This window comes from Sphaerodactylus townsendi, linkage group LG03 (genome assembly GCF_021028975.2).
Source record: "Sphaerodactylus townsendi isolate TG3544 linkage group LG03, MPM_Stown_v2.3, whole genome shotgun sequence".
In the NCBI taxonomy this organism is placed as follows: domain Eukaryota; kingdom Metazoa; phylum Chordata; class Lepidosauria; order Squamata; family Sphaerodactylidae; genus Sphaerodactylus; species Sphaerodactylus townsendi.
Window position 1 is genome coordinate 109,823,021 of NC_059427.1, and position 110,726 is coordinate 109,933,746.

At 47.2% G+C, this 110,726-nt stretch overlaps 2 protein-coding genes and 1 pseudogene across 2 annotated transcripts; 1 reads left to right on the forward strand and 2 right to left on the reverse strand.

Annotated features, from left to right (window-relative positions):
• Window positions 1-20,500: 20,500 nt before the first annotated feature.
• On the forward strand, window positions 20,501-82,554 carry LOC125427835 (very-long-chain enoyl-CoA reductase-like). Its single transcript, XM_048487390.1, has 11 exons — window positions 20,501-20,632; window positions 48,143-48,193; window positions 57,961-58,012; window positions 61,077-61,121; window positions 64,621-64,724; window positions 64,814-64,929; window positions 65,535-65,640; window positions 65,860-65,932; window positions 67,077-67,120; window positions 68,459-68,520; window positions 82,491-82,554. The coding sequence occupies exons 1-11, from the start codon at window positions 20,618-20,620 to the stop codon at window positions 82,552-82,554; spliced, it is 732 nt and encodes a 243-aa protein (XP_048343347.1). The 5' UTR covers window positions 20,501-20,617.
• Window positions 82,555-83,289: 735 nt separating this feature from the next.
• On the reverse strand, window positions 83,290-97,814 carry LOC125427836 (C-type lectin domain family 17, member A-like). Its single transcript, XM_048487391.1, has 4 exons — window positions 97,595-97,814; window positions 89,541-89,686; window positions 89,105-89,208; window positions 83,290-83,449 (listed from the first exon to the last, which is right to left on the reverse strand). Exons 1-4 carry the CDS (start codon window positions 97,812-97,814, stop codon window positions 83,290-83,292), a joined length of 630 nt encoding a protein of 209 aa, XP_048343348.1.
• Window positions 97,815-98,931: 1,117 nt separating this feature from the next.
• On the reverse strand, window positions 98,932-103,553 carry LOC125427837 (annotated as a pseudogene).
• Between the last annotated feature and the right edge of the window lie 7,173 nt (window positions 103,554-110,726).

Consider the following 110,726-nt stretch of genomic DNA (forward strand, 5'->3'; position numbering starts at 1 on the left):
AACCCAAAAAATTCTAGGAGAAAAATTTGAGATGTACCCAGAAAACTATCTACTTGGAATCTTTCAAGATAACCTAGCAGTGAATAACATGAATCTATTTCTATACCTTTCAACAGCAGCTAGATTGCAAATTGCAAAAAAGTGGAAAAATAAAAAAACCCAAACTGTAACAGCTGGATAGAGACATTAGTAGAATACAAAGACATAGATCAGGGGTAGGGAACCTGCGGCTCTCCAGATGTTCAGGAACTACAATTCCCATCAGCCTCTGTCAGCATGGCCAATTGGCCATGCTGGTAGGGGCTGATGGGAATTGTAGTTCCTGAACATCTGGAGAGCCGCAGGTTCCCTACCCCTGACATAGATAGATTATCTACTTACCTGAAGGACCTGCCAACATCAAGGTATGAAAAAACATGGACGACCTTCAACCAGTACCTAGAAAGAAGATGGAAATGAAATGAAATAAATTTAAGAAACAACAAATGAAAGCAATAAGATCGAATATGTAAAATGTCGAAAGTAAACTTGATAAAACTATCAAATCTCTTACTTTTTTCTCCTTTGTAATTAAACTAGATAACCAATAAGTGTGCTGTAAAATGAAACACGATAAGCATAGCGATTATGATTTTTGTTTGTTTGTATGCTTGATCTTGTCATCTGTTTTTTGATTTGATTTTAATTAATGTTATAACTGCATAGGATGGACTTGTATTAATTATCTTGAAATGTCAAGTATTTGGATATATGATGATTATCAAGATAAAATTTAAGTCTGAAAAATGTAAGCAAAACTCTTAGGAAGAAACCTAGAGATTAAAATGAGATATAGATTACTGAATGAAATAGTATGCATGTTCCAAAGGCAAATTAACTCCTGAACTACAAGTAGGTCTACTTAGCTTTTATATATATATTTTTATATTTTTAAAGATTGTATATATGTGATGGTGTAAAATTATAATGACGATTGATGTCAGAGATTGACTCGATCCATATGTTTGTTTTTTGTATATACAAATAATTTTTTTTAAAAAAATGGTATTACATCAGTAGGAAACAATGCAGCAATATGTCGGTATTTAAAGTATCTCATGGTCATAAAGTCAATAAAGAGTAAATTTTGAAATATTTGTTAATTTTTCTTTCTGCTAAGTGTACCTAGTTGATGTTGCCATTTTCAAAAAGTCTTACGTTGACTTTGTTGAGTCAGATTTTTTGCTGATCAATTCATGATGCCCATTCCATCAAAACATTCAAGTCAATGGATAGTAAATTCAGCCATATATGTAGGACAACAGCTTTGGACTGGAAACATCTCCAACATGTATGTCTCCTTCCTTATGAGGAGAGGCTGCAGCGTTTGGGACTCTTTAGTTTGGAGAGGAGACGTCTGAGGGGGAATATGATTGAAGTCTATAAAATTATGCATGGGGTAGAGAATGTTGACAGAGAGAAATTTTTCTCTCTTTCTCACAATACTAGAACCAGGGGGCATTCATTGAAAATGCTGGGGGGAAGAATTAGGACTAATAAAAGGAAACACTTCTTCACGCAACGTGTGATTGGTGTTTGGAATATGCTGCCACAGAAGGTGGTGATGGCCACTAACCTGGATAGCTTTAAAAGGGGCTTGGACAGATTTATGGAGGAGAAGTCAATCTATGGCTACCAATCTTGATCCTCCTTGATCTCAGATTGCAAATGCCTTAGCAGACCAGGTGCTCAGGAGCAGCAGCAGCAGCAGCAGGCCATTGCTTTCACCTCCTGCATGTGAGCTCCTAAAGGCACCTGGTGGGCCACTGCGAGTAGCAGAATGCTGGACTAGATGGACTCTGGTCTGATCCAGCAGGCTAGTTCTTATGTTCTTATGTTCTTATGTTCTTTTATGATATTTTCAGATGAGAAATTCTTTTCTGTATCATTCCATTTCTGACAATATTGCTCTTTTTACCACAGTAGTAGTTTGCATTATATAGCTCACAATTCAAAACTGCTAATAATAACAATGTGCTCACCATCTTAATTACCACTGTTATTACCATTTAGAAAACTGAAGTGCAGATTTATTCTCTGTGTGATTTGTTTTGCTTTCTTTATGCAACAGCAGGCTAAAAACAGGCTCAAACCGCAGGCAAAGAATGCTATTTCAGTAATTAAGCCTGAATCCAGGCTTTTGCCTTCATAATCCCACGCTGCATCCCGAGAGGGATTTCTGCCCCTTCTGGATTGGGCTGTAAATTGGGCAAATTTGTCATTGTTAACATAGATTACAAAGTGAATCACACAATTACTATTATGGTACTACCTTGAAAAAACGCTCTCAAATTTTTTGCTATCTATGGTATTTGTATATCATTGATTACTGCCACTCAGTTCATCCTACATTATTATGGAACTGACAGCTCAGGCAGCCTATCAGGGCTCAGAGGGAAGGTCTGGACAGATGTGTGTCTATATGAAAAGCAAAAGTGGTTAAGATGCAAGAGGGAAGAACAAGTGGGGGGGATATAGGGTCTCTCTTAATTTGATGTGGGGTGGTGGATCTATTGCCCTGTGGGAATGCTTGTATGCCTTCACCTATGCTATACCTGCATATCTGTAAGTCAAACAAAGGCTAAAACAATGCCGCAAGTTTCTAATGTGCTGCCCTCCCAAGAGAACAAACCTAGGTGAGCATTAGCTTCTGAAACTTCTCAGTGCTCACACTTACCACTGGGATCAGTGTGGGACTGTGTTTCTTTGGACAGACACTGCACCAAAACAGTGTGTTAGCAGCACCAGCTCAACTAGAAGTGGGGTTCCAACAGCAACAAAGCCAGCAGTTAGCCAAAATACAGATTACACAATGTGTCGGGACATACGTGCCCAATTTCATGTCAAATCTTAGAATGGGGACTTAAAAATGTGCTCATTGCCCTACATCTCCAAAAGCTGTGAGGGGAAGGAGGAGCTTCATGCTTCCCTTCCATGCTGGGGGGAAGAGGCTGTTTGCCCCTTACTCTGACTGACTCCATATGTCCTGTGCAGCACACCAGCACGCTCAATAGCAAAGGAGGGTTCTAAAACAGCATGGAGAGATGACAGTGATGCATCTTGACTCAGTATAGGGTGTCAACTGGTCAAGGCTGATTCAGAAGTCAACTTCAGAGTACCCTGTTGGGGCAGCTTGGACCACAAGATGCTGAATGAGCAGCTGACGCACTTGGATTATGCACTAGCTGAAGAACAAGGATGTAGAGAGGAATGGACAAAGATAGAGAAAGCACCACAGATAGAAAAAATGGGTACCTTAGAGGAAGATGAGTGGCAGCCTGCAGCTATGGGAGAAAAGTTTCTTATCCACTTCTTATCGCTGAGCCAGTCAACCCTGCACTGAACTCCATGTGGCTTTGAGCCTACAGTTTGAAGCTGGACCCGGGCAAGCTGAGCCCAGCATCTAACAGGCTCACCCTGATCAGAACTCCACAAGGAATTTGGGGCAGGGTGAGCCATGCTGGCCAGCTCAGCACTCATGTCTGCTTCCAAACTCCATATGGAATTTGGGCGTGGCACTGGGGGGGGCATGGTGGCTTACCAATGTGCCCTCCACATGACCTGGCCAAGTGGTGCCAAGGGCTCCACCCCTCCACCCAGGGTTTTGCCTCTGGTACTAAGCTCAGGAACTTTACTTAAGGGAAGCGAGGCATGCTTAACTATTCACTTCTGGTGTTTCTGAATGGACAGAAATCTTGTTTTAGAATCAGCCCATTCAATCTGGGTTTTCTTTTCAGAGTTTGTGAGATTGGATTTTGAGGGTCTGATTGCAAATAATGTTGTGCCTGGGCTGGATTCTAAATTCTAATTCAGAGGTAGGAATCTTTTTGGCTAAAGTACAGGAAAAATACAACTGGGCAGATGCTGATGTACCAGTAAATAAGACAGGGAGGGGAAGAAAAGGTTGTTCTTGGATAAACAATCTGGAAGTAGCAAGCCCCAATGGCACTCCCAGTATCTTGGGCGTGTTCCTCAGTTTTCTGGAAGAACAACTCTTCATGCCCGGCACAGTTGTCTGGCATACCGCTGTTCCGCATGAACAATGAGGGACTCCCTATTCCTGTTTTACAAGTTGTACTGCTAGGTTTTGATAAGGCCAGTATATGGACCTAAACTGCTTGACCTTGGATGAGTCCCTGTGCCTTTTTGTGCATCAACATAATTCAGGTTCAGATATTCATTAATGACTGTTAGATACTTCGGAAGGATTATTTCAAGTGGAACATTTTAAAGCTGGAAACCAATTAGCTCCATTGAGTCAGCTGGGTGCGGTGCTGGGAATGATACAGGGAAAACATAAGCATTTTCTATCTCACTAGGTTAGTAGATTAATTTAAATGGTAGATTACAAAAAAAATGGGAGCATGTTTAACTTGAAATGTCGCACACTCTTTTAATGGACACTAATCTACACCACAAATAATATACAGATCCATTTATATGGTAGATCCGTCTAATCTGTTTTCCTTAACTACACACAAAATTAGACTGTCTGTAACCCTGGACAGGACTGCTGGTGAACTGCAGATAGAGCTCTTCAGCAGTAGTTGTGATGATTGTTTAAATCTATGGCTTTTCACAACTGAGAACACCAGTGAGGGATGGGGTCTCTACAAACCCAGAACAATAAGGAAAAAGTAGTTACCATGTATTCCTCCTTAAGAGCCAGCATGGTGTAGTGGTTAAAAGCAGGTGCACTCTAATCTGGAGAACCGGGTTTGATTTCCCGCTCTGCCATGTGAGTTGTGGAGATTTATCTAGTGAACTAGATTAGCTTGTGCACTCCAACACATGCCAGCTGGGTGCCCTTGGGCTACTTACAGTTCTTTGGAGCTCTCTCAGCCCCACCTACCTCACAGGGAGTTTGTTGTGAGAGGGGAAGGGAAAGGAGTTTGTAAACCCCTTTGAGTCTCCTTACAAGAGAGAAAGGAAGGATATAGATCCAACTCTTCTTCTTCTTCTTAGGTTACATGGAGAGAGGAGCGACTAAATCTAAATATAATAATGCAAAATGGAAGAAGCTACAAGGCAGCTGGTGGTTAGAAAGAAACATGTATGACAGAGATCATTGCCTTCTCACTCTTTTACAATTATTAGCTGTTAATGTTACTGCTAAGATTAATAGATTTCTGTAATACAGAAATAATTGGATAAGTGGTGCCAGAGCAGAATGATTGCTAGTCATAGGACTCAAAAGATGCAGCTTCAGATCCCCCCAAGTCATAAAACTCACTGGCTGAGTTTTGGACCAGTCATACACTTTCTTAGCCTAACCTAACTTACTGGATTGTTGTGATAATAAAATGAAGGAAAGGACAAACTTGCATGCTGGTCTTAGCTCTCTGGAAGAATCTGGGATTTAAAAAATGCAATTGATAATATAGGTTTGATCCAGACTAACATTTCCACCCTTACTGTGTGGCTATAAATCAGCTGCAACTTGATGATACTTTACATACACAACCTTTCCACCAGAGGAAGGAACTTCCCCTCCTGCACTGATTTCCACAAAATGCTGCTCCAGGATGATAGGGGACCCTGAGGAATGACATGAGGCGCATCTGCAGCAGAAAAGGGGAATCGGTGTGAACTGCCAGTTTAGTCTGGACCCAACCCTACATAAAACCACCCCAAATTTCCCTGAATTGGGCAAACAGATTTTGATGTGGGTATGTCAAAAAGAGATTGTGGGTAATGAATCATAAATGTATCTTCATATTATGGCTATGAAAGGGTTTCAATTATTAAAAAACTACAAGCACCAGTGCAAGAACTGTAGTCATCTCATAGTTTGAATAGAATCCTAGGCTGGCAGTGGGCCTGAAGGATACACAAACTGAACACAGCCTTTTTATTATTAACTAGCGGACCTGGCCACGCGTTGCTGTGGCTTATTGTGGTGAAATGGAAAAGGAACAGTACCAGCAAATGAATTGCAGACATCACCACGACGTGGTCAGGAAAACGCACAAACATATGTGTGGGTTGGTGTAACCACTTGAATTCACCATATGATTACACCTTCAGTTGACCAGTTCCCTTCACACCTGGAATGACTATATTGGCTATAAGCAGAGGAATGAAATGTTGTATCAAGTGGCAGAGTTTCTCTTTCCTTCCTTTCCTATTTCACCAGTGTGGGCCACAGCATTGTGGATGTGAGAGTAACCTCCTTGGAAATTCCAGATGTCAGCTCCCTATTTCCCATTTGGCCCTTCCGCATATCGTCCCCCATCCCCCTTTTCCTGCACTACATCATCAGCTGAAAACTCACCAGAGGAATTGTCGTAAAGATTAGTGGTTTGTGGTCTTCTGAATTGACATTCCTCTGCTTATAGGCACTTCAGCCATTATAAGCGTGAAGGGAACTGGTGAATTGAAGGTGTAATAACATGGTGAAATTAGGTGCTTACACACATATTTTTGTGCGGTTCTCTGAGAAGGTAGTGGTGGCATGTGCAATTCATTTGCTGGTACTGTTCCTTTTCCATTTCACTACAGCAAGCCAGAGCAACACGTGGCCGGGGATCGCTAGTATATATATATATGTATAAACAACATATAATAGGCATGGGGCCGGATCTACACAGTTTCTACACTCAGTTTCTATAAACAGTTTTCACATATCTAGTAATAAATCCATGCGTAACTGTCATGTGTATGCCATGCATTCAAATAATGACAGAACTGCAAAGGTGTAAATCCACTGGTTTACTGGAGGGGGGGCGTTGATCTGTCCAGATCAGCATTTTGAATATATTAGATGTTAAGTTAGTTGTGGATCTGTCATATTTGTACATCCCTCGCAGTGGAGGATGCTGGTTTTCAGAATGGGCTCTTGGGTCTGCTTGTGCCTGCTTCAACCCCTCTGTACGGAGGGAGGAGCTCCTTCCGCCGAGGCAGCAAGGCAGAGTTGTGATTGTAAAGGGAGAGAAACTGGGGTGTGTGTGTGTAAGCATATTCAGATCAAGGCTGGGAGGAAAAGGCGAGCTGAGAGCCGCTCGGTTACTCAGTAGAGCATTGTGGCTCAGAGGATGAGGCGACGGTGGCAGCGGCTTTCCAATGGCATTTTTTCTTTTGACTTCTCCCTGCAAACACACTGGAGGCAGCTCTGTTTGCTGAGGTGGATGAAGCTGGGCAGCCCCAATTGGAGCAGCACCACATGACTGATGAGCGGGACCACACTGGTGTCTGGGAGGCTGCTGGTGTGAGGCGGGTGAGTCCGGCTGGTGGGTGGGCATATGCAGCTGGTGTTGGGGCAGGCATGGAAGCAAAGGACGGGGGGGAGCGTTGTGGGCGCTTTTCGTTTTGGGTCATGTGTACTCGGTGGCGTAACTAGGCAAACTGGAGCCCTGGGCAAAACCTGAGTTTGATACCCCAGGTGCGTGCCCAGTGCAACACGCACCCCCCGGCCCCCTTGTAGCTACGCCCAGTGGCATATCTAGGCAAACTGGAGTTTGGCGCCCTCCCCATGGGCAGCCGCCCTCCCCCACTGTGACCAAGCAATAATTTTTTACATCAGGTCATTTCAAAGTCACCATCACATTATAGAACATGCCCCAACTCACAAATCTGAACTCAGCAATAGGCCATGCCACACAGCAGAAATAATTTTTTTGAAAACATTTTCAAAATGCTTTCAAAATGTTTTATTACTGCTATGAAAACATTTTATGGTGTTGTATCCAGTCCCCCCAATTGGGGGAAACAGCATCACTTTCAATGTTTAAACTGGGGACCTCACATTCTCCCTTTAAATCCATGCCAAAGGGGGGAGGTAAAAGGAAAATCTGGGGAAATTTGGGGGGGTGCCTGCTGTCAGGGGTGCAATTGTTAAGCTAGCAGCACCAAACTTTCAAGGTATCTTTAGGAGACTCTCCTAGAATACTACCCAGGTTTGATGAAGTTTGGTTCAGGGGGTCCAAAGTTATGGACCCTCAAAGGTGTAGCCCCCATCTTCTGTTAGCTCCCATTGGAAACAATGGGTGATGGGGCACCCCCTTTGGGAGTCCTTAGCTTTGGACCCCCTGAAAATACAAAAAATCTCACAAACGAACCTGCAGTTTTTGCGCCCCCCAAAAGGGGGCGCCCTGGGCAACTGCCCACTTTGCCCAATGGGAGGAACGCCTCTGTGTGCACTGCGGGCACATTCGGCTGCTGGATGGAGCCGGCCCAGAGTATGAGGAGGGGTGGGGGGGAGGGGGAGGCTGCGAGTCCGGCTGGTGGTTGGGCATGCGCAGCTGGTGGTTTGGGGGAAAATCGTCCCTATGGGGCACAGGGACGGTCCCTGATCGGGGAAAGGAGCTGCAAACCTGGCAGGAGCCATGAGGGATGGTGTCAGGAAATTGCAGGGTGGTCGGTGGAGTAGTTTTGAAGATTATCTGTCACCCACAAACGCACGGTTAGATTTTTATATATATAGATAGATATTCCAGATGAAGGAAAGGAATATTTTAGTCACACAAAGGAAAGGCATAAATAATTCAATGGGTATAGTTTTAAAGATATGTACCTTCATTTCTCCAAAGGCAGACATTGAGCAAATGGTCTAAATTTCATGGGTTACACGCTCTGACACAGCTAACTGCTGAGCAGGCACAAAGCATTCAAAGATTAATAGAACAAAAGTTTATATAACTTCCACTGTGCCTTCCAAATCCTTGACATGTTCTGACAAAACAGGCATCATCAGAATGTTGTACATAACCAAGAGCCTTCGTCCTGGCAACAGGGAAAATTTCCTAAGGCAAAGGAAAGAATCTCAATTCTAACCAGGTTGGTGATGTTTCTACATAATCTTTGAGCACCTAAATATGAGATGGGAAGCAGAAGAGTTTTAAAAAAATCAACTGATTTACTGAGTTGCATTTTTATAGGCTGTTTGTCAACCTACGTGAAGTACATAGAAGTGTGGTGGGTACAATTGTCCCTTTCACATCGTTGGGGTTAGGAGCACAGCATCCCCCATGATCTGAAAAACTTCTTAAATTTTTTTACAAGACAGCTGCCTCCAGGTGTTGGCAAGCAGCGGGCCTGCAGATTTTTCTAGTAGCCTGTGTGTGGCAGCATCTATTTATCTCCTCTGGGTGTCCTCCGGAGGTGGCAGATAGCAGCATTGGCAGCTCCTCAATAGCAGCAGATGTGGGGGCCTTTTCATCGGTGCCCCATTATGGTACCAGGGCCTGCTTTGGGGGGTGCTCATGTTGGGGGTGGGTGGGTGTCTGGCACCGACCTGTAATAAGCCGAACCTGCGATATGGAAAGTTGCGATGTGGAAGGGACATCTGTGTATGTACATAGGGAGCCATATCAATACAACAAAGAAGGCTGTGGAACCTTTAAAGACATTAACACATCAGTGTGTTTTTTTATCACCAGCACAACATACTTGGGGGCAATCTTGCTCTTACTGAAGCCCACAGCAATATTTTGCATTGATTTTAATACAGTAAGAAAATCATAACCTTTGTCGAGTTTGTGCATTTGATGACATTCAATCTAGGGCTACTTCCACATGGGAGGATTGTGACTAAACTATAACAGATTTCTGAAGAGCATCTGCTTGACATTATCCCCAGTTATCTACTCTTAGTTTTTTCCCCCCGTTTGTTGTGATTTTTCTCAAACCTAGTTTAGTTTGATTTTTATTTTATTTATTTATGTTCTAAATCATTTATATCCCATTTTCCCTTCTGGTTCAAGGCAGCATAAAATAATAATTTAAAACATTTTCAGTGTAAACCAAATTTAAATAGCAAACCCTAAATCTCTCTCCCTCCCTCCTTAAAAAAGCCCTGCTGTTGCAGCTTCCCCCAGAGCTCTGACAAACAAGCAAGCCTTGCAGCACCTTCTGAAGATTTCCATGGAGCAGGCTCCCTTAACCTTTTCAGGGAGCCTATTGTTAGGGACAGGTCAGGGCCCTGTCCTTAGAGCAAAAGCTCTGTCCGGTTACTCACAAATAACCATCCATAAGCTTCTTCAGTGTTAAGAGTTTTATTGTTCAATTCTGCGCAGAAGAGGGAACTCTCCTCTGTCAGCAACAGGGAGGAGGTTCAAAGAGCTGCTGCCTGTGTAACATAATTTATACCTTCTTACAAACATTCCTCCTTGTCTTCTGACTATTGGTTTGAGTCAAGAAGACGTGCAGACCCGGTCATTTCATCCCACCTTTTACCACACCTTTCCATCCCATATTTGGTGCAACTTAAGTTAAAAACATCTTACGCAAAGGTTTTTATAACAACTAAGTTTCTATTTTACTGTTATCTGTATTTGTGAGCTTCTGCTAATTCCTTATCTCCTTGGTGGGGCCCTGTTCTCTTTCAACTCAAGGCCAGTGTCGGGCTGCTCTGAGTTTTGTTTTTCTCAACAAAAATAAGTTTCTGAAGTGCTTAGTGCCTAGTGAATTACACTCATATAACTTATATGATTAAATACAATGGCTTAAAACATTACAAACTATTTGTTCATATCACTATTACACAGAGCTGGTGATGCAATGGAAAAGGCCTGGGCTGTGGTTGATGTCAGACGGGCCACCCTAACCAGTCAGATAGCCAGCAGATGACTGCCTAATGACCATAGTTGTCACGCAAGGACCTATGGAAGGAGACAGTTCTTCAAATATGTTGGTCCCAGCTCATGAAGGGCTTCAAAGGTCATAGCCAGTATCTTGAATTGATCTAAGAAAAAGACTGACAGCCAATGTAGCTATTTCAACATGGGAACCATGTTCCCAGCAACTAGCACCTGAAAATAGCCAAACTGCTGCATTCTGGACTGGACCACTTGTAATTTCTGGGTTCTTTACAAGGGAAGTCCCACATAGTCAAGGGAGGCCCCACATAGAGCACATTGCAGTAATCCAACCATGAGGTTACAGAAGCATGGGTCAGCTTGGCTGAGACTAGTCCAGGGGTAGGGAACCTGCGGCTCTCCAGATGTTCAGGAACTACAATTCCCATCAGCCCCTACCAGCATGGCCAATTGGCCATGCTGACAGAGGCTGATGGGAATTGTAGTTCCTGAACATCTGGAGAGCCGCAGGTTCCCTACCCCTGGACTAGGCAATGAGAGAGTTGGCTAATTAGATACAGCTGACAGAATGTGCTCCTGGCCATCATTCCAATCTGCTTTTCAAATAGAAAGGCAGGGTCCATAAACCCCCTCAAACTCTTAAATTGCTCTGAAAAAGCCAATGTTCATCTAGGACATGAGGATCCAGTCCCTCTAGAAAACAGCCTTCCCAACCAGTATTGCCTCTGTCCTGTCTCAAGTCAGCTTCAGTTTGTTTTGCCTCAGCTATCTGACCACAGCAGCTTAGCACTGGTTCACAAACAAGACAGAAGCATCTGGAGGCTTTGATAATGAAATATGGGGTGGGGTATCATTTGCATATTGATGACACACAACTCAGAGCTCCAGACAAAGCTTCAGCATCATCATATATATTAAAGAGCATGGGTGAAAGAATAGAATGCTGTGGCACTCCTTAAGATAAATTCCACCCAGCACCCAGTTGATTTAGCATCTTCCGTAGAGACTATGTGTCCATTCAGACAGAAAAGTGTGAAGCCACTGAATTGCTATATTCTTAACACCAACTCCACATTCAAGCTGATGGATAAGAATTGAATTGCCAACTGTGTCAACAGTCACGGGGAGATTCAACAGTATCAACACAGAAGACTTTCCCCTGTCCAACTTGAAACATTAGGATTTTGCTATTTTATTTGCTATCAATTGATTGTATTTTTATATGTTATTAGGTTTTAATCATATTATTTATTGCTTGTTATTGTATTATTATATTTTAATTTTTGAAGCTACCCAGAGCCCAACCCTGCTTAGGAACAGGTGGGATATAAATTTAATTTAAAAAAAATAACAAAAATTATCCATCCATGAAACTAAAGCCATCTTGGTACCAAACCAAGACCTGAACCAGACTGAAGTACAAATATATCATCCAGGAAACTATGAAGTTGTTCTGCCACTACATACTCAATCACCTTACCTAGTGAAGGTAAACTAGAGACTGACCTATAATTGGTGGTCTCAGCCCAAGCTAATAAAGGTTTTTTGTGTAGAAATTTAGTAACTGTCTCCTTCAAAGGCGTAGGAAGAGCTTCCACAATCAAGCAATAGTTGATGATTTTAACTGACTCTAATATTTTTTCTTGGCAAGATTTTAAACGTCAGTATGGGCATGGGTCCAGAGTTCAGGTAGTGGTTCTCACACTCCCAAGAATCCTGTCATCATCCATAGGCAGGATCAATCTGAAAGTATTCATTTTAAGCAGGTGCTTCTTACACTACAGGTACCAGATCTGCCCTCAATTTGGCCTCCAAATCAGAATGGATAAGAGAGATTTTGTCAGCAAACAACCTTGCAAAAAACATCACAGCTGGGTCCCAATTTTCATCACTGGCGGATTGGATTTGGATTTGGGTGTTGTCAAGTCACAACCCACTTTAAACAAGCTGGGTGAGATGCTGATACAACAGTGGCAGAAGAGAAAGTCTTTGTTGCCACTAACACCATCATAAATGGGCTCCATGGCATGCTCTGTCTGATTCATCCCAAGTTCTCTGCCAACACTGCTCTAATAACCTTCCAGTCCATTCAATATTACCTGGCTCCCTAGTAAGCCAGGGAACTTACAGAGCATGAGAACATAAGAAAAGTCATGCCAGATCAGACCAAGGCCCATCAAGTCCACCATTTGTTCACACAGTGGAGAAATGTTTGGGGCATATACTGGGAGGAGGGATGTTAAAACCAGATTGGATCAAGGTGCAGGACATTCACAAGTAGATCAACTACAAAAAGGAAGTGAGAGCTTTCATCGGGGTGGATGGTTACTACAGAGGTTTATTCCTAAGCTTAGTACCATTAATAACACCTCTTTGTGGACTAACTAAGAAAGCCCTACAGGATAAACTGGACACCAGAGTGCCAGACTACATGTAACCAACTTAAAAAAACACAGATGCCCACAATTTCACCAGTTTTGAGGGCACCTGATTTCCAAAAGCTTCCTAGTACTCACTGATGCTTCAAAAACACCCTGTTCCTTGCAGCCATTTCTGTATCTCTACAGCTTAGAACTGGTAATTGAATTGGATATATCGTTATACCAATATGTTAATCATAAAGAAATGCTGAATCATAAATCATAAAAAATAATACTGAAAAGGTCTTTGAGTGATGGGAGAATGGCAGCCTTGGAGTAAGAGGATGGGGCCAGGAAAATGTGGAGAAAATTACCATGTGGATGCTCTGATTCCATACAAATGACTCAACATTTGCTGCAGAAAATACAAGAAAAATTCCCACTGTGTTACATTGAATGTGTTATTATTAATGCTTTTATGTCTGAAATGCTACAGACATTTGCTCTTTCTGTGACACAAATTTAGGTCACAGTCCTACTTTCATAGTTCAGGTAAGGAAGAAAAGCACACACATCCAGAAGTGCTTTTAAGTTTTTATGGCAATTAATCACTGAATGGACAAACTGCTTTTCTAGTTAAAAACAGCTTGCCTTGAGCACAGTAGACAAAAAAATAAAAATGTCTCTAGTTATATTCTAGTTGTTTGCCCCCTTCTGGTTGTTTAGATTACTACTACATTAAGTTGCTCTTCTGGAATTTTTCTTTATGGGCAAAGGAAGATTTTTGGTGCTTGGGGGAATAGAGTTTATGAGTTTTAGGGAATTGTTCCCATTTTATAGTCTTGGGGTTTTCTGGCTGATCACACCTTTCCTTTTCTTACATTGAAGCTCTAAGCATGGAATACTTGGCTTTATTTGATCCTAATAAAAAGTATTATACTGCTTTTGGTTTTGGATTTTTTCTTTGGACCAACATGGCTACCTGGAACTTCTGTTTATTATAAGATATCCAGGTTATTACGGTAATCTGAAGGTGATTTAGCCCTTTAAAGTGAAGAATATTTATGAAAGAGGAGCTGTATTGAAAACCTTTGGCATTTTAAGTTATTTCCACACATTATGCATTTACTCATATCAGTTTTCCAAAAGTTGTATTAATAGAAGCCGTGCTTGAAATAGCATTGCATTCTTCCCAGTTCATGTGAAGACCATTTGCCAGGAAAAGAGAATTAGCAAAGGAGCTATAATTAATGATAGGCTCTTCCTTCCTTCACTATGCAGGTCTATATTGCTCTATATTGTTTCCTTCCTTGGCCCACTAATTATTTTGCTTGAATTGCTACCAGAATAATATTAGGCTTTCTTCTCAATTGGCCTTTCTTGCTATTGTTTTCCATGTTAATAGGCATGCTAAGTAGAATATGCCTTTTATTCTGCAAACATCAATACGGTACTCTTCTGGTTGCTGTTGGAAACTTCTTCTCCATTCTGCGAAAGGAACTCCTATTAGAAACTACAGCTCTGGGATGAATTTCACTTGTAAATTGTTCAGATGTTTCCCTATGACTTATTATAGCGTGCACAATCTGAAGGGGGAAAGTGACAAATGGCTGCCATTTACCGCTCTGAAGATACATGCACTACTGCAGGCGCACAGCTCTGTTCCTAGAGTAGAAGAACACACTATCTTCTGTAAGGTTGTTTAAAAGGGAAATATTTTACATAAGTTAATTGAAGGAATTGATTTGAGAGCAGTTAATTTTGTGGGACGTTACTTCAGGACACATAATGAGTTGATGAAATATTTGCCACAAATAATATCTAAGAGAATATTGGATACAATCTGGACAAGATTTTTTTTTAGGGTTAAAGAAGAATTCATTTGGAGGAGGAGGAGGAGGATGGGAAATAAACACTGAGATAAATTAAGTGGAAATTTGGTTGGGGAGTATTTTGGAGCTCTGATCCCTTCTCTACCTCATACTCAGTTTGTAACCTTAATAATTTTTGTTCTGTTTTGTGAAATACTCAGCTTCTAACAATCGTCAGCCCAAAGAAAACTTGACTGCTTACAATTAAGGTTTGGCAAGAGCTTTTCCTAGTTGGATGACCCCCAGCAATGATATTCATAGGTACACAGCTTCAATATATGGAGGTAGCATTTAGTTCAATCAGTCAATCCACTTTTATTGGTATATTATACAAAGCAAGAAAAGAAAAATAAATATTCATAAAACATACTCAAGAACAGCCTATAGCCGACCCACTGTTTATACATGCATCTTGATGACATATGATAAGAATTTAGCAGTTATCTCAGATACATTACCGTTATCATTATTCAGCAAATATACAATTTTTGTTGGTCTGAATAGTCCTTTTTGCTATCTAGTATAGGAGATAATAGCTTGGTTTTAAGAATCATGTAACTGGGACAATGCAACAGGATATGGTCAAGTGACTCTACACTATTCATGCTGCATGCACAGACTCTTTCTTGAAATGGAATTTTTAGCTGTCGCCCTTGAAGAATGGCTGATGGCAGTACATTAGATCTAGTGTGGGTAATAGCCCAGTGTTGGCTGGGTTCCATTAACTGGAATAGGTACTTAGCCACACAGCCAATATTGAGGGAGATTCTGAAATACAGAGAACAGAACTTTCTGGCTTCTTCAATTTGAGTCTGATATTCTTGGTCAATTAGTCCCCTCTTCAGGATTTGCATGATTTCATTAGCCAAAGACATTGCAAGAGCTTCCTATGGTATTTGTGCTTCTATAGTTGTCATCAGTAGAACTAAAGTAGGCTAGGAAATAAAAGATTTGAGTGGATGGACGCAAGAGAAGGGAAGGTGGGAGTTTTACAACTCTTATTGTTTGGAGACACCCGTGAGGTGGCCAAATGCTGGGAGAAAGTGCCCTGTCCCCTTAATTGAGACTTAGTAGGATGTTGCCTACGAGGTGATGTGATATACCTCTATGCCAAAAGTTTCAGCTGTCTATTTCAACACATTAAAGGGGCAGGGCATTTTTTTCTCCAGTCTTGTTGGCAAAGCAAGACACCAGTCACCCCTGGAAATATACCATTTTAAGACTGTCCAATCATACTGGATTAGTCATAGACTACACTAAAGTTTTAGCTTCATTTATTTGTCTTATAGGCAGCCCTTCCCCAAATGGGCTCCAGATGGCGTGCAACATCAATTAAAATCAGTAAAATCAGTACATCCTTCAACATATCCTAGCAACATTAACTCCGCAAAGTGATTACCATTAAAATTGCACCATATCCCTTAAAACCACATTCACAACAATTGAAGGGGGGGAAAAAGGAAAGAGGAGGGGAGGGGAGGCTAGTTGGATGAGCACCATTGTTGTCCTCAATTGCAAGCTTTTATTGTTGACGTATCTTAATAATCTAATATCCCTATGAGAACCAAGTTTTATAAAAGAGAGTTCAATCTAGAAAGTTACGTTGTACCATCAAAGGTAGAAACATGAAACATGCTCCTCCTGCCCTAGAGTGTATATGGCCATTTACTCCATGTCAGGGAAGGCACCTTGTTGATTGAGGTGCATTCTTAACTCCAGGCCATGGCTATATAAAATACAGAGGGTGATTGTATCTAGGTGATTGATATGCATTCCTGTCAATGTAATTGCCTTTAGACATATGTAATCTGCCTGTTAGATGTAACCACTGTATTAATGGAACGTTCTTTCCTTGATCTTACTTTCATGGTTTCACATGCTTGGTAGATCACTAGACGTGTCCCTGACACATTCTACTCCCATGGGAAATGAGATGTTTCCATTGCTCCCGTGGGGGCAGGAGGCCAGGTGGCTTTATCTCTATTTGTTGCTGACCCTGGGGTACACTTAGGCTCCAATGTAACTCTTTCTCACATTCTTTGGGAAAATGGGAGGGGGGATTGTTTTTGGATAAAGGGGGTCACAAAAGCCAGGTCTGGCAGAACTGGCTTCTTGCAAGCTGTGTGCCTCATTGCCTTTCCAATAAATGCTATTGATCAACAATCCAGAGCCTGTTTCAAGGATCCTGGCCTGAGTCACTTGTAGTAAACCTGGAATTCGAAACCAGGATTACGAATGATTTCTCAACTACAGACACCAGTTCCCCTGCAGGAAAAAGCAGTTTTGGAAGGTGGAATCAATTTCATCATATCCCTGCTGAGCTTCTTCTCCCCCAACCCCATCGTAGCCAGGGACTGCCACGGAGTGTCCTGTAATTTCCCAAGCCTTAGTTGGCCACCCTAAGCAATATGCTCCCCTCACAATAGTGATTTTATGACTGTTGCACAAGGACGTAGGTAAGGGAGGTTCTCGGGTTCAACCCCCCATTGCATGTCCGAAGCTCCGCCTCCCGGTTTGTGGGTTTTTTGTATTTTAAAGTGTTTTTTGTTTTCGGCCTGCAGGGGGCACAGTTTTTAGGCTAGCGGCACCACAATTTCAGGCTATCATCAGGTGATACTCCTGATGATACCAGCCAGATTTGGTGAAGTTTGGTTCAGGGGGTCCAAAGTTATGGATCCCCAAAGAGAGTGCCCACATCCCCCATTGTTTCCAATGGGAGCTAATAGTAGATGGGGCTACCCTTTTCAGGGTCCATATCTTTGGACCCACTGAATCAAACTTCACTAAACCTAGGTGGTATCATCAGGATAGTCTCCTGCCGACACCACCCAGGTTTGGTGAAGGTTGGTTCAGGGGGTCCAAAGTTATGGACTCCCAAAGGGGGTGCTCCATTCCCCATTGTTTCCAATGGGAGCTAGAAGAAGATGGGAGCTACACCTTTGAAGGTCCATAACTTTGGACCCCCTGAAACAAACTTCACCAAACCTGGGTGGTATCATCAGGAGAGTCTCCTAAAGATACCCTGAAAGTTTGGTGCTGCTAGCTTAACAATTGCACCCCTGACAGCAGGCACCCTCCAAATTTCCCCAGATTCTCCTTTTAAATCCACCCCCTTCGTTATGGATTTAAAGGGAGAATCTGAGGTCCCCAGATTAAACATTGAAAGTGATTCTGTTTCAGGGTGGGGGATAATCCACCCCAAAACAGCATCACTTTCAATGTTGTTTTAACTGTGGACCCCAGATTCTCCTTTTAAGATGGATTTAAAAGGAGAATCTGGGCTCCCTAGCTGAAACACCATTGAAAGTGATGCTGTTTGGGGGTGGATTCCAGCATCACAGCAGCCGCCCGGGGAAGGGGGGCGCAAACCTCAGATTTTGCACCGGGCTCCATTTTCCCTAGCTCCCCCTCTGCCTGGAGGGGAGGGAGAAGGGACTGCTGGATACCAGCTAGAGAAGCCCAGCCGGTGGGGGGTGGGGTGAGACGGGGCGGGGCGGGCAAGGCAGGGGAGTCTGCTGTTATTAAGCTGGCCTCAGAGAGCTGCCTTTTTAAGCACTGAGGCCAGGGTGGGGCTTGGGAGGTGTGGCCATGCCCCCAAGAGTAGGTGGGGGCATGGCCCCCCCTGAATCCCCCCATTAAAAATCTATACCTACGTCACTGCTGTTGCATACAATTTGGCCAGTGGTGGGATTCAAAAATTTTAGTAACAGGTTCCGATGGGGGTGGGATTCAAACAGTAGTGTAGCGCCAATGGCGCTGGGCGGGGCACAACGGGGGCGTGGCCAGGCATTCCAGGGGCGGGGCAATCCTGGGCGGGGTTGTGGCAAAGACGCAAGGCGCACGCGCCCCAGGTGCAGTTCCCCTTTGCCCTGCCTCTAGAGTCAAATAATGACTGTTTAAAGTATTAAAAAAGCAATATACCTTATGGCAGTGTATTATTTCTTTTTTATATAATTATATTGATTTTAAATAATAACATAAGTAAAGAGAGAAACCAAAAGTTGTTTACAATTGTTAACATATTACAAACATATCTAATTGTCTATCTCTCTCAACCCCCCCAACTAAAACATCCTATATTGCCTCCCTCCTTCCCATATTTCCCTCCCTACTTTCTACCTCCCCTTCAGATTCCTATAACTCCTTTATCTATTCCACTTGAAAGAAAATAACAGAGGGAGAGATCCAAAATCCTTAACCTAAAAGAGTAGTTTAAATTCCTCTTTCCAATATAAATTTCAAGGGGAAAAAAGAAAAGAAAAAATCTTTACCTATAATACTTTCCCAACCTTTATACCAATGAACAAAAAGATAGAATTACTATACATTGTATTATTTCATACCGTTCATACACACATGGGGGGTGCCATGGGGGGCAGGGGGCCCTGGGGGGCGATTTTGCATCCCCCACTTGACGAGATTTGTTGTACCCAGGGACAGAGATGACCCCCTTGTCCCTAGTGGAATTAATCATTAATAACCGGTTCTCTGAACTGAGAAAATTTTAGTAACCGGAATAGGTGCGAGTGGGCTGCATCCCACCTCTGAATTTGGCCCATAAAGTTATGATGAGATGTATCAGAAGTCAAAATGTTCTTTTCCCTCCCTTCTTTGCCAAAGGCTAAGGCAACATGTGACCTAACTATATAGAATCATAGAGTTGGAAGAGACCACAAGGGCCCTCCACAGTAGCATGTTACACTTTTTATAAATCTATCCTGGATCCTGTTAGGAATGCTGCGGGAATTCCATGTCGAAAGCTAATTCTCAGGCAGGTGCAGGTCTGATTCAGATTGGTACTGTGATGTGCAAGTAAGTGGTTCTTATCTGAAAACCCCATGAGGTGGCATGCATCAATTGTGAACATAAAAGTTTCACTATCTGAGTGTATATGGTGGGGCCATTTGAGATCAGGGAATGACACAGTGGGAAGGTTATTCCCCTCTCCCTATACACCATGGTTCTACCATGAATGAAAATCATGATTATTTCCAGAAAACTTTGCCTCTTATCCTTTCTCTACACACTTATGCTAAGTAGTGGATGTGTGGTTTTTGGGTGCTGCCTATAGACTAAGATATGATCTATAGTGGTTTTATTTTGATCAATGTAAAAATAACAAAAATTCATTGGGATCAATGTTTTTCCGTCATTGCAGGTCCACCAAATACTGGACCGTTGTTTTGGTTTGTTCTCAATGGTTAAGTTTGTGGTCTTGGCTCTGATATGTGATTTGATAGTAGATTTGGTGGACTGAAAAAAACCCGCCTGAATTCAGGAACATGCATGTGTACCCGGTTTTTTGCTGCCTCTGCTGCATCCTGGTCGTTTCGAACTTCGAGTAACACGATTTTATGCACGTTTATTATGAAGTAAGTTCTATTAAATTCAGAAGGGCTTGTTTCCCATAGAGGACTTCGATCTCACGACTGTTTGTTCAACGCGCCGCATCACCTGCAGAAGCGTTAGAACCAACCCGGTCCGCAAAAACTGTCCTACATTTGTGTAGAGCATTGTAATTGGTCCACGCCTAACTTTTCTTAGCCTCTACGATTGTTTTGTCGGTCTGCCACTCCAGCTCACTTTGCCAGTTGATTGGACTACGCTCTGTCATGTGTTTCGGGTTTCTATAGGGACGCTTGGGGCGGGGCGGGTGTATCTTGTTCCTCTGATTGGTTGGGCTTGTGGGGCCGGATTTCTGTGATTGGCCTTTTTTTTTTGCGTGCCGCGCCCCCTCCAATGAGGTTAGGGTGTCACGTGAGGAGAAAGGGTGCCAGGTGGTAGCAACGGCGGCTGACGGGTGTGCGAAACGATGAAGTACTACGAGGTGAGCAGGGAAATGGAGGCACAGCACGGTGATTTTGGGAGAGCAGGTGTTAGTTTTTGCCCTTCCGCCACACTAGCTGCTCTCGCTCCGATCTGGCGGGAGGTGGAAGGCATTACGCACGCGTGGGATTGTGGTGTGCGTGGAACGCATGCGCGAGTGCTGGCGGGTAGAGGCGCGGGAATAAAGATGCGCGTGCACTTGTAGGGGTTGAGTGATGTATTAACATGGGTTTGTTCTTGAAAGGAAGCTTGTGTGATTTAGGGTACCTGCACCTGTTTCTGCTTTGCTTTTATGAACTTTTCACCATGTCTACTAAGGGCGGGGATACCATTTTCAGCCTCTCAGTTTGTTAATATGGTCTTTCTGGCTTTCTGCTGGCTGATAAAGTTACCTGGAAGTGATAGGTTGACCCGATAAGATGTATACTTTTTCATATCGTGATATTCTTTGTGTTGTCTTTTTCCTAGTGCTGCTGACAAACTTATTTTTTTCTGCTTTTCAAAGATAGTTATTATACTGAATAGTTAGTCAACCCTTGCGTTAATAACAAAAGTTAAACCATGGCGCTGCCCAGAAACAAGATAGGGATTTCTTTCAATGGGTTGTCCCAGGTGTGCAGGAAATTCAGCTGTGCCCCCTTCTCACAAAAAACCACAACATGCCAAAAACAGTTGGGGAGAGAGATGACTGAAAATACTTCAGAAGGGATGAGGTGTTGAGAACAGAAGAATGACAGTTAAGAGGGAAATAGGGGAAATAAATAAGTTGCTTAATCATTTTAGAGGTTCGTAGAATCTGGGTGAAAGAGATGTGTGGTGGGGGGGGGGTCCAAATTATCCTGTGTCCTTTGATTATATGGGGGATCTTGACATGTAACTCGCTATTGTGCTTTTTGAGTATTAAATGGTCAGAGGTATTCCAAGTCAATTAACTAAACCAGAGGTATTCCAAGTCAATTTACTAAATACAGTATTTTGATTTGTCTCCTCCAAAATTAGACCTTTCTGTATGTATTGTTGCGTTGTCCATAAATGTATTTTTGAAAATTGATCAAGTTGCTGAATCCTTGCTGATGAAGGCCTATGGGAGACCGTTGAAAGGATGTAAATGACAATAGCTGTAAATGTTAATTATGTAAGTAAAGCATATTTAGTGCTAATGTAGCAACTGTAAGATCTTGTATATGTTCTGTAGTGATCTTTTCAAATGCAAATTCTCCTCCTTTCGTTAGTACTGATTGATATTTCTTTTTCTTTTACATGACACACACACTCTTTTTCATTGCCCAAGAGAGTTTATTTCAGCTTGATCTGATTGGATTCTCATTGTGCAAGTCTGTCACAATATGTTAATTTCTCCCTTTCTCCATCTCAGTTAAAGTAAGAGAAAGTTTTGTGAAACTTGTTTATCTTCACATTGTCTTGTCTGAATTGGCCAGGTGCCTTGATGCAAGAAAGAGATGCAATATAGGAGCTGCATAGTGATTAGCAACTGAATATATGAAAACTCTTCAGGTGGTTGGGATTCCTGAGTTAACAGTTATGTGAACATGAGTGACTCTTGCCCATGCAATAAATAATATTAGTCAGGGCTCCAAGAGTCTGCGGTTAGGAAGAGTATAGGATTATGAATTCCCTGCACTCCTAAAGGGCTTTCAAAACGAGAATAGTTTTGATGGAACTGTCTAGAAAAATACAAACTGCTGTGTATTGTAGTTGTATGATTTGCTGAGCTATCATTATGAGAAGAATGGAGGTAGGAATATGCATAGCGACTGAAAGGTGTAAATGTTTTGTTTTGAAGATGAAAAGTTAATCCATATCCAAGGTGTTCAGAGTTAGATGTTTGAAATCTTGTAGTCAAGAGGCTGCAAGAAAAGTAGGACCCTTGGTTATTCAGAGATGTGAAAACTGGAACCAGGGATAATGACTTCATAATGGGAAGCTTAGTCTTTTATTTCTCAATGTAGGAGCTTGGTGTTTCTTTTGTAATATTGGTTGTTATCAGTTTTTGAAGACTGGCTGTTGAGCTGGCCCTGGTTTGGAAATTATTGGGCACCATAATTTAATACTTATCCATGTTTTTCAGGCACAGTATGTGGGACAGATGCATTGTGCCTGTATTGCACCTACATGATTGTGTCACTTAAGGCAGCAGAAAAACCACTATAAAAAGCAAACAATTACTTTAATGGTAAGCAGCTTTGGAGTCTCCCTTGCTGGACCATTTTACCTCTTGGACACTAATGCCCATCAGTATGGTGTGCTTTAAATTACTGAGGATTGTTTTACTATTAGGAATGTTATTTTTTGGAATTCTACTTGTTTCAGATATTATTAGCTGTCTTAGGCATAGCTTTTGAAAGGAAAAGTTTTAATACTTCAGACCACTGAGAAGTACTACTCAGGTTCCACTGAGATCCACACTTCTATACATTTGTTGCCTGAGAACAATGCAAAACACTAACTTTCCATTACTTGAGGGTATAAGGAAAATAATGCCTGTTTTCTTGTTGCTTATTTTTATTCTTGCTCAGGAAGTTTATTAAGGTTCATAGTCTACATATTTTTCAGAGTATGAAGGAATTCCAATTAGCTTCTGGAGACATATGTTTTTTAAAGCTTTGTTTGAGGGTGCCTAGGAACTTAGTTGCTTAAAGATCTTTAGGATCACGTGTTTAATTTTCCCAGAAGCGCTGCTTAGTGATTTGTGTGCTGTTTGTGAATTAGTGTTCTAGGTGGACAGGAATGTTCAAAGCCCCACTATCGCCATTCTCTAAAATGGAGATTTTCACAGTGTCCTTTGAAAACCTAGATTTCTCAGAGCATTTATTAGCTGTTTATAATGGCAGACAAGCTTTACCAAGATACAGTTTTATCAAATTTCATAGAAAGCATGTAACTGCAGGAGAACACTGAGTATGCTTTTAGACTGTACTCATGTGGAATAATGGTCATGCTTTAGGAGAGTGAATAGAGTATATGCCTAGAACATGTTGCTAAGTCCATTCTCTGTGATATGCTGTGATCCCTAAAATAGCTTAGTCAGTGTGGGAAGGGATCTCTGAAAGTAAAGTGTGGATCTGATCTTTTAAAAATGCAGCATTGAAGTAAAATGTCCATATATTCCTGTAAGTGTTAATCTTCTCTTCTGAACTCCTGTCCAGGAAACAGCTGAATTATGCCAGGTTTAGTGATTGTAAAAACTATAAAGCATTAGGTAATGTGGAGAATGATGAACTTTAGCTTTTTCTTGAGCTGTTTGAAAGTACCAAGATCTTGTAATTTTGAAATGGAGATTGGGGCAGCCATGCAAATGCCCTACAACAGCCTGGAGAACGACCTGAGCAGCTAAGTCTGTCTCTTCAGCTGAGGTCAGAGCAGCTTTTGCACCTGTCCTGTAAATGGATATATGCCTAACAGTGTAACACTGCTAAGATTGGTTATATGCAGTGCCTGCTTGGCCCGCTCAGCAGTTTCTGAAGTACTCTGTGTAGCAGACCCTCCCATTTGAATTTTAAGCAGGATATTATGTCTCTCTGAAATTTTTGTCTGGAATAAATGTCTTGAATAAAGCAAGCATCTCCAGAGTTAATTCTTGGTTGCTTTCCCCCAATCCAACAGATAAAATGTCTCAGCCCTACTGTCCCTGGTTAGCAGCAACAGCAGATAGAGTTACAGCACAGATCACTTTGACACTTGCCTCATTATCTCTTAATTCTTGTTCAAAAGTTAAACCTTTTCTGATTTCAACCTGCTTTACCAGTATGAAAGATTGGCCCATTGTATTCTAGTCAACATGCATGGTGTTTGTACTTTCACAACAGCCATTGCTGCAATCTGCTGACATGTAGGATAAGTGAGGAACAAAGGTTGCTTCAGGCTGATATAGATGTAGAAATTTTCTAGAATTCTTGTCTATCCTGATGTGCTTGCTTGTGCCTGTTACTGAAGACCCTATTCATTTAATAGCTTCTTGCACTCCTCCCAAGGCCATTTTAACTACCATTGTTCAGCATTCAGTTTCTACTGTTTGATGTTTATATAGTACATCTTTTAAGTTGGAAGTCTAGATAACTGAGAAAGTCATACATGCAAGTTAGTTTCCAAGATGTCACCGCATGTTACTGTGCCCATACAATAGAAGCTGGGATAGGAATATGCATAAAGTAGCAGACTTGATTCTCAAGGACCAGAATCAGCAAGGAACACATTTATTACACATTCCTTAGAGTTCCTGTGTGCTTATCTCTGGACCTTGAGACAGGTTTATATGGTCCTGTTTTGCTTTATCATCATAACAATTCTGTGAGGTAGGTGAGATTGAGAGAGACTGTCTAACTCAAAGTGGAAGGTTTTAAATGAATGCTTCAGGCTTCAGTTCATGGAATATGTTCTGTAGCTTTAGTTAGTCTGACTAGTTTGCAGTCTTTGAATGTGTGTTTCTGTTCTATTTCATTGTTTTTTTCCATTGAAGGTTCACTTTCTAGAATATGAGGAACAGATACATACAAACTATGTTCTCCATGTGCCTGGACCCCACTTGGGATTAAGTGTTGAACATAAAATCCTGGGAACTTTGCGAAGGTTAGAAAGTTGTTAAAAACTCAGTAGGATTTTGTTTCTGCTGGTGGAGTCCACTATAAAGGCACCATTCCATCCTCTTTAATATTCCCAAAACCATACAGATGCCTGTTCCTGTTCCTTAGTTTTCAGGAGCTGTCCATTGGAATTTGGGATGATGAGAGATAATAGTAGTCAAAGGCTCCTTACTGTAGGGTATGATCAGAATAATCACATTCACTGTAGATCACTGTGTGGCCCCTTATTCTGATGCCAATTTGCAAAAGGTTCCTTTTGTTGTTTTGGTCAGGTGAGTGGTTTGTATAGTGAAATGAAGTGGCTACTATTATGTTGCATTTGGCGTCCTTATCAGTCCTGCCTCAGTTGCTTCACCAGACACTTCACTGGCCAAAATAGAGGTGCATGCCAAGAGAAGGCAGCCCAAAAATCTGTGACAAGCACCAGAAAACCCCATGAGACTCTCACCATTGCTGCCTCAAATAGTGAGACAAAGAAAAAAGGGAATTTTTGTCTGATGAGTAGGATATGGAACCTTCCTGAACCAGCAACCAAGTTTTTTAATTCAAAAGATTATTTCTGTTTGCTATCAACGATGTTGGCAGCCTCGGAACTGCAGGAAAACAATAAAAGAAGGGGACAGGGAGAAAAACCCTCTACCTGTTTGGGAAAAAAGCACCGCCCCAAAGGAAACAATCCCCCCCACCCCCACCCCCCTGCCGAACAGCTAATATGGAAAAAGTGATTCCTATGCCAGTATATTTAGAAACTCACCTTAAGGCTGAATGGACCAAACCAATGGCTAACAAATAATGTCCAGCATTTGTTAACAAAACTGAATGCATTGCCGTACTGTTCAAATGAATTCTTGCAGGTCCCTCTAATCGATGCTCCAGTAGCAGCACTCCAATCTTCGGATCTGCATTCAGAAGATAGGTATGGCAACAGCCGATTTTGCTCTGCGCAAGGTGCATAGAGCATCAGTTATGGCTGTTAAGGCAACCAACACTGCTTCTTTAGGTTTATGCACAGCTATCATATGGGCCAGGAAGTTGCTTCAGTTTCTTCCTCCAGACAACAAATGTCTGCTACAGGGTGCCAACAGGTTGTTAAAAAACATGGAATTCACTGAAGATTCCACTCTTGACTCCATTATTTTCATCTCCAGGAGTCTGGCCTCTGCTGCTACAGGTAGACATACAATGTGGTTACAAGCATAGCCAGCTGATTACCACTTAAAGGCCATCAAAGCAGCATACAGTGGAACCTCGATTTTCATTGCCTTTGGTTTTCATCGATTTTGGTGTTCATCGATTTTTTCAGTGAAAAATATGTCTCGGTTTTCATCGATTTGCCTTGGTTTTCATCGATTTGCAGTAGGTGCAGGGGTTTGTGGAGAAAAATCCCCCGTACAAAGCTGTTGCAGGCCGTGTCTGCAACTTGTTTAATGACAATGTCTTGCCCCATTTCAGACAGATCTTAAAGAGGTGTCAGAAACAGACCTCTTTGGACAGCATTCTGGTGCGACATTGGTCCACTGACTCTGAAGCTGGTCCTAGTGTTATTGTTTGTTACTGTTTTCAGCATTAAACACTATGTTTATTCACCAAAAATGTGTGTTTGGTATGTTTTTTGCAGTGCCTAGAACGGATTAATTGGATTTACATTGATTCCTATGGAAAAGTTTGCCTCGATTTTCATCGGTTTCGGTTTTCATTGATTCTTTTCGGACAGATTACCAACGAAAACTGAGGTTCCACTGTATCTCTTCCAGGGGGATAAGGTCCTGGTAGAAACCATGGACAAAAAGAAGGCCCTACCCTGAACCCTCAGATGGTGAGATTGGAGGAACCCAGGGACTTACTCCTTTTACTCCCACCATACTCTACCTAAGTTTAGACAGGACTCCAGAAGCAATTGGAGTTCCAGTCCACCGCAAAGGAGAGGAGGTTTCAACTATAAATTCTCAGAATCTTCCTTCAATAGGACAGACAAACAAGATAGACAGATGGGATCTCAGTGCCGGGGTGGTGGGGTGGTCAACTTGCGCTATTCCAGGATATTCGGATTCAATCTCAATCCAATAAGCGGATGTTCAAAATAGTTTCCTAGGACAATGTGATAGTTTGCACAAACTCCACCAGATTCCTTTATAGGTTGCCTGATGCCCAAGAGCCACAATAAATGTCTCAGAAATGAGCAAGCCACGCAACATCTCCAAATAAGAGCCATAGAACTGGTGCCACCTTTGCAGAAGGGATCAGGAGTGTGTTTGTTTGTTTGTTTGTTTGTTTTGCCATGCTGAATTGGAATGGCAATGGTGTGCCATCCTAGACTTGAAGTTTGTCAACAGGTTTATATGGCCAAAACATTTTTGAATGGCAACTCTTTACTCAATTGCAGAGTGACTTCAACTGTAAGAATTCCAGACACTCATATACCCAGCAAAGACTGTACTATCTGAGACTTTTAAGGAAACAACAACTGAATGGAAAACTTCTGGTGTCCTTTTACCGCTGTGCTATAGAGAGTGTCTTAACCTACTGCATCTGTGTATGGTTCTCCAGTTGCACAGTGGCAGATAGGAAGGCGCTCCAAAGGGTGATCACTACTGCACAGAGGATTATCGGCTGCCCTCTCCTCTCCTTGGAAGAACTCTATAATTCCCGAAGCCTAAAGAAAGCCCAAAATATTCTGAGAGACCCATCTCATCCAGCACACTCTCTTTTTGAACTGTTACCATCTGGCAGACGATACAGGCCTATCAAAACTAGGACAAAGAGACAGCTTCTACTCTAGAGCTGTGGCTATGCTGAACTCTGGGGCTTCGTGTTGATGTGTTTGGGGCTGTGTAGGGATGGGTAGAGGAAGGGGAAAGTGAGGATAGGGTATGAGTCTGAAATTGTGTTCATCGAGGAATGCTGCTGTAAATTTCGTTGTGCGTGCACAATGACAATAAAATGCTTATGCTTACCTGACAAAGGTGTACTTCACATTCTGATATAGGCAAGCCATCACACATTCCTGTGTTTCTGCATAGGTGATTGACACTCTCAATTCAGGATTCTTTTGTTTGGACTGTTCATGGCACTCAGGGTGTTCTCCAGGTTCTTTATAGCAACCAATTGTTGAGCTGAGGGAGCAGGGAATAAAAATACACACCTGCTACATGATATTCTCCTGGATGGTGTAGGCCATCTGTTTGGGTTATTCTCCACCATCAATCAAGGAGGCAGGAAATATATTTTGGTCACTTTCTGTAGGCTGGTCATAGCCATCTTGCCCCAGTATCTTTCCTGCTTCATCAGGGAGTGCAGCAAATTCAATAGGCTCTTTGCTTATTGATAGGCTTTGTGTCCTTTGGACCCCAAAAACGCCTTTCTTTGTCTGTGAGAGTTTGTAGTCTTTTTTCCTTGTAATTCTGTGTCTGTGGTCCCTGCCCTCCTTGTGTTTCCCTTTTCCCGCCAAAAAAGCCTCCCCTTCAGCCGTTATGGTGTCGGCGCCATTTTCTCCTCACAAGGAGGGATTCTGCCACTCGGCAGCGGAAAACACGGAGGGCAGTGACCAGGTCTGCCAGTCAAGCCTCCCACTCTCCCCCGCGCAGCCTTGTGGCTGAGAGGGAAGTGAGCACAGGCCGGTCCCAGGGCAGCTGTGGGGCTAGCCAGCGGGCCTCTTCACCATCACCCTCTCGGCACGCAGGTCGGTGCGCACGCTCGACCAGCCCCTGTACAGGGTGCCAGGGAGCATCTGGGCGTGAGAGCCGCGGTCCAAGAGCAACCGTGGGGCTAGTCAGCGGGCCTTTTCGCTATCGCCCTCTCGGCGCACAGGTTGGCGCGCACGCTCGACCAGCCCCTGTACAGGGTGCCAGGGAGCATCTGGGTGTGAGAGCTGTGGCTGCAGCCGCGAAGAGGGGAGGCACCGAGAGGATGGTGGGTCATCTTCCCCCCTTGATCCCGTTTCCACTGCCGGTGTTCCAACTCTGCAGCCAATGGACTCCTCTGCGGCAGAGGCCTCCGATTTAGCTGGATTCTCCAGGCAAGAGGGAGAGAGGAGGGGGAGGGAAGGCAACATGGCAGATGCCATTCCCTTGGAGTGGAGCGTCTTCTCCCATCACCGGCTGGTAGCCTTAATGCGTTCCTCCATCAGGGAGGAGGTCTCTAGGTAGCTGCAGCCATCCCCTGCCCTCCCTCCTTACAGGCAAAGGCCTCGCTCTAGATCCAGATCCCCCATTCCCTGTAGGAGGGATAGGAACTGGCTGGCGCCCGTGTATAACTCAGAGGGCAGTAACATACCCCCTCACAACACAAGAAGGGATTGGTAATCTGTTTCTCCTGTTCAGGAAGGACATTTCAGATATCAGTGTTGCAGTTTCAGAAACCTCACGCTCAGTCCCCAACCAAAAAGGTCCAAACTGTCAAATGGGCTGATTCTGACCCAAAGCCAAGTTGCTAAAACGCAGGAGGCCCAACCTGTCGGTGCAGCTAACGTATTACAGGTCTCGACGGCTCAGGAAGGAATCAGTAAGATTTATGGAGCCTATTACAGTGAAGGACAGTGAATTAAGGAGCCTCAGCGATACAGGGGCTGAGGTGACTCTGATAAACCCCCAGTTTGTACAGAAGATCAGAGAGTACTAGGCCTAACAATTAAGGTCAGAGAGATCAGTAGCCCATCCTTGAGGCGAAATTGGCTGAAGCCCCAATAACATACAAGGACTTCCATGGAAATTGGACGAGGGAGTCTATGGAAGTATTTAGATCCCAATTCTGTTGGGAATGATATAGCTTCACAAGCTAAATCTATGAATGAAATCTCTGGAAATTAGGAAGGCTTCAGTTAACACTAGGCCCAAATCTCCGGCAGTGCAGTGGAGACTGAACAGGGACACCCAGAGGAGAATGCAGAAGTGAACTGAGTATCATTCTGCCAGTCTGTAATGCTGAAGGCAGCCGTAGCTTCCCGAGAAGTGATACAGAGTGTCTATGAGGAGAAGGTGCGCTGCTGTTTGGGAAGCTAGAAACCAGCTAGTCGTCCCCAGAAAGTATTGAAATGCAACTGCCAGAGTTAACGCACAAAACCACAGTGTCAGCCCACTTAGGCATTATCAAAATCTGAGTGAGGCAGCAAGCTATAATTTATTGGCCTAACAATGGGGAAGGACATCTGTGAATTCTGCAATCCTGTCCTACGTGACATCTGCTGGGCAAACCAAAATATAAAGGCAGAACTCCTTTGCATTCTGTGGGTGGAGGCATTTCCAGGACCCTACAGATCCAACCTGTAACTGCCCTGGCTACTGAGTAGGATGGGACAAGAGCTCTCATAGCTGAGGCCAGCCATTCTTCTGAGGGACACCTTCGAACGCTTATCCGAGGGGTCCTTAATGTTCCCCTCACTGTCCCTTGAGACCGGTCCCCCCGGTTGGAGGACTTCCACGGGTCATCTACTAGGAGCATTTGTAACATCCTATGGGGTTCCATTTGAAGCACCTCAGTGAGGGGGAGATTGATCTGGCCTCCGATAACTTTTCAGAGCTGGAAGACCAGGATTCTGAGGTGGCTGAGGACCCAAATTCCTCCGGTGCAGCGAAAGCCATTAAGGGTTGCCCTAGGGACCTTTTTACTCCGGTTTCTCCCAGTGGAGGGAGGAGAAGTCTCCTGTTTTTCCCTTTGCCTGAGAGCAAGTTCAACCCAGGACAATGGGATGGGAACTGCGGCGAAACGTAAAAGGATTTCCCCAGTTTTTTTAGAAGCTGTACCTGGCTCCCAACCACCTTAACAGTCTTATCAAGACCCACTGGTCGAAGGGCCAGTGGCTGCGTTTCACTCGGATGGTCTGGTCTGGAGGGACAGAGGGGGAAAACTAAGGGATTCCCTGGATAAAAAGGCAGACTACAGCCTTAGCAGGGTCCATGAGGGCACCTCTATGGCTCCCAGGATCCTCGCCCCCTCTGCAACGGCAGCTAGAGCTACTATCATCTGGCAAAAGCGCCTTCTAGCAATCATTCCTCCTGAGGACCAGGGCCTCATGGTTGTCGCCTTCTTAGTGGATGCCACCCTAGATGCTTTTTTGACCACTTCATGTATAATAGCAGCGTCCTTGATGGCACGCCGCCTACTTGGTTTAAGCCATGGCAGGTGGAACCAATTCTAAGACAGTGGTTCCAGTTTTGATTTTCAGGGGGGTACCCTCTTTGGTTCGGAGTTTGATAGGATCCTGGTTGAAAACAAAGATCACAAGAGAGCCATGCCCAGATCTGTCAGGTCAGACAAGCCCAGGTTTACACTTTAGGGCCTCTCGCTCATCCTTTCCCCCATACCAGGAGGGAAGGACGGTGGGCTGGCAGACGCAATCCTTTTCTTGGACTAGAGCTTCTGTGGCTTAGTTGGATAATGCAGCCTTTGTGTTGCAATCTAAAAGCTTGCCGGTTCTAGTCCTGCCAGGGATGAGTAATTTGGCAGGATTTTCGCGGCCAGCACAAGTCCAATAAGTCCTTTCAGCCTGACTCTGGTGCCAGCAACAAGGCGTGGCTATGTGGGCATTCCAATAGTCAGGCATCTCCTGTTTTTTTGTCATCAGTGGACGGAAACCCAGTAGGTCCGGAACATAGTTTCTTCCGGTTACTCCTTAGAGTTCCGTTTGTTGCCACAAGACAGGTTCCTCCCTTCACCGAGCAGCTTCACTCTGGAAAAATGGGACAGGCTGAAGTGGGCAATCTCTCTTCTTACCTTAATCAGGGCCATAGAGTCTGTGCTGTTGGACCAAGTGGGAAAGGAGGTATACTTCTTCACAGCCCCCCCCAAAAACGGGGATGTCCCCAGTGAAATCACCATTCAGGTGCACTAAGCATTTTAACCGGAGTTTGACAAGTTATTTATTTCAAATATTTATATGCCACATTCTTAAAAATACATTCAGACTTTGCCTGGAATCTTTCACAAAGGGGGGAAAGAGAGAATGGGTTACCTTTGACAGCCATTCATTTATAGAATAAAGAACTGATTTTAGAAGTAATAATCATTACTTCTCAATTCTAAAAGGAATTTCAGTTCTCCTTGAGTCTGTTAGTTAACTAACAAGCATTACAGCATGAGGCAAGTTTCAGTCTAACTCCACCTGGCGTTGTAGGGTGGCTCTATAAAGGTTGGGCTTGAGACCAACTTGTGAGTAATCTAGGATGACATCTAGTGACAGAGTCTCTGGTGTGATTAGCTTCCCTGGTGTGATTAGGAGCAGCAGTGGCGTAGGAGGTTAAGAGCTCGTGTATCTAATCTGGAGGAACCGGGTTTGATTCCCAGCTCTGCCGCCTAAGCTGTGGAGGCTTATCTGGGGAATTCAGATTAGCCTGTACACTCCCACACACGCCAGCTGGGTGACCTTGGGCTAGTCACAGCTTCTCAGAGCTCTCTCAGCCCCACCCACCTCACAGGGTGTTTGTTGTGAGGGGGGAAGGGCAAGGAGATTGTAAGCCCCTTTGAGTCTCCTGCAGGAGAGAAAGGGGGGATATAAATCCAAGCTCTTCTTCTTCTTCTTCCCCCTGCACTAGCGAACAAACGCTTTCCAGGAAGATCTGTGAATCCTGGTGATGGACGGACAACATGAGGCTAGCAACGTCTCAGTCATGTGGTTTGAATAGCTCTTCTTTCTCCTACTGTTCTGTTCAAGAACCATGCGGTCTAACTGAACCAGATGCCACAGATGTCACAGGTGACCCTGGGATAACCAATCTGGAACCGTCAAAAGGATTAAGAGCGGTGTCTCTGATAATCCTTGAATCACTAAAACCATGGGGAAGGCCAGTAGCGTGCCATCAAGATGACCCTCGTTCTCTGTCGTCATCGTATCCCAGTGGTGACAAGTCGTCAACGTATCCCAGTGGTGACATCGTATCCCATCGTATCCCAGTGGAATACGAACAACAAGCCTAAATCCACTATCCTTATTAACAAAAATAAATATTTTTAAGTTTGAACCACCCAACAACAAGGAGGTGCTTCTGCCTAACTTTTGCTCCAACCCTACCCATCCCAGGGAATATTTATGGCACCACCTGGATGTGTGTTGGTCCCTGAGGGCTTTTCTCATACACACAGAAAATATCAGAGAATGTGAGTCCCTGTTTATTAACATTGTTCCCCCTAGGATAGGTGAGGCCATGTCTTCTGCGGCCGTTAGTTCCAGCATTAGGGCATGCATCATTGAGGCGCACAAGGCCAGCCGTCTACCGGTTCCCAGTGGAATCACAGCCCATTCTACCTGTAGTGCGGCCACTAATGCAGCCTTTGTCAAGCACATGTCCCTAGAACAGATATGTAGGGCGGCCACTGGGGCCTCCCCCTCTTCTTTTGTGAGGCACTATAGGTTGACCTCTCTGGATGCTGTTCAGGCCTCCTTTGGAAGGAGAATCCTGGAGCACATTATCGGAGATTAACAGAACTCATCCTACAGGTCGCTGCTTGGGGGGTACACCATCCAGGAGAACGACTCATTGGATACTCACTGTGAAGGGGTCTTCTCCTGGGTGGTTGTAGACCATCTTGGCCCTCCCTGTTCTCGTTCTTCTCTGGTAATGTGTTTCATATATAAAATTTCAATGTTAACATTCCAAGCGAGAGTTTCAGAGCCTGTGAAGATTCCTTTGAGCTTTGGTCCCTTCCAGAGTTGTTAGGTTAGGTTCATTTTTTCAGCATGTTATTGCGTGTGTTGTTGTGGTTCCATGTTCTTGTCTCATTGTGGTGAGTCCAATCCTCGGCTAGTCAGATACTGGGGCAAGATGGCTATGACCAGCCTACAGGAAGTGACCAAAGTATATTTCCTGCCTCCTTGATTGATGGTGGAGAATAACCCAAACAAGATGGCCTACAACCACCCAGGAGAAGACCCCTTCACAATGAGTATCCAACGGGTCATTCTAATCACATCTTTCTCAGTGGGTCAGCTGAAGGAAGACACCCAAACCACCATTCAATTGCTATGAAGTTTTGGCTTTATAGTCAATCTCTTAAAGAGCAATCTATCCCTTCCCAGAGTTCGTAACAACTGGGGTTGATGATCAGTACAAAAACCAACCTATTAATCCTTCCAGAAAAGAAAATTCAAAAGACCAAAGACCTAGCTTCAGTGATTGCCAAGAACAAATGCACCCCTCTCATGACACCTTTTGCTCTCATGAGTCTGCTGACATAGTGAATGCACACCAGGATCCTTTAACAACTTCTGAGAATTCCTTCAGACTCAGATCATGCGAAAGATGGACGTGAATGTCACTGTTTCCCTCAGAGTCAACCGCAGCCTTCAGTGGTGGATAAGACCTTCCAACTCCAGACAGGAAAGAACATATTTAATTCATCAGTCCCAGGAAATATTTACCAACGCCAGCCTCTCTGGCTGGGGAGCTATCCTTAGAGGGAAAACCAGTACAAGGGCAGTGGGGAAAGGAAAAATCCAAATTACTGATAAATGTGTTGGAGCTAAGGGCAATTTGTCTAGCCCTGATACACTTCCTAAATGCAAATCAGCAAATCCCACACAATCGTTAAGGACTGAAAACACAGTGGCCAGGGCCACCTAAACAACTATGGTGGGTTGAGGTTGGCAGTGCTTCACAGGGAGGCTTACCAGATAGTAGTGGCGGCAAAGCAGCATCAAGGCAGAACACATTTGTGGAAAAACCAACATATAGGCAGACTGGCTCATCCAGTCGATTCTCTAAGAAGGGGAATGATCCTTCAATAGGAATTTGTTCCATCTGATCAGCAGTTGATTCAGAACTCCAGTGCTGGACCTCTTCATCTCTGTGGAAAACTATCAGACGAAGTGCATCCAAGGTTCTATTCATATCAATCTCACCTCAAGCTCAGCCATTAGCAAATATGTTAGGGAATGCACCTCTGAAGCATATAGGTGCATGGGGAAGGAACCTGGGAATCAGTGCACAGTCACTGCAAAGCGCTGCAATAAATGAAGCATTCAAGAAGCAGGCTTCAGTAGAAGAGGTGTGCAAGGTGGCCACCTGGACCTCTCACTCAACCTTTATAAGATACTATAAAATCAATAAGTATCAATCAGCAGATGCCGCCTTCGACAGAGTTTTATAGGCAGTATATCTCATTCTCCTGGTTCTAGAGTTAACGTTTTCTATTGTCATCTGACACATCTGCATCTCATAATGTTCTGCCCTTTTAAGGGCTACCAAGGCAGCTTACAATTTAAAACTTATACAATAAAACCACATTTAAAAACTATTTAAAAGTGTGCCCCCCCCAAATGACACAACACTAAAACAATTAAAAATAGACTGTAAAAATGATCAAATTTTTAAAAAGCTATAAAACTGTTGGTTAGAAATAAGGGATTGCCAAATGAAACAAACAAAAAATCTCTTTGCCTGCTGGCGAATGATGGCAACAGAAGAGGACTCCCTGAGAGAGTTACGAAGCTTTAGTTCCATGATTGACAAGGCTGTTTCCCACTTGCCTAATCTCAGAACTCAGGGGCACCTTAAGTATGAAGCTGGCGGTTTATTGTTGGTCAAGTTCATAACAGTCCTTCAGATATGGTGTTTGCAGGCCGTACAGAATTTTGAAGGTCAACACCATCAGTTGTGTCCAGGAACAAATTCAGAGCCAGTGTACCAACTGTCTCAAGGGCAGCCATTCTGAGAGTGTTTTGCAGTAATCTAATGTAACTGGGGCATACACCACAGTGGGCAGATCTTTTCTGCCTAAGAAAGGCTGCAACTGGCCAGTGAAAGCTGGCCACAATGTCCACTGGTATGTCCAGCAGTAGACCTTGTCTCAAGGAGTGCTCCCAAGTTTCTGAATGACCTCACCCAGTGGTGTTAAAGAGCATAGGGGACAAGTTGGAACCATAGGCCACAGGGCTGAGCAGCAGTATGTACCCAAGCACCACCTTATGAAACTTATCCTCCAGGAAGGACGAGAATCACTGTAGAATGGTGCTTAACAATCCCAGGCCAGATAGGTAGTCCAGAAGGATACCATCATCAATCATATTGAAAGCTGCTGAGAGGTCTAGAAAGATCAGTCAAGGTCCCTTTGTTCCTCTCCCAGCTCAAGTCATCCACCAGGGTAACCAAAGCTGTTTCTGTCCCAGAACCAGGACTAAACTTATTGTAAGGGACCAACCTAAACAATTTGACTTATCAGGAAAGCTAGGAGTTGTCCAGCCACATCCATTCAACCACCTTGCTCAACAATTGAACATTTGAGACAGGTTGATAATTATTGAGATCCTCTGGGTCCTATCACTCCTAATATAGAGTCCAAGTTAAAAGTCTCTAGGTGCATTGCTGGACTTCTGTGATATACCCTTTGAGGAAGAGAGAATGACACAGTCCAGTCCATAGTGTACCATGTTACAGTCTGCTGCCTTTTCTTGCTGCCCATTCCCTTCTTCCAACTGCTGCTCCAGAACTATGCTTATATATTCAAGTGGGCTTTGTCCAGTGCTATTGGGGTTTATTTGTGCCTGTCTGTCAGTCTGCTTTTCAAGGGTGATTGCCAGTGTTGCCCAGGGTATTTGCCCTCTCCTTAGCACCAGCGATCTTAGCACCTTAGCACCAGGGTATTTGCCCTCTCCTTAGCACCAGTGTCATACCCACTGTCCCAATTGCATTTGCACTGTTCATATTTCATGCCCTGACTGCTGCCATTTCCTAATGCCTGGTTCTGCTGCTTGACATAGCATCTGTTGCTGTGTGTACTTGCAACATCTTGAACTTGAAGTTGGCATAGGCACTGGGAATGGCTCAGAGTGCTGTGGGAAACTTTTATAAAGTGGTTTGCCTTTTTGTACTAGATATTTGGAAATTCCCAAGTTTCTACATCCTGAATCTGAATTGTCAATCTGGATTTTGGTTCATATTCTTAATAGAATTGTCTTCATTTAATAATTTCTTTCCCCAGCACTTCTTTTGCAGAATTAGACAATGGCTCCTCAAATTTAACTTTAAAAATTCATCCCCTCTTTTCTTGACATATTTTACATATGTTTCTTCCTTTATCTCCCACCCGCTATTACTGGTACATTTCACAAGTGACAGTGCCGAGTTCTTGGCATGTCTAGGTAACTGCTGCTGCAGACAAGGATCTGTGGGCATTAATTGAACTCTGGCATTATAAGCAGAACAGAACAGGACTTCATTCATTCACTTTGACACAAAATGAAGCAGTAGTTCTTTTTCGGTCAGGTTGGGAAGAGGAGGTAGCATTTACCCTATTCAAACCCAATAGTGAATTATTATTTTGTATAATTTTATTGAATACAGCAGCTGCTTAAACCAAAATATTATTGTTAAAATGAGCTAACTTTTTAGCACATGTATGTATTTTTGCATATTATCAGTTCTGCCACTGATTTTTGTTAGGAACAGTTAATGCATTAACATGCACTGGTGCCAATCTTGTGTTCGTTGCTGTACAATTAATAGCAAAGCCAGCACTGGAAAACACATGCTTCATTGGGACAGGTGATCTTGGAACACACAGGTAATCCTCTACAAGTTTTCTGAGCTTAAAAACTTTTCAGAAAAATATAAATGATAAATTACTCCTTATAATTTAACCTTCAATGTTTTGCACCCCTGTCGTATGACTTGGTTGACCATCCTAGGAAAAAGCTCCTAGGATTCTGTAACTCCCTGGCATTTGTGCTTCTCTTCTAGGAGTTCTGCCTGCTCACAATGAGTGTAGGCATTTAGGCATATGGGGCTAAATCTGCTGAATTAAAAGGGCCCTGCCGGAATGTTAAGCCCCAGATTGAAACTTCAGATAATCGGGTTGTAACTACCATCTTCTCTTTGATGAAACACATTATGAAATAAGTAGAATGAAATGTCATTCTACAGTTTGTTGAGCCATATGTAGCTGCTGCAGCTCCACAAAATTCAACTTCATGTGTTCCATTTTTTGTTGTAGCTGTTGCTAGAGTCAGAACTATTTTGTTGAAGATGAATGTTGCCTGAAGGAGCTGAGGTTTTCTGCTGCTGTACAGCATACCACAAAATGTGCATCAAGTTGGAGGGACTTGGTATGGTGGTAGAATGCATTCAGGGGATGCCAAAAATCTTGTGAGGGTGAGGTATTCTAATCTGTTTGGGGAAAAATTGGGACTGTTGTCAATGGCTACTGTGTTTTTTTCAGAAGACTACTTTGCAAGCAGATTGGGACAGAAGTAGAAAGCCAGTGTGGTCTAGCAGTTAGAGTGTTGGACTAGCATCTGGGAAACATGGAAGCTCACTGAGTGGCCTTGGACCAGTCACATGTTCAGCCTAATCTACCTCACAGGGCTGTTGTGAGGAAAATGGAGGGGAGCAGAATGTTGGAGGGTGCTTTGGAGCCCCATTGTGAAGGAAGGCAGGGTATACATTAAATGAACCAAGACAAATGTTTCGGATGCTTTAGGTTTCCTGCCATGATGACAGCCAGGAGGGTGGAAGTGATTAGAATGTTTGACTGGAATCTGAGAACTCCAGGTTCAAACCCCCACTCTGCTAAGAAGCTTGCTGGGTGTCCTTGGGCAACCCACTTTCTCAGACTAAGCTACTCACCTGATTGTTGTGAGGATCAAATGGAGGAAGAAAGACTGAGGTACACTGCCCAAAATATTTTGAAGGAATGGTGGGATAACATTGCTCGCTGAGTCACTTTTATCTCTGTGGTTTTCTGAAGTATACAATTCTGTTTCTGAAACCGAAAATTTTCTTCATTTTTATTTACTTTATTTCTAACATGCCTTTCTTGCTGAGACTCAAGATGGATTACAGTTTTTTTAAAATACAATAATTAGTGTAATGTATATAGTTGGATGTAATAACGGCCTGAAATGTCTAGACCAGGGGTGTCCAACTCTGGCAGCCCAGATGTTCATGGACTACAATTCCCATCAGCCCCTGCCAGTGTGGCCAAGCCATGCTGGCAATGATTGATGGGAATTGTAGTCCATGAACATTTGAGCACCAGAGTTGGACACCCCTGGTCTAGACATTAAAACTGCAGTCTTCTTCCCTTTATAAACCACCCCTACTGAACCATTCTATTCTACACATTCTGTTGAACGATAAAAGTGCAAGAGCACTTCTTGACCTTGCTGGGCAGGGTGATTATGACTCAGAAGGCTGTTATCGTATCTCTGCATCTTGCAATACTCTTGTACTGATATTTAGAATTGCAGTAATGCATGTGAGGGTTTCTTCATTCTTCAATCTGGGATTTCATTTCCCAAACTTCTGAGAGTTGGGACACATTGTTTCTCCGATTTGAACTTTCATCATTCTTGCATCTGAAAACATTAGATGGGCAAGCCTAAAGCAGTGACTCCTGAAGTGAGGCAATGGATGATCTGGTAATTCTGGCTGTTAATTCCAGTTTTGGATACCATTGTGTAATTTAGCTGCTCTCAGGGCCAAGACACACCAGAAGTACCTTCTCAGAGACTGATTGGCAAGAGGTGTGTCAGTATCTCGGTTTTAATAATTCATGTATTTCAACTCTGTGTCTGATTTTGGAATGACTGGTCAGTGACTGAAGCTCTAGTCTAGCATACTAGGGTGGAATTTTTCTTGAGCCTGCATAGATCAGAACAAATCTGTTGCACTTTCTCATGGTTTATCACTGTATAGATTGTTGGAAGGAGTTGCATACTCTTTTTTCTTAGGTGCCTGAGGATTCACTGAGTTCAGTCCACTTAATATAGTTCTACTGCAGTAGTTCTTGTGCTACAAGTGATAACCTATGGTCCTAGCATCTCACTTTGCAATGAAATCCCCATCTTATATGTCTAGGCAAGAAGCTGTAAATTCCCTGTGAGACTGGACTTGTTGAAGGACTTATTGTAATTTGGGAATATGAAAGTATTGGGTTGAGTCCATACATTTAGCTTTAAGTGTGAGGCATTTTGAAGAATCAGAGCAAAATTTGATATGTTGCGTCTCATGTGCGTTGGATGAATGTAAAACTTAGGGAACACTAGATATTACCCTAGCTGCGTAGGATCTGATCTTCCATGAACTGTTCCTTCATATTTGGGACAGTGGTGTACATGATCCAACCCCATAGTCCGAGACTTATTGTGCCAGCCCCAGCCATAAAATAAACATCCTTCTGGAAAGAGAGCATATTGATTCTGTGAGAGAGATTGGTGAAATTGGTCTCTATCTTTGGGTTGGGTTGTTTAAAACGTTACCCTAGCCTCAGGGCAGCCAACTATGGAAAACTAATTCAGAAAAGAATATCTAAAATTGTGCTGTGCAAGTCAGATCAATTTTCCAGTGTACTTCATTATCTCTAGATTAATTTATAGTGTAGAAGAACTCTAAAGAAATCTTTTCTCTCATTATGGCTTTCTGACTCAGTGCTTTGGGGGGGAAATTACATTTTATAAACTGGGTATATCCTTGTTTAGTCTGTCTTGCGTGAACTGATATTACTTTGAAAATGTTTGGCATGCAGTTTCAGCTAGTGTGCACATTCTGCAACTTTTTTTGTTCAAGAATGTTGTGATACAGTTCGTTTTTTAAAAATGCTTGAAATGCCTGATGCATTTCTATTTGAAAATATCTGTGGGAGGGAAGTTTGTTAGAGTTGCTTTTCCCCTTTTCCCCTAGCTCTACCGTTAATCTTGCTGCACTAAACACTCAAAGCTGCTCAGTTTGAATACTTTTAGTAGAAAAGCTGGGTTTTACATTCCAAGCAAAACCTTGTTTTTGTGCCTTATGAACGATCAGAGGTACCCTTAAAGTGTGTGCCAATTATGTTTTTACCTCAAGTGACCACTTCTTCATGCAGCAGCTATAAATCCTTTGTCCTGTCAGCTGTGAAGATTTTTAGTGAACACCAGAGGGTACTGTCTCCATAAGTTTTTAATAATCTTTATCCCATACTTGTTCTAATTTTGGACTGGATGTTTTTTTCTTCTTCAGTGGCTTAGCCAAATACTTAGCAGCAGACTGAGTTACAGTCTGAATTACAGACTTAGTTACAGGCTGAGGTAGCCTCCACGTGTATATGTAAACTGGAGAGATTAGAGCTCTTAAGTTTGAGACATTGTGTATTTAGCTGTCTATACTACTTAGTATCTTGCCAGTGAGTGCTGATGCAGCCTCGTTGAGTGTGTATTTCCCCACACCTGTAGTTGTTTAAGAAGATGGCGGTGCAGCTTTTGTTTGCTTTCTGTGTCATAAAAATGGAAAATGTTCTGTTTTATGTATTTGCTGGAAAAAACTACCGTATATAATCGTATGTAAGTTGACCCGCATATAAGTCGAGACACCTAATTTTACCACAAAAAACTGGGAAAACTTATTGACTCACGTATAAGTCGAGGGTGGGAAATGCAGCAGCTACTGGTAAATGTCAAAAATAAAAATAGATACCAATAAAATTACATTAATTGAGGCATCAGTAGGTTACATGTTTTTGAATATTTATTTCAAAGAAAAACAGTAAACTAGCTCTGTAAGTGGAAAAGAGGGTCAACAAAAACAATATGGTCTCAACAATAACTTTAAAAGTACAAAAACCTTAGCTGAATCAGCAACCAAGCTAAAACATAAGAGTTAAAATCCTTCAAAACTGGATTTTTGATCAGGAGAGGAATGTTTATGTTAGCAGTACCAATATTTCAGAGTATCTTTAGGAGACCCTCCTGATGATACCACCCAGGTTTGGTGAAGTTTGGTTCAGGGGATCCAAAGTTATGGACCCTCAAAAGGGTAGCCCCATCTACTATTAGCTTCCATTGGAAACAATGGGGGATGGGAGCACCCACCTTGGGGGTCCATAACTTTGGACCCCCTGAACCAAACCCCCTAAATCAAACATCACCAAACCCAGCTGGTATCAGCAAGAGATTATCCTGATGAAATTTGGTTCAAGGGGTCCAAAGTTATGGACCCTCAAAATGTAGCCCCATCTAACTTCACCAAACCTAACTGGTATCATCAGGAGAGTCTCTTGAAAAATCCCTAAAATTTTGGTGCCGCTAGCCTAAAAATTGCATCCCCTGGCGGCCGACAAAGTAAAAACTCTAAAATATTTTTTAAAATACACCTCACTCGCATATAAGTTGAGGGGGGCTTTTTCAGCACAAAAAATGTGCTGAAAAATTCGACTTATATGCAAGTATATACAGTAAATGCCATCTGGCCCAGACTATATATATATATGGGGGGAATAGGGGTTTTAAAAATATACTTCATGTTTGCTAAGGCAGTTCTTTGAATTCTGTACTAGCTTATCCTTGCTTTACTGCACCCATCTGAAAGGTGCTAACTATTACTTATGGGGACTTTTTGGCATCTTGTCCTTATATTCATCCATTTCCAAGTTTGGAGGATCATCACTAATTTATTTCCACACCTCCAGCATTAGTCTATATTCTGTGTTGACTGCTGTTAGATTATCTATCTGGTCTTGAGTGCTTTGTAAACAGCAGACACCGGTTGTGAATGGTTGGTTAGTTTGTGATGATAAGGTTACATTGGAACAGCTTAATTATACTGCTACATATGCAAAGCTAGTTTCTTCTGCATGGGAGGTACTTTTGTACATGGTTAGATTATTGAATACAGACATCAGGTATGAAGTGTTTCTATCAAGGGCAGATCTGTGACCCCCTGATTTTCTCCTCCACTCCATTCCTGGGAACATAAAGGGAAGCTACTTGTTGGAAGCAAAGAAGGGAGTTCCTGCCTACCTGTTCGGGGGTTACTCTGTTTACATTAAGAACACAGCTGTTACCATCAGCTCTGTCCATCTTTTTATCTAGTGGATTAGGTAATTTTGCCTGGTAACTTGTATAATTCCTGACCTGGATGGCCCAGGCTAGCCTGATTTTATCAGATATTGGAAGTTAAAGAGGGTTGGCTCTGGTTAGTATTTGGATGAGAAACTACCAAGGGAGAGTAGGGTTGCTGCACAGAGGCAGACAATGGGATGTCTATTGTCTTGAATGTCTATTGTCTTGAAAATCTTCTGGGGTTGCCATAAGTCCTGGTTGCTATTTTTCCCTGACCTGAATGGCCCAGGCTAGGCTAATCTCAGATACAAAGCATGGTCAACTTTTCGTAACCAAATGAGAGACCACCAAGGAATGCCACAGTTGTTGTGCAGAGGAAGGTAATAGCAAACTACCTCTGTTAGTCTCTTGCCTTGAAAACCCTGTGGAGTTGCCATAATAAGTCAGCTGCAACTTGGTGGCATTTTATACACACATAACTTGTATATAATTTGTTGCACAACTGATAATTTTCTATTGCTCTTTTCTGACATTGTCAGCCTCTGAGTCTATTTTGAGCAGAGAAAAGTAGGTTAAAAGTGTCAGTATAAAGTATGCATTTGTCATCGTTTGGTACATGTGTTTGTTGCATGAATGATGTTCAGACTTCTCTCTGTGATACACCTCTGAAGATGCCAGCCACAGATGCAGGCAAAACGTCAGGAACAAGATCTACTGGCCACAAAGCCCTAAAACCCCACAACAACCAGCCCCCAAACCCCACAACAAGCCTTCGACACTACTGGAGTTCTTTGTATCTGGAGAATTGCCTTTAAAACAGCAGGAATATATTTAACTGCCAGATCTTTGGAGCACGACACCTAAATATGGTTATTTGAACAATGTTCAATAAATAGGATTATAGTGCCAAGTCAGTGTATGGATTTAGAGGACTCTAATTTCCCTGGAGCTCCAAGTAAAATTTGGGAGAGCTGGCTTCTGTTTTGTAAGAAGATAATAGCAAAAATGTCCCTGTTATTTATTTGGGTGGTAATTGGAAAAAGGGTGGTGGTTTAAAGTTTCTGGTGATGGAAGATTTTGTGCATTCCCCCCTGTTTGCAGCCCATTGTAATCGCTAGTAGTGTCTGCTCATCTCTTGGTATCTTGAATGTTTGAAGAAGATTAGTGCACTTTTTTGTGATGTGGCCGGCTTTCATGAAAAGTAGATTGGGGGCAGAACTGGCAGATAAAAACTTTTGTCAGGCATGAACTTTCTCATATCTTTTGCCTTAGCAGATTAGAGGGTCAGAAACATCAGGAAATTAGTCTGACTTGTTGAAGTTGTTAATATTTCCAGTTAGTAAGGATTAAAGGATACTGTTAATACATTCCTGCACTTTCTTCAGTTACATGTAAAGATGATGAGGGCTCAAGATAATAATTTTCCTTTCACTAATAATCTCCTCTCTGAAAAAAAAGTTGACCAGCTACATATGTATATCAGAGTTTCTGTGATGTTTGCGGTATGAAAACAGTTGTTCGATCTTAGATTGGCCAGTTATACTACTACTGCCTCTGTAGCAGGGCTCTTGTTGCCACGTATCCAGTGCAGAGCTGGAACCAGCTTCTGGCCTCAGCCCAAGGGCTGTTTGTCACAGCCATTTCGAATTAATCCCCCAATTTGTGCAGTTACTTTTGGAATCATCACCCCCTCCAGTTGAATGTGTGTGAAACCAGGAGCATGTATAAATTCAGTAATTTCAGAGGAAGAGGTGGTGGTAGATAAATTTATAGTAGTATTTGAGCTCTATGTAGCCTCAGGCAAATATTGTTTCTAACTAAAGATTTAGCCCTCAAAGTACTTATGTGAACTAGGTTCTCAACAAAAGGGGTAGTAGATTATTGACTATCAAAAATTATTGTGGGTATTTTGGCTTAGATCTACAGTTTAGTAAGCTTCCATTCTTTCTGCCTACTTTTTAAATGGGCTGATGCAGCATGTATTTTTGTTAGAGACAGGTAGATTTCCTCCTTCTAGGATGTAATATCTTCTGGACTCTATATGGGGAGTATGCAGAATGACTGTGAATTATTTGGATCAAGCTGGTCCAAGTGTCTAGAGAGCTGCTGACAATCAAAGGTTTAAGGAGAGCAGAAAGGTAGTTTTACTATACCAAACATGTAATAAGCTTGGATTAATTTATTTAAATTTCTAACGTGTCTTGACATGAACTACTCAAGTCAGATTTCCTCTCGCAAGTTCACATGAAACTAGAGAGCTTTTTAATCTATAGTTTCCTTTGACAGACTGAATATACCCTTAGTTACTAGATTGTATACTGTTAGTTACTAGATTGCCAGGAACAGATTTTGTCCATTCAGGGAATGGATAGTTGTAGCAATGAATAAATGAAAGTCATTGCAACAAGCTGTTGAGGAAGTTGGCAGTTTATTACAGAAGATGATCCAGTTTTGGAGTCCTGGGTCCTGTCTAGGGAGTATTCTAAATATCAATTAATTGTTTGGACCTAATGGCCTAAATCTATAAGAGTATGCCCTTTCCCTGTATAAATTTGCTTAGTTTCTCATTTTCATCTGAAAAGTGAGTAGATTCTTCATCAAACTTTTCATGCTTTCAAGACCAGTTGCATAAATTACTGAGATTGAAATAGCATTTAGAGTAAACCATCCCACTTGACGTTGCCCATTGGTATTGCTGTGTATGCTCCCACCCAGCAACTTTGCTTACCTCTTTGTACTGTGGGAAAGGGAGAGTCTTCCTTCATTCTCTGCTTAAATTTTGAATTGTCTGTTGTTCTTGTCAATCTTAGCAAATCCATTTGTTTCTCCATTGGTGTTTCCTGCAGTCTTGAACATATTGGTTCTTCTCTGGATTACTGTGTGCATACTTGAGCCCACTGCAGCTCTTTCGCTTCTTTCTGCCTGTGCCACCACTTATAGGTCACAGCACCTTAATATGGTCAGCATGATCTGTGTGCTGTTTCCCCTGGAAGCAAGTCTTTGTTCTAGAAGCTCTGAGGCATGTGGAATGACTGTTCCAGCCTCTGAGGCACAGTTCTATTAATACCTCTGTTTGGAGCTGGCCCTTGCTCTCTGCCGACAGTGCTGAACAGGCTTCAAATTCTTGCTGCCCCACTCAAGACAACTCTCTGATGTGGTCTGCTTCGTTGTGACTGTGCAGTCACTCTCCAATACATTTGAGCCAGGTAGAAGAAAATCTTTGACTTTCTGTGTAGGAAGGAGTTCATAGGGGATCTTAATGTAAAAAGGCTTCATGTTCTGAGTCTGGAATTCTGTCAGCTTCTAGATGTTGCTGAGTTGAACAACCTCTAAACCTGAGTAGTCAGTTTTGGAAGCACAGAAAGTATAGCTCACTAATAACGTATTCTAGTCCTTGGCCCCAATAAAGCCACCTCCAGTCTAATGAGAAGTAAGCTGTTCATATGTCAGTTGCAAAGCACTTGTAACGTCATCAAGCCACAAATGTGCTCGAGCTGTCTTTCTAACTTGTTTTCCATGTTGGTCCTCAGTTTTGCTTTACCCTTAAAAGTCTTCCTTCTTTCCTTGAATTGTCTCTCTTGATGCCGTTAACTGCTGTGCTGCCACTTGATCCAGGTGAATGAATGCTTCAATGGAAAAGCTTGGCTCTAGATCCTGGAGTCTGGCATGAGTTGAGTCAAGGATTAAGCTTTGCTTGTTCTCTTGGTGCTACCTGGAAGTGCTGTGAGGAGGATAAGGCATTTAAAAGTTCCTTCCTAAAGTGGGGGGCTTGTTGCCACTGTTCTATGGCTCTATGTGTCTTTCCTAGGGTATGTGAAGCCAGAAAAAATGGGCCAAAAGTTCCTGGCACCTAAAGGAAGCCACAAGCTATTGCCCACCCCAGCATCACTGAGCAAATAAGTATTGTTTAGGTTCACCTGATGTACATCTGATTGTGAATCAGGTTGTATATGCATGACGTGATTTATTGTTGTGTGTATCTTATATTTTGGCCCTAAAACAGTGACTTCAACCTTGGCTTTGTGACTGTCCTTAATTATCATATAGGAATTAAGAGTATTGCAGAATCTGACCAAAAGTTTTAACATTCTGGTCCAAACAGTGAGCAACTTTATGCTTCTGGAAAGCCTTCAAACAGGGCGTGAAGGTATCCATGCTCTTCTGTTGTATTCAGAAGTGTATACAGTTGCCTCCCCCCCAACCCTCCCCCCACACATGCATGTGGAGTTTAATTACCATAGTTAGTAGTAGTGGTTTTATTTGCAAACTTCCAGGTAGTGGCTGCAGATCTCCCAGAATTACAGCTGGAGTCTACGGCGCTAAAGGCTGTTGAGGTCCTTCCCTATCCCTAATCCAACCCAGAACATGCAACTCTAGTTTTAGGCCATGGACTGTAATATAATGAGATTAAATTAAAGATATAGTGAAGGAATCCCACTACACATTTTTAATTATTGTACTAAGTACCATCTGTGTACTACTGGTAGAGTTCTACTAGACCCTGCAACATGCTCTGAGCTGATTTAGCTCTTTGGGACACTAGAACAGAGTGGTTAACCAAACTTCTTGTATTTAAGGGAAACTGAAGGCAAAACTTCCCTATATGGGATTTCTCGGTTGGCTTATGAAGGCCTAGATTACACTAATTGCTTTGGAAGAGGGTGAGATCTTTAAAAACTTCCTGGTATGGCTTGACTGGACTGGAGGCTGCTTGCAAGGAGTCTTCTGCTGGGCTCAGTTTTATATTTAGCTGGGAACAGTAGTGGTTCAGCTCCCCATGCTATCAGCTTACACCTTGGAACACAACCTGCCGAAGAGATTGGAAGTGAACCTTTTCTGTGTGCTGTACTGGATCTTGCTTGAAAAGCTGAGCTTGGAGTCTCTGCCTCAGGAGTTATTTTTTCAAGTTGCAGGACAAATAGCTGCTCTTGAGAAGCAGCCTCCTCTGCTGATCAGGAGTGATCCAAGTGTGGTGTTCAGATATAGCGGGCAAAACTGTGGTTGTGATCCTAGCCACACCCCTGTGGGACTTGTTGCTGTGTGGAGAGGCATGGATGGGAGTGTGATGTCTGCGGAGGGGGGTCAGCCCCTTCAAAGGAATGTTAATGGTGTAGGACCCAAGGTCTCTACCAAGACAACTAAGAAATCTAAAAAAGCTGTTCTTTTTTTTGAGGTGGAGATTCTTGATGCCAAGACCCGGGAAAAGCTGTGCTTCTTGGACAAGGTAAGAATTCTTATCAGAAAGGAAGAAAAATGGGGCTGGAATATGTTAAATAATTTTGTTAACATATTAAATTATTGTATATTTTAAAAGGAAGTATTTGTATTCTGAGAATGAAGCAGGTGCTGAAAACCTCTTTTATATCTATTATGGACCTGTATTATGAATTAGAGTACATTGTTTAGTTGGTCTGTTTTGATTTATCATTGCTCTTGGGCAAATGGATTTGGATTCCTTCCAATAAATATGCACTCACATGTGATAGGAGCAGCCAGCATCGTACGTTGAAGATGATAATCAGTTGTCTGAAATCTTGTCTCGAGATCTTCCTGAAGACCCAGCAATAAAAATATTTTCTTGAAATTATTCGAGCTTCCCAAAAGACAGCCTAATGACATTTCATTTCTGTCTTCATGTTTGCCAGCATATTGAAATATAGGATTTTCACTTCAACCAGATAGGGTGACAGAAGCTCACATTTAACACCCAGTTTCAGGGCTGACTTGAAAATTATGACACATAATGCCATGATCAATGGGTGGCCCTGCTGTCTGCCTTCTGATAATGTATAGCACATTTCCCCCACCAGTTTTCTACATGGTCATCGGGGCTAACTGGACAGAGGGTTCCAGGTTAAACAGTGGGCATTCTTGAGCTGGTTGCATTAAGTGTATTTGTAACTAGATGAAATGCCTCCCATGAGAATTCTGAAGTCCTTGACTGGGCTGTATTTTGAGCATGTAATAGCCTGTCACTGAATGGCCTGGAGTTTTTTTCCCCTTTTTTTTAAAGACAGCAGAATGTGTGACACCCTCAAATGCAAATATTGACGCCTTTAAATCCTCACTGACAGCAGCTGCTGGGAGATGAATTACCCCTGTAGCTGGAAAGGTAGAGTGCTAAATATCCCCTTTGAAACTTGCTCCTTTAGTAAATGACAGGTTTTCATTCTTAGTGTAATAAGCTCGTCTGTCTCTTGCTTGATTGTTATCATCTTGGGAAAGAACTCAGTCAACACGCTTTCCAATTGCTGATAAATATCCACTCTTTCATGCAGGAGTTTAAAAAAATATTTAATCTTTGGAGGGGAAAAAACCCTCATGCAGGAGAAATCTGTGTGTTATACGACCAAATACTTTATGTATGAGCCTTTGCCATGTATTAAATTATCATTTGTTTGCGATGAACTAAAGAAAGTCACCCAAACTCCTAAATTTCATTCTGTTTCAAAGTTCAAAATTGACCCGTTTGTAATTCCTGAAGTATTCAGAAATCTAGTTTAATCAGTTTACAACTTTTCAGAAGACAGAAGTATACCAAATCACCCCTAGAATGTAGCTTTTATAAAAATGTAGAACATATGATGAAACAACATTATAGTGAAATAGGAATCATGATGTATCAGGCCTGAAGTTGTCTGTAGAAGAAATAAGTTTGAATTGTGGACAAAAGCAGTAGACTGCACCACATGTTACAGAGATATCCCCCAAAAGTTCTACCCAATCTGATTTGGTGGGCACGTAGTCTTCGGAGCTAATGTGGTGCAGTGGTTAAGAATGGCAGGCTCTAATCTGGAGAACGAGGTCCCTAGTCCTCCACATGAAGCCTGCTGGGTGAGCTTGGATCAGGAACAGAACTCTCTCAGCCCATGCAAAGCTCGGCAATGGCAAACTACCTCTGAACATTTCTGGCCTTGTAAACTCTATGGGGTCACCAAAACACCATATGTGTTTTGATAGCACATGCACATGTAGCCCTTAAGATCAACAGTTGTCCCTTTACATGTGCAGAGTAGTCAGAAGTAGAGTTTTTTATTACTATGAGACAGATTCCCATGGAGATGTACCAAGACGGCCAGAAGAGTGTCTTTTCATTATCCTCCCCATTCCAATTTGTGAATATATTTAGATAGTGTGAAGATGAGAGCATAGGAAAAGCATTTGTTGTTCTTCTGCCCTGTATTCTATCCATATGGTAAATATAGTTTAGCATTGTGATAGAGCAGGGCAGGAGAGGGCATAGTGCCCATGGCTGCTTAAATCCTATGGTCCTTTCAGACAAATGAACAAATGGAAGAGACCAGACTAAAAATAGTGAAGTGACCAAAATAACATTCAAAAGGTGACCTGCAAATGAGCAATAATTACTATCTCTGTCTTGACTGTCATGCATTTATTATAGTCTACCAGGGCATCTAGCAGCATTGAGAGCCATATATTCCCTTTTTCACCACACTGAGAAGTGGGACATGCAGAATGAACAGCTCAAATTGCTGGAGGATGGATAGCTTGGACGACTTCCTACCAGGATTAGTAAATCAAGTATGAGACTCTTGAGCAACAGGATTCTGGCCTTATGCCCCTATAATTAATTCTTTGGCTGTACCACCACTGTGCTTTTGCAATTATTTGAGCCTCCTTGCCTTTTTGTGAACTTGGTAGTAGATTTTCTTGTGTGGTGAGGCAGGCATATGAAATGCCCATGGAGGTGCTAAGTGCCTGTCATGTGAGAAGGATCTTACTTGTGTCAGGTTGCATTGCTGACTTGCAAATTTCATTGACTTGGCTCCTGTAATCCCACCCAGAATTTTGGCTTGGCCAGCCTGTTGTCAATAATGCTGCATGTAAGTGTCTGCTTTGCTTTACTCCAAGCTATCCCCTGCAGCATAAATATTAACTATTGTTAAACTCAGTGCTACACTGGTTTCATTTATTCTGTTCTGGCAGCTTTGTGCTGGATCTCAGAAGCAGCCTTGTAAGGGAGAAGAAAACCACACCTCCCCACTGGGGAGCTGGCCTTCAGCTGCCTAAGACACCCTACACCAGCACCTGCTTGGGTTGGCTATGATGGTGATGGGCACACCCTTCTGAAATATCACCATCTCCTCATTCACCTCTGTCAATTCTTTAGATGCCAAGCACATTCTGCACAAGGAGGGAAGAGGAACAGCTTGCTTGTTTTGAGATTCCTTCCTTGGCTAGGGGAGGAGAAATGAGTGGCAGAGCATGAGAAAATAAATGGCACTTGGTTTTTTAAGCACTGTTTGTACTTTGATGAGTGCAGGATCTAGATTTCTGTTTATTGTTAATAGCATTAACAAATCAAAAACTGATTGTTGGGGGTTTTCTGGAGAAAAGGACACAGTGTATAACAGACTTTTCTCTGTGATGCACCTCTGAAGATGCCAGCCACAGATGCAGGTGAAACGTTAGGTACAAGATCTGCCAGACTACTGTCACACAGACTACTGTTCGGGGGAAAACCCACATCAACCAGTTGAATCTGGCCATGAAAGCCTTCGACAATACAGTACATCAGAAACTGATTCTGTTGTGTAGACTTCTGTTGTCATACAGGGGTGTGGCTACAGAAAATGGCACCTGGGGCAAGCACTGAAATTGCACCCCTCCCCTCAAAGAGTTTGGGGTTTCCCCCTGACTCCATGGCAGGTGGATTAACTCATACACTTTCTGCCACCAGAGAATCTTTGTTCCATCAGCCATGAATCCCTGCAAGTCTTCTGGAAGGTGCTGTTGGCAGACTCTTGGTCCCATTTATGGCCAGCAGCACATATGTGCTGTTTAAACTGAACACAGGGCAAGTCCATTGGATGTCTAGGCCTTGGGTGAACCCCTGCAGCTGCCAACAACTTTGGGCAGGGGGAGAAGCAAGGCTGACTCTCTTTCTAGACAGTACATCTACTGTGAGGTTGGAAAGCAATGACCCTGCAGGGCTTTCAAGGCAAGGGACTAACAGAGGTGAATTTCCTTGGTGGATTTAGACAGGGCTGCCTCCAGAGGCAGCAGTAAACAAAGAGGCACAGGCGAAGGGAGTCAAGCATGCCAGAATTATCCCCTGACTCGTGCAGTGTGTGAAGCAGCAAAATGGGCATACCTGAGGCCCCCGGCACCCATGCATAGTCTGCCAGGCGAACACAGCAAGTGGCATGTAGCTGGCTGCCCCAGAACCCTGCTGATGAGCCCGCTAGTTGCGTCTTCCAGGCAGGATCCTGACCCTGAGATCCCATTTATTTGTGCCTGAAAGACCTGCCTGCCTGCCTCTTTTGGGAAAACTAGTGGTTCAGAAACAGGGCAGGGAGGCTTCATGCATCCCCGAAGAACCATTCCAACGGGACCATGTGGGTCAGGCTTACTGTGAAGGGAGGAGGAAGTTGAGGAAGGGGCATGCGAGAGGAGGTTGGCCATCCCAAGAACTGTCCCTGACTCAGTGCTTCCTTCCCACCTGGGCACCACACCTCTAGATGGGCTTGGCAGTGTGCAGGGGCTGCCTGGCTTCTTGAACAGAAAGGAGCACGGCATGGTGGGTAAGCTGACGAGCAAGGCCTGCCACTGGGTCTCCCCTGAACCAACTGCTGCCCACAAAAGTGTGCTTTGCTGCTTCCACTGTCTCGCCTGGGGTGAGCCTAGGCCTAGCAATGGTGCCCCAGTTCCTCACTCTGCTTTGGGGGGTGGGCAGGACAGAGGCAGAGGATGCCCAAACCCATCCCTTGGGGGACTGGCGGCCAGGGTTCCTGCCCCCTTGTGCCCCCCTCACAAGTCCTATGTTGATATAGTTCTTAATAGGGAGATTCATGAATTAGAAATTTTGTTGGGACTTGGACCCTGGGGTTCAGTAAGTGCCTAAGCAGAATACAGCCAGTGCAAGAAACCGAACTCTGAACAGTTCTTAAACTTTGTCTGTTGAATGGTGGCTTTTGAGCCTTGTCAAAAATTCTCAGTTAAATTTACCAGGTTTTTCTGTGAAGTTGTTGCATAGTTTTAAAAAAAGTGTTCTTGTTTTTAAAAGTAGTCCTCCTGTTCTAGAAAGGCACATGGGGATCAGTTTCACGCAGTTATAAATCTGTAAATTTAAACATGAACAGATGTACCAAGACATTCTCATGTTTTACAAGGCAATGTTTGGTCTTAGTACCATTTCATATGTTGTAGCAGAAGTTATACACAATTGGCCCCAGATCCTTGATTCTTGTTTCTATAGTCTATACATGGGAAAATACATTTAGCTTCTTTGCTTGCTCAGGAGTTAAAGCTGGTACCTTCTACATATTTTAATAACTGTTGTTCTATTACAAGTGAAGCAATTCTAACTTCAGGGCCACCTCATAAGAAAGTTTCTGCATTTGTTGCCATGTGAAAATATGTTACAAATGAAACTTCACACATTGCTTAGCTATGTATTTCTTTAAAACAAAGATACCAGCTGGAAATTGCTACCAGCTTTTTGTACATATATTTAAAAGGGACAAGCTGTAAAAGTATGTGTGGTGTTTGACATCTGTTATGATGAGTGCTCCTAAGTTTCATAGCAAAATGTCCAGAATGCATCCAGGAAAACTAGACCATGATGATTGTGGCATGAGACACAGTCAGAGTTTGAAAATCCCAGGCTTGGGAATTGGGCAGGGCACTTGAACTGTGGTAACCAAAGCAGCTGAGGGAAGGTACTACACCACTGTTCTCTGTTTGTATATTTTGTAAATAAAGCAAATATTAAAAAGGCTCTTTCTTCCAGAGGAAATCCAGTTAGTGCTTTCATCAGAATTGTAACTGTTAATGGAAATGGGAGGCATGGGACAGTGAAGTAGAAATTAAAAGGTGACGGGGAGCCTGGTTGGGGAGAAAAGCTAATTTTTCCCCTATAAAGTAAAGTTTTTACAATTGGTGAGGTGTTATTTCTATGAGAGAGGAGCTCTGGGTTTGTTTGTTTTTAAATGGGCTACATGTATGCTTACATATCAGTGGGTTGAATCCAGAGATCTGCTCATGCAAGCACTGCTGATCATCCCAGGGTAAGAAAGCAAAATTGGGTACGTGGGTGGTAGTAGTGGAGTGACCTTTATCACCGGTGATGCCAGAAGCAGTATTTCATAATTGGCTGTGATAGTAGGATGATAAAACTACATTTTATATATATTATTTTAAATATTTGAATAAATATTTCTTACTTTTCTACTTAAATCCTTGACTTTTGGAGACTCTGACTGTTCCCAAAATAAAATCCATTTTACAATAAGATATTTTGAAGTAAAACAGCTAAGAGCACTCTAAAAACATATCCTCTACATTGGAAGAATTAAAAACACCCAAGTGGCGTTTTTCCATCTATGCCAAGCTCGGCACCTGACTCCCTATCTTTCCCAGACTAGCCACAGTGATCCATGCTATGGTCACCTCCAGGTTAGACTATTGTAACTTACTCTATGCGGGCCTTCCCTTATGGCAGATCCAGAAATTGAAGCTGGTCCACCATGCAGTGGCGCGGCTTCTTGCGGGGGCCTCTATATGGGGCGGTATGTTAAATTTGAAAATAAATAAATAAATATACGGGACCATATCTCCCACGTGCTGCACCATCTGCACTGGGTGCCAATTGAATACTGGATCATCTTCAAGGTGTTGGTACTTAGCTTTAAGGCAATCCGCAGCCTGGGGCCCTCGTATTTGCAGGACCGTCTCCTCCCCTATGTCCCCACTTGGCCTTTGCGTTCTGCAGAGGCCAATTTGCTAGTGATCCCTTGCTCCTTTATGATGCGACTGGCCTCCATCTGGGCCAGGGCCTTTAGTGCCTTGGCCCCAGCCTGGTGGAACACTCTGCCTCCATCTACCCAGGTTTGAGCAGTTCCACAGGGCCTGTAAAACAGAGTTGTTCCACCGAGCTTCAAGGGAGACAGCCGCTGATGAGTGTCATCCCCTACACTTTTTTTAAAAAAACTGTTTCTGGGACACAGAGGTATTTGCTGTCTGAGGGTTGTGTTAGGTTAAGTGGCGGGTTGGTTTTTAAAAGTTTTATGATGTTTTTAACTGAAATGTTATACTGTACACTGCCCAGAGCCCTTCAGGGGTGGGCAGTTTAGTAAATCAAAATTATAAATAAATAAATAATGCTAAGAAAATTTGGTGGAAGAAGGCATATTATTTTTAGTATTATGTATTTGATTTAATACCCCGCTCTCTCCTGCCAAAGTAGACTTGGAGCGGCTTGCACATACTTAATTGATACAATTGCTTAATATGTCATATAAAATAATATAAATAGATAATCTAATAAACAAATTCAGATAGGGCTAAAAACTTAAACAAGAGTGGAACAACTGACCACACCCTTCCCATTTAATAAAAAAGGGGGAGAAAAAGGAGAGGAAGAAGGGAGGCCTGCCATGATGCGCCTATTACTCCCTGTTGCTGCCTTAAATTGTAGGCCTGGCAGAATAGCTCGGTGTTGCAGGCCCTGTGGAATTGGATAAGTTCTGCAGGGCCCTGGTCTCATTTGACAGAGCATTCCACCAGATTGCAGCTACCCTGTTTCTCCAAAAATAAGACATCCCCTGAGAATAAGTCGTAGTAGAGGTTTTGTTGAAGTGCTAAATATAAAACATCCCCCGAAAGTAAGACATAGCAAAGTTTTTGTTTAGAAGCATGGCCGTCGAACAGAACACCAGAGCATGCAGCAAAATAAGACATCCCCTGAAAATAAGACATAGCACACCTTTGGGAGCAAAAATTAATATAAGACACTGTTTTATTTTCGGAGAAACACGGTAGTTGAGAACATATCTGTGTATTTGCAAGACTGCCTCTCCCAATCCATCAAAGAGCATTACATTATCTCAATGATCCCTGGCCTGAAAAGTATCCAGTTGTTCCCAGTAACCTCTGCATGCAGTTGAAATGCTTTAAAAATCACTTGCATTCAGGGAGGATGTCCACATTCTCCAGAAACAAGGATCATTTTCTGTTTTGTTTTTTAAATCTTTATGTGCTGTGACATTTTCCAGATAGTACTCTGCCTCATATAATCCATTGTAGAGAACGATAAGGGGCAACTCAGCATGGTGTGTAGTTGATAAGCTGTATCATCCTGCCAAGTAGCAAGGGAATTTTGCCACACAACAGATTAAATGGAAACTGGATGCCTGGTCGTTTGGTCAAATGGTTGTCTGCTTCACAGAGGGGTGCAGAACAAGTGCCTCCCATTAACTTGCATCTGTCTCACAGTTATATATTTTATTAGGCACTAGTGGCGCTCCCTTGGGCCCCCCCCACCTGTTGAGCAATTCCCTCCTGTATCATTTTCTGTGGCTTACTTCTGTTACAGTCCTGTAATTTGCCATCTGTGAACTGTCTCCACAAAGCAAATGAGAGATCATCTCTCTGTTTGTTTTGCTTGATTTTTTAAAAATTTGACAAACTGTCCCTATACAAAGAATGAGACTCCCTAAGAAGCTAAAGCAAGGAATGAGAATACCCAATTCAGAAGAGAATCCAGACCTTGAGTCATCGATCATGTGCTTGTTTAGGAGTAATTCAAGACATGGATTGCACTTCCCAGGTTGTGCTGCTTGTTCAGGCTATTAGAGGTGCTGATCCATGCTTGGCACCTGCCCTGGAATCCATGTATCTCTCTCTTGCTTTGATCTGAAAGCTGAGTTACGTGCTCTCTAGCTATTAGGCCATCTGCTGGATTGAGCAGCAAATTCCTCTTGCAACATCTCTGTGGCTGGAAGTCAAAGGCAGATTTGTAGAGCAGGGACAAAATCCTTTTCTAGTTTGAGTGTCAAAGTAGTGGGGACATTTTTAGCTGTAGTGGCTAGAAATAATGTTTTGAAAAATCCAGAATCCGAGAGTACAAACCATCCTATCTGTTGTGAATGGATATTCAGTGAATCCAGTGTTACTGTATCTCCAGCGTAAGAGACTTGGTGTCATCAAACTGCGTTTAACTCAAGGAGCAACTATTGTATGCATAGTAAACTCAAAACCAGCATAACTCCATCCCACCATCAACAAACTATTGGTAGCACTATATGCTAAACAGAAACTGCATCAAGAGAGGCTAAATTGTATTTCCTGTCCAAATTTTACAGTACTGATAATACATTTTTCTCTCCGTCATTGTTATGAAGACTAACTACAATAAGTCAAAACCAAAGATAATAAAAACTGCAACATCATACAAGTTAAAATACTATTTCTACGCTTAATAAAATTCATGGAGGTTTTTTAAAATGTTATACTCAATGGAATATTTGGCTGTTTGTTTACTGGAAGATGTGAAATGCATCAAGAATTATTTTTTAAATTATTATAGCACTTTTTCCTTTGCCTTCTGTATTTTGTTCTTGAGAACTTCCTTATATTGTAACAAAACATATAGGATGTCTATAATGAAACTAAACATGTTTCCATTTAACTGCCTGAGTTTCTATTTTGAGTTGCTGAATTTGCTTAGTATTTTTCCTGCCTGCTTTTTCGGTGCCACCCCTTTTGTATAAGAACCCCCCCCCCCACCTGTTCTTTAATCCCTCTTAGTATTTCCATGTGAAAAAGAAAAAAAAATCTGGGAACTGGTTGCAACTGTGCAGTGAAAAGAATAGAAGGTCTCGCTGTAGGCTGCTATTCTAGATGCTTGGAGATTCTCTTTTATCTCTGTGTGTTTATTCTGTCTTTGCTAGCACATACTTGTTATAAAGTCTTAGAAGTATTTTGTTCAACTGTGCAGGCACAAGGATGCTTGGTTTTTTGCAGTCCTTGATCCTCTCTACTGCCGTGATCCTCTTTGAAATTCATCTGGTCTCTTTTTAAAAGAATGGGGGGAAATTTCTGTGTTAAGGACCTACAAGGTCTGACAAAGAAGAGCTTTAAGGGGAGATATGTTTTTTACTAATAAGGTGCATTCCTGTTTGGACAGGTATATGAGGAAAATGAACATGCTTTTGATTTCTTGATTGCTTCCTTTGCTCTTTCTTTCAGGTGGAACCCAATGCTACCATAGCAGAGATTAAGAGCCTCTTCACTAGATCACGTATGTATGGAACAGGTCTTCATGATTCCTGCATGCATCCAAGTGTGTTTAAATCTATTAAGAGTTTCTTCCCTTATGTCTTACCCTTACTATGAGACTTGTCCACCTCAGCAAGGGAAAGAATGTTCAGCAGCTTAGTTTTGCGATGGTTTCTTGAAGTTTGTCTTCATACTGAACCCTTTATTGTGGTATGACAAGTCCTCGGGTATAAGGAATAGTTGAGATTGCTGAGCACAGATAGAGCCTTGTGGTTCTCAGAACTGTGACTGCTGTGACTCATAACCAATAAAAATGTTTGGTCTTTCATAAAGGTGCCCAGTGCTGCCAGTCAAGGAGTGATGGCCAATGGAACCTTGTTTTTGACGTTGACTGTAGTATTAGCGAAAATAGCAGGTTGCCAGGAAAGAGCCCGTGTCTTTCCTGAAAATAAGAGCATTCTTTTCTTATTACTTAGGAATTTTACTACTCCAATGTGGAGATAGAGTGTCTCAGGGCAGTCTAGGACATGAAACAACCATTGATACCTAGAGTTTTCTGTCTAGATTTGCCCATTCATAACTATCAATTTATTTATTTATTTATTATTTCGGCTTTTATACCGCCCGATCCCCGAAGGGATTTGAGTGTTTATATAAGCTTCTTAATATGTTTAATGCTGGAAAAAGATAGGTGTCTAAGAATGAGGGCAGTGTAAAGGTGCCTGCCTTCCCATGGTTGCACCAATAATTGTAGGCAACTCACTGAACACTGGGAACTACTTAAAGAGAAGAAAGTGCTGCTTATTGTCTGCTGTAAATGAATTCTTGTTCCCAAGACCTAAAGTATTCATTAAAATAACATCTTTCTGTGTGTGCATGTATCTGACCTTGTGATGAACATTGACTGTTGCATTTGTGTTGTGCCACAGTAGAAATGCAATGTCAGTATGTTGCTTACATGGCCTGAAAGCCTGAAAGTGGCGTATCTGCCATAGGGACTTGGGGAGTCAAATGTCCCCGGGCGCCTCCTTGTGGGGGCATGCAAAAATGCTCGTTTGTGGTTTTTTGTATTTTTTAGTGTTTTTTCCATTTCTGGCCTGCAGGGGGCGCAGTTTTAGGATAGCAGCACCAAAATTTCAGGGATTTTTCGGGAGACTCTCCTGATGATACCACCCAGGTTTGGTGAGGTTTGGTTTGGGGGCCCAAAGTTATGGACTTCCAAAGGTGGTGCCCCCTCCCCCATTGTTTCCATTGGGAGCTAATAGGAGATGGGGCTACACCTTTGAGGGTCCATAACTTTGGACCCCCTTAACCAAACTTCACCAAACCTGGTTGGTTATCATCAGGAGAGACTCCTGAAGATACTCTGGAATTTTGGTGCTGCTATCTTAATAATTGCACCCCTGACAGCAGGTACCTCCCCAAATCTCCCCAGATTCTTCTTTTAAATCCACCCCCTTCGACATGGATTTAAAGGGAGAATCTGAGGTCCCCAGTTTAAACATTGCAAGTGACGTTGTTTCAGGGTGGGGGAATCCACCCCCAAACAGCATCACTTTCAATGTTGTTTAAACTGGGGACCCCAGATTCTCCCTTTAAGGTGGATTCAAAAGGAGAATCTGGGTTACCTAGTTTAAACACTATTGAAAGTGATGCTGTTTGGGGGTGGATTCCAGCATTACTTGTTTAAACTAGGGACCTCAGATTCTCCTTTTAAATCCACCTTAAAGTGAGAATCTGGGGTCCCCAGTTTAAATAACATTGAAAGTGATGCTGTTTCCCACAATTGGGGGGACTGGATACAACACCATAATTTTTTTTCACAGCAGTAATAAAACATTTTGAAAGCATTTTGAAAACATTTTTTTAAAAAATTATTTTTGCTGTGTTGCATGGCCCATTGCTGTGTTCATATTTGTGAGTTGGGGCATGTTCTATAATGTGATGGTGACTTTGAAATGATCTGGTATAAAAAAAATCATTGTTTGGTCTTGGTGAGGGAGGGCGCATGGGGGGGGGGGGCAAAACTCAGATTTTTGTCCCTGGGCTCCCATTTCCCCTAGATATGCCTCTACTAAAAGCTAGCATCTGTGAAAGTGTAATCATCATTAACATTGTGATCACATCTGGAGGGGGTTGAGAAGAGTTTCCCCATTCTGTTGGAATATGTGCCTGCCTGATTCTTTGTGTGTAGTTACTAGTGGGCATGAGGTTCGAATGTCCTTTTCAGAGCTGGATTTGAGAGGTGTTGGAGGGTTAAACGTTTGCTCTGCATACGCAATACTTTATTTTTTTGTTTGCTTCTATATTCCACTTTTTTTGAGTTACAGAAATATAGGCAGTTTACTGTATGTGATACATACATGCCAATAAAACCTAGACCTACTAAGTTTCAGAAAATTTACCATATCATGTGCACTTTAGCCATACTCTGGAGCCTTGTGCAATATTTCACACACACTGTGGTGTGGAAAACAGCTATAAGGATGTAGCTTAGTCCATTTGCCATGATCTGAATGGCCTAGGCTAGCCCAATCTCATCAGATCTTGGAAGCTAAGCAGAGTCGGCCTTGGTTACTATTGGTTGGGAAGGTTATGATAAGGAGGCAGGTAATGGCAAATCATCTCTGAACGTCTCATGACTTGAAAACCCCACCAGGAGTTGCCATAAGTCAGCTGTGATTTGACAGCCCAAAATTAAGATCTACTACCAGACCATCAGGCCATGTCATAGTCTAGTTTACCTTGCAAAAATAGTAGAAAAGAACAAGAATTCCAGTAGCATCTTAAAGACTAATAAAATTTCTAGCATGGTATGAGTTTTCATGAGTCACCACTCACTTCTTCAGATGCCAAGTGAGTGGTGACTCATGAAAGAGCATACTCAGCCAGAAATGTTGTTGGTCTTTAAAGTGCTACTGGATTCTTGCTCTTTCCTACTGCTATAGGCTGACTAACATGGCTACCCATCATGATCTACCTCCTTGCAAAAAATAGTTTCCCTTGGCTAAAATTGTTTTGTGATGCTTCATTATCTCTTCCAGGATAACTGTCTCCTACATACCATTATCTTTTCCTTTCTCCAGATCCCCAGTGGTATCCAGCTCGGCAGTCTTTACGACTAGATCCTAGTAAGTGGAATCATGAAGCATTCTTCTATTTGGAGTCCCTGCTTCCTGTAGAACTTGGCTAGGAACAAATGTAAAGAAACAGTAGGCTGAAGAGCTACGCACTTGGATAAGAGAATGTGACTGACTGACATAGTACCACTGGGTCTTGGGAATGTATGTGCTGAATCCATTTGAAAGGTGGTACAGTTGTGCAAGAAGCTACATTTTCTGGAAGTCAAAATGGCTGAGTTAACTGACAGCATAATCAAACATGTATCCTCTTCATTTGAGAAAGATTTTTTCCTTTGGTCTTTATGTGGAGAGACCTATGGGCTCTGCTTCTCTAGAACACTGATCAGAACTATCTAGAAGTAAGACTGGTAGCACTGACCGTACCTCTCCCAAGTCTGCTGCTAGTGTGCGTGTGTGCATGTGTAGAGATGTGGAGCTACGCCTTTGGACTTGGGTCCTTTCAGCTGCTGCAGCAGGCATTTTTCCTCTTGAATCATTTAATAAATGCATTTGATAAAGATTTTCTTCTCTGTCTTCCCTCAGTTCTACTAGTTTCTTTACCATCAGTACACAGAAATGTGCTGGCTTATGAATCTGTTCCACACAAACCATCTTTAGGAAGTGACTGTGTTGTATAGGTAAAACCGCCTTGCCCAAACACCACAATCATCTCCTGCTGTGTTTGGGAGAGGAACATGTAAAACCCTACCTTCATTATCAGATATTCACCTAACAAAGCCTGTTGTTTAAATGTGTTTTGTTGGTATCTGGCTTGATGACTCAGTCTCAGCTGATGATTCATTCTCCTCTAATGTCCACAGAACACCTGTCAAGTCTCTCTCCCCTCTTCCCCTTTTGGGCCCCCAATACAGTTATCATCACACTCTTCTGTTGACAAAGGCTTGCTTCCCGCATAACATTTTAACTGCAAACTGGAGAAATTGAAATTGGAGCACTCGGTTCATTCCCCTGTGGAATTAAAGGGATCAGGAGATGCACAGTTGATCTGGCTTTCCTTACTATCATTGAGAACACAGAGCTTCTTCCATCCCAGGCACTGGTACCTTCTATAGGTAGTGTTAGACAAGATTCACAGGTAGAATCTGGTTCCCAGGACACCTTCGGTGGATCAAGAAGTATCTCCTGAAGTACAGGCTTTTTTTTTCAGGTGGGCAGTTAGAGCGGGGTTCAACAAATGTTGGCAACTAAAATTTGCATTGTGGGCCTAATATTTTCAACAACTAGATTCAAGCCTAACAGCATGTTAAACCAACAAGATTTTCAGAGTATGAGATTTGGGAGTCAAGCTCTCTTTGCCAGCTGATAAAGGAATCCAGATCTGATGAAGGGAGTTTTGACTCTTGACACCTCATACCCTGAAAATCTTATTGGTCTCTAAGGTGCTCCTGGACTCAAATCTACCTGTTCTACACAGACCAACATGGTTACCGTTTGTAAAGAGTATTTCCAATATACTCGGACTCCTCTTGTCTGTTATCTTGACTGCCACCGCTCCCAACACTTCTCTCATTCACTCCTCTCCCAGACTGCAATCAGAGCAATTTGGCTAGTTTTGGAAAGCTCTTTTGCCCCTAACATTGTATATGGGATGGTGCTTTCCAGAGGCAGCGAGTCCCTCAAACGCAAGAAGCAGGAGTGGACAATTGCTGTCTGGAGCATTGTCAGCTAGGCTTTGAGACAGAGGGTTTGCAGATTTTTCTTTTTTTCAACCCCCCCCCTCTCGACAATACAAACCTCTCTTAGTTTGATTGCCACTTTCCCAACAGTTCTGGTGCGCTCCCCCTCACTTCCTCAACCATAATTGGAAGAAGACACAAGTGGTTTTAGAATATTCCACTCCATCTTCATTCTTATTCATGGTGTGAAAAGCATAGTTTTTATTTATTTTGACTTTTACCCTGTTCTTTCCCAACAAGTCAGGCTCAGAGCGGCTCTCAATATTCTGTATCATTTATGACAAAAACATACAAGCCAATGTAGAATTAAATCTAAATAATTAGAAGATGGCATCCTCAATTATCTCAACAAAAGGTGGAAGAAGCAGTAATCATTATAACACATTGCCTTAGTGTGGCTTACATTATGGAAGCTGAAGCTCCAAATATCTTGAGGAAGGCTTCATCATGATCCTAAGAGCCTCTTGGGCATAAGCTGTGCACATCAAACAGTCACCTAACAATTTCCTAAGTAACACATCTCCTGGGGTTTGTTGCTGGAACCATCTTTGCATTGCTGTTCACCTGACCAGAATCAGACCTTTGCCATTCCCGTTCATGTCCAAAATAATGTGAACTCTCTGTGGATGCTCTGCATGCACTCTTGTTGCAGACATAACTGCAGGACTACTTAATGTCTGCTTTGCTCCTTCTGGACCCAGACAACTTGGATGACAGACTAGGTTAGTCACCTCTCAGCCACCTCTCAGACCTGATTCCTGTGGAAATCACAAGTTCACATCAGTGTATTGGATGCTCCAGTAGTTGACATGTTCATTTGAAAAAAGTAGAAAGCAGAGAAGGTAAATCTCTGTCTAGTTATGATAGCCTTCCTGCCCAAGATAATTGCCAGGTTCCTAATCTATCAGTGGATGGCAAAAACGCCCCATATTTGCTGGATGTTTGCAGGGCTCTTGCCTTCTGTGTTGGTAGGACTGCCTCCTTCAGAAAGGATCTCAGGCTGTTCGGCTGTTATGGCAGACAGTGTACACACAGTGCATAAGTTACTGGGTCTCAGTTCTGATTACCTCATTACAGATTTGTGTATAAATCACTTCTGACAACTGTCAGGGCTTACTGTTTCAGAGAGGCAGCTTCCATCGCAGCCTTTGGTAGAGATATGCAATTTCCATAACTAGGGCAGCCACATAGCCTCCACCTTCTTGAAGGCTATGTAAGGACCAGGCCATATATGGCATTTGGCAAAGCAGTGCTCCATTAACTCTTTTCATAATTCACTCATCATCATCACCCTGGTAGGTCACCTTGATAATCTTTTCCCATAGGTAGGCCTGCACAGAGACCATTAGGAAGATGAACAAATTGCTTATCTATGTTCGAGTGCTTGTCTGTGCTGTATGTGGTCTTGCAGCCCACATGCCTTCCCCACAATGGGTCCTTTTAACCTGCTGCATTGCTCTAAGAGCTGAATGGGAAGGCATTACTTTGTCCCTCTGGGCATGCACTGAGCATCAGGCTCTGCGCTAGTGACAGTACTGCAAAAGTTTTAGCACTAAAAGATTGAGTAGTGTGGAGCCTGTATGTGTGAATGCATAGATAACAATGAGGAAAAAATGGTTGCTCACCTCTGATCTTATGAGTGAATGTCAGTTAGAGATGAGCAACCTTTTTTTTCTTCATTGTGGGTTCCTTCTGAATGTTTGGCAGTCAGAGCCTCTGTCATTCAATGGAAGATGTAGTCACTGGATTTAGTATCCCACTAGAACGTCTTGAGGGAACTGGAATACCATTGTAATTCCCCTTTTTTTCAGAGGGGAGATCCCTAAAAGATGAGGACATTCTTCAGAACTTGCCAGTGGGCACCACAGCAACACTGTATTTTCGGGATCTGGGAGCGCAAATCAGCTGGGTGACTGTAAGTATGCCTCTTCCTTGCCTAAGATAGTCCCTGTTCTGCCGTACCCTGGTTTCCTACACTTCCTCACCCTTCTGCCTGTCTTTCAGGTCTTCCTCACTGAATACGCCGGGCCCTTGTCAATCTATTTGCTCTTTTACTTTCGGGTTCCCTTCATCTATGGTCCCAAGTATGACTTCACCTCCAGCAAATACTCTGTAGTACAGTAAGTGTTCACATTTTGCTATGTGGCTTGTGCTAGGGTGTTCCCTCTAATTTAGCTGGGAACTGGACAGGTATCAAGAAAAATTAGAGCAAGTATCCCATTTTTCTACCTGATTGTGTCCCTGCTCCTCACATCCTTCTTTGAGGGTAGGGATTCTTCATCCTGACAATATATGATAAATTATCTGCACTACACTTGGGTTGTTATGAGCAGTACTCAAGCAGGCAGAAGATAACACAGCTGAATAATGAGCTCATTCTTTGGCTGTTGGGCTTAATTGAGCATGGGGAGTACTCCCTGGTTTTCGTTCGTGCCTGTGGCAGAGTTTAAGGTTAATGCTGCATTCTTTCTCAGAGCAGTTCTGAAAGTGTTGTTTAAACCTTTGCAGTGGTTAAGGAAGGCTGCAGCAAAAGTCTCTGATCTGTCATCCTGATTTAAGGGAAACTCAAAACATGGAAAGCAGAACACCAGGAGAACTTTGGGGAAACTTAGAGGTAGCTTTTCTTCCTGGTAATGCTGTTATGGCAGACGTTAGTATTTCTCCAGAGACTGTATACTGCAATATGTACATGCTATAGTAACTTGCTGTTTATCTTCCCCTCCAGCCTAGCCTGCATCTGCCACTCTTTCCATTACATCAAGCGCCTCTTGGAGACCCTCTTTGTCCATAGGTTCTCCCATGGCACAATGCCTTTGCGTAACATCTTCAAGGTAAGCAGTGCTGAGGTGTACTAAAGTGGAGATGAGGAGACAAGGCCAGGTGGTACTTCTCATTTATTTCTGAAACTTCATTTCATGGGAATGAGGGGAAAGGCTGGTTTTGACCTCCACTACCACTTTTTGCAGACCATGAAACAGAAGCAGACGTCAGAGCTGTTTTCCTATAATTTCATTAGGGAGCTATTTCATAACATATTTGTGTTTTTCCAGAACTGTACTTACTACTGGGGCTTTGCTGCATGGATGGCATACTACATCAATCACCCTTTGTATACTCCACCTGGTAAGTGGTGACAGGTTGTTGAGGGAAGGATTGCAGAGCCCAGGTATCTTTTAAAGGAATTTGGTTTGGATTCTCTTGGAAGGAACCTAAGATAGTGTTTACATAGGATGGTGCCTGTCTGTGGCATAACTAATGTTGCTTTCTATTTTCTGTTAGTCAGCTGTTAATTAGCCAACTCAACATTTTGGGGGAGTATTATCTGGGTGGTCTATATGCTGTAGGTCTGGGAAGTCCAGAATTTAGCAGTGGATATAATAATTGGCATCCTTATAATTTTTTGTTCATTTTTTAATGCAGGTTTCTAGAACTTACTGTTCAAGTGTGATCTGAAAGTGTGTGGGCAGTGCCTGGTGATACTGCCAAAGCACGGGGTGATTGAAAATTGATCAGATATTCCAAGGGGTTAGGAATGCACAACTTTGGTCTCTGTACATTGCTTTGTGAGCTTCCCTAATAACAGCAGAATACAAAAATAAGCAAATTTGCTGAATCCCATTAATTAACCTTCCACTGATGATGGCAGAATTAAGATTTTACTAATAAACAGATGTGAAGTGTTTTCTTTAAGCCCGAGCTACACAAAAACTGTATGCTTCATCCAAGGGTATGCTTGTGACTCCCCTTTGCCCAGGGTAAATATTTCCCTTCTTAGATTAATCTTGAGCACAGTGATTGGATGGCTTTACAGATTATCTGCCCTTGGATTCTATTTCCTTTCCTATTCTGTTTCAAGAGTCCTTGGTGTGCTTAGCACCATACATCTTTCATTTGTGAGCATTTTTCTGCTTGTCCCATTCTGTGGATAGAATAGACAGGTCTGTACTGTTTAAATATTTTAAGGAAGTGATAGAGGATTCTTGTTTGTTTTTCTTGTGTGATTTGTCATCCAGGCCTATGTCTTATTGGTCAGGAAGAAGGAAGCATTGGTCTTAAAAATCTGCAACCTTTTCCCAATTCCTGAATTCTAGTTCCATCACACAAAACCTTTCTGGTATAACTGTGTTCTTACTCTCACAAGCCTCTGTCCTGGAAAATTTCCCTGATTTCTGTCACAAAGCTTATTGCAAGCAGGAACATAGTACCTGTTCCTAGTTTCACAAATTCCCCTAACCTGTGCCAATGTATTTGTTTCCTGGTTTCCCAGCATATGGACATGAACAAGTGAAACTGGCGCTCATCATATTCCTGGTAAGAACATGTGCACCCTAAAAGATGAATTATAGGTGTCCTATGCAAGATTAGGGGTGAGCGATAGTGGGCCGGAAAAGATGTAGTAGTGGGGTAACTTTCAGTATACTGGATTTGGTTGGAATTATGGATGATCCTGAGGTGAAAGCATGTGCAACCAGTATGTCTTAAAAATGAAAACCTGATGAATGATGGCCAGGTTAACAAAGAGAGAAATCAGTTGCTCCTCAAGAGCCAGTGTGGTGTAGAGGTTAAGAATGGTGGACTCTAACTTGGGTTTGAGTCCCCATTCCTGCACATGAGTGGCAGACTGTTATCTGGTGGACTGGATTTGTTTCCCCACTCCCTACACATGAAGCTTGCTGGGTGACCTTGGGCTAATCCAGATTCTCTCAGCCCCACCTACCTCGCAAGGTGTCTGTTGTAGGGAGAAAAAGGGAAAAGGAGTTTCTGAGTCTCCTTAAAGGAGAGAAAGGCGGGGGGGGGGGGGGGTAAGTCCAAACTCTTCTTCGTTGACTTGTCCTACTGTGTATGTGACTGAGGTCCTGTCTTTTCTGAATGCCTTCTTTCTTAATTTAGGCTGGTGGTCCCTGGCCCCTCAATGATGCGGCTGGCCTCCACACGGGCCAGGGCCTTTACGGCTCTGGCCCCGGCCTGGTGGAACACTCTTCCACCGGCCGGCCGGGCCCTGCGGGACCTTGGAGAGTTCCGCAGGGCCTGTAAAACGGAACTGTTCCGCCGGGCCTTTGGAGGGACCAGCCGCTGAAGGTGCCCCCCCCCCCTTCCTTTAGCTCTTAACACCTGGGTCCTTCTATCTAATGGGACTCGCCGTTCCCTCCCTCTTAGAGGAGGATTTAAAATTAGGGTACTTGGACGCCTCTTATTACCCTACTGCTGTTTTTAAAGGTTTTAACCATATTTATTTGTACTGAGATTCATGTTGTACACCGCCCAGAGCCCCTTGGGGATGGGGCGGTATAAAAGTTTAAATAATAATTAATTAATTAATTAATTAATTTGAGCCAGACAGTCTTAGGGCATTTTTCAGTGTTAGGGCCTTTCTTTCGAACATACAGAGTAGTGACAATAATGTGACTGGCTGAGAGCATGTGTAGAGGAAAGTATAAAGGAATGCACAGGATAGACAGCACCCCTCCCCTTTACCACATTCAGGTCTTTTTATTCTTCCAAACTAGCTTTTAAGTTGTTCAACGATTATTTGTATCACTGCCTCTGGGAGAGTTCCATACAGGATCTGGGCTTGTGGTAATGAAGGGTGATATAACAGGTCAGTTCTTAGCTCCTGTATGCTAACACTTGCTCCATTTCTTCCTGCAGTTTTGTCAGCTTGGAAATTTCTCAATCCACATTGCTTTGCGGAACCTGCGCCCTGCTGGTGAGTAGAAAACAAAGGGTATAGAGAGTTTCCTAGGGCTTAAACAGAAGTTCAGATCATCAGAATGATGGGCTTACAAGATGAATCTAATCGAATTTCTAGGGAGAGATGCTGTTAGGCCATGGCTAGTGAGACCAACTGTCTTTAGGTTAACTTTTATGCTTCAAGCAGAAATCTGAACTGGTCTGAAAATTCTATTGAACAGAAAAGTCAGATGCTGCATAGATGTATCCAATTTGACTGATTTGCTGTTGTAATGTTTGTGGGATTTGCAAACTCTAGATCTCCCATTTGTTGGTGACATGTGTTAAGGGGAGAAGATTTCAAATAGGAGAAAGCAATAGAAGATTTCCTAAATACTCTAGGGTATAAGTAGAATGGAAGACTAATGAGAGAAAAGAGGCTATGTAGGCTACTGAAGTATCACATGAACCCTGCCTAGTTATAATTCCCTTCTCCATCTCTCCAGTTTTTCCTGGGGCTGTTGAAGTCTGCATTAAATTTTATTAGCCTGGACTTTATTTGCATGCTTGCATATACACAATTATACAAAGCCTTCGACAATACAATTATACATTTGTTGAAGGGACCCTAGAATTCTAGCAGCATTTCTGCAAAACTTTTCTGGATTTTTTTTAATCAAAGGTGTCTAATGGATCCTGTACATGATCATATTTTTCTATGGGGGGGGGGGGTGGGGGGGGGGGGGGGTGGGGGGGGGGGGGGGTGGGGGGGGGGGGGGGTGGGGGGGGGGGGGGGTGGGGGGGGGGGGGGGTGGGGGGGGGGGGGGGTGGGGGGGGGGGGGGGTGGGGGGGGGGGGGGGTGGGGGGGGGGGGGGGTGGGGGGGGGGGGGGGTGGGGGGGGGGGGGGGTGGGGGGGGGGGGGGGTGGGGGGGGGGGGGGGTGGGGGGGGGGGGGGGTGGGGGGGGGGGGGGGTGGGGGGGGGGGGGGGTGGGGGGGGGGGGGGGTGGGGGGGGGGGGGGGTGGGGGGGGGGGGGGGTGGGGGGGGGGGGGGGTGGGGGGGGGGGGGGGTGGGGGGGGGGGGGGGTGGGGGGGGGGGGGGGTGGGGGGGGGGGGGGGTGGGGGGGGGGGGGGGTGGGGGGGGGGGGGGGTGGGGGGGGGGGGGGGTGGGGGGGGGGGGGGGTGGGGGGGGGGGGGGGTGGGGGGGGGGGGGGGTGGGGGGGGGGGGGGGTGGGGGGGGGGGGGGGTGGGGGGGGGGGGGGGTGGGGGGGGGGGGGGGTGGGGGGGGGGGGGGGTGGGGGGGGGGGGGGGTGGGGGGGGGGGGGGGTGGGGGGGGGGGGGGGTGGGGGGGGGGGGGGGTGGGGGGGGGGGGGGGTGGGGGGGGGGGGGGGTGGGGGGGGGGGGGGGTGGGGGGGGGGGGGGGTGGGGGGGGGGGGGGGTGGGGGGGGGGGGGGGTGGGGGGGGGGGGGGGTGGGGGGGGGGGGGGGTGGGGGGGGGGGGGGGTGGGGGGGGGGGGGGGTGGGGGGGGGGGGGGGTGGGGGGGGGGGGGGGTGGGGGGGGGGGGGGGTGGGGGGGGGGGGGGGTGGGGGGGGGGGGGGGTGGGGGGGGGGGGGGGTGGGGGGGGGGGGGGGTGGGGGGGGGGGGGGGTGGGGGGGGGGGGGGGTGGGGGGGGGGGGGGGTGGGGGGGGGGGGGGGTGGGGGGGGGGGGGGGTGGGGGGGGGGGGGGGTGGGGGGGGGGGGGGGTGGGGGGGGGGGGGGGTGGGGGGGGGGGGGGGTGGGGGGGGGGGGGGGTGGGGGGGGGGGGGGGTGGGGGGGGGGGGGGGTGGGGGGGGGGGGGGGTGGGGGGGGGGGGGGGTGGGGGGGGGGGGGGGTGGGGGGGGGGGGGGGTGGGGGGGGGGGGGGGTGGGGGGGGGGGGGGGTGGGGGGGGGGGGGGGTGGGGGGGGGGGGGGGTGGGGGGGGGGGGGGGTGGGGGGGGGGGGGGGTGGGGGGGGGGGGGGGTGGGGGGGGGGGGGGGTGGGGGGGGGGGGGGGTGGGGGGGGGGGGGGGTGGGGGGGGGGGGGGGTGGGGGGGGGGGGGGGTGGGGGGGGGGGGGGGTGGGGGGGGGGGGGGGTGGGGGGGGGGGGGGGTGGGGGGGGGGGGGGGTGGGGGGGGGGGGGGGTGGGGGGGGGGGGGGGTGGGGGGGGGGGGGGGTGGGGGGGGGGGGGGGTGGGGGGGGGGGGGGGTGGGGGGGGGGGGGGGTGGGGGGGGGGGGGGGTGGGGGGGGGGGGGGGTGGGGGGGGGGGGGGGTGGGGGGGGGGGGGGGTGGGGGGGGGGGGGGGTGGGGGGGGGGGGGGGTGGGGGGGGGGGGGGGTGGGGGGGGGGGGGGGTGGGGGGGGGGGGGGGTGGGGGGGGGGGGGGGTGGGGGGGGGGGGGGGTGGGGGGGGGGGGGGGTGGGGGGGGGGGGGGGTGGGGGGGGGGGGGGGTGGGGGGGGGGGGGGGTGGGGGGGGGGGGGGGTGGGGGGGGGGGGGGGTGGGGGGGGGGGGGGGTGGGGGGGGGGGGGGGTGGGGGGGGGGGGGGGTGGGGGGGGGGGGGGGTGGGGGGGGGGGGGGGTGGGGGGGGGGGGGGGTGGGGGGGGGGGGGGGTGGGGGGGGGGGGGGGTGGGGGGGGGGGGGGGTGGGGGGGGGGGGGGGTGGGGGGGGGGGGGGGTGGGGGGGGGGGGGGGTGGGGGGGGGGGGGGGTGGGGGGGGGGGGGGGTGGGGGGGGGGGGGGGTGGGGGGGGGGGGGGGTGGGGGGGGGGGGGGGTGGGGGGGGGGGGGGGTGGGGGGGGGGGGGGGTGGGGGGGGGGGGGGGTGGGGGGGGGGGGGGGTGGGGGGGGGGGGGGGTGGGGGGGGGGGGGGGTGGGGGGGGGGGGGGGTGGGGGGGGGGGGGGGTGGGGGGGGGGGGGGGTGGGGGGGGGGGGGGGTGGGGGGGGGGGGGGGTGGGGGGGGGGGGGGGTGGGGGGGGGGGGGGGTGGGGGGGGGGGGGGGTGGGGGGGGGGGGGGGTGGGGGGGGGGGGGGGTGGGGGGGGGGGGGGGTGGGGGGGGGGGGGGGTGGGGGGGGGGGGGGGTGGGGGGGGGGGGGGGTGGGGGGGGGGGGGGGTGGGGGGGGGGGGGGGTGGGGGGGGGGGGGGGTGGGGGGGGGGGGGGGTGGGGGGGGGGGGGGGTGGGGGGGGGGGGGGGTGGGGGGGGGGGGGGGTGGGGGGGGGGGGGGGTGGGGGGGGGGGGGGGTGGGGGGGGGGGGGGGTGGGGGGGGGGGGGGGTGGGGGGGGGGGGGGGTGGGGGGGGGGGGGGGTGGGGGGGGGGGGGGGTGGGGGGGGGGGGGGGTGGGGGGGGGGGGGGGTGGGGGGGGGGGGGGGTGGGGGGGGGGGGGGGTGGGGGGGGGGGGGGGTGGGGGGGGGGGGGGGTGGGGGGGGGGGGGGGTGGGGGGGGGGGGGGGTGGGGGGGGGGGGGGGTGGGGGGGGGGGGGGGTGGGGGGGGGGGGGGGTGGGGGGGGGGGGGGGTGGGGGGGGGGGGGGGTGGGGGGGGGGGGGGGTGGGGGGGGGGGGGGGTGGGGGGGGGGGGGGGTGGGGGGGGGGGGGGGTGGGGGGGGGGGGGGGTGGGGGGGGGGGGGGGTGGGGGGGGGGGGGGGTGGGGGGGGGGGGGGGTGGGGGGGGGGGGGGGTGGGGGGGGGGGGGGGTGGGGGGGGGGGGGGGTGGGGGGGGGGGGGGGTGGGGGGGGGGGGGGGTGGGGGGGGGGGGGGGTGGGGGGGGGGGGGGGTGGGGGGGGGGGGGGGTGGGGGGGGGGGGGGGTGGGGGGGGGGGGGGGTGGGGGGGGGGGGGGGTGGGGGGGGGGGGGGGTGGGGGGGGGGGGGGGTGGGGGGGGGGGGGGGTGGGGGGGGGGGGGGGTGGGGGGGGGGGGGGGTGGGGGGGGGGGGGGGTGGGGGGGGGGGGGGGTGGGGGGGGGGGGGGGTGGGGGGGGGGGGGGGTGGGGGGGGGGGGGGGTGGGGGGGGGGGGGGGTGGGGGGGGGGGGGGGTGGGGGGGGGGGGGGGTGGGGGGGGGGGGGGGTGGGGGGGGGGGGGGGTGGGGGGGGGGGGGGGTGGGGGGGGGGGGGGGTGGGGGGGGGGGGGGGTGGGGGGGGGGGGGGGTGGGGGGGGGGGGGGGTGGGGGGGGGGGGGGGTGGGGGGGGGGGGGGGTGGGGGGGGGGGGGGGTGGGGGGGGGGGGGGGTGGGGGGGGGGGGGGGTGGGGGGGGGGGGGGGTGGGGGGGGGGGGGGGTGGGGGGGGGGGGGGGTGGGGGGGGGGGGGGGTGGGGGGGGGGGGGGGTGGGGGGGGGGGGGGGTGGGGGGGGGGGGGGGTGGGGGGGGGGGGGGGTGGGGGGGGGGGGGGGTGGGGGGGGGGGGGGGTGGGGGGGGGGGGGGGTGGGGGGGGGGGGGGGTGGGGGGGGGGGGGGGTGGGGGGGGGGGGGGGTGGGGGGGGGGGGGGGTGGGGGGGGGGGGGGGTGGGGGGGGGGGGGGGTGGGGGGGGGGGGGGGTGGGGGGGGGGGGGGGTGGGGGGGGGGGGGGGTGGGGGGGGGGGGGGGTGGGGGGGGGGGGGGGTGGGGGGGGGGGGGGGTGGGGGGGGGGGGGGGTGGGGGGGGGGGGGGGTGGGGGGGGGGGGGGGTGGGGGGGGGGGGGGGTGGGGGGGGGGGGGGGTGGGGGGGGGGGGGGGTGGGGGGGGGGGGGGGTGGGGGGGGGGGGGGGTGGGGGGGGGGGGGGGTGGGGGGGGGGGGGGGTGGGGGGGGGGGGGGGTGGGGGGGGGGGGGGGTGGGGGGGGGGGGGGGTGGGGGGGGGGGGGGGTGGGGGGGGGGGGGGGTGGGGGGGGGGGGGGGTGGGGGGGGGGGGGGGTGGGGGGGGGGGGGGGTGGGGGGGGGGGGGGGTGGGGGGGGGGGGGGGTGGGGGGGGGGGGGGGTGGGGGGGGGGGGGGGTGGGGGGGGGGGGGGGTGGGGGGGGGGGGGGGTGGGGGGGGGGGGGGGTGGGGGGGGGGGGGGGTGGGGGGGGGGGGGGGTGGGGGGGGGGGGGGGTGGGGGGGGGGGGGGGTGGGGGGGGGGGGGGGTGGGGGGGGGGGGGGGTGGGGGGGGGGGGGGGTGGGGGGGGGGGGGGGTGGGGGGGGGGGGGGGTGGGGGGGGGGGGGGGTGGGGGGGGGGGGGGGTGGGGGGGGGGGGGGGTGGGGGGGGGGGGGGGTGGGGGGGGGGGGGGGTGGGGGGGGGGGGGGGTGGGGGGGGGGGGGGGTGGGGGGGGGGGGGGGTGGGGGGGGGGGGGGGTGGGGGGGGGGGGGGGTGGGGGGGGGGGGGGGTGGGGGGGGGGGGGGGTGGGGGGGGGGGGGGGTGGGGGGGGGGGGGGGTGGGGGGGGGGGGGGGTGGGGGGGGGGGGGGGTGGGGGGGGGGGGGGGTGGGGGGGGGGGGGGGTGGGGGGGGGGGGGGGTGGGGGGGGGGGGGGGTGGGGGGGGGGGGGGGTGGGGGGGGGGGGGGGTGGGGGGGGGGGGGGGTGGGGGGGGGGGGGGGTGGGGGGGGGGGGGGGTGGGGGGGGGGGGGGGTGGGGGGGGGGGGGGGTGGGGGGGGGGGGGGGTGGGGGGGGGGGGGGGTGGGGGGGGGGGGGGGTGGGGGGGGGGGGGGGTGGGGGGGGGGGGGGGTGGGGGGGGGGGGGGGTGGGGGGGGGGGGGGGTGGGGGGGGGGGGGGGTGGGGGGGGGGGGGGGTGGGGGGGGGGGGGGGTGGGGGGGGGGGGGGGTGGGGGGGGGGGGGGGTGGGGGGGGGGGGGGGTGGGGGGGGGGGGGGGTGGGGGGGGGGGGGGGTGGGGGGGGGGGGGGGTGGGGGGGGGGGGGGGTGGGGGGGGGGGGGGGTGGGGGGGGGGGGGGGTGGGGGGGGGGGGGGGTGGGGGGGGGGGGGGGTGGGGGGGGGGGGGGGTGGGGGGGGGGGGGGGTGGGGGGGGGGGGGGGTGGGGGGGGGGGGGGGTGGGGGGGGGGGGGGGTGGGGGGGGGGGGGGGTGGGGGGGGGGGGGGGTGGGGGGGGGGGGGGGTGGGGGGGGGGGGGGGTGGGGGGGGGGGGGGGTGGGGGGGGGGGGGGGTGGGGGGGGGGGGGGGTGGGGGGGGGGGGGGGTGGGGGGGGGGGGGGGTGGGGGGGGGGGGGGGTGGGGGGGGGGGGGGGTGGGGGGGGGGGGGGGTGGGGGGGGGGGGGGGTGGGGGGGGGGGGGGGTGGGGGGGGGGGGGGGTGGGGGGGGGGGGGGGTGGGGGGGGGGGGGGGTGGGGGGGGGGGGGGGTGGGGGGGGGGGGGGGTGGGGGGGGGGGGGGGTGGGGGGGGGGGGGGGTGGGGGGGGGGGGGGGTGGGGGGGGGGGGGGGTGGGGGGGGGGGGGGGTGGGGGGGGGGGGGGGTGGGGGGGGGGGGGGGTGGGGGGGGGGGGGGGTGGGGGGGGGGGGGGGTGGGGGGGGGGGGGGGTGGGGGGGGGGGGGGGTGGGGGGGGGGGGGGGTGGGGGGGGGGGGGGGTGGGGGGGGGGGGGGGTGGGGGGGGGGGGGGGTGGGGGGGGGGGGGGGTGGGGGGGGGGGGGGGTGGGGGGGGGGGGGGGTGGGGGGGGGGGGGGGTGGGGGGGGGGGGGGGTGGGGGGGGGGGGGGGTGGGGGGGGGGGGGGGTGGGGGGGGGGGGGGGTGGGGGGGGGGGGGGGTGGGGGGGGGGGGGGGTGGGGGGGGGGGGGGGTGGGGGGGGGGGGGGGTGGGGGGGGGGGGGGGTGGGGGGGGGGGGGGGTGGGGGGGGGGGGGGGTGGGGGGGGGGGGGGGTGGGGGGGGGGGGGGGTGGGGGGGGGGGGGGGTGGGGGGGGGGGGGGGTGGGGGGGGGGGGGGGTGGGGGGGGGGGGGGGTGGGGGGGGGGGGGGGTGGGGGGGGGGGGGGGTGGGGGGGGGGGGGGGTGGGGGGGGGGGGGGGTGGGGGGGGGGGGGGGTGGGGGGGGGGGGGGGTGGGGGGGGGGGGGGGTGGGGGGGGGGGGGGGTGGGGGGGGGGGGGGGTGGGGGGGGGGGGGGGTGGGGGGGGGGGGGGGTGGGGGGGGGGGGGGGTGGGGGGGGGGGGGGGTGGGGGGGGGGGGGGGTGGGGGGGGGGGGGGGTGGGGGGGGGGGGGGGTGGGGGGGGGGGGGGGTGGGGGGGGGGGGGGGTGGGGGGGGGGGGGGGTGGGGGGGGGGGGGGGTGGGGGGGGGGGGGGGTGGGGGGGGGGGGGGGTGGGGGGGGGGGGGGGTGGGGGGGGGGGGGGGTGGGGGGGGGGGGGGGTGGGGGGGGGGGGGGGTGGGGGGGGGGGGGGGTGGGGGGGGGGGGGGGTGGGGGGGGGGGGGGGTGGGGGGGGGGGGGGGTGGGGGGGGGGGGGGGTGGGGGGGGGGGGGGGTGGGGGGGGGGGGGGGTGGGGGGGGGGGGGGGTGGGGGGGGGGGGGGGTGGGGGGGGGGGGGGGTGGGGGGGGGGGGGGGTGGGGGGGGGGGGGGGTGGGGGGGGGGGGGGGTGGGGGGGGGGGGGGGTGGGGGGGGGGGGGGGTGGGGGGGGGGGGGGGTGGGGGGGGGGGGGGGTGGGGGGGGGGGGGGGTGGGGGGGGGGGGGGGTGGGGGGGGGGGGGGGTGGGGGGGGGGGGGGGTGGGGGGGGGGGGGGGTGGGGGGGGGGGGGGGTGGGGGGGGGGGGGGGTGGGGGGGGGGGGGGGTGGGGGGGGGGGGGGGTGGGGGGGGGGGGGGGTGGGGGGGGGGGGGGGTGGGGGGGGGGGGGGGTGGGGGGGGGGGGGGGTGGGGGGGGGGGGGGGTGGGGGGGGGGGGGGGTGGGGGGGGGGGGGGGTGGGGGGGGGGGGGGGTGGGGGGGGGGGGGGGTGGGGGGGGGGGGGGGTGGGGGGGGGGGGGGGTGGGGGGGGGGGGGGGTGGGGGGGGGGGGGGGTGGGGGGGGGGGGGGGTGGGGGGGGGGGGGGGTGGGGGGGGGGGGGGGTGGGGGGGGGGGGGGGTGGGGGGGGGGGGGGGTGGGGGGGGGGGGGGGTGGGGGGGGGGGGGGGTGGGGGGGGGGGGGGGTGGGGGGGGGGGGGGGTGGGGGGGGGGGGGGGTGGGGGGGGGGGGGGGTGGGGGGGGGGGGGGGTGGGGGGGGGGGGGGGTGGGGGGGGGGGGGGGTGGGGGGGGGGGGGGGTGGGGGGGGGGGGGGGTGGGGGGGGGGGGGGGTGGGGGGGGGGGGGGGTGGGGGGGGGGGGGGGTGGGGGGGGGGGGGGGTGGGGGGGGGGGGGGGTGGGGGGGGGGGGGGGTGGGGGGGGGGGGGGGTGGGGGGGGGGGGGGGTGGGGGGGGGGGGGGGTGGGGGGGGGGGGGGGTGGGGGGGGGGGGGGGTGGGGGGGGGGGGGGGTGGGGGGGGGGGGGGGTGGGGGGGGGGGGGGGTGGGGGGGGGGGGGGGTGGGGGGGGGGGGGGGTGGGGGGGGGGGGGGGTGGGGGGGGGGGGGGGTGGGGGGGGGGGGGGGTGGGGGGGGGGGGGGGTGGGGGGGGGGGGGGGTGGGGGGGGGGGGGGGTGGGGGGGGGGGGGGGTGGGGGGGGGGGGGGGTGGGGGGGGGGGGGGGTGGGGGGGGGGGGGGGTGGGGGGGGGGGGGGGTGGGGGGGGGGGGGGGTGGGGGGGGGGGGGGGTGGGGGGGGGGGGGGGTGGGGGGGGGGGGGGGTGGGGGGGGGGGGGGGTGGGGGGGGGGGGGGGTGGGGGGGGGGGGGGGTGGGGGGGGGGGGGGGTGGGGGGGGGGGGGGGTGGGGGGGGGGGGGGGTGGGGGGGGGGGGGGGTGGGGGGGGGGGGGGGTGGGGGGGGGGGGGGGTGGGGGGGGGGGGGGGTGGGGGGGGGGGGGGGTGGGGGGGGGGGGGGGTGGGGGGGGGGGGGGGTGGGGGGGGGGGGGGGTGGGGGGGGGGGGGGGTGGGGGGGGGGGGGGGTGGGGGGGGGGGGGGGTGGGGGGGGGGGGGGGTGGGGGGGGGGGGGGGTGGGGGGGGGGGGGGGTGGGGGGGGGGGGGGGTGGGGGGGGGGGGGGGTGGGGGGGGGGGGGGGTGGGGGGGGGGGGGGGTGGGGGGGGGGGGGGGTGGGGGGGGGGGGGGGTGGGGGGGGGGGGGGGTGGGGGGGGGGGGGGGTGGGGGGGGGGGGGGGTGGGGGGGGGGGGGGGTGGGGGGGGGGGGGGGTGGGGGGGGGGGGGGGTGGGGGGGGGGGGGGGTGGGGGGGGGGGGGGGTGGGGGGGGGGGGGGGTGGGGGGGGGGGGGGGTGGGGGGGGGGGGGGGTGGGGGGGGGGGGGGGTGGGGGGGGGGGGGGGTGGGGGGGGGGGGGGGTGGGGGGGGGGGGGGGTGGGGGGGGGGGGGGGTGGGGGGGGGGGGGGGTGGGGGGGGGGGGGGGTGGGGGGGGGGGGGGGTGGGGGGGGGGGGGGGTGGGGGGGGGGGGGGGTGGGGGGGGGGGGGGGTGGGGGGGGGGGGGGGTGGGGGGGGGGGGGGGTGGGGGGGGGGGGGGGTGGGGGGGGGGGGGGGTGGGGGGGGGGGGGGGTGGGGGGGGGGGGGGGTGGGGGGGGGGGGGGGTGGGGGGGGGGGGGGGTGGGGGGGGGGGGGGGTGGGGGGGGGGGGGGGTGGGGGGGGGGGGGGGTGGGGGGGGGGGGGGGTGGGGGGGGGGGGGGGTGGGGGGGGGGGGGGGTGGGGGGGGGGGGGGGTGGGGGGGGGGGGGGGTGGGGGGGGGGGGGGGTGGGGGGGGGGGGGGGTGGGGGGGGGGGGGGGTGGGGGGGGGGGGGGGTGGGGGGGGGGGGGGGTGGGGGGGGGGGGGGGTGGGGGGGGGGGGGGGTGGGGGGGGGGGGGGGTGGGGGGGGGGGGGGGTGGGGGGGGGGGGGGGTGGGGGGGGGGGGGGGTGGGGGGGGGGGGGGGTGGGGGGGGGGGGGGGTGGGGGGGGGGGGGGGTGGGGGGGGGGGGGGGTGGGGGGGGGGGGGGGTGGGGGGGGGGGGGGGTGGGGGGGGGGGGGGGTGGGGGGGGGGGGGGGTGGGGGGGGGGGGGGGTGGGGGGGGGGGGGGGTGGGGGGGGGGGGGGGTGGGGGGGGGGGGGGGTGGGGGGGGGGGGGGGTGGGGGGGGGGGGGGGTGGGGGGGGGGGGGGGTGGGGGGGGGGGGGGGTGGGGGGGGGGGGGGGTGGGGGGGGGGGGGGGTGGGGGGGGGGGGGGGTGGGGGGGGGGGGGGGTGGGGGGGGGGGGGGGTGGGGGGGGGGGGGGGTGGGGGGGGGGGGGGGTGGGGGGGGGGGGGGGTGGGGGGGGGGGGGGGTGGGGGGGGGGGGGGGTGGGGGGGGGGGGGGGTGGGGGGGGGGGGGGGTGGGGGGGGGGGGGGGTGGGGGGGGGGGGGGGTGGGGGGGGGGGGGGGTGGGGGGGGGGGGGGGTGGGGGGGGGGGGGGGTGGGGGGGGGGGGGGGTGGGGGGGGGGGGGGGTGGGGGGGGGGGGGGGTGGGGGGGGGGGGGGGTGGGGGGGGGGGGGGGTGGGGGGGGGGGGGGGTGGGGGGGGGGGGGGGTGGGGGGGGGGGGGGGTGGGGGGGGGGGGGGGTGGGGGGGGGGGGGGGTGGGGGGGGGGGGGGGTGGGGGGGGGGGGGGGTGGGGGGGGGGGGGGGTGGGGGGGGGGGGGGGTGGGGGGGGGGGGGGGTGGGGGGGGGGGGGGGTGGGGGGGGGGGGGGGTGGGGGGGGGGGGGGGTGGGGGGGGGGGGGGGTGGGGGGGGGGGGGGGTGGATTGTAGTTCCTGAACATCTGGAGAGCCGCAGGTTCCCTACCCCTGATCTAGACATATTGGCTAATCATAATGAATAAAGGAGGACATACGAAACTGCCTTCTAGATTAGTGTACTCAACAGCTCTGCAGAGTCTCAGGCAAATATGTCTTTTCTACTTCAGACAAAGTCTGATCAATCCCAAGATTTTTTTGCATCTCAATGTGCAAAAATCTTGCAACCCAAGATTTCTGCACACTGAACCACAGCCTCTTCTCAAGAACACATCTGATCCTGGTGAGGGACAGACAACTGCGCTCTACAGAACCCCATCCACTCAGCATAAACAGGAGTTTTATGCCACCTTAAAAATTAATCTGTTTTTATACTGGAATCAGCTTTTGTAGTCTATGGCTCACATTGGTCTCCTCAACAGACCAACATCTAGATTTGAGTCCAGCAGCACCATAGAGACAAACATCACTCGAGTAAACCATTGCAATACAGGGCAGGATTGTAGGTGAGCAACACAGAGATGCTGCCTTAAGGCACCCCCAACGCCCGAGGTGGAAACCGGCAAATATTTTCCGCCATCGTCGCCGTTTACCGCCTGGAAGGTCACCCGACTGGGGGTGGAGTGGGAATGGGCTTTGGTTTGGGTTCAGGTTGCACGACTGTCTAGGTGACCTTCCCCTCTTCCTCCCCCAGTCCGCTCACCGCGCTCCTTCCGTTCCGGCAAGCCGTATTGGCTGTCGAAGGTCGGCATATCAAGCGGATCAGGCTCCACTTCGGCATCCCCGAGATACCGACGAGCCAGATGAGCCCCCATCTCTGCAACCCCCGACGCTTCCGCAGCTGCTTCCCAACACTACACCATTCCTGCCCCACCCCTCCAACGCCTGACCGGAAGTAGCTCTTGGGAGATAGACCATAGAGTCATTCAAGGAGTCATGCGCAGACTAAACTTCCGATAAAAACGTAAAGGTGCCTTTGACCGTGATTGTGGATGGTGTTGTTTTAGACTTCCACGTTTCTGTAGTGAAGCTGTATTGTATTGGAATTGAGAGGCAGTTTTATATCAGACGTCCCTCTATGGATGTGGGAGTGTGTGTGTGTGTGTGCTTTAATAGGGAGTGGAGCTCCTTTGAAACGGCTAGGACAGGGATGGCCGACCTATGGCGCTCCAGATGTGCACGGACTACAATTCACATCAGCCTCTGCCAGCATGGCCCTAGCCTAGCCGCTAGGCTGGGGAGAAAAGCCTTGTTTATTTTGAGATGGCTTGATTGGTTGGCGACCATCGTAGAGAAAGAAAAAGACACAGAATCTGTATTGGCTGTTCTGGTCTAAAATGGACTGGCTTTTCTTCACTAAGGATTTGGGACAAAGGAGCTCTGACTCTCAAACGCTTATACCCCGAAAATCTTATTGGAGACAAAATTATGAGAATAGGATGACAGTCAGTTTCTGGTTTCAGGTTTTTGTTACAATTTTGGGAACAATTTATGACTGAATAAATTAAACAAAAATAATAAATTAGGGGTAGGGTTAACGCAAAGGCAGGGGCTCAGGCTTGCTTTAGGCCCTTTCCACACACGCGTGGAAATGAACCTCCACTGGCATAATTTAAGCTGGTGGAGGCTTGCGGACCGTTCGCATGCTAACGTGCAAGCGGCCCCCACTTCCTCCCCAGCTGGAGAGGCGGCTTTGCATGGAGTTGCCTCTTGGTCCGCCCCCTCAGCTGACCTTCATGTCCAGCATCGCTCTCGAGTGCTGCAGGGATCCGCCATGCTGCTCTCCGACCTCCAGGGGTTTATTTTTATTTTTATTCAATTTTTATTTTCATTTCATTTTTATTTTTATTTAATTTATTCAGTCATAAATTGTTCGCAACATTGTAACAAAAACTCAAAACCTAAAACTTACCATAGCCCTATTCTCGGACTGCACCCTAGAACTCATCATCACAATAAGGCAAGCCTGAGCCTCTGCCCTTGCCATAACCCTAACCCTAATTTATTTTTATATAATTTATTTTTTGTTACAATTTTGGGAACTATTTATGAGTGAAAACATTAATTTAATTGAAACTCTTTCCAACTTTCCTGTTTTCTCTTAGTCAGTCCTGGTATGCTTTGTGTGTGTGTTCATTGCTTAAAATATATTTCTTGGGATACTATTTTTATTATTTAGTAAAACCATACTTTAATTATACAACCGCCTTCTGCTCGTTCGAGAGTTTTCATCAAAAACTATCCTGGGATACATAGGTTATCAATTCTATGTTTTTCTTTCTTGCTCTTTGTCTCCAGTGAATTGTGCCAACTAAAGTGGAAGCTGTCTACTTAGATAGCAGGAGGTGCATCTGACTCCCCTCACCGTCAGTCTTTAGGAGACAGTTGAAGACCTTTTTATTCGTAATAGAATTAATTGTGTAATAAAGGAGCTGTCCTTTCTTCCAAGGGATGTGAATTGAAGTTGAGTTGTAATTCCAGAAGAACTCCAGACCCTGCTTAGTTTTTAATTTTAGCAAATAACATGGAACTGAAATTTACAGATGATGCAAGTTAGATGGTATTTGTGGGGCACAAAATATTCAAATTTAACGTAATCTTTATAAATGAAGCACGGGACTGAGTACAAAATGAGAAACTAAAATGGGGAGACACTACATTAGAGCAATTGGAATAGGAACTAGGGATCATTTGGAGTAAAAAAGAAATCTCCCTAGAACTGGCTGTGTTTTAGAATAGACATCAATTTATATATATATATAAATCTCTCTCTCTCTCTCTCTCTCTCTCTCCCCCCCCCCCCCCCCCTGGTATTAGTATCAGTATATCAATTGCTATTGGGCAGGGATGTAAGGACAATATTGGTAATAGCAAAATGGGGAAGAAGTCTCATAACAACAGGTGACATATACAAGTAAACTGTTTTTTCCCTTTCACAAAATACATTTTTGTCAATGAATATTTATTTATTTATTGTGGGCATAATTATGTTGATTAAAATTTTAAAAAGTCTGATTCCCCAAATAGTGCATGATCTGATTTAGCATGTTTATTGTGCCTTATATCAAATTGGAAAACACATTTTAAAAAGTACCTCATGTTGATTTCATGTCCAAAATACTTAATTGCAAGTGTAATTTAAAAGTCATGTTCAAACCCATTCAAAACTTTGTGAAAACTATTTTTATTAGAAGACACTAAATTGCACAGGCATTACCATGGAAGAGACAGATTCATTAACATCTGTCCAGTTTTGCCGCATTATCCTACGCCCCTTGACATTAAAACCCCCCCCCAAAGAAAGACTGGACAGTTGCCTGACACAATCATGCATTTTAGTTCAAACCCAAAGAATTATGAATGAAGCTGTGGATGAGATTGTGCACACATCTGTTCCAAATTTAATTTTCATCCATTGAAGACACTAGCAATGTAATCTTAATAGTTTTTTTCCTGGAAGCAAGCCCCATTGAATAAACCTGAGCAGAATACTGAGTAGACCTATTCAGTATTGATTTCTGGGACATCTCATCAGCTGTGCTTCTTGCTAGTTCCATGTGATATGTTCAATTACGGCATGTCTTCTTCTGTTAAAGTATTTATCTTAAGCTTTTCTCTTATGGCTGAACAAGAGTTTTAGCTTTCATTTTGATTTGACCTCTGCAGCCAATTAGGCAAATTCCTAACTTGATTTGTTGCAATTCAATTATAAAAAATTGTTTAAAAATCAATAAAATGTACATGTACTCTCTGCCACAATTCTTAGAGGTAATGAGCAGCAAAACAATAATAATTGAAGCTGCCAATCTTGTCTAATATTGTATTGACAATATCATCATTTCATTTTCGCTAATTTCATGAGACAATTTATTTTTAGAAATGTTTTTTTTAATGGAAAAATAAATAAAAATAAAACATGGGAACGTACAGCTTCTATGGGAATGGTTAATTAGCTCCATATATGGGGAGTTGGAAAACAGTCCAGACACAATGGAACAGCAAACGTTAACTTGTACATTCATATTTCTGTAGTTATTTTTAAAAGGCACTGCTATAATAGAAGGAAACCAATTAAAGCATGCAGCAGGACCAGAGAGATTCACTGCTTCCTTTCTTGGGGCTGTGCACAATTTACTGTCTTCTCACAGATAAAGTGGAATTTGCCTTCACAGTTAAAGTCATTCCAGTTGTTCTCTTTCAACAGGATGGCACAATCTTCTCCAGTATCAAAATTATTGGGTTCTCCTGGCTTCCAGAAACTGAAAAAGAAAAGCTCAGTGACTACAGAATAATGAAAACTCCACACAAATGACCAGCTGCTTTCAATATTAATCTCAAAGACCTGAAAGGGACATGAAGGTGAAACCATTTATTGACACATCAGCTAATGCTGGATCGTGTGCCCCAGAGACAGGCAAAATACTTCTGGCTCAAAGCAAAATGTTCTCTAAGTCATGATCTTTGAGGGCAGATCTAGCTTTAGAGACTTGAGCCAGGGTCTGACAAATTGAAGACATTCAGGCTCCTAGTAGTTTTATTAGATGCAGCACATAGAACTGTAAACTTCAAATGGGGTCTAAAGTTCTCCTGCAATTACAACTGATCTTCAGAGTAAAGAAATCAGTTTCCCCGGAGGAAATGGCAGTTTTGGAGGGTAGGCTGTATGGCATCACATCCTTGCTGAACCCACTCTTTTCTCCAAACCCTACCTTCCCCAAATCTCCAGAGGTTTTCCAAGCCAGCATGCAGGGATGTAGGTATAGATTTTTTATGGGGGGGTTTCGGGGGTGGGGCCACACCCCCACCTGCCCCTAGGGCATGGCCATGCCTCCCCAAGCCCCGCCCCTGGCCTAGCGCTTAAGAAAAAAGCCTTGAAGAGCTCCTCTTGAGGCTGGGGATGGCAGACTCCCCTGTCTCCTGCTCCCCTGCCCCTGCCTCCTGCACCTTTGCCCCCCCACTCAGCAGGCCTCCTCCCAGCCGGGCATGAACTGGTAAGTTCCTTCTGTCTTCACCCCTCTGGGCAAAAGGGACTAGGAGAGTAGAACTGGGAGACCCAGTGCTGGAAAATCTGGCACCTTTGTCCCCCCCCCCTCCCCCCCCAAGCAAGTCCAGCATGTGATGCTGGAGTCCACCCCCAAACAGCATCACTTTCAATGGTATTTGAACCAGAGAGCCCAAATTCTCCCTTTAAATTCACCTTAGAGAATCTGGGGTCCCCAGTTAAAGCAAACAGTTAGAAGAGTGAGTGCTGTTTGGGCCCCAAAAAGTGGATTATCCCCTCCACCCTGAAACAGGCATCCCACTTTCCAATGTAAGGTAGAGGCTGATGAGTTAGGTTATGCTCTGGAGGTGCATTCTCTAAATCTAGGAGGAACCGGGTTTTAAGTTCCCTGGCTCCATGCCACCTTCTTGCAGCTGTGGAGGCTATCTGGGGAATTCAAGATTAGCCTGTGCACTCCCATGCCCATGCCACCAGTGGCTAGGGTGGGAGCCTTAGGAGCTAGATCACAGCTTTTCAAAGGCTCTCTCGAATTGCTCACCCTCACAGGGTGGTTGTTGTGAGGGAAGGGCTGAGGGAGATTGTCAAAGCTCCTTTGAGTCTCCTACAGGAGACAAAGAGGGGATATAAAGTCCAAACTCTTCTTTTTTCTTACCCTAAACTGAGGGACCTCAGATTCTCACGCTTTAAATCCATGCTGAAGGGGGCAGGTTTGGATTTTAAAGGAGAATCCCTCAGGGACATTTGGGAGGAAGTGCCACCACTTGCTGTCCAGGGATGCAATTGTTAAGCTAGAAGCACCAAACTTCAGGGGTATCTTTAGGGAGACTCTCTTAATAGATACCACTTTAGGTTTTGGGTGGGAAGAAATTGGTTCCAGGGGTCCAAAGAGGTTAAGTAGGGACTCATCAAAGGTGTAGCTTAAAACCCCATCCTCCACCTATTAAAAGCTCCCATTACAGAAACAATGGAGGATGGAGAGCAACTCCCTTTGCAGGAGTTCATAGCAAAAACTGAGACCACCCCCTGGACCAGACTTCACAATATCTGGGTGGTATCAGTAAGAGACTCTCCTGATGATACCCCCCAAGTTTGGTGAAGTTTGGTTCAGGGTGTCCAACGTTATGGACCGTCAAAGGTGAAGCCCCCATCTCCTATTAGCTTCCATTGGAAACAAGGGAAACTCCCTTTGGGAGTCCATAACTTTAAACTCCCTGAACCAAACCTCACCAAACCTGGGTAGTATCATTAGGAAGGTCTTCCAAACAATCCCTGAAAGTTTGGTGCTGCTAGCCTAAACAATGCGCCCCCTGTAAGCCAAAAACCCAAAAACAGTAAAAATGTTTTTAAAACCCACAAACGGGGTGGGGTGGGGTGGGGCGGAGCTTCGGACATGAATGGGAGGGGGTTGAACCCGAGAACCCCCCCTTACCTACGTCCTTGCCAGAATGGCAACATTGCAGTGACCTATTCAGAAGCTTCATGCTGTCTACCAGCTGCAAAGGAATAGGCAATGATTCTGTTCACTACTGTGGTACCCAGCATGTAGAATGTTCACTCCTAAAGTGAAACATGACAGAGCATCATGTTTGAAAGCTGCTCTATGGGAAAGAGATTGGTTCAGCACTGCTTCCAACAAATGTCTGATCACAAAGCTAAGACTGAATCTTGAAAGGTGGGTCTAAATGTCACTGGTTCCAACATATTCAGCTTCAGAGCCTTTGGCTTTGGCAATAAGGCTGAAAGGGGTGCAATCCACTACTACCCTGGCATCTCCCAAGACAAGTATTTCAGAGACTTCCCAATAAAAGGCTCATAACAAAACCAAGCATGTGGAAAAAGCATTGCTGAAGTCATCTAAGTCATATTCTTCCTCCCAATATAAGCCCATGATTCTGACATACCATTTTTCAAACCCATCCCAACCCTACACTGATTCTTCAATATTGGCAACATTGGTGTTAGAGAAGGAACTTGTCATTTATAGATTGCACTCGTTGGCCATCCAAGGTTGGTTGTCATGCACTGGCGTAAAGCTCCAACTTGGGGACAGTCAGGAGGCTGAGTCCACTCCCAGGCAGGCTCCCTGCCAGGTCACGTGGGAAATGGCTTAGCTGCCGCTCGCTGGCTGCCGGTTATGGCTGGGGCACTGCTAGGGGAGGCGGATGTGCATAGCCAAACAGGCCCCTCCTTGTTGGGGCGTGCATAGAGGCCTGCCTGGAGTTAAGCGGGGAGTTTACAAGGGGCGTGCGGCCACATTGCTTGAACAGGCACCACATGTGTGACCTGTGGCTAGCATACGGCTGCTTGAAGAAGGAGCAACTTGGAAAGGCTGCTGCAAAGGGAGCTCACTTTCCACTTCTAGTGAGCCACCAGCAGTCCCCTAAGCGCCCATAAACATCCGCCGGAGCCTGAAGAGCGAACAACAGAGTCCAAGGTAGAGGCAGCCTACGCCTTGGAGGCACTGGCTGGCAGAGCAGCCAGACTGGCCTTGGATCGATCCGGCCGGGACAGGCGAGTGACGGCAACGACTACCGCTGTTTGGGAGGGTGGGGGTGGCCTGGGCGACTCCTCTTCTTCTCAGTTGGTTGCTCCTGGGGGTGTTTGGCACGGCCTCCATGGCCGGCAGGGCCTTTTGCAAGTGATTTTTCTCCTGTAAGAGAGCCTGCAAGAAAGTCTCCAGCTCTCTCACGGAGAGAAAAATCCTTGCAGAAGGCCCTGCCGGCTCCATGGAGTGCTCCAAACACCCCCAGAGCAGCCGAGGGCGAGCCCCAGCCAGGTCTTGGATCCTGTAATGATCTCAAAGGAATTTGTGAAGAGAAGGTCCTTGAGGAAAGATGGGACTTGGGAGTGTGGAGACAGGACCTTGAAAAATGGGATTCTAGGGGAGTTCTAAAGTGCATCTGTAAACCTTATGCAGTATCGATTTGTTGAAGGGAGAATCCCTCAAGATGGCTAACTCTTGGTTGAAGTTTTTGCATCGCTGAAATCAATTAATGATTCCAAGAATAGTTGCCACAGTTATATAAAGATAATAAGAGAGGCATGTGACTGTAACTCAGAATCTATACCATGGAAGACTACATTCCAACGTATTGTACAGAAATATTTGTATTTTATTTCAGAGTTAAGTTATTTTATAAAAGAATAATTTATTTTTAAGCTAATTCCAAGTTTTCTAAGATTCACGCATTTCTAAAGACTGTTGGAATCTCATGTTGCAAGTAAGTGCACCCCTTACGATTGTTGGTTATTGTTAAAATTTGGCCCCTTTCCCTCCTTGCCTTTCCTCCTGGCTACTTCGTACATTGTATTTCCTAATGCTTAGGGGTGCAAGCTGGGGGTCTGCTAGGATATAAAACACCATAAAATAACATTTTCATAGCAGTAATAAAACATTTTGGAAGCTTGATTTTGAGGAATGTTTTCAACATTTTTTTTAATTTTCCTGCTGTGTACAGCATGAAGCCCCATTGCTGTGTTCTGTTCAGATTTGTGAGTTAGGACAAAATGATTTCCATATAATGAGATGGTGACTCTTCCTTGAGATGAGGCCATAAGGTGCAGTAAAAAAAAAAATCGATTATTCATTGGTAGTAAGTGAGTGGAGTGGAGACAGCTGCCCATATCGGGGGGGGGGGGGGGGGGGGGGCTTCAGATTTCTCGATCCAAAGGGGCTGCACCCATTTTCCCTAGCTACGCCCCTGTTGTAATGTCATAAATTGGATCCAGCATATCCATCAAATATGAATGTATACTCCCCTATGTCTCCTCTGAGGCCACTTTCAGAGGACCTATGCAATACATATTCAATGACCAGAACTTAGTGTTGGGATTTTGCAGAGGCATAACTAGGAAAAATGGAGCCCGGGGCAAAATTTGAGTTTTGCGCCCCACCCCTTTTAAGCAACTGCCCTCCCCTACCACAACCAACAACGATTTTTGCACCAGGTCATTTCAAAGTTGATGTCACATTATAGAGAACCCAATGCGCCCCTAGAATCATAGAATCTAGGAACACAGCAATCCCAGGGTCCTGTGGGGATCCATGTGAGCCAGGGAGGTGGTAAGCACCTGGAGGATGCATGCGGGGGGGTGGGGGGAGGCTGAGAGAGCTTGCTTTGCCCATGGATCCTGTGATCCATAGGGAGAGTAAGCAGGATGGGGTGGGGGCTGGAAGAACTTGCTCTTTCCATTGGATCCTGTGATCCATGGGCAGAGCAACCTTGCTGGAGATGGGCTGGGAACTGGGAGAGCTTTGTGAACAATGGGCAGAGGAAGCTGGAGCGCCACTCTCCCTCTGAGAGGGTGAGGGGCGCTACAGCCTCCAGTCTGGGCATTTGGGGGGGGGGGGTTAAGCCGAGAAAGGGAGCCTTTCTCAGCTTAAAGAAAAAGCGCTGAGGCTGGAAACTTCAGTTCCCCTCTTCCTCTGAGAGGGAGAGGGGCACTGCAGCCTCCAGACTGGGTGTTTGGGGGTTTCTTTAAGCTGAGAAAGGGGGCCTGGTTTTTTGCTTACACTTTTGCAAACTCTGTTCCATGGACGTTAATGATAGGAAACATGTAGCAGTCAGAAAGGCACTACCCCAAGCATTATTCATTTAAGAGCTCACACGTGCCATCCAAGACTTGAGTGAGTTTGCTACTTTCCCAATGGGACTGCACAGGTATATGTTGATGTCTGTATTGCGCTTACCTGTAGCAGTTATTCATCCAGTGGTCACATGTGCAGTCACACATCTCTTCCTCTTGCTCTAATAACTCTATGAGCTCTAATAACTAAGGCGAGGTCTCTTCAACAGTGGCAGGGAGGAACTGAGCAGTGGCGCAAAGCAGTTTCAGGAGGGGGGAGGAACACCTTTTCCTCCTTAAGTGTCACAGAAGAAGCAGAAAGAAGACTTGGGCATTATCAGTATACCTTTGTCCAAGAGGTGATCCATCAGCCCAACGCCACTGACCTTCCTCCACTTCATCACTCAAACCAATCCAGACTGGTAATGTCATTTTGCTAACCACAAAATCCTAGGAGAAAAAAAACATTTGTCATCTTAAATCCTAGGCCCATAGAATTTGTGGACCGTCTAATTTTAACAACTTCCTGCGTTAACAATAATTTAAAGGAAAATCCAATTAACAGGGAAAAGTCCCAAAGGTTACTCCAAACTGGGTGATAGCACATTGGTTTCCCAGTTCTCCTCTGACTCTGAAAAGGACAGGGAGAAGGTAGAATTAGGCACTGGAATGCCTGAATTCTTATGAAGTGGAGGGGTGAATAGGTCTAAGAGGAAACAAAAGATTGCATGAAGACTGAATAGCTAACTGGCCTGTTCTTTCTATCTAATGATACCATTTACCTGCTCTTGCTTACTGTCAATAACAATCAGGAAGGAATTAACTGTAATACATATGTCTCTAGCTTTGCTCCAGGTTTTTGCATTTCCTGAGAAGTAATAGCAGCTTCCTTGAAATTCCTGCCAACATGAAGGACAATTGAGGATATCTGGAAGAGAGAAAGATTATATATCAGGTCAAACAATAGTGGCAGGAAGGAGTGATCAACACAAGGGGCTGGGATAATAGACAATTGGGCTCAATACTCTTTACTTCTACAGTACAGGATGCTATGAATTTCCCAGTCATCTTAGTCTTCTGAGTTAATTCCTTAGTCTTTCTCATTTCATTCAGAAAGATCCTTGAAACTGAAGAATTGTATTATGTTGGATGGCATGTACTGAAATGGTCCTGGGAACTTACAATTAATACATTAACAGGGGAAACAGCAAGGATTCTGAGAAAGGCAAAACGTCCCTCCAGTACCACAACGAGGAAAGAAAGAAAAGGCATCAAAGACCACAATTCTGATTCAGAAATTATCATTCTCGCCAAGAAAGTTGGCAGAAAAAAGGTAATGCCATGGTGTATGAGCCTGTGATGTCATTCTGGCCCCTCATTAGCTTTACATGCCCAATGATGATTAAATGGCTTCTGCTGACTTCCTCCAGTCAAGCTTTCATCCCAAAGAGCTTCCAAAGAAATAATCATCTCCTCTGTAGGAGTTTCCCCCTCCAGAACAAAAAATAAAAACAAGACAAGAAAGGCTCCTGGCTACAAGATAAAATAGGTAGAAAGTCCAAATAGCCAGCACTTTAATTTCAGGAACCAGGGAAATCTTCTCAGGTAATCCAAAGAGGAGACTGGATAATAGTTTCCAAAAAAGCCAGAACCTCTGAGCATAATTTTAGAAAGAAGATCCACCCCAAGGCCTTGATAAGTTCTCCCTCTCTAGGTTATCTGTTCTTGGCAAGCCCACGAGCTGGTGCATTTGTTATATCAGTCAAATTCTAATCCAAAACCACTAGGTTTTGCATTCTAGGAGATAAAACCCTCCTTTCCTGCTACAGGCAACACCGCGAATTGGTAGCGTGCTCTCTCAGGGAGAAACTGCCACATGCAACTCCCTACATACACATGAGAGTAAATCACTTAGAAGAAAACAGAACAATACAAAGAGAAAATCAGACAACTTCGGTATCTCACAACATACAAAAAATTGGCACAGGACCCTACCAACAAAATCACCAGAAAAACCAACACTTTGATTAAGAACTCCTGAATTGATCCTAACATTTATGCAAATCTGAAGCTCTTCCTCCTAGACTTTTTGGACTCCCAAAAATCCACAAGGACTCCACTCCACTCAGACCATTGTGAGAGCCATCAGATCCCCTACATACAATTTGGCAAAATTTCTGGCTGCACAATTATAAAGCCATATTGGACTTACTACACACTACATTAAGGACTCAGATCACTTCATAGAAAAAAATCAGCAATCTTAAACTGATCAGCTTTGAGGTGGTTTCCCTACTCACCAAGGTCCCCATAGCAGACACCATTGCACTCATTAACCAGATTTTCCCTAAAGACATTACAGTCCTGTTTCAACATTGCCTCACTACAAGCTACTTCCAACGGGATAATGAATTCTATGAACAAAGAGATGGGGTAGCCATGAGTGCAATTTGCCCTGTAACAGCAATTTTTTACATGGAACATTTTGAGAAACAAGCCCTGGAAACAGCACCAAAAAAGCCCACATGGTTCCATTATGTGGATGACGCGTTCAAAATTTGGAGCCACAGAGAAGAAGAACTAAACAAGTTTCTGGATATCAATATCCACCCAAATATCCAATTTGCTATGGAAAAAGGAAATGAGGGAAAACTACAATTTCTAGATGTCTTAGTCATCCGCAAACTGAACCAACAATTGGGCCACACAGTCTACAGAAAAGCTACACACACTGATAGATATCTACTCCACATATGGGCAAAAAACATTATGTCCAGGAACAAGGAAAAGGAGCACAATAAAGAGCTTCCAGATTAGATCGTGGCAAAAGGAATCTGTAGAACTCCCACCTCCTTCCAAAGGAACCGGAACTGAATCCCACTTACAGAAACTGGGTTGGCTCTCTGGAGAAATTTCAGGCTAATGGTTTACTCCACTACAGACATCAGAAGAGCTGCCATGAGACCAAGGACCAAACCCACTTTAGGGGAAGAAAAGAAGATAAACAGCCGATTTCAAAGGGGAAATTGGTTTCTTACCAAAAATTACATAGAGAAGGGAATCACTGATCATATAGGGAAACTGATGAAGAAACATAACCTTGAAACAATCTACAGACTCCACCTTAAGAAGAATTCAACAAATGTCACTATGTTCAAGCAAGAAGGGAGATAAAGGAGGGATCTTTACAAAAAACTTCTGCAGGGAGTCCTTACCATGTACCGTGGCATAAACAACTGTGGACAAGAATCTCTACAAAGGGCATCCTCCACCACCAAACGCATGCACCCAGACAGAAGAACCCTCAAAAGGAATTTGAAGAGAAGAGAAGAGGTTTGGATTTCTCTCCTGTACAGGGAGACTCAGTAAGAGGGCTTACAATCTTCCATACCTCTTCCCTCCTCCTGACAACAAACACCCTGTGAGGTTAGGGTGGGGCTGAGAGAGCTCCTGAAAAAGCTGTGACTAGCCCAAAGTCACCTGGCTAGTGCTGACATGTGTGGGAGTGTACAGGCTAATCTGAGATTCCCAGAACTAAGCCTCCCACATAAACTCAAAAAGCGGCAGAGCAGGGAATCAAAACCCGGGTTCCTCCATGTAATCAGTGAATGCACCTGCTCTTAGCCACTGCTTGTATTTAGCCACTACACCACTCATGCCACTGTGCAAGCTCCCACTCCGCAGCAGGCATTCTTGCAGAACTAAAATTCAGCCTGGGAAAAAAGAATCAGCAAATAGCAGTAATTTGTACACGTGATAAAGAACAAGAGGCCTTGGCACAGAATAATTATTTCAAAACCACAGAGAATTCCTCAGGACCAGCTTCCAGTTGACAACTGCTATGCAGACTACACAGAGAAGCCAGATTGAAATCCATATAGAAACACATGGGACAGAATTTCTAACAGAGAAGAAGAGGAAGGAAAACCATGAAAATGAACAAAACAACAACATTTGGCAGTACCAGTAATGAAAAACACTGGAATCAGAGACAGTGAGACCTAAATGGAACATCCACACTGAGACAAAGCGATCATCCTCACAAAAGTCAGTGAAAGCAATCAAAAGAAGGATCAAAAGGGCCAGGCTCACTACAATGCAAGATGCCCTCAATTGAAATTGAAGTTATGCTAATCTTCATTGAGTTAAATTACACTTGATAAAATGGGTGGATCCCACTACAACACATGCCACAAATCAAGCTTAAGCTAATTGCACCCTTTACATTTGTTAACAGGGGAAGAATGGTTCTTTCTCCCAATCCCTGGACATTCCACAGGCATATATATCTCCACTTGCTTTACTACCATCTAGAGATCCTTCCTGAAAGATGCCATAGATGCCACAGATGCAGGCGAAACATCAGGAGAAAATGCTACTAGAACATGGCCATACAGCCTGGAAACCACACAACACCCCAGTGAAGCAAGCCTTTATTGGCATAGACAGCAGTACAACAATAATAAAACGGCAGTTAAGAAGCATATACAATACCACAGAGGAAATACATGTGTTAGGGATGAAGGAAATCTACTGGCGCTTAGTAATCTTCCAGGAGAAGGAGTCCTTGCCACTATCATACAGAGAAAAGGATCAGGGTTGTCCAAACAAGTGAGTGTGTAATTCCTAATTAAATCGGAGAGATCAAGGAGTAAATGTAAAAAGGAGTAAGATTCACATACTTGGATCTTGATTTCCTTTGAATCTAGAGACAGTGAAGCAATAATTAAGGTGGGCCAGAGATTCAAACTGAGCCATCATAGACTACACTTGGAGCACAAAATCTTGCACTTACAAGCAGCCTTTCTTGCTTTAATTAAAATCTGCCATGTAACAAAGGGGCAGGAAGGCATAACAATTAAAGCCTGGAGTGAGCATTACTTAGGCTCTCCTTGAGACAGGGTTTATTAAGCTTAATACAGGTAGTGTGCCAAGTGGCCATGTTCAAAATGGGAGACAGAAAAATACAGGGGGGAGCACTTTTCTTGGCTCACAGAGGTGATTAGGTAGAATTAGAACTCTCCTCTAATCCAATAGGATTGGACCTTACCTACAATTTCCTACAAAGCTTCTGAATAGGACAAAGGGCAAAGTGAATCCACTGACAGTCCAATAGAGGCAATTTTTTTTCAATTATGGAAAACCAGGGGTTGGAATGGGTGTCAGAAAGCAGATGGTGGACCAAGGAATTACAGTCCGAGAGAAAATGAATTTGCAGCCAGAATCTAAAAGTCCTCAGCCAAGTGGCTGATTCCATGGAGTTTTGACCTAACTCCAAACAAAGGGCTGCATAGGGCATGCAATTTGGGAGTCCAGTTATCTTGTGAAAAAATTTGGATTGAAGAGAATTCAAAGAGACAACACCCCAGTGATTCCAGTCGTGAAAGTCTTCGACAATACAACACATTAATACCCATTCAATTAAGTGTGGGCTTAGGCACACAGCTAAATTTGCACAGAATAGGGATGTTAAATCAATTTGATTGTCAGAATGCAGACCCAGTGAGATCTGACATGGCCAGATTGATGCTCCTATCAGATCTGACATGGAACGAGACAGGGTTGCCCACTTTCCCCCCTACTTTTTATTTTATCCCTAGAACCATTTATATTAAATATAAAAACAAATAATGAAGTTAAAGGAATAAAAAAAAGAAAATTTGAGTATAAAATCAGGGCGTTCGCCAACGATCTGGTGATTTTCCTGGACCCAACACAAAAATCAATGGAAGCATTAAAAAAAGAGATAAATACAGCGAGCTGTCTGGATTAAAAGTTAATGAAAATAAGACAAAAATACTGGTCTTTAATATAAACCCAAATAAAAGAAGAAAAATTGAAGAGACTTTAAAATTTATAATAGTGAAAAAGGTTAAATATTTAGGGATATTCTTAACAAACTTTAACATTTTACTATTTGAAAATAATTACGAAATACATTGGAAGAAAATGGCAGAAAACCTTCAAAAATGATCGAAACGGAACCTATCAATATTGGGTTAAATTGCGCTAGTTAAAATGACAGTCTTAGCCACAATGAATTTTCTTTTTCAAAACTTACCTATTATTTTTTCTGGGAAATTTTTAAGGAAATGTAAGAAAGATTTATGTAAATTTATTTGGGGGAAGGGAAAATCAAGAATAAGTTATAGGGTATTATGTGACGATATAAAAAGAGGTGGGTTGGGTTTACCCAATCTAGAATTATATCACAAGGCTGCAGGTTTACTTTGGTTTCGAGAATGGATGACACTAGAAGATAGAGAATTACTTCATTTAGAGGGATCAGATTTATTTTTTGGGTGGCACTTTTATATATGGTTTGCACAAGGTAAATAATTTAAGGTGTTCATGGACCATGCAATAAGGAAATCCATATCCAAGATCTGGGAAGACTACAAAAGGAAAAATATCACACAAACACCAGGCTGGCTTTCACCACAAGAAGCCATAAAAATGAGGTTTGAAGACAATATTGACTGGTTAAGATATAATAACTTGATTATAAAAAGTGGGGATGAATATAGAATGAAAGAAAGACAAGATATTCTAATTAATAATATAGAATGCCAATGGTTTCATTACCAACAGTTGCTGGAAAAATTTAAAATCGATAAAACTAAGGGTTTTGAGTTAAAAGAGTCTTTTCTGATGAAAACATTAAAAACTGTCAAATGAAGAATTGACAGCAAATTGTATAAAAATATTCTAGAAAAAGAATTGGCAGATGATCAAGTAAAACATTGTATGATCAGATGGGCCCAAGACTTGAATAGAGAAATCAGTCTGGAAACGTGGGAAAAAGTTTGGGTAAAAAAAGCAAAGTTTACAAAATCAATAAGATTGAAAGAAAATTATTATAAAATGCTACACAGATGGTACCTATATCCGAGTAAACTAGCCCAAATGTACCAAAACCAATCGGATAAATGTTGGAAATGCCAAGTCCAGACTGGGACATTTATTCATCTCTGGTGGCATAATTGTCTTATGGGGAAAATTCTGGATATAGAATTTATGTTTAAGCCAGAACTATTTTTATTAAATATAATCGAGTTTAAAATAGGAAAAAAACCAGAAAATTTACTTTTGTATATGATAGTGGCAAGCAAAGAATTGGCAATTTTGCCAAAAATGGAAGGAATATCTACCACCAACTCCCTCTGAAGAAGACTGGATGACACAGGCCTAATTGGAATTACAAGCGGCTTATGATATGCGAGCACTCTTCAAGCTTTATTACATTATAATACAATAGAATCTCTTTTTTAGGATACTATGGCAACCATTTAGTAAAATTTTTGCGCCAAACAAAGAATATAATAAACTATCCTTTAATACTCCGTCGCAATGTTGGGAAACCAAATCTCTTACGCAATAGGAAGACTGAACATGTAATTAAGAAGATATGGTTGATATATTATATAATCAAGAGAACTAAGGAGGAAGTCCAAAACCCTTTTTTTTCATCACTTTCTTTCTCTCTTCTAATTTTCCTTTCTCTTTTCCTCGATTGATCTTTTCTTTTCTTTTTCCGATTATTTTCTGATCTTCTTTGCTTGCCAAGGCTCAAAATTGCTTTCTCCCACATAATGCCTTCTCCCTCTACCTACGCCTGCTTACATTTCCCTCTTGCATAGTTCTCGTGATATACTCTAAAGAACTTTTTCATGTCCTTCACCAAATTTGATGGGGTTTCTACTCTTCTTATAAAGGATGATATTATGTAATTGATGCAAAGCTCCAGCTCTTAGGATACGCATATAACTAGTGAACTTTCGGGGTAATCGTAAAGTTCTGGCATAATGAATTCTTTACCCCAGAGTAAGAAATTTAGTGAGACAATTGTAAATCTTATCTTTATTGTACAAATATGATACTAATCTTTAATAAAATAAAATAATATATATATATTATATATATATGGAAGATCTGACATGGCCAAATAGATGGTCCTAAAACATGGTATCTTGTTTTTCAGTAGCACTTTCCAAGTGACTTTTCATTTTTAAAGCTTTAAATACTTATTGTATAACAAAAATCTAAAATCCAATAAAAAGCTTCAAAGCTGAATTAAAAAATGCAAACCAAAAATGTCTGATAAACCAAAATGCAGTTAAGTCAACCAAATCAGCGAACATTAAAATCTTCTCCAACACAACCACAAATTCAAACCAACCTCTCAAGGATGGTCTTTAGTTGCCTTATAAAAGAAGGGGTGGGGTCAGGTGTACACACAAGGAAGTCCGATATGGGGGCAGGGATGGTCTTAGCCAATGGGTGATGAGGGCAGCTACTCCAGGTCCCTTGCTGTCGGGTCAATGACCACCCACAGCCCACCCCTAGAGAGGGGGTGGGAATGGAGACAAGAAGCTAGTGGCTCCTGCCATCTTCTCTTACCTCTGTCCTGCTTGGGGCTTGGGCCACCCACTGAGGAACATTCCATCCAGGGCCCCGGTAGACAGTTCAGTGGCAACTGCTTGTGCCTGCTCCATCTAGGACTCTGGCAGCTAGCTTCCAGCAATAATTCTCACACACTTGGCATGGGGCAAGAGCTGCTTCTTCGTTGGACCCACCAGTGTGGGCAATGGAGAGATAGACTCTGGGGCCCCATTCTGGGTCTTTTGCCCATGCCCCAGAATTGCTAAGACCACTCATGGGTGGGGAAAACTCATGGCAAAGATTATTGTGGTGGTTGTGTGCATATGGATGGTCTCCTTCCCCTCTTCTCACATGGCACATCTATCTTGTTAAATAGGTTTTGGTGAGAGGGTTCTCTGTGTGAACTGTTTTTCTCTTCATTGTTCTTCAGTTTTCCTGCCTTCAGTATACCTACCTATTTGATTTCCCAACATGTTCAGTTTTTCTTGTATATGGGAAATTTCCTTCTCCACTTTGTCATCCATTGCTTTAATCTTTTCATCAATTTGTTTTTCTAACATTTCAAGTTTGGTTACAATAACAGTCATTAACTCATTGATACTTAGAGAGGCAGCTGAAACTTCGCAGCTGCCTTGGACAGAGCTGGTATTCAGCTTCGTGACCTTTGAGGACATGGCTGCATCTGGAACAGAATGAGTCACAGGTTAAATGTGGGCTGCACTGCTCTTGCCACTTCCTCCAGAATCTTGGAATTTCATACTGGATCCTGCTTCCCTTAACAGGAGAGGCTGTTGGTTCTGTCAAGCACAGAGCCCCCTCATGGCATTACTACTGCTAAAGAGATCGGCCTCTTTTCCAGTGTAACCTCTGAGAAACCACTCAGGATCATGTGAGCAAAGATCAAAGATTAACCTGACAAAAGGAAACTGTTCATCTTGCCTGCTGCCACATTGAAGGCTTCTGCCACACAAGGATCCCCCCCACACACACACACACAGAAAGCAGGAAACTTCTGTATTACAAGGAGAACAGCCACATAATATGTGTTTTAGTGTGATTCAGGCCATTCCTGAGCCTTTCCTCTTTAACCAAGAGAAAAACAAACCCACCCAAAGGTGTAGCTGCCACAGGGACATCTGGGGACAAGTGCCCTGAGTCCCCCCGTGGGAGTCATGTGCCCCCCCCCCCGGAAAAATCGCTCTCACACTTCCGGGAATAAAGAGGGGTGTGGCTGGACCCACCCAAGGCCTTCTCTGGCAGCATGTACATGTTGTGCCAAGGCCCAGCTATGCCCCTCCTCCTTCCCAGAAGTGGTTGGGCCTCACCTTCCCCCTTGATGTCCCCCTACGCCCCGCTCACTTACCTGAGTTCAGCCGACTGCTTTTTGCAGCCTGGTGGGAAAAGCAACCTGGTGGGAACTCCATTTTCCAGGAGACCTTGCGAGCGAGTTGGGGCTTGCAAGGTCTCCTGGGGAAGTGTAGCTACCACCAGGCTGCTTTTCCCACCAGGCTGCAAAAAGCAGTCAACTGAACTCAGATAAATGGAAGGGCGGGGAAGGGTGGGGTGTGTGGCACTGCGGGGGGCACTAGGGGGGTGGGTGGGGCCTGCGTGCCATTTTTCCCTGGGCACCATTTCCCCACCACCACGCCAAAAATCCTGCTCTGTCCCCAGTTCTGCTCCCCTGTTGCTTTCACCATTTGGAGCTACGATACCCCAGTATGCTGCTTTTTTACCCCAGGTAGTGACTTTGCTCCATGCACTGTAGTAACCCAGAGAGAAGAACGATGTCAATCAGGAGACAGACACCTTGTAACAAGAGCGAACAGTACAGCCATAGTGGATCCCCAGCAACTTTTCCACTGGGTTGGCAGAAAGGTGGATTGAGCTGCAGGGAGAAAGAACACATTGGAAACAGCCCAGTTGTTTGATTTCGTTCAGCCTCCAATGCTGCTCAGGAAACCCTTGTGGTCCTTCATTGGTGTTATCATTTCAGTGAATGAAGTCTGGGACTTGGCATACATCATAAAGAACAGCAGCAATCTGAGATGGCTATCCATTATACACACCTTACTGAATAAATATGTCTTCTAGATGTAGTCAACTGCATTTCAGATTCTAATCTAGGCAATGTGGATCTCAGTGCTGTAGGAGGTATACTAGGACACTTTTATAGCTATTGCTGTGTGTTTGATACACCTTAGCATACCCTTGCAAAAAATCTGTGTTCCAGGCAAAATCTAAAAAGATTCCTGGAGCAATGAAGGCTGAGTGCTGCTACCTGTATAAATTTTTCAAATTTTCACAATATTTATTTCACATAACTCTTTTCATCATCATCATCATCATAACAAAATGTTTATTAGGCATTTGTACTTTTTTCAGTTTTACACAGTGCAATTATTATGTAACTATTGACATTTTGCATAAATTATTTTGATTTTGGAAGTTGACAGTCGCTTTTTGGGAATTTGAGTGCCCAAAGCAACATAGCTTCACGATGCAGTTACTTAAGCATAGAATCAGAGAGTTTAGGGAGAGAGGGGCCACTTACCAGGCTGCATCTAGTCCGTAACTTCACCTTGGCTCAATGCAAGATCAGCCTAGAGAGCATCCCTGGCAATGATGCTGTCAGTCCTGCATGCAGCTCAAATAAAAGGACATAGCACAGAAGAAAGAGGAAGTGGCAAGGGAATGGGGAACATGAATGGGGAACCAGAATGAAAACGTAAGTAATGGAGAACAAAAACCAAAAAAAATAGAGAGTCAAAGTTAAATTAAGAATGTTATAAATCATTCATTTTATTGTGATGATGTATTGCTTTGTATGTAATTCTGCTTCACTTGAAAATGGCAAACATGTAATATAGGACCAAAATGTCACAGAGATGTCAAAGTATATGAAATTATAGTACTATATTTTAAAAGCATAACTTTTCAAAAGGAATACCCCCAAACTGTCCAATATTAATTTTATCTATACTATTGTAGTATCCAATCCAATCCAAAAACCTTTATTAGGCATAAAACCAGAAGTACCATACATTCCAAGTACAATAACAGGATCATTGTTACACATCATGTAGAACACGAATTAAAAATGTGGCAACTATTCAATAGCTTAGACATTTTTAGTTTGTCTGAGAAAAACATACATTCTAGAGGTAGTAAAGCTCCCAGATCGGTTCTAATATCATTATACCTCGAACAGTAAAGCAGGATATGAGGAATTGAGTCTATTGTAGCATACTAAATTAGCTTATACGGTAAGAACTATAACACTTACTATCCTGCCCCTTAAAAAAAAAACCAACAATACAATGAGCAAAATGTGTTTTCAATATTGTTAGCAGTGCAACAATCTATTCTATTCTGTGTTTTCATTGTTTCTTTGGACCAGGAGTCTGTAAGAAAGTTTTCATAATCAGTGCTGTAAACCTGGGAGTGGATGAATGCGTCCTTGTCTTCTGGTTTAGGGTAGAAAGTGGCTGTGCGATTGATGTAGGTTTCCTTAGCTATTTTTACAGCAATTTTCAGAGATACACAATGAATTGTAGTAGATAATAAAGGTAAACAGTCTTTTTGTAAATGCTGCTCTGAAACTTGTTGAGCCATAATCTCTGCAGTAGTGAAGAAAATTTCTTCACTTATATGCCTCATTCCATATGAAGCAACTCCAAAGGCAACTCCCAGGAACACATAGACATTGTTAGCCTCAGCCTGTCCAGGAAAAAAAATGTGTGTCCATTTGGAATTGTGACAGGATTAAATAATACCCCTCTCTGATTATAGCAGTCCTCAGCAGAACATTCTGTTTTGTTGGTTGGATTACAAAGAGCAGAAATAATTGTCTGCTTATTGAAGAAAGCCATATCCTTGAATCTTTTTTTGTAGATGCTCCATCAATGACAGCAGCTCCTATAAGTTTAGTTGACTTCAGTCTTCTGATAATATCTTCTAGATTTTTCATCTCATTATGTTGATGGGCAAATAGTTACTTCTCCGCTGGGGGGGGGGTATGTCTTTCTTTTGGCTGCCCCAGAGGCTTTCTTCTTAACCCCTTCATGAGTAAAAGGAGGCACCACTCTTTCTTGTTCTCTCTCTTTAAAATCTCCTCTGGGTTTTTTTTAATTGAACCTGTGAAGCTCCTGTCAACATCGGCAGGGCTACTAGACTGGAGAGGTCAGGTCCTCAATTGCTCAGGTGGCCCTGTAACGATTTGCATGAGAGGGGCGTGACCTAAACCTTCCTGGATCACTTTGCCCCCCTGGAGAGAAGACACCTCGGTAATGTGTCATTCTCAGAAGTTAGTGAGGTATGGCCCTTTGCTATTAATCCTTTAGAATCCACAATCCATATCTTGTTGATGGTGTCCTCTTTTGGTGTCCCTTCCTTTTCCACAGTCCTAACAGCAAGATCTCCAAAGCTGATTCTTCTGCCCCCTGGAACGTGTTTTATGATCTGATAGTTTGTTGTCAGAGATGTAAAGAGTTGCAAGCCAAATTGCAACAGCCACAGAAGCTATTCCTCAAATGTCATCATTGAAAGTCCTGTATTGCTCCCAATATTTCTCTTGGCAGAATGCATTTGTATTAGCAAAATCCTCAAATTGAATGAGGGCCTGAAACTTCTGTATTATACCAATTAGTCACATGAAGCTTCCATAAAATTCTTAACCAAAAAGGTTGCTAATCCCTTATAAGCTTGGCCTCTGATTACCCCATATGTTTCCTAGAACTGCTTCCTATACAAATGACCATTTAGTCACACTGCATTGTCGTTTCCCACACTAACAGACATGCCTGGGGCTTCAGCCAGCATGGCATAATGGTAAAGAGTGCTGGACTCTAATCTGAAGATTTTTTCTCTGTTCCTACACATGAAGCCTGCTGGGTGATCTTGGGCTAGTCACAGTTTTCTGGGAACTCTCTCAGTTGTAGGGAGAGTAAGGGAAGGAGTTTGTAAGCTACTTTGAGATTCCTTACAGGAGGGAAAGGTGGGGTATAAATCCAAACTTCTTCTTCTTCTCCTTCTTCCCCCCTCCACATGCTGTGTAAAATGCTAGTTTATGCACTGTGATGCCCATTCCATAACAACCTGGGTATCCAAGGCCAAAAATACATTCTCCCTAAATATTCAGCTGTTGCCTGTCTTCCAGCATGAACTGCAAAAGGTGGTTAGGCGTGTAAAAAGTAAGAGATGAGCAAAGTGTGTGACTATTAAGGCTAACAAGCAAAGGCCAAACCAGACATGATGGGAGCAGATTTTTTTTTAAAAAAATTTGGGACTTCCCAGATCATAACAATCATGGTAAGGCTAGGGCTATTTTTTAGAGTAAAAGGAGATACATGGGTATGAAAGCTGTTTTTCACCTCTCTGTACAAAGTGCTTTTCACCATCAAAGGTTTTTTACTCTTCAGGAGGCTCATGGAGCTCATTGGTGGATTAGGAAAAGAAGCCCACTGAGTATGCAAAATGTCACAATCCCTAAACAGAGTTATACCCTTCTGTGCCTATTGATAAGTGACTTAGAAGGGTACAACTCTGCTTAGAGTTACACTGCAAGGATTTTATTCTGTATGTGGAAAAAATGGAGGAGTTTAGCATCCCATCTGCCCAACTCCTTTGTTCTAAAAATTAGCCTTCCCTTCCTGCTGTAAGCAATTAAGGCAAAACAATGTTTATACACAAGGGTCTGCCACTGTTACTGGATCTAATTTGGCTCTTACAGTTTAATTATAAATGAAAGAAAGAGCCTGTCTCCTGAATTCATTCCTTCGATTAAGCATAGTGAGATAGGATTAGAGGTTCAATGTGTGCAGAAAGTCCTCTTTTAAACCCTCTGCCTTTTGTCTGTTCATTCTCTTGTGCAGATAAGTCTTCTGTTTGGCATGCATTAATCACTGAAAGGCAACATTGACAGGAAATTGCTTCTGTAAGTTGACAATGTGCAGATGAATAAGCTCTTACGGTACTTGCATAGCTAGTGCTATGGTGACATACCAATGATCAATTTTTTTTTATTCCCTTCAGGATTTTTTTACACCACACCTACTACTACCATACAATAGGAATTTAAAGCAGCTTTACTCGCAGATTATAGATGAATTCATGAAAGTAAAAAATAGCAGCCCATTACATGGTTTCTAGCAGCAGAGGGCAGAATTGTTCAATCATTCTTAAGAGTTTGTAAGGGAGCTTTGACTCTCCAAAGCTGATGCGATGGAAATCTTGTTGATCTTGCATACAAGGTGCTACACCGAGACTTGAATCATAAGCTTCATTCTGTTGTACCAGATCAGAGAACACGATTTACTCACCTGAAACCTGGGAGTTTTATACTGGTGAAAACCACGAACTTTAAATTCCATAATTGGTGGTTTCAAGCCTCCTCTGCCTTTGGTTCCATATTTCATGGGGAAGTGATATATCCGAAGCCTTCTGATTTCAGATGGTAGGGTTGGAAACAGTTAACTGGCAAGCATATAGACATATATAGAAAGGAACCTGAGGATTTAAAAATGTGAACTTGTGGTATTATCTCTCAAGAAGAAAATGTCAACTGCAAATGCACTGTTTTATTCTGTGGATTTCAGCTTTTATCAAAATAAACAATAGCCCCCCTTTTGCAAACATTTAAGTATTCTGCTATGTGTGCAAAATGTAAAAGGTTTTTTGTTTGTTGAAATACTAGCTACTGGCTATAAGTGCATTGTTTATAGCTAAATAGGCCAGTCATTGGAATGAAATGTACACTATAGTTTTGTCTGGAGTAGATGTTGGGAAAATAGAAACAATAATGCATAGTTTAAAGTTTTACTTTAACTTTTAGGTGTGCTGGTTTTTATCCAACTAGTTGTTCTTTGAGCCTCTGCTGTAAAGATGTTCAAAGAAAACATCCAGTTAACATAGCTGTTGATAGAGATGTCAGGAAGACAGGTGTTAGAATTTACACTCAAGCCCTCCTGAGTAACTTACAGAGACAGCTGGTCTCCTTGTTCATTCCTCCCATGGTATAATAATGCCAGTGTTGCTTTGATCAGCACTTGAAGGATGAGAACCATATATTCTGTTGTCAAACCACCTCCTGGATTCCAGAATAAACAAGGTATCACATGGGGTCAAGCTGGCACCTGAATGACCCTGTTGCCACATTTTAATGTAAAATCTCCACCCAGGGGAGGTACAACCCATGATCTTCTAGATCAGTGGTGGCTAAGCTTTGGTACTCCAGATGTTATGGACTACAATTCCCATCAGCCCCTGCCAGCATGGCCAATTGAAGATCATGGGTTGTATGAAGGTTTTCATATTTGCTAGCTTGTGCAGGGAGGGTCTATCTCACCTCACCAGCAATGCTGTTATGATGCTGATTTTATAACTCTTTAAACTGCATAAAACCTGGAAACCCATGGTATTCTGGGCTTCTGCCTAACTGAAAATTGGTGCTGCAGTAACAATAAACACTTCTTTTATTTCACCCTACCTCACTCCTCTTGAGTTCTAATTGGGCCAGGACTTAAGAGAATATAACTGATGTAAAAATTCCTAGACACATCAAACTGAGCTAGCTTTCCCTTCACCTTTTCTACTGAAATGGCATTTGAACTGGCTTACAAATCTAATGCTGACTTCCTAGGGTTGCCAGCTCTGGATTGGAAAATTTCTAGAGATTTTGGGGTGGCACCTGGGGAGAAAGCAAGGCATAATACCATAGAATGCCCCTCCCCCTCCAAAGAAGCTTTTTTTCTTCTTCAGGAAAATGGTTCTCTGTAGTCTAAGATCTATTGAAGTTCTGGGAGTTCTCCAGGCTCCTCCTAGAGGTCGGAATCCTATAACTACCTCCTCTTCGTTGACCTTTTCACAATGGCTGTTTCCGCTATGTGGCCAAGCCCGGCGCTTGGGGAGGTGCGATGACGTCTACTGAAACACTGATGCACACCCAGGGACTGTTCTTACACCTTAGAGGTCCCAAAACTTTTTGCACAAACAGGAGGGCCAGTTCACTGTCTGCCTCAGACTATGATTACAGGAGGGCCGGACTGCAAAAAAAACCTATGAAACAAATTCCTATGCACAAAATGAGTTGCATGAAAATGTTTGATTTCACCTTTCAGCCTTTCTGTCATGGTCTATTTTTAGAACAGTGACCAAAGTATGTCAAGTACAGGGTGGGCTCCAAATATTGTTGGGGAGGCTGTGGAATACCTTCCCCTGTAAAAAAAAAAGCAGAACTTTCCCAATGAAGCATTCCAATCTAACCCAGGATTAGAATTATCAATTGCGCCTGGGTTCTTCCTCCCTAGCAGCCAGCGAAGGCGATCTCACCTAATATAGCCTGGTCTGATGCCAATGGAAGTGAGGTATGGAACCATAGAAAGCCCATCGAGAGAGCAAACACACGTGGAGTAGCCGAGAGGGAAGGGCGGAGCAGGAGTTGCCTCGTGTAAGGTTTCCAACTCTGAGTCAGAAAATTCATGGAGATTTGGGGGTGCCATCATGTAATTGCAATCAACAGCCATTGGGGCCGGTTCCTCCCTCTCCACTCGGAGCCCCCACCGCATTACTTTATGAATGGGATTTCATCGCCGCCATGCCTGGCGGGCCGGATAAATGCCTTCAGGGGGCCACATTTGGCCCCCGGGCCGTAGTTTGGGGACCCCTGGTTCACACGAACGGTCCCGGTAGGGGCAGGGAAGACAGCGCAGCGCTGCTCTGTTGCCAGAACGACGTACCTTCCCTCCGACCTTCCGGCGCGTTGCCCAGCTCTGGAGTTGCAGGACAGGGGGGCGTGTCCCCAGGCCTGGGCGATGCGCTGGAAGGTCGGAGGGAAGGTAAGTCGTTCGGGAAAGGGGGGGATGGTGCCATCCAGCTGCTGTTTCCAGAAAACCTCGCTCGGAAAGCGAGGTTGGGAAACAGCGGCTTTGCGCCGCTAGGGGTGAGCGAGGGCGGTACTGCTGCAATGCAGCAGCGCCCCCCATGCGAACAGCTCCCTAGGGACGGTGTTTTTGCCATCCCTAGGGCACTGTTACTGGCCCGTGCGGAAAGGGCCAATGATTCAGGTACCTTCGTAATCATCCCAGTGCCTTCCATAGTCCCCAACGAAGCAATGCAGTTCCATATACAGTGTTTTTGAAAACTCCACTTTGATTTAGAAAACATTTTCTAGAAAGACAGTGAGGGATGACGATACAAGTGTGTTGGTCTTTATTTAACCATGTTGTGATGTACTATAATCTGTGGCTGTTCACGTCCTTGAAATATTTTACATGAGCTTTTGAGTTCTTTTCCACAAATTCACTGATTGCCCTTCAGACTAGAAACTCTGTGTCAGAATTTCAAAGTGCCCACAAACTCAAAAAAGCCTCAGTGTTTTTACTCCCCCACAACCTTTCATATATACTCACATATATACTCATTCATATTGACATACTCTGCCTTCTCCAAATCTGCCTGCAGTTTGGTCTCTTTTTTTAAAAAAATATTTTTTAAAAATATGATTGCACTAAACATATACATATATATAAAGGAACTGCACAATACACCTGCCCTTATTCCCCAAGAGGAAACCTAATTTATTTGAGTTTGTCGATAATATTGACCATAGTGGAAAAAAATCAGTTTTCCTCTATGCAGTTGGTACAGTTTAGAGTCTAATAAGTAAAAAGGAAAAGTGTTCATCCAGACTAATTTGGCAAAGAAACAACATTTAAAAATGTTTCCAGACCTTTTATACCTAGCAGTGGAGGAATCTGTATACTCATGGAAGCAATCTAAACTAAAAGGCCTGAAAGAGAACAACTAAAGAAGAAAGGATGTCAAAACAAAATACGGATTTAAATCCCCATGGTGAGAATATGTGGCCACTTTCTCTTTATGGGCTTTTTCCTCTAGGGAACACTGTCACTTTGGTGACACAAATCCTAATATATATATATATAAAACATATATATATAAACATTTATATATATATAAAACATTTTTATTGTAGTTTGTAAATGACATATAATTGTGTACACATAACGAAATTCTAAATCTTTTTTTCTCTTTGTAACTGATCATAACCCTAGAATATAAGCAATTTAATTATAAACAGTACTATTGGAAGAGTTCAACAATTTGATAATAAATGTATATATAAATGACATATAAACATTGACATACAGAAGAAAGCCATATCTTTTTTGAGAAGACTGATTATGACATTAGGAAAAATAACAACTATCTAATTTATAATAAGCTATATGAATTATATGCATGGCTATTTGTTACTTTGGAAATGCCTATTTTAAACATATTAATGTGTTTTATAAACATTTATAAACATATTAATGTGTTATATAAATTAATGTATGGGTGAGATAGGATTTGTGTCATATGATTCAATTCAAAGATATAAGGTTACTAAACTACAAAAAAAATTCCAAATATAACTATGCGTCAATAAATATAGGCTATGTAGCTAGTATAAGAGATCTATTCTGGGGATCAGAGTTGTACAAGTATTTTAGTAAAGGATCCCGAACTTTGTAATAAGAATTTGGTCTCTTCTTGATTGGATGGTGTTCACAAGGCTTGTACCAGGCCAGTCAAACTTGGAAACAGCAGAAGAAGATGGTTGACTCAAGAAAATGGTGGCAACCATCCTTGAGTGGCTGTGTTCGCTGCCTGTCCTCCAATTCTCCCTCCTCCTCCACTAAGTAGACAGCAAGCAAGGCACATACAGTCAGCCGGGTTCTTTCTCTTTGCTCCTGGCAGTGGGAAAGGAGGCTCAGGGTAGTGGCAAAGGTTGTGACTTTGGGCAACATATATTTATTCCACCTGTGCTGCGTAATTGTCTCCCTCCCTCCCTCTCCCTCCCTCCCTCGTTCAGGTCCAGGTCTTTGCCTCTATGCAAGTAGTTGAGAAATATCAAATATAAAAACTGGTGGATGGAAACACACACCCAGAACTTTTGGCCTACTTTCGAATGGCACTGTGACTGTTCACTTACACTCCAACTTTGCTTTTATAACCAAGGTAGAATCTTCCAGGTGCTAGTCACTTACTCAAAAGTAAGTCCCACTGAATAGAATATGAGTTACTTCCAAGTGGACCTGCTTAGGATTGTTCTCTCTAGACCCACTTTTAAGCATTCCTCTTCTATAGACATCTGCATGCATACCCATCATCACACCCATTATTTTATTGATTTAGATTAATACCACACCCTTTACCATGGTCTCAGGGCAGGTTATAATAAAAACTGTACAAAATCTCCCAATAAAATCCCATCCTAAAAACCCTAAAACAATTTAAAATCTTAAGCATCCACCCCACCTACCCACTCACAAAGCGGTGGGTGCTTGAGACCACCCCCATATTTTTCAGACATTACCTCCTGCATATCCAGCTTTTTCTCTGCCTTTTGGTGGAAGCGGGGGCCAATTCCCATAGGAACACTCCTCTTCCCTGTGTGGTGGCTCTGTTTCCTCATACATGGTCTGTGCATACCCACTTGAGAAAATGAGATTTTTCTGGGATTGGCTTGAATCAAGATAAAAAGAACTGCTCTCATTTCCCTTATATTAGACTCAGGTTTCACTTCTCCTTTGGTCTTTCATGTATTCTGTTTTCTCTTGTTTCCATTCTACTTTTAAAAAACATATTCCATACCCTGGTAAGCGTTGGAACATCAGCTCTGTTTGTCTTTTCACTTGAGCCAAATGCTTGATTACTATATTATTAGAAAATTAAATATGTGCTTGCTGAATTAAAAAAGGGGGGGGGGTTCTTAGGGGACACACCATTACAGCAATTTCCTTTGCTATTAGCATGACATTTTAATGCTAAAATGGGTATAGAAAACAGTATACTCCAAAAAAAAGTTGTCATGTGGAAGGAAGAGTGAATTGTATAACGTTCCCCTATGTGTATTGCATGTGTTGACCTAGTGCTTGTGGAATGCCATATTTGTGAATTTAGTGCTTCTTTGAGTGCCAGTAAAAGTGTTGTGAATGCAATTCCATGCCCCAGAGCTCCCAAGTACCTTCTGCTCCAGTGAGAAGGGGGGAAGTGCAGGGCAGGCTCTTGGCTTTGGGGCAGGGAGGTTTTGTCAAAGAAGCAAGTGGGCATCAGGAGACCCATCAGTGTGCATCACATTGGGGATTACTGTATGAGACAGAGAGAGGAAAAGCTCAAGGAAACTTACATCTCACCCTAGGAAGAAGTACCTTGTTTACAGTCCTACTCTGACTGTCCTTATAAGCAACTCCACAAGGAGCATGCACAAATATGGCATTACTCATTGTGAATCTTCCCACCTACCCTTTTTCTTTGCTTATTTCTCTGTTCTGTTGTTTTACAATGTTTAATGCAATTTTAAGCAATTTACATATTATAAATATTATATCACTAGCGGTATCCAGCCACGCCTTGCTGTGGCCCAGTCTGGTGAAATGGGAAACATTGAGAAAATGGGAAAATCCCCTCCCTCCCCTCCCTTGCAAGGCACCCCTCCCTCCCTCCCCTCCCTTGCATGGCACCCTTCCCTTCCCTCCCCCTCCCTCCATTAGGGTGGGTGGGCCTTGTCCAGATGCCGGGACCTCTCCCCCTCCCTCCCCTCCCATGCATGCCACCCCTCCCTCCCTCCCTCCCTCCCTCCATTAGGGTGGGTGGGCCATGTGCAGATGGTGGGGCCCCTCCCCCTCCCTTTCCTTGCATGCCACCCCTCCCTTCCCTCCCGCCCAGTCTGGTGAAATTGGAAACATTGAGATGGAATCATAAAGTAGTGAGTATAGCATGTGTTGCTGTAACGTCCACCAGATGGCACTGTTTGTAAAAAAACATGGTTTTACCTGTCACAGGTGTGACACCTGTATCATAGTATAATAGTAGGTATATAAAAACACGCACGTATTCAAATGCAATGTTGTGTCAAAATTTCAAACCAATCGGTGAAGAGATTTCAGAGATTTAAGATTTGGAACAAACGAACATTTACATTTTTATATAATTCCACTCACTGACTCACTCGCCAACGGAACTCAGAAACCAGCGAACCTACGCACTTGAAATTTGGCACGCTGGTTCCTCATGTGCCCAAGGCGCTCAATAAGAAAGGATTTCCAAAAATATTGACGTCAACTCGAGTTATTAGCTATTTTCTGTTTTTCCTATTCATCTCTGCCCATCTGCCCGAACATTCCGTGGGTTATAGTTGAGCACTTCAGCCTTCCCAGAATACCAGACAATGGCCACAACAGCCAGCAGAGGGAGCTGTTCCATTAGATCCTGGACCATTTAGCTTCTCTCAACACAGTCCCTTGTGTATAGAGGATCTAAGTGAGGGTGAATGCTTACAGGAGGAAACTCAATTTTCAGATACAGACGATCCACTCACAGAGGACATAGAACAGACTCCCAGATTTTTTAAAGGGGAGGATTTATCTCTAATTACAAAAACTATAAATGTGTTAGTTTTGCAGCATCCAGTGGACGTTGAGGATCCAACTGGACAACTGCAAAGAAAGCCTATAAAGGGTTGTCCCAGGGGTAATCAGAATTATTTCCTGGAGGAAGGGGTCCCTTCCAGGGTTCTCCCTCCTGCC

Bases quoted from the DNA above. Each gene is read 5' to 3' on its own strand.
- LOC125427835 (XM_048487390.1), top strand. The intron at 58,013-61,076 runs GTATGTATGGAA...TCCTTTCTCCAG, and splicing joins GAGCCTCTTCACTAGATCAC to ATCCCCAGTGGTATCCAGCT. The intron at 64,930-65,534 runs GTAAGTGTTCAC...CTTCCCCTCCAG, and splicing joins AGCAAATACTCTGTAGTACA to CCTAGCCTGCATCTGCCACT.
- LOC125427836 (XM_048487391.1), bottom strand. From the start codon at position 97,814: ATGTCCTCAAAGGTCACGAAGCTGAATACCAGCTCTGTCCAAGGCAGC. The intron at 89,687-97,594 runs GTAGGTATACTG...TCTCTCTTCCAG, and splicing joins CATGTTGGGAAATCAAATAG to ATATCCTCAATTGTCCTTCA. The intron at 83,450-89,104 runs GTATACTGATAA...TTTCTTTTTCAG, and splicing joins GGATCACCTCTTGGACAAAG to TTTCTGGAAGCCAGGAGAAC.